Here is a 144179-nt window from a genome sequence, read left to right as displayed (position 1 = left end):
TCTAAGTACCTAGCTGTTCGATCTGGTGGAGCGACGCCCTAGAGTGAAGCCTAGGTTACCCGGAACATAGAAATGACCAGTACTTTCACACTGGTTGCAGCTTTCCTGTTATACGATGGAAAATCTGTTTCATATTTATTCTATTTTATGCTTCTGGCGTTGTATTCAAAGTCGCTAACTATTCGATCTCGTGGAGCAGCGCCCTGGAGTTAAGCCTAGGTTGCCCGGAACGTAGAAATGACCATAACTTTCACACTGTTTGCAAACATTCATTTTATACGATGGAAAATCTGTTTTATTTATATTGTATTTTATGCTTCTGGAGTTGACTTCTAAGGCCGTAGCAATTCGATGTGGTGGAGCAACGCCCAAGAGTGAAACCTAGGTTGCCCGGAACGTAGTAATGACCATTACTTTCACACTGGTTGCAATTATTCCTTTTATTCGATGGAAAAACTGTTGTATTTTTATTGTATTTTATGCTCCTGGCGTTGAATTCTAAGTCCCTAGCTATTGGATCTGGTGGAGCAACGCCCTAGAGCGAAACGTAGGCTGCCCGGAACGTAGAAATGACCATATCTTTCACACTGGTTGCAATTATTCCAGTTATGCGAAGGAAAAACTGTTGTAACTTTATTATATTTTATGCTTCGGGCGCTGACTTCTAAGGCCCTATCTATTCGATCTGGTGGAGCAACGCCCTAGAGTGAAGCCTAGGTTGCCCGGAACGTAGAAATGTCCATGACTTTCACACTGGTTGCAATTACTCGTTTTATACAATGGAATAGCTGGTGTATTTATATAGTATTTTATGACTCTGGCGTTGTCTTCTAAGGCCGTAGCTATTCGATGTGGTGGAGCAACGCCCGAGAGTGAAGCCTAGGTTGCCCGGAACGTAGAAATGACCATAACTTTCACACTGTTTGCAATCATTCATTTTATACGATGGAAAATCTGTTTTATTTATATTGTATTTTATGCTTCTGGAGCTGACTTCTAAGGCCGTAGCAATTCGATGTGGTGGAGCAACGCCCAAGAGTGAAACCTAGGTTGCCCGGAACGTAGTAATGACCATTACTTTCACACTGGTTGCAATTATTCCTTTTATACAATGGAAAAACTGTTACATTTTTATTGTATTTTATGCTCCTGGCGTTGTATTCAAAGCCCCTAATTATTCGATGTGGTGGCGCAACGCCCTAGAGTGAGGCCTAGGTCGCCCGGAACGTAGAAATAACCATTACATTCACACTGGTTGCAATTATTCCAGTTATGCGAAGGAAAAACTGTTGTAAGTTTATTATATTTTATGCTTCGGGCGCTGACTTCCAAGGCCCTAAATATTCGATCTGGTTGAGCAACGCCCCAGAGTGAAGCCTAGGTTGCCCGGAACGTAGAAATGACCATAACTTTCATACAGGTTGGTATTATTCGTTTTATACGATGGAAAAGCTGCTGTACTTATATTGTATTTTAAGCTTCTGCCGTTGACTTCTTAGGACCTAACTTTCGATCTGGTGGAAGAACGCCCTAGAGTGAAGCCTAGGTTGCTCGGAACGTAAAAATGACCATCACTTCCACACTGGTTGCAATTATTCCTGTTATACGGTGGAAAAACTGTTGTATTTTTTTGCATTTTATGCATCTGGCGCTGACTTCTTAGGTCCTAACTATTGGATCTGGTGGATCAACGGCCTGGGGTTAAGCCTATGTTGCGCGGAACGTAGAAATGACCATAACTTTCACACTGGTTTCAACTATTCGTTTTATACGATGGAAAATCTGTTTTATTTATATTGTATTTTATGCTTCTGGAGCTGACTTCTAAGGCCGTAGCAATTCGATGTGGTGGAGCAACGCCCAAGAGTGAAGCCTAGGTTACCCGGAACGTAGAAATGACCAGTACTTTCACACTGGTTGCAGTTATTCCTCTTATACAATGGAAAAACTGTTACATTTTTATTGTATTTTATGCCCCTGGCGTTGTATTCAATGCCCCTAACTATTCGATCTGGTGGCGCAACGCCCTAGAGTGAGGCCTATGTCGCCCGGAACGTAGAAATAACCATTACATTCACACTGGTTGCATTTATTCCAGTTATGCGAAGGAAAAACTGTTGTAACTTTATTATATTTTATGCTTCTGGCGTTGACTTCTGAGGCCCTAGCTATTCGGTCTGGTGGAGCAACGCCCTAGAGTGAAGCCTAGGTTGCCCGTAACGTAGAAATGACCGTTACATTCACAATGCTTGCAATCATTCATTGTATACGATGGAAAAACTGTTGTATCAATATTGTATTTTATGCTTCTGGCGTTGACTTCTAAGGCCGTAGCTATTCGATGTGGTGGAGCAACGCCCTAGAGTGAAGCCTAGGTTGCCCGGAACGTAGTAATGAACGTTACATTCACTCTGGTTGCAATTACTCCTGTTATACGGTGGAAAAACTGTTGTATCTATATTGTATTTTATGCTTCTGCCGTTGACTGCTAAGGCCGTAGCTATTCGATGTGGTGGAGCAACGCCCTAGAGTGAAGACTACGTTGCGCGGAACGTAGAAATGACCATCTCTTTCACACTTGTTGCAATTATTCCTGTTATACGATGGAAAAGCTGTTGTATTTATATTGTATTTTATGCTTCTGGCCTTGACTTGTAAGGTCCTATCTATTCGATCTCGTGAGACAGCGTCCAAGAGTGAAGCCTATGTTGCCCGAAACATATAAATGACCATTACCTTCATACTGGTTGCAATTATTCCAGTTATGCGAAGGAAAAACTGTTGTAAGTTTATTATATTTTATGCTTCGGGCGCTGACTTCCAAGGCCCTAAATATTCGATCTGGTTGAGCAACGCCCCAGAGTGGAGCCTAGGTTGCCCGGAACGTAGAAATGACCATAACTTTCATACAGGTTGGTATTATTCGTTTTATACGATGGAAAAGCTGCTGTACTTATATTGTATTTTAAGCTTCTGCCGTTGACTTCTTAGTACCTAACTTTCGATCTGGTGGAAGAACGCCCTAGAGTGAAGCCTAGGTTGCTCGGAACGTAAAAATGACCATCACTTCCACACTGGTTGCAATTATTCCTGTTATACGGTGGAAAAACTGTTGTAGTTTTTTGCATTTTATGCATCTGGCGCTGACTTCTTAGGTCCTAACTATTGGATCTGGTGGATCAACGGCCTGGGGTTAAGCCTATGTTGCGCGGAACGTAGAAATGACGATAACTTTCACACTGGTTTCAACTATTCGTTTTATACAATGGAAAAACTGTTTTACTTTTATTGCATTTTATGGTTCGGCCGTTGACTTCTAAGGCCTTAATTATTCGATCTGGTGGAGCAACGCCCTACAGCGAAGCCTAGGTTGCCCGGAACGTAGAAATGACCATTGCCTTCACACTGTCTGCGATTATTCATTTTATACGATGGAAAAACTGTTGTACTTATGTTGTATTTTATTCTTCTGGCGTTGAATTCTAAGTCCCTAGCTATTCGATCTGGTGGAGCAACGCCATAGAGTGAAGCCTAGGTTACCCGGAACGTAGAAATGACCAGTACTTTCACACTGGTTGCAGTAATTCCTCTTATACAATGGAAAAACTGTTATATTTTTATTGTATTTTATGCTCCTGGCGTTGTATTCAAAGACCCTAACTATTCCACATGGTGGCGCAACGCCCTAGAGTGAGGCCTAGGGCGCCCGGAACGTAGAAATAACCATTACATTCACACTGGTTGCAATTACTCCAGTTATGCGAAGGAAAAACTGTTGTAACTTTATTATATTTTATGCTTCGGGCGCTGACTTCTAAGGCCCTAAATATTCGATCTCGTGGAGCAACGCCCCAGAGTGAAGCCTAGGTTGCCCGGAACGTAGAAATGACCATAACTTTCACAATAGTTGCAATTATCCGTTTTATGCGATGGAAAAACTGTTGTATTTTTATTGGACTTTATGCATCTTGCGTTGACTTCTAAGGCCGTAGCTATTCGGTGTGGTGGAGCAACGCCCAAGAGTGAAACCTAGGTTGCCCGGAACGTAGTAATGACCATTACTTTCACACTGGTTGCAATTATTCCTTTTATTCGATGGAAAAACTGTTGTATTTTTATTGTATTTTATGCTCCTGGCGTTGAATTCTAAGTCCCTAGCTGTTGGATCTGGTGGAGCAACGCCCTAGAGCGAAACCTAGGCTGCCCGGAACGTAGAAATGACCATATCTTTCACACTGGTTGCAATTATTCCAGTTATGCGAAGGAAAAACTGTTGTAACTTTATTATATTTTATGCTTCGGGCGCTGACTTCTAAGGCCCTAACTATTCGATCTGGTGGAGCAACGCCCTAGAGTGAAGCCTAGGTTGCCCCGAACGTAGAAATGTCCATGACTTTCACACTGGTTGCAATTACTCGTTTTACACAATGGAATAGCTGGTGTATTTATATAGTATTTTATGACTCTGGCGTTGATTTCTAAGGCCGTAGCTATTCGATGTGGTGGAGCAACGCCCGAGAGTGAAGCCTAGGTTGCCCGGAACGTAGAAATGACCATAACTTTCACACTGTTTGCAATCATTCATTTTATACGATGGAAAATCTGTTTTATTTATATTGTATTTTATGCTTCTGGAGCTGACTTCTAAGGCCGTAGCAATTCGATGTGGTGGAGCAACGCCCAAGAGTGAAACCTAGGTTGCCCGGAACGTAGTAATGACCATTACTTTCACACTGGTTGCAATTATTCCTTTTATACAATGGAAAAACTGTTACATTTTTATTGTATTTTATGCTCCTGGCGTTGTATTCAAAGCCCCTAACTATTCGATGTGGTGGCGCAACGCCCTAGAGTGAGGCCTAGGTCGCCCGGAACGTAGAAATAACCATTACATTCACGCTGGTTGCAATTATTCCATTTATGCGAAGGAAAAACTGTTGTAAGTTTATTATATTTTATGCTTCGGGCGCTGACTTCCAGGCCCTAAATATTCGATCTGGTTGAGCAACGCCCCAGAGTGAAGCCTAGGTTGCCCGGAACGTAGAAATGACCATAACTTTCATACAGGTTGGTATTATTCGTTTTATACGATGGAAAAGCTGCTGTACTTATATTGTATTTTCAGCTTCTGCCGTTGACTTCTTAGGACCTAACTTTCGATCTGGTGGAAGAACGCCCTAGAGTGAAGCCTAAGTTGCTCGGAACGTAAAAATGACCATCACTTCCACACTGGTTGCAGTTATTCCTGTTATACGGTGGAAAAACTGTTGTATTTTTTTGCATTTTATGCATCTGGCGCTGACTTCTTAGGTCCTAACTATTGGATCTGGTGGATCAACGGCCTGGGGTTAAGCCTATGTTGCGCGGAACGTAGAAATGACCATAACTTTCACAATAGTTGCAATTATCCGTTTTATACGATGGAAAAACTGTTGTATTTTTATTGGACTTTATGCATCTTGCGTTGACTTCTAAGGCCGTAGCTATTCGGTGTGGTTGAGCAACGCCCCAGAGTGAAGCCTAGGTTGCCCGGAACGTAGAAACCACCATAACTTTCATACAGGTTGGTATTATTCGTTTTATACGATGGAAAAGCTGCTGTACTTATATTGTATTTTCAGCTTCTGCCGTTGACTTCTTAGGACCTAACTTTCGATCTGGTGGAAGAACGCCCTAGAGTGAAGCCTAGGTTGCTCGGAACGTAAAAATGACCATCACTTCCACACTGGTTGCAATTATTCCTGTTATACGGTGGAAAAACTGTTGTATCTATATTGTATTTTATGCTTCTGTCGTTGACTGCTAAGGCCGTAGCTATTCGATGTGGTGGAGCAACGCCCTAGAGTGAAGACTACGTTGCGCGGAACGTAGAAATGACCATCTCTTTCACACTTGTTGCAATTATTCCTGTTATACGATGGAAAAGCTGTTGTATTTATATTGTATTTTATGCTTCTGGCGTTGACTTGTAAGGTCCTATCTATTCGATCTCGTGAGACAACATCCACGAGTGAAGCCTATGTTGCCCGAAACATATAAATGACCATTACCTTCATACTGGTTGCAATTATTCCTGTTATACGATGGAAAGACTGTTGTATTTTTATTGTATTTTATGCTTCGGGCGCTGACTTCTAAGGCCCTAAATATTCGATCTGGTGGAGCAACGCCCTAGAGTGAAGCCTAGGTGACCCGGAACGTAGAAATGACCAGTACTTTCATACTGGTTTCTGTTATGCCTGTTATACGATGGAAAAACTGTTGCATTTTTATTGTATTTTATGCTTCTGGAGTAGACTTCTAAGGCCGTAGCTATTCGATGTGGTGGAGCAACGCCCAAGAGTGAAGCCTACGTTGCACAGAACGTAGAAATGACCATAGCTTTCACACTGGTTGCAATTATTCGTTTTATGCAATGGAAAAACTGTTCTATTTATTTTGTATTTTATGCTTCGGGCGTTGACTTCTAAGGGCCTAACTATTCGATCTGGTGGAGCAACGCCCTAGAGTGAAGCCTAGGTTGCCCGGAACTTAGAAATGACCATTACTTTCACACTGTTTGCACTTATTCATTTTATACGATGGAAAAACTGTTGTACTTATGTTGTACTTTATTCTTCTGGCGTTGAGTTCTAAGTCCCTAGCTATTCGATCTGCTGGAGCAACGCCCTAGAGTGAAGCCTAGGATGCCCGTAACGTAGAAATGACAATAACTTTCACACTGGTTGCAACTATTCGTTTCATATGATTTAAAGGCTGTTGTATTTATATTGTATTTTATGCTTCTGGCGTTGACTTCTAAGGCCCTAACTATTCGATCTGGTGGAGCAACGCCCTAGAGTGAAGCCTAGGTTACCCGGAACGTAGAAATGACCATAGCTTTCACACTGGTTGCAATTATCGCCTGTTATACGATGAAAAAAATGTTGTAGTTTTATTGTATTTTAGGCTTCAGGCGTTGACTCCTAAGGCCCTCACTATTCGATGTGGTGGAGCAACGCCCTAGAGCAAAACCTATATTGGCCGCAACGTAGAAATGACCATTACCTTCAAGCATGTTGCAATTATTCCTGTTATACGATGGACAAACTGTTGGATTTTGATTGTACTTTATGCCTCTGGCGTTGACTTCTAGGGCACTATGTATTCGATCTGGTGGAGCAATGCCTCAGAGTTAAGTAGGATGCCCGGGACGTTGAAATGGCCATTACTTTCACACTGGTTGCAATTATTCGTTTTATACGATGGAAAAACTATTGTACATATATCGTATTTTATGCTTATGGCGTTTACATCTTAGGCCCTCACCATTCGATCTGGCGGAGCAACGCCCTTGGGTGAAGCCTAGGATGCCCGTAACGTAGAAATGACCATTACTTTCACACTGTCTGCAATTATTCATTTTATAGGATGGAAAAACTGTTGTACTTATGTTGTATTTTATGCTTCGGGCTTTGACTTCTAAGGCACTAACTATTCGATCTGGTGGAGCAACGCCCTAGAGTGAAGCTTAGGATGCCCGGAACGTAGAAATGACCATTACTTTCACACTGTTTGCAATTATTCATTCTATATGATGGAAAAAATGTTGTACTTATGTTGTATTTTATTCTTCTGGCGTTGAATTCTAAGTCCCTAGCTATTCGATCTGGTGGAGCAACGCCCTAGGGTTAAGCCCAGGTTGCCCGTAACGTAGAAATGACCATAACTTTCACACTGGTTGCAATTATTCGTTTTGTACAATGGAAAAACTGATCCATTTATTTTGTATTTTATGCTTCTGGCCTTGTATTCAAAGTCCCTAACCATTCGATCTCGTGGAGCAACGCCCAAGAGTGAAACCTAGGTTGCCCGGAATGTAGAAATGACCATTACTTTCACACTGGTTGCAATTATTCCTTTTATACGATGGAGAAACTGTTGTACTTTTATTGTATTTTATGCTTCTGGAGTTGACTTCTAAGGCCGTAGCTATTCGGTGTGGTGGAGCAACGCCCAAGAGTGAAACCTAGGTTGCCCGGAATGTAGAAATGACCATTACTTTCACACTGGTTGCAATTATCGCCTGTTATACGATGAAAAAAATGTTGTATTTTTATTGTATTTTATGCTTCAGGCGTTGACTCCTAAGGCCCTAACTATTCGATGTGGTGGAGCTACGCCCTAGAGCAAAACCTAGATTGGCCGCAACGTAGAAATGACCATTACCTTCAAGCATGTTGCAATTATTCCTGTTATACGATGGACAAACTGTTGGATTTTGATTGTACTTTATGCTTCTGGCGTTGACTTCTAGGGCACTATGTATTCGATCTGGTGGAGCAATACCTCAGAGTTAAGTAGGATGCCCGGAACGTAGAAATGGCCATTACTTTCACACTGGTTGCAATTATTCGTTTTTGACGTTGGAAAAACTATTGTACATATATCGTATTTTATGCATCTGGCGTTGACTTCCAAGGCCCTAACTATTCGATCTGGTGGAGCAACGCCCTAGAGTGAAGCCTAGGATGCCCGTAACGTAGAAATGACCATTACTTTCACACTGTTTGCAATTATTCATTTTATAGGATGGAAAAACTGTTGTACTTATGTTGTATTTTATGCTCCGGGCTTTGACTTCTAAGGCACTAACTATTCGATCTGGTGGAGCAACGCCCTAGAGTGAACCTTAGGATGCCCGGAACGTAGAAATGACCATTACTTTCACACTGTTTGCAATTATTCATTCTATATGATGGAAAAAATGTTGTACTTATGTTGTATTTTATTCTTCTGGCGTTGAATTCTAAGTCCCTAGCTATTAGATCTGGTGGAGCAACGCCCTAGGGTTAAGCCCAGGTTGCCCGTAACGTAGAAATGACCATAACTTTCACACTGGTTGCAATTATTCGTTTTATACAATGGAAAAACTGATCCATTTATTTTGTATTTTATGCATCTGGCGTTGACTTCATAGGCCGTAACTATTCGATGTGGTGGAGCAACACCCAAGAGTGAAACCTAGGTTGCCCGGAACGTAGAAATGACCACTACTTTCACACTGGTTGCAATTATTCCTTTTATACGATGGAGAAACTGTTGTATTTTTATTGTATTTTATGCTTCTGGCGTTGACTTCATAGGCCCTAACTATTCGATATGGTGAAACAACGCCCCAGAGTGAAGCCTGGGTTGCCCGGAACGTAGAAATGACCATATCTTTCACACTGGTTGCAATTATCACTGTTATACGACGAAAAAAATGTTGTATTTTTATTGTATTTTATGCTTCAGGCGTTGACTCCTAAGCCCCTAGCTATTCGATGTGGTGGAGCAACGCCCTAGAGCAAAACCTAGATTGGCCGCAACGTAGAAATGACCATTACCTTCCAGCATGTGGCAATTATTCCTGTTATACGATGGACAAACTGTTGGATTTTGATTGTACTTTATGCTTCTGGCGTTGACTTCTAGGGCACTATATATTCGATCTGGTGGAGCAATGCCTCAGAGTTAAGTCTAGAATGCCCGAAACGTCGAAATGATCATTACTTTCACACTGGTTGCAATTATTAATGCTATACGATGGAAAAACTGTTGCATTTTTATTGTATTTTCTGCTTCTGGCGTTGACCTCTAAGGCCCTAGCTATTCGATCTGGTGGAGCAACGCCCTAGGGTGAAGCCTAGGTTGCCCGGAACGTAGAAATGTCCATCACCTTCACTCTGGTTGCAATTATTCCTGTTACACGATGGAAAGACTGTTGCATTTTTATTGTATTTTATGCTTCGGGCGCTGACTTCTAAGGCCCTAAATATTCGATCTGGTGGAGCAACGCCCTAGAGTGAAGCCTAGGTTACCCGGAACGTAGAAATGACCATAGCTTTCACACTGGTTGCAATTATTCGTTTTATACAATGGAAAAACTGTTCTATTTGTTTTGTATTTTATGCTTCGGGCGTTGGCTTCTAAGGCCCTAACTATTCGATATGGTGGAGCAACGCCCTAGTGTGAAGCCTAGGTTGCCCGGAACGTAGAAATGACCATTACTTTCACACTGGTTGCAAATACTCCTGTTATACGATGAAAAGCTGTTGTATTTATATTGTATTTTATGCTTCTGGCGTTGACTTGTAAGGTCCTATCTATTCGATCTCGTGAGACAACGTCCAAGAGTGAAGCCTATGTTGCCCGAAACATATAAATGACCATTACCTTCATACTGGTTGCAATTATTCCTGTTATACGATGGAAAGACTGTTGTATTTTTATTGTATTTTATGCTTCCTGCGCTGACTTCTAAGGCCCTAAATATTCGATCTGGTGGAGCAACGCCCTAGAGTGAAGCCTAGGTTACCCGGAACGTAGAAATGACCAGTACTTTCATACTGGTTTCTGTTATGCCTGTTATACGATGGAAAAACTGTTGCATTTTTATTGTATTTTATGCTTCTGGAGTAGACTTCTAAGGCCGTAGCTATTCGATGTGGTGGAGCAACGCCCAAGAGTGAAGCCTACGTTGCACAGAACGTAGAAATGACCATAGCTTTCACACTGGTTGCAATTATTCGTTTTATGCAATGGAAAAACTGTTCTATTTATTTTGTATTTTATGCTTCGGGCGCTGACTTCCAAGGCCCTAAATATTCGATCTGGTTGAGCAACGCCCCAGAGTGAAGCCTAGGTTGCCCGGAACGTAGAAATGACCATAACTTTCATACAGGTTGGTATTATTCGTTTTATACGATGGAAAAGCTGCTGTACTTATATTATATTTTCAGCTTCTGCCGTTGACTTCTTAGGACCTAACTTTCGATCTGGTGGAAGAACGCCCTAGAGTGAAGCCTAGGTTGCTCGGAACGTAAAAATGGCCATCACTTCCACACTGGTTGCAATTATTCCTGTTATACGGTGAAAAAACTGTTGTATTTTTTTGCATTTTATGCATCTGGCGCTGACTTCTTAGGTCCTAACTATTGGATCTGGTGGATCAACGGCCTGGGGTTAAGCCTATGTTGCGCGGAACGTAGAAATGACCATAACTTTCACACTGGTTTCAACTATTCGTTTTATACAATGGAAAAACTGTTTTACTTTTATTGCATTTTATGGTTCGGCCGTTGACTTCTAAGGCCTTAATTATTCGATCTGCTGGAGCAACGCCCTACAGCGAAGCCTAGGTTGCCCGGAACGTAGAAATGACCATTACCTTCACACTGTCTGCGATTATTCATTTTATACGATGGAAAAACTGTTGTACTTATGTTGTATTTTATTCTTCTGGCGTTGAATTCTAAGTCCCTAGCTATTCGATCTGGTGGAGCAACGCCATAGAGTGAAGCCTAGGTTACCCGGAACGTAGAAATGACCAGTACTTTCACACTGGTTGCAGTTATTCCTCTAATACAATGGAAAAACTGTTATATTTTTATTGTATTTTATGCTCCTGGCGTTGTATTCAAAGACCCTAACTATTCGACCTGGTGGCGCAACGCCCTAGAGTGAGGCCTAGGTCGCCCGGAACGTAGAAATAACAATTACATTCACACTGGTTGCAATTACTCCAGTTATGCGAAGGAAAAACTGTTGTAACTTTATTATATTTTATGCTTCGGGCGCTGACTTCTAAGGCCCTAAATATTCGATCTCGTGGAGCAACGCCCCAGAGTGAAGCCTAGGCTGCCCGGAACGTAGAAATCACCATAACTTTCACAATAGTTGCAATTATCCGTTTTATACGATGGAAAAACTGTTGTATTTTTATTGGACTTTATGCATCTTGCGTTGACTTCTAAGGCCGTAGCTATTCGGTGTGGTGGAGCAACGCCCATGAGTGAAGCCTAGGTTGCCCAGAACGTAGAAATGACATGTACTTTCACACAGGTTGCAGTTATTCCTGTTCTACGATGGAAAAACTGTTGCATTTTTATTGTATTTAATGATTCTGGCGTTGTATTCAAAGTCCCTAACTATTCGATCTGGTGAAGCAACGCCCTAGAGTTCAGCCTAGGTTGCCCGTAACGTAGAAATGACAATAACTTTCACACTGGTTGCAACTATTCGTTTCATATGATTTAAAGGCTGTTGTATTTATATTGTATTTTAGGCTTCTGGCGTTGACTTCTAAGGCCCTAACTATTCGATCTGGTGGATCAACGACCTAGAGTGAAGCCTCGGTTGCCCGGAGCGTAGAAATGACCATAACTTTCACACTGGTTGCAATTATTCGTTTTATACAATGGAAAAACTGTTGTATTTATATTGTATTTTATGCCCCGGGCGTTGACTTCCAAGGCCCTAACTATTCGATCTGGTGGAGCAACGCCCTAGAGTAAAGCCTAGGATGCCCGGAACGTAGAAATGACCATTACTTTCACACTGTTTGCAATTATTCATTTTATATGATGGAAAAACTGTTGTACTTATGTTGTATTTTATTCTTCTGGCGTTGAATTCTAAGTCCCTAGCTATCGATCTGGTGGAGCAACGCCATAGAGTGAAGCCTAGCTTACCCGGAACGTAGAAATGACCAGTACTTTCACACTGGTTGCAGTTATTCCTCTTATCCAATGGAAAAACTGTTACATTTTTATTGTATTTTATGCCCCTGGCGTTGTATTCAATGCCCCTAACTATTCGATCTGGTGGCGCAACGCCCTAGAGTGAGGCCTAGGTCGCCCGGAACGTAGAAATAACCATTACATTCACACTGGTTGCATTTATTCCAGTTATGCGAAGGAAAAACTGTTGTATTTATATTGTATTTTCTGCTTCTGGCGTTGTCGTGTAAGGTCCTATCTATTCGATCTCGTGAGGCAACGTCCAAGAGTGAAGCCTATGTTGCCCGAAACGTAGAAATGACCATTACCTTCATACTGGTTGCAATTGTTCCTGTTATACGATGGAAAGACTGTTGTATTTTTATTGTATTTTATGCTTCTGGCGTTGACTTCTGAGGCCCTAGCTATTCGGTCTGGTGGAGTAACGCCCTAGAGTGAAGCCTAGGTTGCCCGTAACGTAGAAATGACCGTTACCTTCACAATGCTTGCAATCATTCATTGTATACGATGGAAAAACTGTTGTATCAATATTGTATTTTATGCTTCTGGCGCTGACTTCTAAGGCCGTAGCTATTCGATGTGGTGGAGCAACGCCCTAGAGTGAAGCCTAGGTTGCCCGGAACGTAGTAATGACCGTTACATTCACTCTGGTTGCAATTATTCCTGTTATACGGTGGAAAAACTGTTGTATCTATATTGTATTTTATGATTCTGTCGTTGACTGCTAAGGCCGTAGCTATTCGATGTGGTGGAGCAACGCCCTAGAGTGAAGACTACGTTGCGCGGAACGTAGAAATGACCATCTCTTTCACACTTGTTGCAATTATTCCTGTTATACGATGGAAAAGCTGTTGTATTTATATTGTATTTTATGCTTCTGGCGTTGACTTGTAAGGTCCTACCTATTCGATCTCGTGAGACAACGTCCAATAGTGAAGCCTATGTTGCCCGAAACGTATAAATGACCATTACCTTCATACTGGTTGCAATTATTCCTGTTATACGATGGAAAGACAGTTGTATTTTTATTGTATTTTATGCTTCGGGCGCTGACTTCTAAGGCCGTAGCTATTCGATCTGGTGGAGCAACGCCCTAGAGTGTAGCCTATGTTGCCCGGAACTTAGAAATGACCATTACTTTCACACTGTTTGCACTTATTCATTTTATACGATGGAAAAACTGTTGTACTTATGTTGTGTTTTATTCTTCTGGCGTTGAGTTCTAAGTCCCTAGCTATTCGATCTGGTGCAGCAATGCCCTAGAGTGTAGCCTAGGTTACCCGGAACGTAGAAATGACCTGTACTTTCACACAGGTTGGAGTTATTCCTGTTCTACGATGGAAAAACCGTTGCATTTTTATTGTATTTAATGATTCTGGCGTTGTATTCAAAGTCCCTAACTATTCGATCTGGTGAAGCAACGCCCTATAGTTGAGCCTAGGTTGCCCGTAACGTAGAAATGACAATAACTTTCACACTGGTTGCAACTATTCGTTTCATATGATTTAAAGGCTGTTGTATTTATATTGTATTTTCAGCTTCTGCCGTTGACTTCTTAGGACCTAACTTTCGATCTGGTGGAAGAACGCCCTAGAGTGAAGCCTAGGTTGCTCGGAACGTAAAAATGGCCATCACTTCCACACTGGTTGCAATTATTCCTGTTATACGGTGAAAAAACTGTTGTATTTTTTTGCATTTTATGCATCTGGCGCTGACTTCTTAGGTCCTAACTATTGGATCTGGTGGATCAACGGCCTGGGGTTAAGCCTATGTTGCGCGGAACGTAGAAATGACCATAACTTTCACACTGGTTTCAACTATTCGTTTTATACAATGGAAAAACTGTTTTACTTTTATTGCATTTTATGGTTCGGCCGTTGACTTCTAAGGCCTTAATTATTCGATCTGCTGGAGCAACGCCCTACAGCGAAGCCTAGGTTGCCCGGAACGTAGAAATGACCATTACCTTCATACAGGTTGCAATTATTCCTGTTATACGATGGAGAGACTGTTGTATTTTTATTGTATTTTATGCTTCTGGCGTTGACTTCTAAGGCCCTAGCTGTTCGATCTCGTGGAGCAACGCCCAAGAGCGAAACCTAGGTTGCACGGAATGTAGAAATTACCATTACTTTCAGACTGGTTGCAATTATTCCTTTTATACGATGGAGAAACTGTTGTATTTTTATTGTATTTTATGCTTCTGGAGTTGACTTCTAAGACCGTAGCTATTCGGTGTGGTGGAGCAACGCCCAAGAGTGAAACTTACGTTGCCCGGAATGTAGAAATGACCATTACTTTGACACTGGTTGCAATTATTCCTGTTATACGATGGAGAGACTGTTGTATTTATATAGTATTTTATGACTCTGGCGTTGACTTCTAAGGCCGTAGCTATTCGATGTGGTGGAGCAACGCCCGAGAGTGAAGCCTAGGTTGCCCGGAACGTAGAAATGACCATAACTTTCACACTGTTTGCAATCATTCATTTTATACGATGGAAAATCTGTTTTATTTATATTGTATTTTATGCTTCTGGAGCTGACTTCTAAGGCCGTGGCAATTCGATGTGGTGGAGCAACGCCCAAGAGTGAAACCTAGGTTGCCCGGAACGTAGAAATGACCATTACTTTCACACTGGTTGCAATTATTCCTTTTATACAATGGAAAAACTGTTACATTTTTATTGTATTTTATGCTCCTGGCGTTGTATTCAAAGCCCCTAACTATTCGATGTGGTGGCGCAACGCCCTAGAGTGAGGCCTAGGTCGCCCGGAACGTAGAAATAACCATTACATTCACACTGGTTGCAATTATTCCAGTTATGCGAAGGAAAAACTGTTGTAAGTTTATTATATTTTATGCTTCGGGCGCTGACTTCCAAGGCCCTAAATATTCGATCTGGTTGAGCAACGCCCCAGAGTGAAGCCTAGGTTGCCCGGAACGTAGAAATGACCATAACTTTCATACAGGTTGGTATTATTCGTTTTATACGATGGAAAAGCTGCTGTACTTATATTGTATTTTCAGCTTCTGCCGTTGACTTCTTAGGACCTAACTTTCGATCTGGTGGAAGAACGCCCTAGAGTGAAGCCTAGGTTGCTCGGAACGTAAAAATGACCATCACTTCCACACTGGTTGCAATTATTCCTGTTATACGGTGGAAAAACTGTTGTATTTTTTTGCATTTTATGCATCTGGCGCTGACTTCTTAGGTCCTAACTATTGGATCTGGTGGATCAACGGCCTGGGGTTAAGCCTATGTTGCGCGGAACGTAGAAATGACCATAACTTTCACACTGGTTTCAACTATTCGTTTTATACAATGGAAAAACTGTTTTACTTTTATTGCATTTCATGGTTCGGCCGTTGACTTCTAAGGCCTTAATTATTCGATCTGCTGGAGCAACGCCCTACAGCGAAGCCTAGGTTGCCCGGAACGTAGAAATGACCATTACCTTCACACTGTCTGCGATTATTCATTTTATACGATGGAAAAACTGTTGTACTTATGTTGTATTTTATTCTTCTGGCGTTGAATTCTAAGTCCCTAGCTATTCGATCTGGTGGAGCAACGGCATAGAGTGAAGCCTAGGTTACCCGGAACGTAGAAATGACCAGTACTTTCACACTGGTTGCAGTTATTCCTCTTATACAATGGAAAAACTGTTATATTTTTATTGTATTTTATGCCCCTGGCGTTGTATTCAATGCCCCTAACTATTCGATCTGGTGGCGCAACGCCCTACAGTGAGGCCTAGGTCGCCCGGAACGTAGAAATAACCATTACATTCACACTGGTTGCATTTATTCCAGTTATGCGAAGGAAAAACTGTTGTAACTTTATTATATTTTATGCTTCGGGCGCTGACTTCTAAGGCCCTAAATATTCGATCTGGTGGAGCAACGCCCCAGAGTGAAGCCTAGGTTGCCCGGAACGTAGAAATGACCATAACATTCACACTAGTTTTAATTATCCGTTCTATACGATGGAAAAACTGTTGTATTTTTATTGGACTTTATGCTTCTTGCGTTGACTTCTAAGGCCGTAGCTATTCGGTGTGGTGGAGCAACGCCCAAGAGTGAAGCCTAGGTTGCACGGAACGTAGAAATGACCGTTACATTCAATCTGGTTGCAGTTATTCCTGTTATACGGTGGAAAAACTGTTGTATTTTTTTGCATTTTATGCATCTGGCGCTGACTTCTTAGGTCCTAACTATTGGATCTGGTGGATCAACGGCCTGGGGTTAAGCCTATGTTGCGCGGAACGTAGAAATGACCATAACTTTCAAAATAGTTGCAATTATCCGTTTTATACGATGGAAAAACTGTTGTATTTTTATTGGACTTTATGCATCTTGCGTTGACTTCTAAGGCCGTAGCTATTCGGTGTGGTGGAGTAACGCCCAAGAGTGAAGCCTAGGTTGCCCGGAACGTAGAAATGACCTGTACTTTCACACAGGTTGCAGTTATTCCTGTTCTACGATGGAAAAACTGTTGCATTTTTATTGTATTTAATGATTCTGGCGTTGTATTCAAAGTCCCTAACTATTCGATCTGGTGAAGCAACGCCCTAGAGTTCAGCCTAGGTTGCCCGTAACGTAGAAATGACAATAACTTTCACACTGGTTGCAACTATTCGTTTCATATGATTTAAAGGCTGTTGTATTTATATTGTATTTTAGGCTTCTGGCGTTGACTTCTAAGGCCCTAACTATTCGATCTGGTGGATCAACGACCTAGAGTGAAGCCTCGGTTGCCCGGAGCGTAGAAATGACCATAACTTTCACACTGGTTGCAATTATTCGTTTTATACAATGGAAAAACTGTTGTATTTATATTGTATTTTATGCCCCGGGCGTTGACTTCCAAGGCCCTAACTATTCGATCTGGTGGAGCAACGCCCTAGAGTGAAGCCTAGGATGCCCGGAACGTAGAAATGACCATTACTTTCACACTGTTTGCAATTATTCATTTTATATGATGGAAAAACTGTTGTACTTATGTTGTATTTTATTCTTCTGGCGTTGAATTCTAAGTCCCTAGCTATCGATCTGGTGGAGCAACGCCATAGAGTGAAGCCTAGGTTACCCGGAACGTAGAAATGACCAGTACTTTCACACTGGTTGCAGTTATTCCTCTTATACAATGGAAAAACTGTTACATTTTTATTGTATTTTATGCCCCTGGCGTTGTATTCAATGCCCCTAACTATTCGATCTCGTGAGGCAACGTCCAAGAGTGAAGCCTATGTTGCCCGATACGTAGAAATGACCATTACCTTCATACTGGTTGCAATTGTTCCTGTTATACGATGGAAAGACTGTTGTATTTTTATTGTATTTTATGCTTCTGGCGTTGACTTCTGAGGCCCTAGCTATTCGGTCTGGTGGAGCAACGCCCTAGAGTGAAGCCTAGGTTGCCCGTAACGTAGAAATGACCGTTACATTCACAATGCTTGCAATCATTCATTGTATACGATGGAAAAACTGTTGTATCAATATTGAATTTTATGCTTCTGGCGTTGACTTCTAAGGCCGTAGCTATTCGATGTGGTGGAGCAACGCCCTAGAGTGAAGCCTAGGTTGCCCGGAACGTAGTAATGACCGTTACATTCACTCTGGTTGCAATTATTCCTGTTATACGGTGGAAAAACTGTTGTATCTATATTGTATTTTATGCTTCTGTCGTTGACTGCTAAGGCCGTAGCTATTCGATGTGGTGGAGCAACGCCCTAGAGTGAAGACTACGTTGCGCGGAACGTAGAAATGACCATCTCTTTCACACTTGTTGCAATTATTCCTGTTATACGATGGAAAAGCTGTTGTATTTATATTGTATTTTATGCTTCTGGCGTTGACTTGTAAGGTCCTATCTATTCGATCTCGTGAGACAACGTCCAAGAGTGAAGCCTATGTTGCCCGAAACATATAAATGACCATTACCTTCATACTGGTTGCAATTATTCCTGTTATACGATGGAAACACTGTTGTATTTCTATTGTATTTTATGCTTCGGGCGCTGACTTCTAAGGCCCTAAATATTCCATCTGGTGGAGCAACGCCCTAGAGTGAAGCCTAGGTTACCCGGAACGTAGAAATGACCAGTACTTTCATACTGGTTTCTGTTATGCCTGTTATACGATGGAAAAACTGTTGCATTTTTATTGTATTTTATGCTTCTGGAGTAGACTTCTAAGGCCGTAGCTATTCGATGTGGTGGAGCAACGCCCAAGAGTGAAGCCTACGTTGCACAGAACGTAGAAATGACCATAGCCTTCACACTGGTTGCAATTATTCGTTTTATGCAATGGAAAAACTGTTCTATTTATTTTGTATTTTATGCTTCGGGCGTTGACTTCTAAGGCCCTAACTATTCGATCTGGTGGAGCAACGCCCTAGAGTGAAGCCTAGGTTGCCCGGAACTTAGAAATGACCATTACTTTCACACTGTTTGCACTTATTCATTTTATACGATGGAAAAACTGTTGTACTTATGTTGTACTTTATTCTTCTGGCGTTGAGTTCTAAGTCCCTAGCTATTCGATCTGGTGGAGCAACGCCCTAGAGTGAAGCCTAGGATGCCCGTAACGTAGAAATGACCATTACTTTCACACTGTTTGCAATTATTCATTTTATAGGATGGAAAAACTGTTGTACTTATGTTGTATTTTATGCTTCAGGCGTTGACTTCTAAGGCAGTAACTATTCGATCTGGTGGAGCAACGCCCTACAGTGAAGCTTAGGATGCCCAGAACGTAGAAATGACCATTACTTTCACACTGTTTGCAATTATTCATTCTATATGATGGAAAAAATGTTGTACTTATGTTTTATTTTATTCTTCTGGCGTTGAATTCTAAGTCCCTAGCTATTCGATCTGGTGGAGCAACGCCCTAGGGTTAAGCCCAGGTTTTCCCGTAACGTAGAAATGACCATAACTTTTACACTGGTTGCAATTATTCGTTTTATACAAAGGAAAAACTGTTCTATTTATTTTGCATTTTATTCTTCTGGCTTTGAATTCTAAGTCCCTAGCTGTTCGATCTGGTGGAGCGACGCCCTAGAGTGAAGCCTAGGTTACCCGGAACATAGAAATGACAAGTACTTTCACACTGGTTGCAGCTTTCCTGTTATACGATGGAAAATCTGTTTCATTTTTATTGTATTTTATGCTTCTGGCGTTGACTTCTTAGGCCCTAACTATTCGATCAGGTGGAAGAACTCCCTAGAGTGAAGCCTAGGTTGCTCGGAACGTAGAAATGACCATCGCTTTCATACTGGTTGCAATTATACCTGTTATGCGATCGAAAAACTGGTATATATTTATTGTATTTTATGATTCGCGCATTGGCTTCTATGGCCCTACCTATGCGAGCTGGTGGAGCAACGCCCGAGAGTGAAGCCTAGGTTGCCCGGAACGTAGAAATGACCGTTACATTCACAATGTTTGCAATCATTCATTGTATACGATGGAAAAACTGTTGTATCTATATTGTATTTTATGCTTCTGGCGTTGACTTCTAAGGCCGTAGCTATTCGATGTGGTGGAGCAACGCCCTAGAGTGAAGCCTAGGTTGCCCGGAACGTAGTAATGACCGTTACATTCACTCTGGTTGCAATTATTCCTGTTATACGGTGGAAAAACTGTTTAATCTATATTGTATTTTATGCTTCTGTCGTTGACTGCTAAGGCCCTAACTATTCCATCCGGTGGAGCAGCGCCCTAGAGTGAAGCCTAGGTTGCCCGGAACGTAGAAATGACCTTAACTTTCATACTGGTTGCAGTTATTCCTGTTACACTATGGAAAAACTGTTGGGCTTATATTGTACTTTATGCTTCTGGCGTTGATTTCTGAGGCCCTAACTATTCGATCTGGTGGAGCAACGCCCTAGAGTGAAGCCTAGGTTTCCCGGAACGTAGAAATGACCATTACTTTCACACTGATTGCAATTACTCCTGTTATACGACGGAAAGCTGTTCTATTTTTATTGTATTTTATGCTTCTGGCGTTGACTTCTAAGTCCCTAGCTATTTGATCTGGTGGAACAACGCCCCAGAGCGAAGCGTAGGTTGCCCGGGATGTAGAATTGACCAGTCCTTTCACACTGGTTGCAAATATCCGTTTTACACGATGGAAAAGCTGTTGTATTTATATTGTATTTTATGCTTCTCGCGGTGACTTCTTAGGCTCTATCTATTCAATCTGGTGAAGCAACGCCCTAGAGTAATGCCTAGGTTGCCCGGAACATAGAAATGACCATTACCTTCACACTTGTTGCAATTATTCCTGTTATACGATGGAAAAACTGTTGTATTTTTATTGTATATTATGCTTCTGGCGTTGACTTCGTAGGCCCAAACTATTTGATATGGTGGAGCACCGCCCCAGAGTAAAGCCTAGGTTGCCCGGAACATAGAAAAGACCATTACCTTCACACTGGTTGCAATTATTCCTGTTATACGAAGGAAAGGCTGTTGTATTTTTATTGTATTTTATGCTTCTGGGGTTGACTTCTTATGCCCTAACTATTCGATTTGCTTTACCAACGCCCTAGAGTGAAGCCTTGGTTGCCCGGAACGTAGGAATGACCCTGACTTTCACACTCGTGCAATTCTTCGTTTTATACGATGGAAAGACTATTGTATCTATTTTGTATTTTATGCTTCTGGCGGTGACTTCATAGGCCGTAACTATTCGATCTGGTGGAACAACGCCCTAGAGTGAAGCCTAGTTTGCCCGGGTCGTAGAAATGACCATAACTTTCACACTGGTTGCAATTATTCGTTTTATACAATGGAAAAACTGTTGTATTTATATTGTATTTTATGCCTCGGGCGTTGACTTCCAAGACCCTAACTATTCGATGTGGTGGAGCAACGCCATAGAGCGAAACCTAGGTTGCTCGGAACATAGATATGACCATTACTTTCACACTGGTTGCAGTTATTCATTTTATACTATGTAAAAACTGTTGCACATATATCGTATTTTATGCTTCTGGCGTTGACTTCTTAGGCCCTAACTATTCGATCTGGTGAAGCAACGCTCTAGAGTGAAGCCTAGGTTGCCCGGAACGTAGAAATGACCATTACCTTCACACTGCTTGCAATTATACATTTTATACGATGGAAAAACTGTTGTATTTTTATTGTGTTTTATGCTTCTGGCGTTGGCTTCTTAGGCCCTAACTATTCGATCTGGTGGAGCAACGACCTAGAGTCAAGCCTAGGTTGCCCGGAACGTAGAAACGACCAGTACTTTCACACTGGTTGCAGTTATTTCTCTTATACGATGGAAAAACTGTTGTATTTTTATTGTATTCTATGCTTCTGGCGTTGACTTCTTAGGCCCTAACTATTCGATCTGGTGGAGCAGCGCCCTAGAGTGAAGCCTAGGTTGCCCGGAACGTAGAAATGACCATACCTTTCACACTCGAACTATTATTCGTTTTATACGATGGAAAAACTGTTGTACTTATATTGTATTTTATTCTTCTGGCGTTGACTTCTAAGGCCCTAACTATTTGATCTGGTGGACCAACGCCCTAAAGTGAAGCGTAGGTTGCGAGGAACATAGAAATGAGCATTACCTTCACACTTGTTGCAATAATTCCTAATATACGATGGAAAAACTGTTGGATTTTTATTGTACTTTATGCTTCTGGCGTCGACTTGTAAGACCCTATCTATTCGATCTGGTGGAGCAATGCCCCAGAGTTAAGTCTAGGATGCCCGGAACGTGGAAATGGCCATTACTTTCACTCTGATTGCAATTATTCGTTTTATACGATGGAAAAACTGTTGTACTTATACTGTATTTTATGCTTCTGGCGTTGTCATCATAGGCCCTAACTATTCGATCTGGTGGACCAACGCCCTAGAGTAAAGCCCAGGTGTCCCCGAGCGTAGAAATGACCATAACGTTCACACTGGTTGCAATCATCCGTTTTATACGATGGAAAAACTGTTGTATTTTTATTGTACTTTATGCTTCTGGCGTTGACTTCTTAGGCCCTAACTATTTGATCTGGTAGAGCAACGCCCTAGAGTGAAGACTTGGTTGCCCGGAATGTAGAAATGAGCATTACATTCACACTGTTTGCAATTATCCATTTTATACGATGGAAAAACTGTTGTATTTGTATCGTATTTTATGCTTCTGGCGTTGGCTTCTTAGGCCCTAACTATACGATCAGGTGGAGCAACGACCTAGAGTCAAGCCTAGGTTGCCCGGAACGTAGAAACGACCAGTACTTTCACACTGGTTGCAGTTATTCCTCTTATACGATGGAAAAACTGTTGTATTTTTATTGTATTCTATGCTTCTGGCGTTGACTTCTTAGGCCCTAACTATTCGATCTGGTGGAGCAGCGCCCTAGAGTGAAGCCTAGGTTGCCCGGAACGTAGAAATGACCATACCTTTCACACTCGAACTATTATTCGTTTTATACGATGGAAAAACTGTTGTACATATATTGTATTTTATTCTTCTGGCGTTGACTTCTAAGGCCCTAACTATTTGATCTGGTGGACCAACGCCCTAAAGTGAAGCGTAGGTTGCGAGGAACATAGAAATGAGCATTACCTTCACACTTGTTGCAATAATTCCTAATACACGATGGAAAAACTGTTGGATTTTTATTGTACTTTATGCTTCTGGCGTCGACTTGTAAGACCCTATCTATTCGATCTGGTGGAGCAATGCCCCAGAGTTAAGTCTAGGATGCCCGGAACGTGGAAATGGCCATTACTTTCACTCTGATTGCAATTATTCGTTTTATACGATGGAAAAACTGTTGTACTTATATTGTATTTTATGCTTCTGGCGTTGTCATCATAGGCCCTAACTATTCGATCTGGTGGACCAACGCCCTAGAGTAAAGCCCAGGTGTCCCCAAGCGTAGAAATGACCATAACTTTCACACTGGTTGCAATCATCCGTTTTATACGATGGAAAAACTGTTGTATTTTTATTGTACTTTATGCTTCTGGCGTTGACTTCTTAGGCCCTAACTATTTGATCTGGTAGAGCAACGCCCTAGAGTGAAGACTTGGTTGCCCGGAATGTAGAAATGAGCATTACATTCACACTGTTTGCAATTATCCATTTTATACGATGGAAAAGCTGTTGTATTTATATTGTATTTTATGCTTCAGGCGTAGTCTTCTAATGCCGTAGCTATTAGATGTGCTGGAATAACGCCCTAGAATGAAGCCCAGGTTGCCCGGAACGTAGGAATGACCATCACTTTCACACTGGTTGCAATTATTCCTGTTATACGATGGTAAGGCTGTTGTATTTTTATTGTATTTTATGCTTCTGGCGTTGACTTCTTAGGCCCTAACTGTTCGTCCGGGTAGAGCAACGCCCTAGAGTGAAGCCCTGGTTGCCCGGAACGTAGAAATGACCATAACTTTCACTCTGGTTGCAGTTATTCCTGTTATACGATGGAAAAACTGTTGTATTTTTATTGTATTTTATGCTTCGGGCGTTGACTTCGTAGGCCCAAACTATGTGATATGGTGGAGCACCGCCCTAGAGTAAAGCCTAGGTTGCCCGGAACATAGAAAAGACCGTTACCTTCACACTGGTTGCAATTATTCCTGTTATACGATGGAAAGACTGTTGTATTTTTATTGTATTTTATGCTTCTGGCGCTGACTTCTTAAGCCCTAACTATTCGATTTGCTGGACCAACGCCACAGAGTGAAGCGTAGGTCGCCCGGAATGTAGAAATGACCATCACTTTCACTCTGGTTGCAATCATTCCTGCTATACGATGGAAAATCTGTAGCATTTTTATTGTATTTTATGCTTCGGGCGTTGACTTCTAAGGCCCTAGCTATTCGATTTGGCGGAGCAACGCCCTAGAGTGGAGCCTAGGTCGCTCGGAACGCAGAAATGATACATTACTTTCACACTGATTGCAATTATTCATTTTATTCGATGGAAAATCTGTTGTATTTATATTGTATTTTATGCTTCTGGCGTTGACTTCTAAGGCCGTCGCCATTCGATGTGGTGGAGCAACGCCCTAGAGTGAAGCCTTGGTTGCCCGGAACGTAAAAATGACCATTACTTTCACACTGTTTGAAATTATTCATTTTATAGGATGGAAAAACAGTTGTATTTTTATTGTATTTTATGCTTCGGCCGTTGACTTCTAAGGACCTAGCTATTCGGTTTGGTGGAGCAACGCCCTGGAGTGAAGACCACGTTCCGGAAACGTAGAAATGACCATTACTTTCACACTGGTTGCAATTATTCTTTTTATACGATGGAAAAGCTGTTGTATTTTTACTGTATTTTATGCTTCTGGCGTTGAGTTCTAAGTCCCTAGCTATTCGATCTGGTGGAGGAACTCCCTAGAGTGATGCCTAGGTTACCCGGAACGTAGAAATGGCCATTACTTCCACACTGGTTGCAATTATTCCTGTTATACGATGGAGAAACTGTTGGATTTTTATTTTATTTTAGGCTTCTGGCGTTGACTTCTTAGACCCTGGCTATTGACCTGGTGGAGCAACGCACTAGAGTGATGCCTAGGTCGGCCGGAACGTACATGTGACCATCACTTTCACACTGGTTGCAATTATTCCTGTTATATGATGGAAAAACTGTTGTATTTTTATTGTATTTTATGCTTCGGGCGTTGACTTCTAAGGACCTAGCTATTCGATTTGGTGGAGCAACGCCCTAGAGTGAAGCCCAGGTTGCCGGAAACGTACAAATGACCATTACTTTCACACTGGCTGCAATTATTCATGCTATACGATGGAAAAACTGTTGTACTTTTATTGTATTTTATGCTTCTGGCGTTGACTTCTAAGGTCCTAGCTATTCGATCTCGTGGGCAACGTCCAAGAGTGAAGCGTATGTTGCCCGAAACGTAGAAATGACCATTACTTTCACACTGGTTGCAATTATTCTTTTTATACGATGGAAAAACTGTTGGATTTTTATTTTATTTTAGGCTTCTGGCGTTGACTTCTTAGACCCTGGCTATCCGATCTGGAGGAACAACGCACTAGAGTGAAGCCTAGGTTGGCCGGAACGTAGAAATGGCCATTACTTTCACGCTGGTTTCAATTATTCGTTTTATACGATATAAAAGCTGTTGTATTTATATTGTATTTTATGCTTCTGGCGTTGACTTCTTAGGCCCTAACTATTTGATCTGGTGGAGCACCGCCCTAGAGTGAAGCCTAGGATGCCCGGAACGTAGAAAATACCATCACCTTCACTCTGGTTAAAATTATTCCTCTTATACGATGAAAAAACTATTGCATTTTTATTGTATTTTATGCTTCTGGCGTTGACTTCTAAGGTCCTAGCTATTCGATACCGTGGGACAACGTCCAAGAGTGAAGCCATGTTGCCCGAAACGTAGAAATGACCATTACTTTCACACTGGTTGGAATTATTCGTCTTATACGATGGAAAAACTGTTGAATTTATATTGTATTTGATGCTTCTGGCGTTGACTTCATAGGCCCTAGCTATTCGATCTGGTGGAGCAATGCCTCAGAGTTAAGTCTATTATGCCCGAAACGACGAAATGATCATTACTTTCACACTGCTTGCAAGTATTCATGCTATGCTATGGGAAAACTGTTGCATTTTTATTGTATTTTCTGATTCTGGCTTTGACGTTTAAGGTCCTAGCTATTCGATGTGGTGGAGCAACGCCCTAGAGTGAAGCCTAGGTTGCCCGGAACACAGAAATGACCATTGCTTTCACACTGTTTGCAATTATTCATTTTATTCACTGGAAGAACTGTTGTATTTATATTGTATTTTATGCTTCTGGCGCTGACTTCTAAGGCCCTAGCCATTCGATCTGGCGGAGTGACGCCCTAGAGCAAAGCCTAGGCTGCCAGGAACGTAGAAATGACCATTACTTTCACACTGGTTGGAATTGTCCTTTTTATACGATGGAAAAACTGTTGTATTTATATTGTATTTTATGCTTCTGGCGTTGACTTCTTAGGCCCTAACTATTCGATCTGTTGGAGCAATGCCTCAGAGTTAAGTCTATTACGCCCGAAACGTCGAAATGATCATTACTTACACTCTGGTTGCAATTATTCATGCTATGCTATGGAAACACTGTTGCGTTTATATTGTATTTTATGCTTCAGGCGTTGAATTCTAAGGCCCTAACTATGTGATGTTGTGGACCGACGACCTAGAGTGAAGCCTGGGTTTCCCGGAACGTAGAAATGAGCATTACTTTCCCACTGGTTGCAACTATTCCTGTTATACGATTTAAAGCTGTTGTATTTATTTCGTATTTTATGCTTCTGGCGCTGACTTCTAAGGCCCTAGCCATTCGATCTGGTGGAGTAGCGCCCTAGTGTGAACTCTGGATTGCCCGGGACGTAGAAATGACCATATCCTTCACACTGGTTGCAATTATTCCTGTTATACCATGGAAACACTGTTGTATTTATATTGTATCTTATGCTTCTGGCGCTGACTTCTAAGGCCCTAGCCATTCGATCCGGCGGAGTGACGCCCTAGAGTGAAGCCTAGGTTGCCAGGAACGTAGAAGTGACCATAACTTTCACACTGCTTGCAATTATTCCAGTCCTACGATGGAAAATACAATATGTAAAATACAATAAAAATACAACAGTTTTTCCATCGTATAAAAGCAATAATTGCAATCAGTGTGAAATTTATTGTCATTTCTCCGTTCCGGGCAACCTATACATCACTCTAGGGCGTCGGTCCACCAGATCGAATAGTTAGGGCCTAAGAAGTCAACGCCAGAAGCATAAAATACAAAATAAATATAACAGTTTTTCCATCGTATAAACGAATAATTCCTACGAGTGTGAAATGTACGGTCATTTCTTCGTTCCGGGAAACCTAGGCTCCACTCCAGGGAGGTGCTCCACCAGATCAAATAGTTAGGGCCTAAGAAGTCAACGCTAGAAGCATAAAAGGGAATATAAATACAAGACTTTTCCCATCTTATAACAGGAATAATTGCAAACAGTGTGAAAGTGATGGTCATTTCTACGTTCCTGGCAACCGACTATTCACTCTAGGGCGTTAGTCCACCAGATCCAAATGTTAGGGCCTAAGAAGTCAACGCCAGAAGCATAAAATACAATAAAGATACAACAGGTTTTCCATCGTATAACAGGAATAATTGCAACCAGAGTGAAAGGTGTGGTCATTTCTACGTTTCGGGCAACATACGCTTCACTCTTGGACGTTGCCCCACGAGATCGAATAGCTAGGACCTTAGAAGTCAACGCCAGAAGCATAAAATACAATAATAGTGCAACAGGTTTTCCATCGTATAACAGGAACAATTGCAACGAGCGTGAAGGTAATGGTCATTTCTACGCTCCGGGCAACCTAGACTTCACTCTAGGGCGTTGGTCCACCTGATCGAATTGTTAGGGCCTAAGAAGTCCACGCCGGAAGCATAAAGTACAATAAAAATACAACAGCTTTTCCATCGTATGTAGTGAATAATTGCAAGCAGTGTGAAAGTAATGGTCATTTCTATGTTTCGGGCAACCTAGGGTTCACTCTAGGGCATTGCTCCACCAGTTCAAATAGATTGGGACTTAGAAATCAACGCTAGAAGCATAGAATACAATAAAAATGCAACAGGTTTTCCATCGTATAACAGGAATAATTGCTACCAGTGTGAACGTAATGGTCATTTCTACGTTCCGGGCAACCTAGGCCTCACTCTAGGGCGTTGTTCCACCAGATCGGATAGTTAGGGCCTAAGAAGTCAACGCCCTAAGCATAAAATACAATAAAAATACAGCAGTTTTTCCATCGCATAAAACGAGTAGTTGCAACCATTGTGAAAGTTATGGTCCTTTCTAAGTTCCGTGCAACCTAGGCTTCTCCCTAGGGCGTTGCTTCACCAGATCGAATAGTTGGGGCCTTAGAACGCAACGCCCGAAGCATAAAATAAAATAAAAATACAACAGTTTTTCCATCGGATAAAATGAATAATTGCAACCAGTGTGAAAGTAATGGTCATTTCTACGTTCCGCGCAACCTGGTCTTCACTCTAGGGCGTTGATCCACCACATCGAATAGCTACAGCCTTAGAAGTCAACGCCTGAAGCATAAAATACAATAAAAATACAACAGTTTCTCCATCGTATAACAGGTATAATTGCAACAAGTGTGAAGGTAATGGTCATTTCTACGTTCCGGGCAGCCTAGGCTTCACTCTAGGCTCCACCTAGGCTCCACCAGATCGAAAAGATAGGGCCTAAGAAGTCAACGCCAGAAGCATAAAATAAAATAAAATTACAACAGTTCCTCCCTCGTATAACAGGAATAATTGCAACCAGAGTGAAGGTGATGGACATTTCAACGTTCCGGGCGACCTAGGCTTCACTCTAGGGCGTTGCTCCACCAGATCAAATAGCTAGGGCCTTAGAAGTCAACGCCAGACGCTTAAAATACAATAGAATTACAACAGTTTTTCCATCGTATAACAGGAATAATTGCAACTAGTGTGAAAGTGATGGTCATTTCAACGCTCTGGGCTACCTAGGCATCGCCCTAGGGCGTTGCTCCACCAGATCGAATAGCTAAGGACTTAGAATTCGACGCCAGAAGCATAAAATACAACAAAAATCCAACAGTTTGTCCATGGTATAACAGGAATAATTGCAAACAGTGTGAAGGTAATGGTCACTTCTTCGTTCCGTGCAACCTAGGCTTCACTCTACGGCGTTGCTCCACCAGATCGAATAGCTAGGGCCTAAGAAGTCAACGCCAGAAGCATAAAATACAATATAAATACAACAGTTTTTCCATCGTATAGCATGAATAATTGCAACCAGTGTGACAGTAATGTTAATTCCTACGTTTCGGGCGACCTAGGCTTCACTCCAGGACGTTGCTCCACCAGATCGAATAGCTAGGGCCTTAGAAGTCAACGCCAGAAGAATAAAATAACATAAAAATACAACAGATTTTCATCTTATAACATGAATAATTGCAACCAGTGTGACAGTAATGTGATTTCCTACGTTTCGGGCAACCTAGGCTTCACTCTACGGCGTTGCTCCACCAGATCGAATAGCTAGGGCCTTAGAAGTCAAAGCCAGAAGCAGAAAACGCAATAAAAATGCAACAGTTTTTCCATCTTATAGCATGAATAATTGGAACCATTGTGAAAGTAATGATGATTTCGGCGTCTCGGGCATCCTAGAATTAACTCCGAGGCATTGCTCCACCAGATCGAACAGTTAGGGTCTTAGACGTCAACGCCAGAAGCATAAAATGCAAAATAAATACAACAGTCTTTCCACCGTATAAAACGAATAATTGCAACCAGTATGAAAGTTATGGTCATTTCTACGTTCCGGGCAGCCTAGGCAGCACCCTAGGGCGTTGCTCCACCAGGTCGAATAGTTAGGACCTTAGACGTCAACGCCCGAAGCATAAAATACAATAAAAAAACAACAGTTTTTCCATCGTATAACAGGAACAATTGCATACAGTGTGAAAGTAATAGTCATTTCTACTTTCCGGCACCCTAGGCTGCACCCTATGTCGTTGCTCCACCAGATCGAATAGTTAGGGCCTATGAAGTCAACGCCAGAAACATAAAATACAATATAAATAGTGAAGTTTTTCCATTGTATAGCATGAATAATTGCCACCAGTGTGAAATTTATGGTCATTTCTACGTTCCGGGCAACCTACGCTTCACTCTAGGACGTTGCTCCACCAGATCGAATAGTTAGGGCCAATGAAGTCAACGCCAGAAGCATAAAATACAATATAAATACAACATTTTTTACATCGTATAAAACGAGTAATAGCAACCAGTGTGAAAGTTATGGTCATTTCTACGTTCCGGGCAACCTAGGCTTCACTCTAGGCCGTTGCTCCACCACATCGAATAGCTACGGAATTAGAAGTCAACGCCAGAAGCATAAAATACAATATAAATAAAACAGTTTTTCCATTGTATAACAGGAATAATTGCAACTAGTGTGAAAGATATGGTCTTTCTACTTTCTGGGCAACCTAGGCTTCACTCTAGGGCGTTGCTCCACCACATCGAATAGCTACGGCCCTAGAAGTCAACGCCCGAAGCATAAAATACAATATAAATACAACAGCTTTTCCATCATATAAAACGAATAATTGCAACCAGTATGAAGGTAATAGTCATTTCAACGTTCCGGGCGACCTAGGCTTCACTCTAGGGCGTTGCTCCACCAGATCAAATAGCTAGGGCCTTAGAAGTCAACGCCAGGCGCTTAAAATACAACAAAAATCCAACAGTTTGTCCATGGTATTACAGGAATAATTGCAAACAGTGTGAAGGTAATGGTCACTTCTACGTTCCGTGCAACCTAGGCTTCACTCTACGGCGTTGCTCCACCAGATCGAATAGCTAGGGCCTAAGAAGTCAACGCCAGAAGCATAAAATACAATATAAATACAACAGTTTTTCCATCGTATAGCATGAATAATTGCAACCAGAGTGAAAGTAATGGTCATTTCAATGATTCGGGCAACCTAGGCTTCGGTCTAGGGCGTTGGTCCACCATGTCCAATAGTTAGGGCTTAAGAAGACTACGCCAGAAGCATAAAATACAATAAAAAAACAACAGTTTTTCCATCGTATAACAGGAACAATTGCATACAGTGTGTAAGTAATAGTCATTTCTACTTTCCGGCGCCCTAGGCTTCACTCTAGGGCGTTGCTCCAACAGATCGAGTTGCTAGGGACTTAGAATTCAATGCCAGAAGTATAAAATACCATAGAAATAGAACAGTTTTTCCATCGTATAACAGGAATAATTGCAACCAGAGTGAAAGTAATGGACATTTCTACGTTCCGGGCAACCTAGGCTTCACTCTAGGCCGTTGCTCCATCACACGGAATAGCTACGGCCTTAGAAGTAAACGCCAGAAGCATAAAATACAATATAAATACAACAGTTTTTCCATCGTATAACAGGAGTAATAGCAACCAGTGTGAAATTTAGGGTCATTTCTACGTTCCGTGCAACCTAGGCTTCACTCTAGGGCGTTGCTCCACCAGATCGAATAGTTATGTCCTTAGAAGTCAACGCTGGCAGCATAAAATACGATATATGTACAAGAGCTTTTCCATCGTATCAAACGAATAAGTGCAACAAGTGTGAAAGCAATGGCCATTTCTACGTTCCGGGCATCCTAGACTTAACTCTAGGGCGTTGCTCTACCAGATCGAATAGCTACGGCCTTAGAAGTCAACGCCCGAAGCATAAAATACAATAAAAATACAACAGTTTTTCCATCGTATGAAAAGAATAATTGCAACCAGTGTGAAAGTAATGGTCATTTCTTCGTTCCGGGCAACCTAGGCTTCACTCTAGGGCGTTGCTCCACCTCATCGAATATCTACGGCCTTAGAAGTCGACGCCAGAAGCATAAAATGCAATATAAATACAACAGTCTTTCCATCGTATAGCATGAATAATTGCAACCAGTGTGAAAGTAACGGTCATCTCTACGTTTCGAGCAACATAGGCACCACTCTAGGGCGTTGGTCCACCAAATCGAATAGCTAGGGCCTCAGAAGTCAACGCCCGAGGCATAAAATACAGAACTAAAAGAACAGCTTTAACATTGTATAAAACGAATAATTGCAACCAGTGTGAAAGTTATGGTCATTTCTACGTTCCGTGCAACCTAGGCTTCACTCTAGGGCGTTGCTCCAGCATATCCAGTAGTTAGGACATCAGAAGTCAACGCCCGGAGCATAAAATACAATAAAAATACCACAGTTTTTCCATCGTATAACAGGAATAATTGCAACCAGATTGAAGGTGATGGTCATTTCTAAGTTCCGGGCACCTAGGCTTCACTCTAGAGCGTTGCACCACCAGATCGAATAGCTAGGGCCTTTGAAGTCAACGCCAGAAGCATATAATACAATATAAATACAACAGTTATTCCATCGTATAACAGGAATAATTACAACCAGTGTGAAAGTAATGGGCATTTCTACGTTCCGTGCAACCTAGGCTTCACTCTAGGGCGTTGCTCCACCAGGTCGAATAGTTAGGCCCTTAGAAAACAACTCCAGACGCAAAAACACAAGAAAAATACAACAGTCCTTTCATTGTATAACAGGAACAATTGCAACATGCCTGAAGGTAATGGTCATTTCTACGTTCCGGGAAATCTAGGCTTCTCTCTACGGCGTTGCTCCACCAGATCGAATAGATAGGGCCTAAGAAGACAACGCCAGAAGCATAAAATACAATAGAGATACAACAGTTCTTCCATCGATTAACAGGAATAACTGCAACCAGTGTGAAAGATATGGTCATTTCTACGATCAGGGCAACCTAGGCTTCACTCCAGGGCGTTGATGCACCACATCGAATAGCTACGGCCTTAGAAGTGAACGCCAGAAGGTTAAAATACAATATAAATACAAGAGCTTTTCCATCGTATATGATGTATATTTGCAAAGAGTGTGAAAGTAAAGGTCATTTCTACGTTCCGGGCAACCTAGGCTTAACTGTAGGGCGTTGCTCCACCAGATCGCATGGTTAGGTACTTAGAATTTAACGCCAGAAGCATGAAATACAATAAAAATGCAACTGTTTTTCCATCGTATAACAGGAAAGCTGCATCCAGTGTGAAAGTACTGGTCATTTCTATGTTCCGGGTAACCTAGGCTTCACTTTAGGGCGTTGCTCCACCAGGTCGAATAGCTAGGGACTTAGAATTCAACGCCAGAAGAATAAAATACAACATATGTACAACAGCTTTTCCACCGTATAAAATGTATAATTGCAAGCAGTGTGAAGGTAATGGTCATTTCTACGTTCTGGGCAACCTCGGCATCACTCTAGAGCGTTGCTCCACCAGATGGAATAGTTAGGGCCTTAGAAGTCAACGCCCGAAGCATAAAATACAAAATAAATAGAACATTTTTTCCATTGTTTAAAACGAATAATTGCAACCAGTGTGAAAGTTATTGTCATTTCTACGTTCAGGGCAACCTAGGCTTCACTCTAGGGCGTTGTTCCACCAGATCGAATAGTTAGGGCCTAAGAAGTCAACGCCAGAAGCAGAAAATACAATATAAATACAACAGCTTTTCCATCGTATATAATGTATAATTGCAAACAGTGTGAAAGCAAATGTCATTTCTACGTTCCGGGCAACCTAGGCTTAGCTGTAGAGCGTTGCTCCACCAGATCGCAAAGTTAGGGACTTAGAATTTAACGCCTGAAGCATAAAATACAATAAAAATGCAACAGTTTTTCCATCGTATAACAGGAATAATAGCAACCAGAGTGAAGGTGATGGTCACTTCAAAGTTCCGGGCAACCTAGGCTTCACTCTAGAGCGTTGCACCACCAGATCGAATAGCTAGGGCCTTAGAAGTCAACGCCAGAAGCACAAAATAAAATAAAAATACAACAGTTATTCCATCGTATAACAAGAATAATTACAACCAGTGTGAAAGTAATGGGCATTTCTACGTTCCGTGCAACCTAGGTTCCACGCTAGGGCGTTGGTCCACCAGGTCGAATAGTTAGGGCCTGAGAAAACAACACCAGACGCATAAAACACAATAAAAATACAACAGTTTTTCCATCGTATGAAAAGAATAATTGCAACCAGTGTGAAAGTAAAGGTCATTTCTACGTTCCGCGCAACCTGGGCTTCACTCTAGGGCGTTGGTCCACCAGGTCGAATAGCTGGGCCTTAGAAAACAACTCCAGATGCATAAAATGCAATATAAATACAACAGTTTTTCCACGGTATAAAACGAATAATTGCAACCAGTATGAATGTTATGGTCATTTCTACGTTCCGTGCAACCTAGGCTTCACTCTAGGGCGTTGCTCCAGCATATCCAGTAGTTAGGACCTCAGAAGTCAACGCCCGGAGCATAAAATACAATAAAAATGCCACAGTTTTTCCATCGTATAACAGGAATAATTGCAACCAGAGTGAAGGTGATGGTCATTTCTATGTTCCGGGCAACCTAGGCTTCACTCTAGAGCGTTGCTCCACCAGATCGAATAGCAAGGGCCTTAGAAGTCAACGCCAGAAGCACAAAATAAAATTAATATACAACAGTTTTTCCATCGTATAACAGGAATAATAGCAACCAGAGTGAAGGTGATGGTCACTTCAAAGTTCCGGGCAACCTAGGCTTCACTCTAGAGCGTTGCAACACCAGATCGAATAGCTAGGACCTTAGAAGTCAACGCCAGAAGCACAAAATAAAATAAAAATACAACAGTTACTCCATCGTATAACAGGAATAATTACATCCAGTGTGAAAGTAATGGGCATTTCTACGTTCCGTGCATCCTAGGCTTCACTCTAGGGCGTTGCTCCACCTCATCGAATATCTACGGCCTTAGAAGTGAACGCCAGAAGGTTAAAATACAATATAAATACAACAGCTTTTCCATCGTATCAAACGAATAAGTGCAACAAGTGTGAAAGCAATGGCCATTTCTACGTTCCGGGCATCCTAGACTTAACTCTAGGGCGTTGCTCTACCAGATCGAATAGCTACGGCCTTAGAAGTCAACGCCCGAAGCATAAAATACAATAAAAATACAACAGTTTTTCCATCGTATGAAAAGAATAATTGCAACCAGTGTGAAAGTAATGGTCATTTCTTCGTTCCGGGCAACCTAGGCTTCACTCTAGGGCGTTGCTCCACCTCATCGAATATCTACGGCCTTAGAAGTCGACGCCAGAAGCATAAAATGCAATATAAATACAACAGTCTTTCCATCGTATAGCATGAATAATTGCAACCAGTGTGAAAGTAACGGTCATCTCTACGTTTCGGGCAACATAGGCACCACTCTAGGGCGTTGGTCCACCAAATCGAATAGCTAGGGCCTCAGAAGTCAACGCCCGAGGCATAAAATACAGAACTAAAAGAACAGCTTTAACATTGTATAAAACGAATAATTGCAACCACTGTGAAAGTTATGGTCATTTCTACGTTCCGTGCAACCTAGGCTTCACTCTAGGGCGTTGCTCCAGCATATCCTGTAGTTAGGACATCAGAAGTCAACGCCCGGAGCATAAAACACAAGAAAAATACAACAGTCCTTTCATTGTATAACAGGAACAATTGCAACATGCCTGAAGGTAATGGTCATTTCTACGTTCCGGGAAATCTAGGCTTCTCTCTACGGCGTTGCTCCACCAGATCGAATAGATAGGGCCTAAGAAGACAACGCCAGAAGCATAAAATACAATAGAGATACAACAGTTTTTCAATCGATTAACAGGAATAACTGCAACCAGTGTGAAAGATATGGTCATTTCTACGATCAGGGCAACCTAGGCTTCACTCCAGGGCGTTGATGCACCACATCGAATAGCTACGGCCTTAGAAGTGAACGCCAGAAGGTTAAAATACAATATAAATACAACAGCTTTTCCATCGCATATGATGTATATTTGCAAAGAGTGTGAAAGTAAAGGTCATTTCTACGTTCCGGGCAACCTAGGCTTAACTGTAGGGCGTTGCTCCACCAGATCGCAAAGTTAGGGACTTAGAATTTAACGCCTGAAGCATAAAATACAATAAAAATGCAACAGTTTTTCCATATTAAAACAGGAATAACTGCAACCAGTGTGAAAGTACTGGTCATTTCCACGTTCCGGGTAACCCAGGCTTCACCCTATGGCGTTGCTCCACCAGATCGAATAGCTAGGGACTTAGAATTCAACGCCAGAAGAATAAAATACAATATAAATACAACAGCTTTTCCATCGTATATAATGTATATTTGCAAACAGTGTGAAAGTAAAGGTCATTTCTATGTTCCGGGCAACCTAGGCTTCACTCTAGAGCGTTGCTCCACCAGATCGAATAGCTAGGGACTTAGAATTCAACGCCAGAAGAATAAAATACAATATAAATACAACAGCTTTTCCATCGTATATAATGTATATTTGCAAACAGTGTGAAAGTAAAGGTCATTTCTACGTTCCGGGCAAGCTACGCTCAACTGTAGGGCGTTGCTCCACTAGATCGAATTGTTAGGGCCTTAGAAGTCAACGCTCGAAGCATAAAATACAAAATAAATAGAACAGCTTTTCCATTGTATAAAACGGATAATTGAAACCAGTGTGAAAGTTATGGTCATTTCTACGTTCCGGGCAACCTTGGCTTAACTCCAGGGCGTTGCTCCACTAGATCGAATAGTTAGGGACTTTGAATACAACGCCAGAAGCATAAAATACAAAAAAAATGCAACAGTTTTTCCATTGTATAACAGGAATAACTGCAACCAGTGTGAATGTACTGGTCATTTCTACGTTCCGGGTAACTCAGGCTTCACTCTAGGAAGCTGCTCCACCAGATCGAATAGCTAGGGACTTAGAATTCTACGCCAGAAGAATAAAATACAACCTAAGTACAACAGTTTTACCATCGTATAAAATGAATAATCGCAAACAGTGTGAAGGTAATGGCCATTTCATCGTTCCGGGCAACCCAGGCTTCACACTAGGGCGTTGCTCAACCACATCGAACAGCTACGGCGTAAGAAGTCAACGCCAGAAGCATAAAATACGATATATGTACAACAGTTTTTCCATCGTATAAAATGAATAATTGCAACCAGTGTGAATGTAATGGTCATTTCTACGTTCCGAGCAACCTAGGTTTCGCACTATGGCGTTGCTCCACCACATCGAATAGTTAGGGCCTCAGAAGTCAATGCCAGAAGCATAAAACACAATATAAATACAACCGTTTTTTCCATGTATAAAATGAATAATTGCAAACAGTGAGGAAGTAATGGTCATTTCTACGTTCCGGGCAACCTAGGCTTCACTCTAGGGCGTTGCTCCACCAGTTCGAATAGTTAGGGCCTAAGAAGTCAGCGCCAGAAGCATAAAATACAATAGAAATACAACAGTTTTTCCATCGTATAACAGGAATAGTTGCAACCAGTGTGAAAGATATGGTCATTTCTACGATACGGGCAACCTACGCTTCACTCTAGGGTGTCGTTCCACTTGATCGAATAGTTAGGGCCTAAGAAGTCTACGCCAGAAGCATAAAATACAATACAAATACAACAGCTTTTCCATCGTATAACAGGAATAATTGCAACCAGTGTGAAAGGTATGGTCATTTCTACGTTCCGGGCAACCTAGGCTTCACTCTAGGGCATTGCTCCACCACATAGAATAGTTAGGGCCTTAGAAGTCAATGCCAGAAACATAAAATGCCATATAAATACAACAGTTTTTCCACTGTATAATATGAATAATTGCAAACAGTGTGGAAGTAATGGTCATTTCTACGTTTCCGGCAACCTAGGATTCACCCTAGGGCGTTGCTCCACCAGACCGAATAGTTAGGCCCTAAGAAGTCAACGCCAGAAGCATAAAATACAATAGACATACAACAGCTTTTCCATCGTATAACAGGAATAATTATAACCAGTGTGAAAGGTATGGTCATTTCTACGTTCCGGGCAACCTAGGCTTCACTCTAGCGCGTTGCTACACCACATCGGATAGCTGCGGCCTTAGAAGTCAACGCCAGAAGCATAAAATACAATATAAATACAACAGTTTTTCAATCGTATAACAGGAATAATTGCAAACAGTGTGAAAGATATGGTCATTATTACGTTGCGGGCATCCTAGGCTTCACTCTAGGGCATTGCTCCACCACATCGAATAGCTACGGCCTTAGAAGTCAACGCCATAACTATAAAAAGCAATATAAATACAACAGTTTTTCCATTGTATAACAGGAATAATTGCTACCAGTGTGAAAGTGATGGTCATTTGTACGTTCCGGGCAACCTAGGCTTCAGTCTAGGGCGTGGTACCCCCCAGATCGAATAGTTAGGGCCTAAGAAGCCTACGCCAGAAGCATAAAATACAATATAAGTACCACAGTTTTTCCATCGTATAACAGGAATAATTGCAACCAGAGTGAAGGTGATGGTCATTTCTAAGTTCCGGGCAACCTAGGCTTCACTCTAGAGCGTTGCTCCACCAGATCGAATAGCTAGGACCTTAGAAGTCAACGCCAGAAGCACAAAATGAAATAAAAATACAACAGTTATTACATCGTATAAAAGGAATAATTACAACCAGTGTGAAAGTAATGGGCATTTCTACGTTGCGTGCTGCCTAGGCTTCACTCCAGGGCGTTGGTCCACCAGGTCGAATAGTTAGGGCCTTAGAAAACAACTCCAGACGCATAAAATACAATATAAATACAACAGTTTTTCCCTTGTATAACAGGAATAATTGCAACCAGTGTGAATGGTATGGTCACTTCTACGTTCCGGGCAACCTAGGCTTCACTCTAGGGCGTTGATCCACCACATCGGATAGCTGCGGCCTTAGAAGTCAACGCCAGATGCATAAAATACAGTATAAATACAACAGTTTTTCAATCGTATAACAGGAATAATTGCAAACAGTGTGAAAGATATGGTCATTTCTACGTTGCGGGCATCCTAGGCTTCACTATCGGGCATTGCTCCACCACATCGAATAGCTACGGCCTTAGAAGTCAACGCCATAACTATAAAAAACAATATAAATACCACAATTTTTCCATTGTATAAAACGAATAATTGCAAACAGTGTGGAGCTAATGGTCATTTCTACTTTCCGATCAACCTAGGCTTCACTCTAGGGCGTTTCTCCACCACATCGAATAGTTAGGGCCTAAGAAGCCTACGCCAGAAGCATAAAATACAATATAAGTACCACAGTTTTTCCATCGTATAACAGGAATAATTGCAACCAGAGTGAAGGTGAGGGTCATTTCTAAGTTCCGGGCAACCTGGGCTTCACTCTAGGGCGTTGCTCCACCACATCGAAAAGCTACGGCCTAAGAAGTCAACGCCAGAAGCATAAAATACAATATAAATACAACACATTTTCCATCGTATATAATGTATATTTGCAAACAGTGTGAAAGTAAAGGTCATTTCTACGTTCCGGGCAAGCTAGGCTCAACTGTAGGGCGTTGCTCCACTAGATCGAATTGTTAGGGCCTTAGAAGTCAACGCTCGAAGCATAAAATACAAAATAAATAGAACAGCTTTTCCATTGTATAAAACGAATAATTGAAACCAGTGTGAAAGTTATGGTCATTTCTACGTTCCGGGCAACCTTGGCTTAACTCCAGGGCGTTGCTCCACCAGATCGAATAGCAAGGGCCTTAGAAGTCAACGCCAGAAGCACAAAATAAAATTAAAATACAACAGGTATTCCATCGTATAACAGGAATAATTACAACCAGTGTGAAAGTAATGGGCATTTCTACGTTCCGCGCAACCTGGGCTTCACTCTAGGGCGTTAGTCCACCAGGTCGAATAGTTAGGGCCTTAGAAAACAACTCCAGATGCATAAAATGCAATATAAATACAACAGTCATTCCACGGTATAAAACGAATAATTGCATCCAGTATGAATGTTATGGTCATTTCTACGTTCCGTGCAACCTAGGCTTCACTCTAGGGCGTTGCTTCAGTATATCCAATAGTTAGGACCTCAGAAGTCAACGCCCGAAGCATAAAATACAATAAAAATACAACAGTTTTTCCATCGTATAACAGGAATAATAGCAACCAGAGTGAAGGTGATGGTCATTTCTATGTTCCGGGCAACCTAGGCTTCACTCTAGAGCGTTGCTCCACCAGATCGAATAGCAAGGGCCTTAGAAGTCAACGCCAGAAGCACAAAATAAAATTAATATACAACAGCTATTCCATCGTATAACAGGAATAATTACAACCAGTGTGAAAGTAATGGGCATTTCTACGTTCCGTGCAACCTGGATTTCACTCTAGGGCGTTGGACCACCAGGTCGAACAGTCGGGGCCTTAGAAAACAACTCCAGACGCATATAATGCAATATAAATACAACAGTTTTTCCACGGTATAAAACGAATAATTGCAACCAGTATGAAAGTTATGGTCATTTCTACGTTCCGGGCAACCTAGGCTTCACCCTAGGGCGTTGCTCCACCAGATCGAATAGTTATGTCCTAAGAAGTCAACGCTAGAAGCATAAAATACGATATATATTTACAAGAGCTTTTCCATCGTATGAAAAGAATAATTGCTACCAGTGTGAAGGTAATGGTCATTTCTACGTTCCGCGCAACCTGGGCTTCACCCTAGGGCGTTGCTCCACCAGATCGAATAGTTATGTCCTTAGAAGTCAACGCTGGAAGCATAAAATACGATATATGTACAAGAGCTTTTCCATCGTATCAAACGAATAAGTGCAACAAGTGTGAAAGCAATGGCCATTTCTACGTTCCGGGCATCCTAGACTTAACTCTAGGGCGTTGCTCTACCAGATCGAATAGCTACGGCCTTAGAAGTCAACGCCCGAAGCATAAAATACAATAAAAATACAACAGTTTTTCCATCGTATGAAAAGAATAATTGCAACCAGTGTGAAAGTAATGGTCATTTCTTCGTTCCGGGCAACCTAGGCTTCACTCTAGGGCGTTGCTCCACCTCATCGAATATCTACGGCCTTAGAAGTCGACGCCAGAAGCATAAAATGCAATATAAATACAACAGTCTTTCCATCGTATAGCATGAATAATTGCAACCAGTGTGAAAGTAACGGTCATCTCTACGTTTCGGGCAACATAGGCACCACTCTAGGGCGTTGGTCCACCAAATCGAATAGCTAGGGCCTCAGAAGTCAACGCCCGAGGCATAAAATACAGAACTAAAAGAACAGCTTTAACATTGTATAAAACGAATAATTGCAACCAGTGTGAAAGTTATGGTCATTTCTACGTTCCGTGCAACCTAGGCTTCACTCTAGGGCGTTGCTCCAGCATATCCAGTAGTTAGGACATCAGAAGTCAACGCCCGGAGCATAAAATACAATAATAATACCACAGTTTTTCCATCGTACAACACGAATAATTGCAACCAGATTGAAGGTGATGGTCATTTCTATGTTCCGGGCACCTAGGCTTCACTCTAGAGCGTTGCACCACCAGATCGAATAGCTAGGGCCTTTGAAGTCAACGCCAGAAGCATATAATACAATATAAATACAACAGTTATTCCATCGTATAACAGGAATAATTACAACCAGTGTGAAAGTAATGGGCATTTCTACGTTCCGTGCAACCTAGGTTCCACGCTAGGGCGTTGGTCCACCAGGTCGAATAGTTAGGGCCTGAGAAAACAACTCCAGATGCATAAAATGCAATATAAATACAACAGTTTTTCCACGGTATAAAACGAATAATTGCAACCAGTATGAATGTTATGGTCATTTCTACGTTCCGTGCAACCTAGGCTTCACTCTAGGGCGTTGCTCCAGCATATCCAGTAGTTAGGACCTCAGAAGTCAACGCCCGGAGCATAAAATACAATAAAAATGCCACAGTTTTTCCATCGTATAACAGGAATAATTGCAACCAGATTGAAGGTGATGGTCATTTCTATGTTCCGGGCACCTAGGCTTCACTCTAGAGCGTTGCACCACCAGATCGAATAGCTAGGGCCTTTGAAGTCAACGCCAGAAGCATAAAATACAATATAAATACAACAGTTATTCCATCGTATAACAGGAATAATTACAACCAGTGTGAAAGTAATGGGCATTTCTACGTTCCGTGCAACCTAGGCTTCACTCTAGGGCGTTGCTCCACCAGGTCGAATAGTTAGGCCCTTAGAAAACAACTCCAGACGCATAAAACACAAGAAAAATACAACTGTCCTTTCATTGTATAACAGGAACAATTGCAACATGCCTGAAGGTAATGGTCATTTCTACGTTCCGGGAAATCTAGGCTTCTCTCTACGGCGTTGCTCCACCAGATCGAATAGATAGGGCCTAAGAAGACAACGCCAGAAGCATAAAATACAATAGAGATACAACAGTTTTTCCATCGATTAACAGGAATAACTGCAACCAGTGTGAAAGATATGGTCATTTCTACGATCAGGGCAACCTAGGCTTCACTCCAGGGCGTTGATGCACCACATCGAATAGCTACGGCCTTAGAAGTGAACGCCAGAAGGTTAAAATGCAATATAAATACAACAGCTTTTCCATCGCATATGATGTATATTTGCAAAGAGTGTGAAAGTAAAGGTCATTTCTACGTTCCGGGCAACCTAGGCTTAACTGTAGGGCGTTGCTCCACCAGATCGCAAAGTTAGGGACTTAGAATTTAACGCCTGAAGCATAAAATACAATAAAAATGCAACAGTTTTTCCATATTCTAACAGGAATAACTGCAACCAGTGTGAAAGTACTGGTCATTTCCACGTTCCGGGTAACCCAGGCTTCACCCTATGGCGTTGCTCCACCAGATCGAATAGCTAGGGACTTAGAATTCAACGCCAGAAGAATAAAATACAATATAAATACAACAGCTTTTCCATCGTATATGATGTATATTTGCAAACAGTGTGAAAGTAAAGGTCATTTCTATGTTCCGGGCAACCTAGGCTTCACTCTAGAGCGTTGCTCCACCAGATCCAATAGCTAGGGACTTAGAATTCAACGCCAGAAGAATAAAATACAATATAAATACAACAGCTTTTCCATCGTATATAATGTATATTTGCAAACAGTGTGAAAGTAAAGGTCATTTCTACGTTCCGGGCAAGCTACGCTCAACTGTAGGGCGTTGCTCCACTAGATCGAATTGTTAGGGCCTTAGAAGTCAACGCTCGAAGCATAAAATACAAAATAAATAGAACAGCTTTTCCATTGTATAAAACGGATAATTGAAACCAGTGTGAAAGTTATGGTCATTTCTACGTTCCGGGCAAACTTGGCTTAACTCCAGGGCGTTGCTCCACCAGATCGAATAGTTAGGGACATTGAATAGAACGCCAGAAGCATAAAATACAAAAAAAATGCAACAGTTTTTCCATTGTATAACAGGAATAACTGCAACCAGTGTGAATGTACTGGTCATTTCTACGTTCCGGGTAACTCAGGCTTCACTCTAGGAAGCTGCTCCACCAGATCGAATAGCTAGGGACTTAGAATTCTACGCCAGAAGAATAAAATACAACCTAAGTACAACAGTTTTACCATCGTATAAAATGAATAATCGCAAACAGTGTGAAGGTAATGGCCATTTCATCGTTCCGGGCAACCCAGGCTTCACACTAGGGCGTTGCTCAACCACATCGAACAGCTACGGCGTAAGAAGTCAACGCCAGAAGCATAAAATACGATATATGTACAACAGTTTTTCCATCGTATAAAATGAATAATTGCAACCAGTGTGAAAGTAATGGTCATTTCTACGTTCCGAGCAACCTAGGTTTCGCACTATGGCGTTGCTCCACCACATCGAATAGTTAGGGCCTCAGAAGTCAATGCCAGAAGCATAAAACACAATATAAATACAACCGTTTTTTCCATGTATAAAATGAATAATTGCAAACAGTGAGGAAGTAATGGTCATTTCTACGTTCCGGGCAACCTAGGCTTCACTCTAGGGCGTTGCTCCACCAGTTCGAATAGTTAGGGCCTAAGAAGTCAGCGCCAGAAGCATAAAATACAATAGATATACAACAGTTTTTCCATCGTATAACAGGAATAATTGCAACCAGTGTGAAAGATATGGTCATTTCTACGATACGGGCAACCTAGGCTTCACTCTAGGGTGTCGTTCCACTTGATCGAATAGTTAGGGCCTAAGAAGTCTACGCCAGAAGCATAAAATACAATACAAATACAACAGCTTTTCCATCGTATAACAGGAATAATTGCAACCAGTGTGAAAGGTATGGTCATTTCTACGTTCCGGGCAACCTAGGCTTCACTCTAGGGCATTGCTCCACCACATCGAATAGTTAGGGCCTTAGAAGTCAATGCCAGAAACATAAAATGCCATATAAATACAACAGTTTTTCCACTGTATAATATGAATAATTGCAAAGAGTGTGGAAGTAATGGTCATTTCTACGTTTCCGGCAACCTAGGATTCACCCTAGGGCGTTGCTCCACCAGATCGAATAGTTAGGCCCTAAGAAGTCAACGCCAGAAGCATAAAATACAATAGACATACAACAGCTTTTCCATCGTATAACAGGAATAATTATAACCAGTGTGAAAGTTATGGTCATTTCTACGTTCCGGGCAACCTTGGCTTAACTCCAGGGCGTTGCTCCACCAGATCGAATAGCAAGGGCCTTAGAAGTCAACGTCAGAAGCACAAAATAAAATTAAAATACAACAGCTATTCCATCGTATAACAGGAATAATTACAACCAGTGTGAAAGTAATGGGCATTTCTACGTTCCGTGCAACATAGGCTTCACTCTAGGGCGTTGGTCCACCAGGTCGAAAAGTTAGGGCCTTGGAAAGCAACTCCAGACGCATAAAATACAATATAAATACAACAGTTTTTCCACGGTATAAAACGAATAATTGCAACCAGTATGAAAGTTATGGTCACTTCAAAGTTCCGGGCAACCTAGGCTTCACTCTAGAGCGTTGCAACACCAGATCGAATAGCTAGGACCTTAGAAGTCAACGCCAGAAGCACAAAATAAAATAAAAATACAACAGTTATTCCATCGTATAACAGGAATAATTACATCCAGTGTGAAAGTAATGGGCATTTCTACGTTCCGTGCATCCTAGGCTTCACTCTAGGGCGTTGGTCCACCAGGTCGAATAGTTAGGGCCTTAGAAAACAACTCCAGACGCATAAAATACAATATAAATACAACAGTTTTTCCACGGTATAAAACGAATAATTGCAACCAGTATGAAAGTTATGGTCATTTCTACGTCCCGGGCAACCTAGGCTTCACCCTAGGGCGTTGCTCCACCAGATCGAATAGTTATGTCCTTAGAAGTCAACGCTGGAAGCATAAAATACGATATATGTACAAGAGCTTTTCCATCGTATCAAACGAATAAGTGCAACAAGTGTGAAAGCAATGGCCATTTCTACGTTCCGGGCATCCTAGACTTAACTCTAGGGCGTTGCTCCACCAGATCGAATAGTTAGGTCCTAAGAAGTCAACGCTAGAAGCATAAAATACGATATACATTTACAAGAGCTTTTCCATCGTATCAAACGAATAAGTGCAACAAGCGTGAAAGCAATGGCCATTTCTACGTTCCGGGCATCCTAGACATAACTCTAGGGCGTTGCTCCACCAGATCGAATAGTTAGGTCCTAAGAAGTCAACGCCCGAAGCATAAAATACAATAAAAATACAACAGTTTTTCCATCGTATATCAGGAATAATAGCAACCAGAGTGAAGGTGATGGTCACTTCAAAGTTCCGGGCAACCTAGGCTTCACTCTAGAGCGTTGCACCACCAGATCGAATAGCTAGGGCCTTAGAAGTCAACGCCAGAAGCACAAAATGAAATAAAAATACAACAGTTATTCCATCGTATAACAAGAATAATTACAACCAGTGTGAAAGTAATGGGCATTTCTACGTTCCGGGCAACCTAGGTTTCACTCTAGGGCGTTGGTCCACCAGGTCGAATAGTTAGGGCCTGAGAAAACAACACCAGACGCATAAAACACAATAAAAATACAACAGTTTTTCCATCGTATGAAAAGAATAATTGCAACCAGTGTGAAAGTAATGGTCATTTCTACGTTCCGCGCAACCTGGGCTTCACTTTAGGGCGTTGGTCCACCAGGTCGAATAGTTAGGGCCTTAGAAAACAACTCCAGATGCATAAAATGCAATATAAATACAACAGTTTTTCCACGGTATAAAACGAATAATTGCAACCAGTATGAAAGTTATGGTCACTTCAATGTTCCGGGCAACCTAGGCTTCACTCTAGAGCGTTGCAACACCAGATCGAATAGCTAGGACCTTAGAAGTCAACGCCAGAAGCACAAAATAAAATAAAAATACAACAGTTATTCCATCGTATAACAGGAATAATTACATCCAGTGTGAAAGTAATGGGCATTTCTACGTTCCGTGCATCCTAGGCTTCACTCTAGGGCGTTGGTCCACCAGGTCGAATAGTTTGGGCCTTAGAAAACAACTCCAGACGCATAAAATACAATATAAATACATCAGTTTTTCCACGGTATAAAACGAATAATTGCAACCAGTATGAAAGTTATGGTCATTTCTACGTCCCGGGCAACCTAGGCTTCACCCTAGGGCGTTGCTCCACCAGATCGAATAGTTATGTCCTTAGAAGTCAACGCTGGAAGCATAAAACACGATATATGTACAAGAGCTTTTCCATCGTATCAAACGAATAAGTGCAACAAGTGTGAAAGCAATGGCCATTTCTACGTTCCGGGCATCCTAGACTTAACTCTAGGGCGTTGCTCCACCAGATCGAATAGTTAGGTCCTAAGAAGTCAACGCTAGAGGCATAAAATACGATATATGTACAAGAGCTTTTCCATCGTATCAAACGAATAAGTGCAACCAGTGTGAAAGCAATAGCCATTTCTACGTTCCGGGCATCCTAGACTTAACTCTAGGGCGTTGCTCTACCAGATCGAATAGCTACGGCCTTAGAAGTCAACGCCCGAAACATAAAATACAATAAAAATACAACAGTTTTTCCATCGTATGAAAAGAATAATTGCAACCAGTGTGAAAGTAATGGTCATTTCTTCGTTCCGGGCAACCTAGGCTTCACTCTAGGGCGTTGCTCCACCTCATCGAATATCTACGGTCTTAGAAGTCGACGCCAGAAGCATAAAATGCAATATAAATACAACAGTCTTTCCATCGTATAGCATGAATAATTGCAACCAGTGTGAAAGTAATGGTCATCTCTACATTTCGGGCAACATAGGCACCACTCTAGGGCGTTGGTCCACCAAATCGAATGGCTAGGGCCTCAGAAGTCAACGCCCGAGGCATAAAATACAGAACTAAAAGAACAGCTTTAACATTGTATAAAACGAATAATTGCAACCAGTGTGAAAGTTATGGTCATTTCTACGTTCCGTGCAACCTAGGCTTCACTCTAGGGTGTTGCTCCAGCATATCCAGTAGTTAGGACATCAGAAGTCAACGCCCGGAGCATAAAATACAATAAAAATACCACAGTTTTTCCATCGTATAACAGGAATAATTGCAACCAGATTGAAGGTGATGGTCATTTCTATGTTCCGGGCACCTAGGCTTCACTCTAGAGCGTTGCACCACCAGATCGAATAGCTAGGGCCTTTGAAGTCAACGCCAGAAGCATAAAATACAATATAAATACAACAGTTATTCCATCGTATAACAGGAATAATTACAACCAGTGTGAAAGTAATGGGCATTTCTACGTTCTGGGCAACCTAGGCTTCACTCTAGGGCGTTGCTCCACCAGGTCGAATAGTTAGGCCCTTAGAAAACAACTCCAGACGCATAAAACACAAGAAAAATACAACAGTCCTTTCATTGTATAGCATGAATAATTGTAACCAGTGTGAAAGATATGGTCATTTCTACGATCAGGGCAACCTAGGCTTCACTCCAGGGCATTGATGCACCACATCGAATAGCTACGGCCTTAGAAGTGAACGCCAGAAGGTTAAAATACAAAATAAATACAACAGTTTTTCCATCGTATAACAGGAATAATTGAAACCAGTGTGAAAGACATGGTCATTTCTACGTTCCGGGCAACCTAGGCTTGACCCTAGGGCGTTGCTCCACCGCATCGAATAGCTACGGCCTTAGGAGTCAACGCCAGAGGCATAGAATACAAAATAAATACAACAGTTTTTCCATCGTATAACAAGGATAATTGCAACCAGTGTGAAAGTGTGGTCACTTCTACGTTCCGGGCAACCTAGGCTTCGCTCTAGAGCGTTGCTCCACCAGATCGAATAGTTAGGGCCTAAGAAGACAACGCCAGAAGCATAAAATACAATATAAATACAACAGCTTTTCCATCGTATATGATGTATATTTGCAAAGAGTGTGAAAGTAAAGGTCATTTCTACGTTCCGGGCAACCTAGGCTTAACTGTAGGGCGTTGCTCCACCAGATCGCATGGTTAGGTACTTAGAATTTAACGCCAGAAGCATGAAATACAATAAAAATGCAACTGTTTTTCCATCGTATAACAGGAAAGCTGCATCCAGTGTTAAAGTACTGGTCATTTCTATGTTCCGGGTAACCTAGGCTTCACTTTAGGGCGTTGCTCCACCAGGTCGAATAGCTAGGGACTTAGAATTCAACGCCAGAAGAATAAAATACAACATATGTACAACAGCTTTTCCACCGTATAAAATGTATAATTGCAAGCAGTGTGAAGGTAATGGTCATTTCTACGTTCTGGGCAACCTCGGCATCACTCTAGAGCGTTGCTCCACCAGATGGAATAGTTAGGGCCTTAGAAGTCAACGCCCGAAGCATAAAATACAATATAAATACAACAGCTTTTCCATCGTATATAATGTATAATTGCAAACAGTGTGAAAGCAAATGTCATTTCTACGTTCCGGGCAACCTAGGCTTAGCTGTAGGGCGTTGCTCCACCAGATCGCAAAGTTAGGGACTTAGGATTTAACGCCTGAAGCATAAAATACAATAAAAATGCAACAGTTTTTCCATATTATAACAGGAATAACTGCAACCAGTGTGAAAGTACTGGTCATTTCCACGTTCCGGGTAACCCAGGCTTCACCCTATGGCGTTGCTCCACCAGATCGAATAGCTAGGGACTTAGAATTCAACGCCAGAAGGATAAAATACAGTATAAATACAACAGCTTTTCCATCGTATATAATGTATATTTGCAAACAGTGTGAAAGTAAAGGTCATTTCTACGTTCCGGGCAAGCTAGGCTCAACTGTAGGGCGTTGCTCCACTAGATCGAATTGTTAGGGCCTTAGAAGTCAACGCTCGAAGCATAAAATACAAAATAAATAGAACAGCTTTTCCATTGTATAAAACGAATAATTGAAACCAGTGTGAAAGTTATGGTCATTTCTACGTTCCGGGCAACCTTGGCTTAACTCCAGGGCGTTGCTCCACCAGATCGAATAGTTAGGGACTTTGAATACAACGCCAGAAGCATAAAATACAAAAAAAATGCAACAGTTTTTCCGTTGTATAACAGGAATAACTGCAACCAGTGTGAATGTACTGGTCATTTCTACGTTCCGGGTAACTCAGGCTTCACTCTAGGAAACTGCTCCACCAGATCGAATAGCTAGGGACTTAGAATTCTACGCCAGAAGAATAAAATACAACCTAAGTACAACAGTTTTACCATCGTATAAAATGAATAATCGCAAACAGTGTGAAGGTAATGGCCATTTCATCGTTCCGGGCAACCGAGGCTTCACACTAGGGCGTTGCTCAACCACATCGAACAGCTACGGCGTAAGAAGTCAACGCCAGAAGCATAAAATACGATATATGTACAACAGTTTTTCCATCGTATAAAATGAATAATTGCAACCAGTGTGAAAGTAATGGTCATTTCTACGTTCCGAGCAACCTAGGTTTCGCACTATGGCGTTGCTCCACCACATCGAATAGTTAGGGCCTCAGAAGTCAATGCCAGAAGCATAAAACACAATATAAATACAACCGTTTTTTCCATGTATAAAATGAATAATTGCAAACAGTGAGGAAGTAATGGTCATTTCTACGTTCCGGGCAACCTAGGCTTCACTCTAGGGCGTTGCTCCACCAGTTCGAATAGGTAGGGCCTAAGAAGTCAGCGCCAGAAGCATAAAATACAATAGAAATACAACAGTCTTTCCATCGTATAACAGGAATAATTGCAACCAGTGTGAAAGATATGGTCATTTCTACGATACGGGCAACCTAGGCTTCACTCTAGGGTGTCGTTCCACTTGATCGAATAGTTAGGGCCTAAGAAGTCTACGCCAGAAGCATAAAATACAATACAAATACAACAGCTTTTCCATCGTATAACAGGAATAATTGCAACCAGTGTGAAAGCTATGGTCATTTCTACGTTCCGGGCAACCTAGGCTTCACTCTAGGGCATTGCTCCACCACATCGAATAGTTAGGGCCTTAGAAGTCAATGCCAGAAACATAAAATGCCGTATAAATACAACAGTTTTTCCACTGTATAATATGAATAATTGCAAACAGTGTGGAAGTAATGGTCATTTCTACGTTCCCGGCAACCTAGGATTCACCCTAGGGCGTTGCTCCACCAGATCGAATAGTTAGGCCCTAAGAAGTCAACGCCAGAAGCATAAAATACAATAGACATACAACAGCTTTTCCATCGTATAACAGGAATAATTATAACCAGTGTGAAAGGTATGGTCATTTCTACGTTCCGGGCAACCTAGGCTTCACTCTAGGGCGTTGCTACACCACATCGGATAGCTGCGGCCTTAGAAGTCAACGACAGAAGCATAAAATACAATATAAATACAACAGTTTTTCAATCGTATAACAGGAATAATTGCAAACAGTGTGAAAGATATGGTCATTATTACGTTGCGGGCATCCTAGGCTTCACTCTAGGGCATTGCTCCACCACATCGAATAGCTACGGCCTTAGAAGTCAACGCCATAACTATAAAAAGCAATATAAATACAACAGTTTTTCCATTGTATAACAGGAATAATTGCAACCAGTGTGAAAGTGATGGTCATTTGTACGTTCCGGGCAACCTAGGCTTCAGTCTAGGGCGTGGTTCCCCCAGATCGAATAGTTAGGGCCTAAGAAGCCTACGCCAGAAGCATAAAATACAATATAAGTACCACAGTTTTTCCATCGTATAACAGGAATAATTGCAACCAGAGTGAAGGTGATGGTCATTTCCAAGTACCGGGCAACCTAGGCTTCACTCTAGAGCGTTGCTCCACCAGATCGAATAGCTAGGACCTTAGAAGTCAACGCCAGAAGCACAAAATAAAATAAAAATACAACAGTTATTACATCGTATAAAAGGAATAATTACAACCAGTGTGAAAGTAATGGGCATTTCTACGTTCCGTGCAGCCTAGGCTTCACTCCAGGGCGTTGGTCCACCAGGTCGAATAGTTAGGGCCTTAGGAAACAACTCCAGACGCATAAAATACAATATAAATACAACAGTTTTTCCCTTGTATAACAGGAATAATTGCAACCAGTGTGAATGGTATGGTCACTTCTACGTTCCGGGCAACCTAGGCTTCACTCTAGGGCGTTGCTCCACCACATCGGATAGCTGCGGCCTTAGAAGTCAACGCCAGAAGCATAAAATACAGTATAAATACAACAGTTTTTCAATCGTATAACAGGAATAATTGCAAACAGTGTGAAAGATATGGTCATTTCTACGTTGCGGGCATCCTAGGCTTCACTATCGGGCATTGCTCCACCACATCGAATAGCTACGGCCTTAGAAGTCAACGCCATAACTATAAAAAACAATATAAATACCACAGTTTTTCCATTGTATAAAACGAATAATTGCAAACAGTGTGGAGGTAATGGTCATTTCTACGTTCCGTGCAACCTAGGCTTCACTCTAGGGCGTTGCTCCACCAGATCGAATAGTTAGGGCCTAAGAAGTCAACGCCAGAAGCATAAAATACAATATAAATACAACACATTTTCCATCGTATATAATGTATATTTGCAAACAGTGTGAAAGTAAAGGTCATTTCTGCGTTCCGGGCAAGCTAGGCTCAACTGTAGGGCGTTGCTCCACTAGATCGAATTGTTAGGGCCTTAGAAGTCAACGCTCGAAGCATAAAATACAAAATAAATAGAACAGCTTTTCCATTGTATAAAACGAATAATTGAAACCAGTGTGAAAGTTATGGTCATTTCTACGTTCCGGGCAACCTTGGCTCAACTCCAGGGCGTTGCTCCACCAGATCGAATAGTTAGGGCCTTAGAAGTCAATGCCAGAAACATAAAATGCCATATAAATACAACAGTTTTTCCACTGTATAATATGAATAATTGCAAACAGTGTGGAAGTAATGGTCATTTCTACGTTCCCGGCAACCTAGGATTCACCCTAGGGCGTTGCTCCACCAGATCGAATAGTTAGGGCCTAAGAAGTCAACGCCAGAAGCATAAAATACAATAGAAATACAACAGCTTTTCCATCGTATAACAGGAATAATTATAACCAGTGTGAAAGGTATGGTCATTTCTACGTTCCGGGCAACCTAGGCTTCACTCTAGGGCGTTGCTACACCACATCGGATAGCTGCGGCCTTAGAAGTCAACGCCAGAAGCATAAAATACAATATAAATACAACAGTTTTTCAATCGTATAACAGGAATAATTACAACCAGTGTGAAAGTAATGGGCATTTCTACGTTCCGTGCAACCTAGGCATCACTCTAGGGCATTGCTCCACCACATCGAATAGCTACGGCCTTAGAAGTCAACGCCATAACTATAAAAAGCAATATAAATACAACAGTTATTCCGTCGTATAACAGGAATAATTACAACCAGTGTGAAAGTAATGGGCATTTCTACGTTCCGTGCAACCTAGGCTTCACTCTAAAGCGTTGCTCCACCAGATCGAATAGTTAGGGCCTAAGAAGTCAACGCCAGAAGCATAAAATACAATATAAATACAACACATTTTCCATCGTATATAATGTATATTTGCAAACAGTGTGAAAGTAAAGGTCATTTCTACGTTCCGGGCAACCTAGGCTTCGCTCTAGGGCCTTATTCCACCAGATCGAATAGCTAGGGACTTAGAAGTCAACGCCAGAAGCATAAAATACAATAAAAATACAACAGTTTTTCCATCGTATAAAAGGAATAATTGCAACCAGTGTGAAAGTGATGGTCATTTGTACGGTCCGGGCAACCTAGGCTTCAGTCTAGGGCGTGGTTCCCCCAGATCGAATAGTTAGGGCCTAAGAAGCCTACGCCAGAAGCATAAAATACAATATAAGTACCACAGTTTTTCCATCGTATAACAGGAATAATTGCAACCAGAGTGAAGGTGATGGTCATTTCTAAGTTCCGGGCAACCTATGCTTCACTCTAGAGCGTTGCTCCACCAGATCGAATAGCTAGGACCTTAGAAGTCAACGCCAGAAGCACAAAATAAAATAAAAATACAACAGTTATTACATCGTATAAAAGGAATAATTACAACCAGCGTGAAAGTAATTGGCATTTCTACGTTCCGTGCAGCCTAGGCTTCACTCCAGGGCGTTGGTCGACCAGGTCGAATAGTTAGGACCTTAGAAAACAACTCCAGACGCATAAAATACAATATAAATACAACAGTTTTTCCCTTGTATAACAGGAATAATTGCAACCAGTGTGAATGGTATGGTCACTTCTACGTTCCGGGCAACCTAGGCTTCACTCTAGGGCGTTGCTCCACCACATCGGATAGCTGCGGCCTTAGAAGTCAACGCCAGAAGCATAAAATACAGTATAAATACAACAGTTTTTCAATCGTATAACAGGAATAATTGCAATAAGTGTGAAAGATATGGTCATTTCTACGTTGCGGGCATCCTAGGCTTCACTATCGGGCATTGCTCCACCACATCGAATAGCTACGGCCTTAGAAGTCAACGCCATAACTATAAAAAACAATATAAGTACCACACTTTTTCCGTTGTATAAAACGAATAATTGCAAACAGTGTGGAGGTAATGGTCATTTCTACTTTCCGAGCAACCTAGGCTTCACTCTAGGGTGTTTCTCCACCACATCGAATAGTTAGGGCCTATGAAGCCTACGCCAGAAGCATAAAATACAATATAAATGCCACAGTTTTTCCATAGTGTAACAGGAATAATTGCAACCAGTGTGAAAGTACAGGTCATTTCTACGTTCCGGGCAGCCTAGGCTTCGCTCTAGGGCCTTGCTCCACCAGATCGAATAGCTAGGGACTTAGAATTCAACGCCAGAAGAATAAAATACAACATATGTACAACAGTTTTTACACCGTATAAAATGTATAATTGCAAGCAGTGTGAAGGTAATGGTCATTTCTACGGTCCGGGCTACCTAGACTTAACTGTACGGTGTTGCTCCACCAGATCGCATAGTTAGGGACACAGAATTCAACGCCAGAAGCATAAAATACAATATAAATACAACAGCTTTTCCATCGGATATAATGTATATTTGCAAACAGTGTAAAAGTAAAGGTCATTTCTACGTTCCGGGCAAGCTAGGCTCAACTGTAGGGCGTTGCTCCACTAGATCGAATTGTTAGGGCCTTAGAAGTCAACGCTCGAAGAATAAAATACAAAATAAATAGAACAGCTTTTCCATTGTATAAAACGAATAATTGAAACCAGTGTGAAAGTTATGGTCATTTCTACGTTCCGGGCAACCTTGGCTTAACTCCAGGGCGTTGCTCCACCAGATCGAATAGTTAGGGACTTTGAATACAACGCCAGAAGCATAAAATACAAAAAAAATGCAACAGTTTTTCCATTGTATAACAGGAATAACTGCAACCAGTGTGAATGTACTGGTCATTTCTACGTTCCGGGTAACTTAGGCTTCACTCTAGGAAGCTGCTCCACCAGATCGAATAGCTAGGGACTTTCAATTCTACGCCAGAAGAATAAAATACAACCTAAGTACAACAGTTTTACCATCGTATAAAATGAATAATCGCAAACAGTGTGAAGGTAATGGCCATTTCATCGTTCCGGGCAACCCAGGCTTCACACTAGGGCGTTGCTCAACCCCATCGAACAGCTACGGCGTAAGAAGTCAACGCCAGAAGCATAAAATACGATATATGTACAACAGTTTTTCCATCGTATAAAATGAATAATTGCAACCAGTGTGAAAGTAATGGTCATTTCTACGTTCCGAGCAACCTAGGTTTCGCACTATGGCGTTGCTCCACCACATCGAATAGTTAGGGCCTCAGAAGTCAATGCCAGAAGCATAAAACGCAATATAAATACAACCGTTTTTTCCATGTATAAAATGAATAATTGCAAACAGTGAGGAAGTAATGGTCATTTCTACGTCCCGGGCAACCTAGGCTTCACTCTAGGGCGTTGCTCCACCAGTTCGAATAGTTAGGGCCTAAGAAGTCAGCGCCAGAAGCATAAAATACAATAGAAATACAACAGTTTTTCCATCGTATAACAGGAATAATTGCAACCAGTGTGAAATATATGGTCATTTCTACGATACGGGCAACCTAGGCTTCACTCTAGGGTGTCGTTCCACTTGATCGAATAGTTAGGGCCTAAGAAGTCTACGCCAGAAGCATAAAATACAATACAAATACAACAGTTTTTCCACTGTATAATATGAATGATTGCAAACAGTGTGGAAGTAATGGTCATTTCTACGTTCCCGGCAACCTAGGATTCACCCTAGGGCGTTGCTCCACCAGATCGAATAGTTAGGGCCTAAGAAGTCAACGCCAGAAGCATAAAATACAATATAAATACAACAGTTTTTCAATCGTATAACAGGAATAATTGCAAACAGTGTGAAAGATATGGTCATTATTACGTTGCGGGCATCCTAGGCTTCACTCTAGGGCATTGATCCACCACATCGAATAGCTACTGCCTTAGAAGTCAACGCCATAACTATAAAAAGCAATATAAATACAACAGTTTTTCCATTGTATAAAAGGAATAATTGCAACCAGTGTGAAAGTGATGGTCATTTGTACGTTCCGGGCAACCTAGGCTTCAGTCTAGGGCGTGGTTCCCCCAGATCGAATAGTTAGGGCCTAAGAAGCCTACGCCAGAAGCATAAAATACAATATAAGTACCACAGTTTTTCCATCGTATAACAGGAATAATTGCAACCAGAGTGAAGGTGATGGTCATTTCTAAGTTCCGGGCAACCTAGGCTTCACTCTAGAGCGTTGCTCCACCAGATCGAATAGCTAGGACCTTAGAAGTCAACGCCCTGAAGCACAAAATAAAATAAAAATACAACAGTTATTACATCGTATAAAAGGAATAATTACAACCAGTGTGAAAGTAATTGGCATTTCTACGTTCCGTGCAGCCTAGGCTTCACTCCAGGGCGTTGGTCCACCAGGTCGAATAGTTAGGACCTTAGAAAACAACTCCAGACGCATAAAATGCCATATAAATACAACAGTTTTTCCACTGTATAATATGAATAATTGCAAACAGTGTGGAAGTAATGGTCATTTCTACGTTCCCGGCAACCTAGGATTCACCCTAGGGCGTTGCTCCACCAGATCGAATAGTTAGGGCCTAAGAAGTCAACGCCAGAAGCATAAAATACAATAGAAATACAACAGCTTTTCCATCGTATAACAGGAATAATTATAACCAGTGTGAAAGGTATGGTCATTTCTACGTTCCGGGCAACCTAGGCTTCACTCTAGGGCGTTGCTACACCACATCGGATAGCTGCGGCCTTAGAAGTCAACGCCAGAAGCATAAAATACAATATAAATACAACAGTTTTTCAATCGTATAACAGGAATAATTACAACCAGTGTGAAAGTAATGGGCATTTCTACGTTCCGTGCAACCTAGGCATCACTCTAGGGCATTGCTCCACCACATCGAATAGCTACGGCCTTAGAAGTCAACGCCATAACTATAAAAAGCAATATAAATACAACAGTTATTACGTCGTATAACAGGAATAATTACAACCAGTGTGAAAGTAATGGGCATTTCTACGTTCCGTGCAACCTAGGCTTCACTCTAAAGCGTTGCTCCACCAGATCGAATAGTTAGGGCCTAAGAAGTCAACGCCAGAAGCATAAAATACAATATAAATACAACACATTTTCCATCGTATATAATGTATATTTGCAAACAGTGTGAAAGTAAAGGTCATTTCTACGTTCCGGGCAACCTAGGCTTCGCTCTAGGGCCTTATTCCACCAGATCGAATAGCTAGGGACTTAGAAGTCAACGCCAGAAGCATAAAATACAATAAAAATACAACAGTTTTTCCATCGTATAAAAGGAATAATTGCAACCAGAGTGAAGGTGATGGTCATTTCTAAGTTCCGGGCAACCTATGCTTCACTCTAGAGCGTTGCTCCACCAGATCGAATAGCTAGGACCTTAGAAGTCAACGCCAGAAGCACAAAATAAAATAAAAATACAACAGTTATTACATCGTATAAAAGGAATAATTACAACCAGCGTGAAAGTAATTGGCATTTCTACGTTCCGTGCAGCCTAGGCTTCACTCCAGGGCGTTGGTCGACCAGGTCGAATAGTTAGGACCTTAGAAAACAACTCCAGACGCATAAAATACAATATAAATACAACAGTTTTTCCCTTGTATAACAGGAATAATTGCAACCAGTGTGAATGGTATGGTCACTTCTACGTTCCGGGCAACCTAGGCTTCACTCTAGGGCGTTGCTCCACCACATCGGATAGCTGCGGCCTTAGAAGTCAACGCCAGAAGCATAAAATACAGTATAAATACAACAGTTTTTCAATCGTATAACAGGAATAATTGCAATAAGTGTGAAAGATATGGTCATTTCTACGTTGCGGGCATCCTAGGCTTCACTATCGGGCATTGCTCCACCACATCGAATAGCTACGGCCTTAGAAGTCAACGCCATAACTATAAAAAACAATATAAATACCACACTTTTTCCGTTGTATAAAACGAATAATTGCAAACAGTGTGGAGGTAATGGTCATTTCTACTTTCCGAGCAACCTAGGCTTCACTCTAGGGTGTTTCTCCACCACATCGAATAGTTAGGGCCTATGAAGCCTACGCCAGAAGCATAAAATACAATATAAATGCCACAGTTTTTCCATCGTATAACAGGAATAATTGCAACCAGAGTGTAGGTGATGGTCATTTCTAAGTTCCGGGCAACCTGGGCTTCACTCTAGGGCGTTGCTCCACCACATCGAATAGCTACGGCCTTAGGAGTCAACGCCAGAGGCATAAAATACAATAAAAATGCAACAGTTTTTCCATAGTGTAACAGGAATAATTGCAACCAGTGTGAAAGTACAGGTCATTTCTACGTTCCGGGCAGCCTAGGCTTCGCTCTAGGGCCTTGCTCCACCAGATCGAATAGCTAGGGACTTAGAATTCAACGCCAGAAGAATAAAATACAACATATGTACAACAGTTTTTACACCGTATAAAATGTATAATTGCAAGCAGTGTGAAGGTAATGGTCATTTCTACGGTCCGGGCTACCTAGACTTAACTGTACGGTGTTGCTCCACCAGATCGCATAGTTAGGGACACAGAATTCAACGCCAGAAGCATAAAATACAATATAAATACAACAGCTTTTCCATCGGATATAATGTATATTTGCAAACAGTGTAAAAGTAAAGGTCATTTCTACGTTCCGGGCAAGCTAGGCTCAACTGTAGGGCGTTGCTCCACTAGATCGAATTGTTAGGGCCTTAGAAGTCAACGCTCGAAGAATAAAATACAAAATAAATAGAACAGCTTTTCCATTGTATAAAACGAATAATTGAAACCAGTGTGAAAGTTATGGTCATTTCTACGTTCCGGGCAACCTTGGCTTAACTCCAGGGCGTTGCTCCACCAGATCGAATAGTTAGGGACTTTGAATACAACGCCAGAAGCATAAAATACAAAAAAAATGCAACAGTTTTTCCATTGTATAACAGGAATAACTGCAACCAGTGTGAATGTACTGGTCATTTCTACGTTCCGGGTAACTTAGGCTTCACTCTAGGAAGCTGCTCCACCAGATCGAATAGCTAGGGACTTTCAATTCTACGCCAGAAGAATAAAATACAACCTAAGTACAACAGTTTTACCATCGTATAAAATGAATAATCGCAAACAGTGTGAAGGTAATGGCCATTTCATCGTTCCGGGCAACCCAGGCTTCACACTAGGGCGTTGCTCAACCCCATCGAACAGCTACGGCGTAAGAAGTCAACGCCAGAAGCATAAAATACGATATATGTACAACAGTTTTTCCATCGTATAAAATGAATAATTGCAACCAGTGTGAAAGTAATGGTCATTTCTACGTTCCGAGCAACCTAGGTTTCGCACTATGGCGTTGCTCCACCACGTCGAATAGTTAGGGCCTCAGAAGTCAATGCCAGAAGCATAAAACACAATATAAATACAACCGTTTTTTCCATGTATAAAATGAATAATTGCAAACAGTGAGGAAGTAATGGTCATTTCTACGTCCCGGGCAACCTAGGCTTCACTCTAGGGCGTTGCTCCACCAGTTCGAATAGTTAGGGCCTAAGAAGTCAGCGCCAGAAGCATAAAATACAATAGAAATACAACAGTTTTTCCATCGTATAACAGGAATAATTGCAACCAGTGTGAAATATATGGTCATTTCTACGATACGGGCAACCTAGGCTTCACTCTAGGGTGTCGTTCCACTTGATCGAATAGTTAGGGCCTAAGAAGTCTACGCCAGAAGCATAAAATACAATACAAATACAACAGTTTTTCCACTGTATAATATGAATGATTGCAAACAGTGTGGAAGTAATGGTCATTTCTACGTTCCCTGCAACCTAGGATTCACCCTAGGGCGTTGCTCCACCAGATCGAATAGTTAGGGCCTAAGAAGTCAACGCCAGAAGCATAAAATACAATATAAATACAACAGTTTTTCAATCGTATAACAGGAATAATTGCAAACAGTGTGAAAGATATGGTCATTATTACGTTGCGGGCATCCTAGGCTTCACTCTAGGGCATTGATCCACCACATCGAATAGCTACTGCCTTAGAAGTCAACGCCATAACTATAAAAAGCAATATAAATACAACAGTTTTTCCATTGTATAACAGGAATAATTGCAACCAGTGTGAAAGTGATGGTCATTTGTACGTTCCGGGCAACCTAGGCTTCAGTCTAGGGCGTGGTTCCCCCAGATCGAATAGTTAGGGCCTAAGAAGCCTACGCCAGAAGCATAAAATACAATATAAGTACCACAGTTTTTCCATCGTATAACAGGAATAATTGCAACCAGAGTGAAGGTGATGGTCATTTCTAAGTTCCGGGCAACCTAGGCTTCACTCTAGAGCGTTGCTCCACCAGATCGAATAGCTAGGACCTTAGAAGTCAACGCCCTGAAGCACAAAATAAAATAAAAATACAACAGTTATTACATCGTATAAAAGGAATAATTACAACCAGTGTGAAAGTAATTGGCATTTCTACGTTCCGTGCAGCCTAGGCTTCACTCCAGGGCGTTGGTCCACCAGGTCGAATAGTTAGGACCTTAGAAAACAACTCCAGACGCATAAAATACAATATAAATACAACAGTTTTTCCCTTGTATAACAGGAATAATTGCAACCAGAGTGAATGGTATGGTCACTTCTACGTTCCGGGCAACCTAGGCTTCACTCTAGGGCGTTGCTCCACCACATCGGATAGCTGCGGCCTTAGAAGTCAACGCCAGAAGCATAAAATACAATAGAAATACAACAGTTTTTCCATCGTATAACAGGAATAATTGCAACCAGTGTGAAAGATATGGTCATTTCTACGATACAGGCAAGCGAGTCTTCACTCTAGGGCGTCGTTCCACCAGATCGAATAGTTAGGGCCTAAGAAGTCTACACCAGAAGCATAAAATACAATATAAACACAACAGTTTTTCCATCGTATAACAGGAATAATTGCAACCAGTGTGAAAGTGATGGTCATTTCTACGTTCCAGGAAACCTAGGCTTCAGTCTAGGGCGTTGCTCCACCACATCGAATAGCTAGGGCCTAAGAAGTCTACACCAGAAGCATAAAATACAATATAAATACAACAGTTTTTCCATCGTATAACAGGAATAATTGCAACCAGTGTGAAAGTGATGGTCATTTCTACGTTCCGGGAAACCTAGGCTTCAGTCTAGGGCGTTGCTCCACCACATCGAATAGCTGCGGCCTTAGAAGTGATCGCCAGAAGCATAAAATACAATATAAATACAACAGTTTTTCCATCGTATAACAAGCATTATTGCTACCAGTGCGAAAGTGATGGTCATTTCTACGTTCCGGGCAACCTAGGCTTCACTCTAGGGCGTTGCTCAACCACATCGAATAGCTACGGCCCTAGAAGACAACGCCATAACTATAAAATACAATATAAATACAACAGTCTATCCATCGTATAAAACGAATAATTGCAACCAGTCTGATAGTTATGGTCACATCTAAGTTCCGGGCAACCTAGGCTTCACCCTAGGGCGTTGCTCCAACAGATCGAATAGGTAGGGCCTAAGAAGTCAACGCCAGAAGCATAAAATACAATAGAAATACAACAGTTTTTCCATCGTATAACAGGAATAATTGCAACCAGTGTGAAAGATATGGTCATTTCTACGATACAGGCAACCGAGGCTTCACTGTAGGGCGTCGTTCCACCAGATCGAATAGTTAGGGCCTAAGAAGTCTACACCAGAAGCATAAAATACAATATAAATACAACAGTTTTTCCCTTGTATAACAGGAATAATTGCAACCAGTGTGAAAGGTATTGTCATTTCTACGTTCCGGGCAACCTAGGCTTCACCCTAGGGCGTTGCTCTACCAGATCGAATAGTTAGGGCCTAAGAAGTCAACGCCAGAAGCATAAAATACAATAGAAATACAACAGTTTTTCCATCGTATAACAGGAATAATTGCAACCAGTGTGAAAGGTATGGTCATTTCTACGATACGGGCAACCTAGGCTTCACTCTAGGGCGTCGTTCCACCAGATCGAATAGTTAGGGCCTAAGATGTCTACGCCAGAAGCATAAAATACAATACAAATACAACAGTTTTTCAATCTTATAGCAGGAATAATTGCAAACAGTGTGAAAGATATGGTCATTTCTACGTTGCGAGCATCCTAGGCTTCACTCTACGGCATTGCTCCACCACATCGAATAGCTACGGCCTTAGAAGTCAACGCCATAACTATAAAAAACAATATAAATACAACAGTTTTTCCACTGTATAAAATGAATAATTGCAAACAGTGTGGAGGTAATGTTCATTTCTACTTTCCGGGCAACCTACGCTTCACTCTAGGGCGTTACTCCACCACATCGAATAGCTACTGCCTTAGAAGTCAACGCCAGAAGCATAAAATGCAATATAAATACAAAAGTTTTTGAATCGTATAACAGGAATAATTGCAACCAGTCTGATAGTTATGGTCATTTCTACGTTCCGGGCAACCTAGGCTTCACTCTAGGGCGTTGCTTCACCAGATCGAATAGTTAGGGCCTAAGAAGTCAATGCCAGAAGCATAAAATAAAATAAAAATACAACAGTTTTTCCATCGTATAAAACGTATAATTGCAACCAGTATGAATGTTATTGTCATTCCTACGTTCCGGGCAACCTAGGCTTCACTCTAGGGCGTTGGTCCACCAGATCCAATAACTAGGGCCTAAGAAGTCAACGCCAGGAGCACCAAATACAAAATAAATACAACAGCTTTTCCATCGTATAAAACGAATAATTGCAACCAGTATGAAAGCTATGGTCATTTATACGTTCCGGGCAACCTAGGCTTCACTCTAGGCCGTTGCTCAACCACATCGAATAGCTACGGCCCTAGAAGACAACGCCATAACTATAAAATACAATATAAATACAACAGTCTTTCCATCGTTTAAAACGAATAATTGCAACCAGTCTGATAGTTATGGTCACTTCTACGTTCCGGGCAATCTAGGCTTCTCTCTAGGGCGTTGCTCCACCAGATCGAATAGTTAGGGCCTAACAAGTCAACGCCAGAAGCATAAAATACAATATAAATACAACAGCTTTTCCATCGTATATAATGTATATTTGCAAACAGTGTCAAAGTAAAGGTCATTCCAACGTTCCGGGCAACCTAGGCTTAACTGTAGGGCGTTGCTCCACCAGATCGCATAGTTAGGGACTTAGAAGTCAACGCCAGAAGCATAAAATACAATAAAAATGCAACAGTTTTTCCATCCTATAACAGGAATAATTGCAACCAGTGTGAAAGTACATGTCATTTCTACGTTCCGGGCAACCTAGGCTTCAGTCTAGGGCGTTGCTACGCCAGATCGAATAGCTAGGGACTTAGAATTCAGCGCCAGAAGAATAAAATACAACATATGTAGAACAGTTTTTGCATCGTATAAAATGTATAATTGCAAGCAGTGAAGGTAATGGTCATTTCTACGTTCTGGATAACCTAGGCTTCACTCTAGAGCGTTGCTCCACCAGATCGAATAGTTAGGGCCTTAGAAGTCAACGCCCGAAGCATAAAATACAAAATAAATAGAACAGTTTTTCCATTGTATAAAACGAATAATTGCAACCAGTGTGAAAGTTATGGTCATTTCTACGTTCCGGGCAACCTAGGCTTCACTCTAGGGCATTGTTCCACCAGATCGAATAGTTAGAGCCTAAGAAGTCAACGCCAGAAGCATAAAATGCAATATAAATACAACAGGTTTTCCATCGTATATAATGTATATTTGCAAACAGTGTAAAAGTAAAGGTCATTTCTACGTTCCGGGCAACCTAGGTTTCGCTGTAGAGCGCTGCTCCACCAGATCGAATAGATAGGTACTTAGAAGTCAACGCCAGAAACATAAAATACAATAAACATACAACAGTTTTTCCATCGTATATATGAATAATTGCAACCAGTGTGAAAGTAATGGTCATTTCCACGTTCCGGCCAACATAGGTTTCACTCTTGGGCGTTGCTCCAACAGATCGAATAGCTAGGGACTTAGAATTCAACGCCAGAAGAATAAAATACAACATAAGTATAACAGTTTTTCCATCGTATAAAATGTATAATTGCAAGCAGTGTGAAGGTAATGGTCATTTCTACCTTCCGGGCAACCTAGGCTTTACTCTAGAGCATTGCTCCACCAGATCGAATAGTTAGGGCCTACGAAGACAACGCCAGAAGCATAAAATACAATATAAATACAACAGCTTTTCCATCGAATATAATGTATATTTGCAAACAGTGTGAAAGTAAAGGTTATTTCTACGTTCCGGGCAACCTAGGCTTCACTCTAGGGAGTTGTTCCACCAGATCGAATAGTTAGGGCCTAAGAAGTCAACTCCAGACGCATAAAATACAATATAAATACAACAGTTTTTCCACGGTATAAAAAGAATAATTGCAACCAGTATGAAAGTTATGGTCATTCCTACGTTCCGGGCAACCTAGGCTTAACTGTAGGGCGTTGCTCCACCAGATCATATAGTTAGGGACTTAGAAGTCAACGCCAGAAGCATAAAATACAATAAAAATGCAACAGTTTTTCCATAGTATAACAGGAATAATTGCAACCAGTGTGACAGTACAGGTCATTTCGACGTTCCGGGCAACCTAGGCTTCGCTCCAGGGCCTTGCTCCACCAGATCGAATACCTAGGGACTTAGAATTCAACGCCAGAAGAATAAAATACAACATAGGTGCCACAGTTTTTCCATCGTATAAAAGGAATAATTGCAATCAGTGTGAAAGTAATGGTCATTTCTACGTTCCGGGCAACCTAGGTTTCACTCTTGGGCGTTGCTCCACCACACCGAATAGCTACGTCCTTAGAAGTCAACTCCAGAAGCATAAAACGCAATACAAATACAACAGCTTTTCCATCGTATAAAATGAATGATTGCAAACAGTGTGAATGTTATGGTCATTTCTGCGTTCCGGGCAACCTAGGCTTCACTCTAGGTCGTTGTTCCCTCAGATCGAATAGTTAGGGCCTAAGAAGTCAACGCCAGAAGCATAAAATACAATATAAATGCAACAGCTTTACCATCGTATATAATGTATATTTGCAAACAGTGTGAAAGTAAACGTCATTTCTACGTTCCGGGCAACCTAGGCTTAACTGTAGGGCGTTGCTCCACCAGATCGCATTGTTAGGGACTTAGAAGTCAACGCCAGAAGCATAAAATACAATAAAAATACAACAGTTTTTCCATCGTATAAAATGTATAATTGCAAGCAGTTTGAAGGTAATGGTCATTTCTACGATCCGGGCAACCTAGGCTTCACTCTAGGGCGTTGTTCCACCAGATCGAATAGTTAGGGCATAAGAAGTCAACGCCAGAAGCATAAAATACAATATAAATACAACTGCTTTTCCATCGTATATAATGTATATTTGCAAACAGTGTGAAAGTAAAGGTCATTTCTACGTTCCGGGCAACCTCGGGTTCGCTGTAGGGCGTTGCTCCACCAGATCGAATAGCTAGGGACTTAGAAGTCAACGCCAGAAGCATAAAACACAATAAAAATACAACAGTTTTTCCATCGTATAAAATGTATAATTGCAAGCAGTGTGAAGGTAATGGTCATTTCTACGTTCCGGGCAACCTAGGCTTCACTCTAGAGCGTTGCTTCACCAGATCGAATAGTTAGGGCCTAAGAAGTCAACGCCAGAAGCATAAAATACGATATATGTGCAACAGTTTTTACATAGTATAAAATGAATAACTGCAACCAGTGTGAAAGTAATGGTCATATCTATGTTCCGAGCAACCTAGGTTTCGCTCTATGGCGTTGCTCCACCACATCGAATAGTTAGTGCCTTAGAAGTCAACGCCCGAAGCATAAAATACAAAATAAATAGAACAGTTTTTCCATTGTATAAAACGAATAATTGCAACCAGTGTGAAAGTTATGGTCATTTCTACGTTCCGTGCAACCTAGGCTTAACTGCAGGGCGTTGCTCCACCAGATCGCATAGTTAGGGACTTAGAATTTAACGCGAGGAGCATAAAGTACAATAAAAATGCAACAGTTTTTCCATAGTATAACAGGAATAATTGCAACCAGTCTGAAAGTGTAGGTCATTTCTACGTTCCGGGCAACCTAGGCTTCGCCCTAGGACATTGCTCCACCAGATCGTATAGCTAGGGACTTAGAAGTCAACGCCAGAGGCATAAAATACAATAAAAATGCAACAGTTTTTCCATCGTATAACAGGAATAACTGCAACCAGTGTGAAAGTACTGGTCATTTCTATGTTCCCGGTAAACTAGGCTTCACTCTAGGGCGTTGCTCCACCAGATCGAATAGCTAGTGACTTAGAAATCAGCACCAGAAGAATAAAATACAACATATGTACAACAGTTTTTCAATCGTATAACAGGTATAATTGCAAACAGTGTGAAGGATATGGTCATTTCTACGTTGCGAGCATCCTAGACTTCACTCTAGGGCGTTGCTCCACCACATCGAATAGCTACGGCCTTAAAAGTCAACGCCTGAAGCATAAAATACAATATAAATACAACAGCTTTTCCATCGTATATAATGTATATTTGCAAACAGTGTGAAAGTAAAGGTCATTCCTACGTTCCGGGCAACCTAGGCTTAACTGTCGGGCGTTGCTCCACCAGATCGCATAGTTAGGGACTTAGAAGTCAACGCCAGAAGCATAAACTACAATAAAAATGCAACAGTTTTTCCATAGTATAACAGGAATAATTGCAACCAGTGTGACAGTACAGGTCATTTCGACGTTCCGGGCAACCTAGGCTTCGCTCCAGGGCCTTGCTCCACCAGATCGAATACCTAGGGACTTAGAATTCAACGGCAGAAGAATAAAATACAACATAGGTGCCACAGTTTTTCCATCGTATAAAAGGAATAATTGCAATCAGTGTGAAAGTAATGGTCATTTCTACGTTCCGGGTAACCTAGGTTTCACTCTTGGGCGTTGCTCCACCACATCGAATAGCTGCGGCCTTAGAAGTGATCGCCAGAAGCATAAAATACAATAGAAATACAACAGTTTTTCCATCGTATAACAGGAATAATTGCAACCAGTGTGAAAGATATGGTCATTTCTACGATACAGGCAACCGAGTCTTCACTCTAGGGCGTCGTTCCACCAGATCGAATAGTTAGGGCCTAAGAAGTCTACACCAGAAGCATAAAATACAATATAAACACAACAGTTTTTCCATCGTATAACAGGAATAATTGCAACCAGTGTGAAAGTGATGGTCATTTCTACGTTCCAGGAAACCTAGGCTTCAGTCTAGGGCGTTGCTCCACCACATCGAATAGCTAGGGCCTAAGAAGTCTACACCAGAAGCATAAAATACAATATAAATACAACAGTTTTTCCATCGTATAACAGGAATAATTGCAACCAGTGTGAAAGTGATGGTCATTTCTACGTTCCGGGAAACCTAGGCTTCAGTCTAGGGCGTTGCTCCACCACATCGAATAGCTGCGGCCTTAGAAGTGATCGCCAGAAGCATAAAATACAATATAAATACAACAGTTTTTCCATCGTATAACAAGAATTATTGCTACCAGTGCGAAAGTGATGGTCATTTCTACGTTCCGGGCAACCTAGGCTTCACTCTAGGGCGTTGCTCAACCACATCGAATAGCTACGGCCCTAGAAGACAACGCCATAACTATAAAATACAATATAAATACAACAGTCTATCCATCGTATAAAACGAATAATTGCAACCAGTCTGATAGTTATGGTCACATCTACGTTCCGGGCAACCTAGGCTTCACCCTAGGGCGTTGCTCCAACAGATCGAATAGGTAGGGCCTAAGATGTCAACGCCAGAAGCATAAAATACAATAGAAATACAACAGTTTTTCCATCGTATAACAGGAATAATTGCAACCAGTGTGAAAGATATGGTCATTTCTACGATACAGGCAACCGAGGCTTCACTGTAGGGCGTCGTTCCACCAGATCGAATAGTTAGGGCCTAAGAAGTCTACACCAGAAGCATAAAATACAATATAAATACAACAGTTTTTCCCTTGTATAACAGGAATAATTGCAACCAGTGTGAAAGGTATTGTCATTTCTACGTTCCGGGCAACCTAGGCTTCACCCTAGGGCGTTGCTCCACCAGATCGAATAGTTAGGGCCTAAGAAGTCAACGCCAGAAGCATAAAATACAATAGAAATACAACAGTTTTTCCATCGTATAACAGGAATAATTGCAACCAGTGTGAAAGGTATGGTCATTTCTACGATACGGGCAACCTAGGCTTCACTCTAGGGCGTCGTTCCACCAGATCGAATAGTTAGGGCCTAAGATGTCTACGCCAGAAGCATAAAATACAATACAAATACAACAGTTTTTCAATCTTATAGCAGGAATAATTGCAAACAGTGTGAAAGATATGGTCATTTCTACGTTGCGAGCATCCTAGGCTTCACTCTACGGCATTGCTCCACCACATCGAATAGCTACGGCCTTAGAAGTCAACGCCATAACTATAAAAAACAATATAAATACAACAGTTTTTCCACTGTATAAAATGAATAATTGCAAACAGTGTGGAGGTAATGTTCATTTCTACTTTCCGGGCAACCTACGCTTCACTCTAGGGCGTTACTCCACCACATCGAATAGCTACTGCCTTAGAAGTCAACGTCTGAAGCATAAAATATAATATAAATACAACAGTTTTTCCATCGTATAACAGGAATAATTGCAACCAGTGTGAAAGGTATGGTCATTTCTACGTTCCGGGCAACCTAGGCTTCACACGAGGGTGTCGCTGCACCACATCGAATAGCTCCGGCCTTAGAAGTCAACGCCAGAAGCATAAAATGCAATATAAATACAAAAGTTTTTGAATCGTATAACAGGAATAATTGCAACCAGTCTGATAGTTATGGTCATTTCTACGTTCCGGGCAACCTAGGCTTCACTCTAGGGCGTTGCTTCACCAGATCGAATAGTTAGGGCCTAAGAAGTCAATGCCAGAAGCATAAAATAAAATAAAAATACAACAGTTTTTCCATCGTATAAAACGTATAATTGCAACCAGTATGAATGTTATTGTCATTCCTACGTTCCGGGCAACCTAGGCTTCACTCTAGGGCGTTGGTCCACCAGATCCAATAACTAGGGCCTAAGAAGTCAACGCCAGGAGCACCAAATACAAAATAAATACAACAGCTTTTCCATCGTATAAAACGAATAATTGCAACCAGTATGAAAGCTATGGTCATTTATACGTTCCGGGCAACCTAGGCTTCACTCTAGGCCGTTGCTCAACCACATCGAATAGCTACGGCCCTAGAAGACAACGCCATAACTATAAAATACAATATAAATACAACAGTCTTTCCATCGTTTAAAACGAATAATTGCAACCAGTCTGATAGTTATGGTCACTTCTACGTTCCGGGCAATCTAGGCTTCTCTCTAGGGCGTTGCTCCACCAGATCGAATAGTTAGGGCCTAACAAGTCAACGCCAGAAGCATAAAATACAATATAAATACAACAGCTTTTCCATCGTATATAATGTATATTTGCAAACAGTGTCAAAGTAAAGGTCATTCCAACGTTCCGGGCAACCTAGGCTTAACTGTAGGGCGTTGCTCCACCAGATCGCATAGTTAGGGACTTAGAAGTCAACGCCAGAAGCATAAAATACAATAAAAATGCAACAGTTTTTCCATCCTATAACAGGAATAATTGCAACCAGTGTGAAAGTACATGTCATTTCTACGTTCCGGGCAACCTAGGCTTCAGTCTAGGGCGTTGCTCCGCCAGATCGAATAGCTAGGGACTTAGAATTCAGCGCCAGAAGAATAAAATACAACATATGTAGAACAGTTTTTGCATCGTATAAAATGTATAGTTGCAAGCAGTGAAGGTAATGGTCATTTCTACGTTCTGGATAACCTAGGCTTCACTCTAGAGCGTTGCTCCACCAGATCGAATAGTTAGGGCCTTAGAAGTCAACGCCCGAAGCATAAAATACAAAATAAATAGAACAGTTTTTCCATTGTATAAAACGAATAATTGCAACCAGTGTGAAAGTTATGGTCATTTCTACGTTCCGGGCAACCTAGGCTTCACTCTAGGGCATTGTTCCACCAGATCGAATAGTTAGAGCCTAAGAAGTCAACGCCAGAAGCATAAAATGCAATATAAATACAACAGGTTTTCCATCGTATATAATGTATATTTGCAAACAGTGTAAAAGTAAAGGTCATTTCTACGTTCCGGGCAACCTAGGTTTCGCTGTAGAGCGCTGCTCCACCAGATCGAATAGATAGGTACTTAGAAGTCAACGCCAGAAACATAAAATACAATAAACATACAACAGTTTTTCCATCGTATATATGAATAATTGCAACCAGTGTGAAAGTAATGGTCATTTCCACGTTCCGGCCAACATAGGTTTCACTCTTGGGCGTTGCTCCAACAGATCGAATAGCTAGGGACTTAGAATTCAACGCCAGAAGAATAAAATACAACATAAGTATAACAGTTTTTCCATCGTATAAAATGTATAATTGCAAGCAGTGTGAAGGTAATGGTCATTTCTACCTTCCGGGCAACCTAGACTTTACTCTAGAGCATTGCTCCACCAGATCGAATAGTTAGGGCCTACGAAGACAACGCCAGAAGCATGAAATACAATATAAATACAACAGCTTTTCCATCGAATATAATGTATATTTGCAAACAGTGTGAAAGTAAAGGTTATTTCTACGTTCCGGGCAACCTAGGCTTCACTCTAGGGAGTTGTTCCACCAGATCGAATAGTTAGGGCCTAAGAAGTCAACTCCAGACGCATAAAATACAATATAAATACAACAGTTTTTCCACGGTATAAAAAGAATAATTGCAACCAGTATGAAAGTTATGGTCATTCCTACGTTCCGGGCAACCTAGGCTTAACTGTAGGGCGTTGCTCCACCAGATCGCATAGTTAGGGACTTAGAAGTCAACGCCAGAAGCATAAAATACAATAAAAATGCAACAGTTTTTCCATAGTATAACAGGAATAATTGCAACCAGTGTGACAGTACAGGTCATTTCGACGTTCCGGGCAACCTAGGCTTCGCTCCAGGGCCTTGCTCCACCAGATCGAATACCTAGGGACTTAGAATTCAACGCCAGAAGAATAAAATACAACATAGGTGCCACAGTTTTTCCATCGTATAAAAGGAATAATTGCAATCAGTGTGAAAGTAATGGTCATTTCTACGTTCCGGGCAACCTAGGTTTCACTCTTGGGCGTTGCTCCACCACACCGAATAGCTACGTCCTTAGAAGTCAACTCCAGAAGCATAAAACGCAATACAAATACAACAGCTTTTCCATCGTATAAAATGAATGATTGCAAACAGTGTGAATGTTATGGTCATTTCTGCGTTCCGGGCAACCTAGGCTTCACTCTAGGTCGTTGTTCCCTCAGATCGAATAGTTAGGGCCTAAGAAGTCAACGCCAGAAGCATAAAATACAATATAAATGCAACAGCTTTACCATCGTATATAATGTATATTTGCAAACAGTGTGAAAGTAAACGTCATTTCTACGTTCCGGGCAACCTAGGCTTAACTGTAGGGCGTTGCTCCACCAGATCGCATTGTTAGGGACTTAGAAGTCAACGCCAGAAGCATAAAATACAATAAAAATACAACAGTTTTTCCATCGTATAAAATGTATAATTGCAAGCAGTTTGAAGGTAATGGTCATTTCTACGATCCGGGCAACCTAGGCTTCACTCTAGGGCGTTGTTCCACCAGATCGAATAGTTAGGGCATAAGAAGTCAACGCCAGAAGCATAAAATACAATATAAATACAACTGCTTTTCCATCGTATATAATGTATATTTGCAAACAGTGTGAAAGTAAAGGTCATTTCTACGTTCCGGGCAACCTCGGGTTCGCTGTAGGGCGTTGCTCCACCAGATCGAATAGCTAGGGACTTAGAAGTCAACGCCAGAAGCATAAAACACAATAAAAATACAACAGTTTTTCCATCGTATAAAATGTATAATTGCAAGCAGTGTGAAGGTAATGGTCATTTCTACGTTCCGGGCAACCTAGGCTTCACTCTAGAGCGTTGCTTCACCAGATCGAATAGTTAGGGCCTAAGAAGTCAACGCCAGAAGCATAAAATACAATATAAATGCAACAGCTTTACCATCGTATATAATGTATATTTGCAAACAGTGTGAAAGTAAACGTCATTTCTACGTTCCGGGCAACCTAGGCTTAACTGTAGGGCGTTGCTCCACCAGATCGCATTGTTAGGGACTTAGAAGTCAACGCCAGAAGCATAAAATACAATAAAAATACAACAGTTTTTCCATCGTATAAAATGTATAATTGCAAGCAGTTTGAAGGTAATGGTCATTTCTACGATCCGGGCAACCTAGGCTTCAGTCTAGGGCGTTGCTCCACCACATCGAATAGCTAGGGCCTAAGAAGTCTACACCAGAAGCATAAAATACAATATAAATACAACAGTTTTTCCATCGTAAAACAGGAATAATTGCAACCAGTGTGAAAGTGATGGTCATTTCTACGTTCCGGGAAACCTAGGCTTCAGTCTAGGGCGTTGCTCCACCACATCGAATAGCTGCGGCCTTAGAAGTGATCGCCAGAAGCATAAAATACAATATAAATACAACAGTTTTTCCATCGTATAACAAGAATTATTGCTACCAGTGCGAAAGTGATGGTCATTTCTACGTTCCGGGCAGCCTAGGCTTCACTCTAGGGCGTTGCTCAACCACATCGAATAGCTACGGCCCTAGAAGACAACGCCATAACTATAAAATACAATATAAATACAACAGTCTATCCATCGTATAAAACGAATAATTGCAACCAGTCTGATAGTTATGGTCACATCTACGTTCCGGGCAACCTAGGCTTCACCCTAGGGCGTTGCTCCAACAGATCGAATAGGTAGGGCCTAAGAAGTCAACGCCAGAAGCATAAAATACAATAGAAATACAACAGTTTTTCCATCGTATAACAGGAATAATTGCAACCAGTGTGAAAGATATGGTCATTTCTACGATACAGGCAACCGAGGCTTCACTGTAGGGCGTCGTTCCACCAGATCGAATAGTTAGGGCCTAAGAAGTCTACACCAGAAGCATAAAATACAATATAAATACAACAGTTTTTCCCTTGTATAACAGGAATAATTGCAACCAGTGTGAAAGGTATTGTCATTTCTACGTTCCGGGCAACCTAGGCTTCACCCTAGGGCGTTGCTCCACCAGATCGAATAGTTAGGGCCTAAGAAGTCAACGCCAGAAGCATAAAATACAATAGAAATACAACAGTTTTTCCATCGTATAACAGGAATAATTGCAACCAGTGTGAAAGGTATGGTCATTTCTACGATACGGGCAACCTAGGCTTCACTCTAGGGCGTCGTTCCACCAGATCGAATAGTTAGGGCCTAAGATGTCTACGCCAGAAGCATAAAATACAATACAAATACAACAGTTTTTCAATCTTATAGCAGGAATAATTGCAAACAGTGTGAAAGATATGGTCATTTCTACGTTGCGAGCATCCTAGGCTTCACTCTACGGCATTGCTCCACCACATCGAATAGCTACGGCCTTAGAAGTCAACGCCATAACTATAAAAAGCAATATAAATACAACAGTTTTTCCACTGTATAAAATGAATAATTGCAAACAGTGTGGAGGTAATGTTCATTTCTACTTTCCGGGCAACCTACGCTTCACTCTAGGGCGTTACTCCACCACATCGAATAGCTACTGCCTTAGAAGTCAACGTCTGAAGCATAAAATATAATATAAATACAACAGTTTTTCCATCGTATAACAGGAATAATTGCAACCAGTGTGAAAGGTATGGTCATTTCTACGTTCCGGGCAACCTAGGCTTCACACGAGGGTGTCGCTGCACCACATCGAATAGCTCCGGCCTTAGAAGTCAACGCCAGAAGCATAAAATGCAATATAAATACAAAAGTTTTTGAATCGTATAACAGGAATAATTGCAACCAGTCTGATAGTTATGGTCATTTCTACGTTCCGGGCAACCTAGGCTTCACTCTAGGGCGTTGCTTCACCAGATCGAATAGTTAGGGCCTAAGAAGTCAATGCCAGAAGCATAAAATAAAATAAAAATACAACAGTTTTTCCATCTTATAAAACGTATAATTGCAACCAGTATGAATGTTATTGTCATTCCTACGTTCCGGGCAACCTAGGCTTCACTCTAGGGCGTTGGTCCACCAGATCCAATAACTAGGGCCTAAGAAGTCAACGCCAGGAGCACCAAATACAAAATAAATACAACAGCTTTTCCATCGTATAAAACGAATAATTGCAACCAGTATGAAAGCTATGGTCATTTATACGTTCCGGGCAACCTAGGCTTCACTCTAGGCCGTTGCTCAACCACATCGAATAGCTACGGCCCTAGAAGACAACGCCATAACTATAAAATACAATATAAATACAACAGTCTTTCCATCGTTTAAAACGAATAATTGCAACCAGTCTGATAGTTATGGTCACTTCTACGTTCCGGGCAATCTAGGCTTCTCTCTAGGGCGTTGCTCCACCAGATCGAATAGTTAGGGCCTAACAAGTCAACGCCAGAAGCATAAAATACAAAATAAATAGAACAGTTTTTCCATTGTATAAAACGAATAATTGCAACCAGTGTGAAAGTTATGGTCATTTCTACGTTCCGGGCAACCTAGGCTTCACTCTAGGGCATTGTTCCACCAGATCGAATAGTTAGAGCCTAAGAAGTCAACGCCAGAAGCATAAAATGCAATATAAATACAACAGGTTTTCCATCGTATATAATGTATATTTGCAAACAGTGTAAAAGTAAAGGTCATTTCTACGTTCCGGGCAACCTAGGTTTCGCTGTAGAGCGCTGCTCCACCAGATCGAATAGATAGGTACTTAGAAGTCAACGCCAGAAACATAAAATACAATAAACATACAACAGTTTTTCCATCGTATATATGAATAATTGCAACCAGTGTGAAAGTAATGGTCATTTCCACGTTCCGGCCAACATAGGTTTCACTCTTGGGCGTTGGTCCAACAGATCGAATAGCTAGGGACTTAGAATTCAACGCCAGAAGAATAAAATACAACATAAGTATAACAGTTTTTCCATCGTATAAAATGTATAATTGCAAGCAGTGTGAAGGTAATGGTCATTTCTACCTTCCGGGCAACCTAGGCTTTACTCTAGAGCATTGCTCCACCAGATCGAATAGTTAGGGCCTACGAAGACAACGCCAGAAGCATAAAATACAATATAAATACAACAGCTTTTCCATCGAATATAATGTATATTTGCAAACAGTGTGAAAGTAAAGGTTATTTCTACGTTCCGGGCAACCTAGGCTTCACTCTAGGGAGTTGTTCCACCAGATCGAATAGTTAGGGCCTAAGAAGTCAACTCCAGACGCATAAAATACAATATAAATACAACAGTTTTTCCACGGTATAAAAAGAATAATTGCAACCAGTATGAAAGTTATGGTCATTCCTACGTTCCGGGCAACCTAGGCTTAACTGTAGGGCGTTGCTCCACCAGATCGCATAGTTAGGGACTTAGAAGTCAACGCCAGAAGCATAAAATACAATAAAAATGCAACAGTTTTTCCATAGTATAACAGGAATAATTGCAACCAGTGTGACAGTACAGGTCATTTCGACGTTCCGGGCAACCTAGGCTTCGCTCCAGGGCCTTGCTCCACCAGATCGAATACCTAGGGACTTAGAATTCAACGCCAGAAGAATAAAATACAACATAGGTGCCACAGTTTTTCCATCGTATAAAAGGAATAATTGCAATCAGTGTGAAAGTAATGGTCATTTCTACGTTCCGGGCAACCTAGGTTTCACTCTTGGGCGTTGCTCCACCACACCGAATAGCTACGTCCTTAGAAGTCAACTCCAGAAGCATAAAACGCAATACAAATACAACAGCTTTTCCATCGTATAAAATGAATGATTGCAAACAGTGTGAATGTTATGGTCATTTCTGCGTTCCGGGCAACCTAGGCTTCACTCTAGGTCGTTGTTCCCTCAGATCGAATAGTTAGGGCCTAAGAAGTCAACGCCAGAAGCATAAAATACAATATAAATGCAACAGCTTTACCATCGTATATAATGTATATTTGCAAACAGTGTGAAAGTAAACGTCATTTCTACGTTCCGGGCAACCTAGGCTTAACTGTAGGGCGTTGCTCCACCAGATCGCATTGTTAGGGACTTAGAAGTCAACGCCAGAAGCATAAAATACAATAAAAATACAACAGTTTTTCCATCGTATAAAATGTATAATTGCAAGCAGTTTGAAGGTAATGGTCATTTCTACGATCCGGGCAACCTAGGCTTCACTCTAGGGCGTTGTTCCACCAGATCGAATAGTTAGGGCATAAGAAGTCAACGCCAGAAGCATAAAATACAATATAAATACAACTGCTTTTCCATCGTATATAATGTATATTTGCAAACAGTGTGAAAGTAAAGGTCATTTCTACGTTCCGGGCAACCTCGGGTTCGCTGTAGGGCGTTGCTCCACCAGATCGAATAGCTAGGGACTTAGAAGTCAACGCCAGAAGCATAAAACACAATAACAATACAACAGTTTTTCCATCGTATAAAATGTATAATTGCAAGCAGTGTGAAGGTAATGGTCATTTCTACGTTCCGGGCAACCTAGGCTTCACTCTAGAGCGTTGCTTCACCAGATCGAATAGTTAGGGCCTAAGAAGTCAACGCCAGAAGCATAAAATACGATATATGTGCAACAGTTTTTACATAGTATAAAATGAATAACTGCAACCAGTGTGAAAGTAATGGTCATATCTATGTTCCGAGCAACCTAGGTTTCGCTCTATGGCGTTGCTCCACCACATCGAATAGTTAGTGCCTTAGAAGTCAACGCCCGAAGCATAAAATACAAAATAAATAGAACAGTTTTTCCATTGTATAAAACGAATAATTGCAACCAGTGTGAAAGTTATGGTCATTTCTACGTTCCGTGCAACCTAGGCTTAACTGCAGGGCGTTGCTCCACCAGATCGCATAGTTAGGGACTTAGAATTTAACGCGAGGAGCATAAAGTACAATAAAAATGCAACAGTTTTTCCATAGTATAACAGGAATAATTGCAACCAGTCTGAAAGTGCAGGTCATTTCTACGTTCCGGGCAACCTAGGCTTCGCCCTAGGACATTGCTCCACCAGATCGTATAGCTAGGGACTTAGAAGTCAACGCCAGAGGCATAAAATACAATAAAAATGCAACAGTTTTTCCATCGTATAACAGGAATAACTGCAACCAGTGTGAAAGTACTGGTCATTTCTATGTTCCCGGTAAACTAGGCTTCACTCTAGGGCGTTGCTCCACCAGATCGAATAGCTAGTGACTTAGAAATCAGCACCAGAAGAATAAAATACAACATATGTACAACAGTTTTTCAATCGTATAACAGGAATAATTGCAAACAGTGTGAAGGATATGGTCATTTCTACGTTGCGAGCATCCTAGACTTCACTCTAGGGCGTTGCTCCACCACATCGAATAGCTACGGCCTTAAAAGTCAACGCCTGAAGCATAAAATACAATATAAATACAACAGCTTTTCCATCGTATATAATGTATATTTGCAAACAGTGTGAAAGTAAAGGTCATTCCTACGTTCCGGGCTACCTAGGCTTAACTGTCGGGCGTTGCTCCACCAGATCGCATAGTTAGGGACTTAGAAGTCAACGCCAGAAGCATAAACTACAATAAAAATGCAACAGTTTTTCCATAGTATAACAGGAATAATTGCAACCAGTGTGACAGTACAGGTCATTTCGACGTTCCGGGCAACCTAGGCTTCGCTCCAGGGCCTTGCTCCACCAGATCGAATACCTAGGGACTTAGAATTCAACGGCAGAAGAATAAAATACAACATAGGTGCCACAGTTTTTCCATCGTATAAAAGGAATAATTGCAATCAGTGTGAAAGTAATGGTCATTTCTACGTTCCGGGTAACCTAGGTTTCACTCTTGGGCGTTGCTCCACCACACCGAATTGCTACGTCCTTAGAAGTCAACTCCAGAAGCATAAAACACAATACAAATACAACAGCTTTTCCATCGTATAAAATGAATGATTGCAAACAGTGTGAATGTTATGGTCATTTCTGCGTTCCGGGCAACCTAGGCTTCACTCTAGGTCGTTGTTCCATCAGATCGAATAGTTAGGGCCTAAGAAGTCAACGCCAGAAGCATAAAATACAATATAAATGCAACAGCTTTACCATCGTATATAATGTATATTTGCAAACGGTGTGAAAGTAAACGTCATTTCTACGTTCCGGGCAACCTAGGCTTAACTGTTGGGCGTTGCTCCACCAGATCCCATAGTTAGGGACTTAGAAGTCAACGCCAGAAGCATAACATACAATAAAAATGCAACAGTTTTTAAATAGTATAACAGGAATAATTGCAACCAGTGTGAAAGTACAGGTCATTTCTATGTTCCCGGTAAACTAGGCTTCACTCTAGGGCGTTGCTCCACAAGATCGAATAGCTAGGGACTTAGAATTCAGCGCCAGAAGAATAAAATACAACATATGTACAACAGTTTTTCAATCGTGTAACGGGAATAATTGCAAACAGTGTGAAAGTAATGGTCATTTCTACGTTCCGGGCAACCTAGGTTTCACTCTAGGGCATTGTTCCACCAGATCGAATAGTTAGGGCCTAAGAAGTCAACGCCAGAAGCATAAAATACAATATAAATACAACAGTTTTTCCATTGTATAAAACGAATAATTGCAACCAGTGTGAAAGTTATGGTCATTTCTACGTTCCCGGCAACCTAGGCTTCACTCTAGGGCGTTACTCCACCACATCGAATACTTAGGGCCTTAGAAGTCAACGCCAGAAGCGTAAAATACAAAATAAATACAACAGCCTTTCCATCGTATAAAACGAATAATTGCAACCAGTGTGAAAGTGATGGTCATTTCTACGTTCCGGGCAACCTAGGCTTAACTCTAGGGCGTTGCTCCACCCGATCCAATAGTTAGGTCCTAAGAAGTCAACGCCAGAAGCATAAAATACAATAAAAATACAACAGTCTTTTCATCGTATAATAGGAATAATTGCAACCAGTGTGAAGGTAATGGTCATTTCTACGTTCCGGGCAACCTAGGCTTCACTTTTGGACGTTGCCCCACAAGATCGAATAGATAGGTCCTTAGAAGACAACGCCAGAAGCATAAAATACAATAAAAATACAACAGTCTTTCCATCGTATAATAGGAATAATTGCAACCAGTGTGAAGGTAATGGTCATTTCTACGTTCCGGGCCGCCTAGGCTTCACTTTTGGACGTTGCCCCACAAGATCGAATAGATAGGACCTTAGAAGACAACGCCAGAAGCATAAAATACAATAAAAATACAACAGTCTTTCCATCGTATAATAGGAATAATTGCAACCAGTGTGAAGGTAATGGTCATTTCTACGTTCCGGGCAACCTAGGCTTCACTTTTGGACGTTGCCCCACAAGATCGAATAGATAGGACCTTAGAAGACAACGCCAGAAGCATAAAATACAATAAAAATACAACAGTCTTTCCATCGTATAATAGGAATAATTGCAACCAGTGTGAAGGTAATGGTCATTTCTACGTTCCGGGCTACCTAGGCTTCACTTTTGGACGTTGCCCCACAAGATCGAATAGATAGGACCTTACAAGACAACGCCAGAAGCATAAAATACAATAAAAATACAACAGCTTTTCCATCGTATAGCAAGAATAATTGCAACCAGTGTGAAAGTAATTGTCATTTCTACGTTTCGGGCAACCTAGGCTTCACTCTAGGGCGTTGATCCACCAGATCGAATAGCTAGGGATTTAGAATACAACGCCAGAGAAATAAAATACATTATAAGTACAACAGTATCTCCATCGTACAAAACGAATAATAGCAACCAGTGTGAAAGTTATGGTCATTTCTACGTTCCGGGCAACCTAGGCTTCACTCTAGGGCGTTATTCCACCACATCGAATAGCTACGGCCTTCGAAGTCTACGCCAGAAGCATGATTTACAATATAAATAAAACAGCTTTTCAATCGTATAAAACGAATAATTGCAACCAGTTTGTAAGTCATGGTCATTTCTACGTTCCGGGCAACCTAGGCTTCACTCTAGGGCGCTGCTCCACCAGATCGAATAGTTAGGTCCTTAGAAGTCAACGCCCGAAGCATAAAATACAAAACAAATCGAACAGTTCTTCCATTGTATAAAACGAATAATTGCAACCAGTGTGAAAGGTATGGTCACTTCTGCGTTCCGTGCACCCTCGGCTTCACTCTAGGGCGTTGGTCCACCAGATCGAATAGTTTGGGCCTATCAAATCAACGCCAGAAGCATAAAATACAATATAAATACAACAGTTTTTCCATTCAATGAAATGAATAATTGCAAACAGTGTGAAAGTAATGGTCATTTCGACGTTCTGGGCAACCCAGGCTTCACTCGAGGGCGTTGCTCCTCCTGATCTAATAGCTATGGCATTAGAAGTTAACGCCAGAAGCATAAAATGAAATAAAATAACAACAGTTTTTCCGTTCTATGAAATGAATTATTGCAACCAGTGTGATAGTAATGGTCTCTTCTACGTTCCGGGCAACCTAGGCTTCACTCGAGGGCGTTGCTCCTCCAGGTTAATAGCTAGGGCATTAGAAGTCAAATGCTGAAGCATAAAATACAATAAAAATCCAACAACTTTTCCATCGTATAACAGGAATAATTGCAGCCAGAGTGAAAGTAATGGTCATTTCTACGTTCCGGACAACCTAGGCTTCACTCTAGGGCGTTGCTCCACCAGATCCAATAGTTAGGTCCTAAGAAGACAACGCCAGAAGAATAAAATACGATAAATGTACAACAGTTTTTCCATCTTACAAAGCGAATAATTGCAACCAGTGTGAAAGTATTGGCCACTTCCACGTTCCGAGCAACCTAGGCTTCACTCAAGGGCGTTACTCCACCACATCGAATAGCTACGGCCTTAGAAGTCAACGCCTGAAGCATAAAATACGATAAAAATACAACAGTTTTTCCCTCGTATAAAATGAGTAATTGCAAGCTTTGTGAAAGTAACGGTCATTTCTACTTTCCGGGCAACCTAGGCTTCACTCTATGTCGTTGCTCCACCAGATCGAATAGATAGGGCCTAAGTAGTCAACGCCAGGAGCGTAAAATATAATAAAAATACAACAGCCTTTCCATCGTATAACAGGAGTAATTGCAACCAGTGTGAAGGTAATGGTGATTTCTACGTTCCGGGCAACCTAGGCTTCAGTCTAGGGCGTTGCTCCAGCAGATCGAATAGTTAGGTCCTAAGAAGTCAACGCCAGAAGCGTAAAATACAATATAAATACAACAGTTTTTCCATCGTACAACACGAATAATTGCAACCAATGTGAAAGTAATGGTCGGTTCTACGTTCCGGGCAACCTGAGCTTCACTCTGGGGCGTTGCTCCACCACATCGAATAGCTGCGGCCTTAGAAGTCAACGCCAGAAGCATAAAATACAATATAAATAAAACAGTTTTTTCATCGTATAAAATGAGTAATTGCAAACTCTGTGAAAGTAAGGGTCATTTCGACGTTCTGGGCAACCCAGGCTTCACTCGAGGGCGTTGCTCCTCCTGATCTAATAGCTATGGCATTAGAAGTTAACGCCAGAAGCATAAAATGAAATAAAATAACAACAGTTTTTCCGTTCTATGAAATGAATTATTGCAACCAGTGTGATAGTAATGGTCTCTTCTACGTTGCGGGCAACCTAGGCTTCACTCGAGGGCGTTGCTCCTCCAGGTTAATAGCTAGGGCATTAGAAGTCAAATGCTGAAGCATAAAATGCAATAAAAATCCAACAACTTTTCCATCGTATAACAGGAATAATTGCAGCCAGAGTGAAAGTAATGGTCATTTCTACGTTCCGGACAACCTGGGCTTCACTCTAGGGCGCTGCTCCACCAGATCGAATAGTTAGGTCCTTAGAAGTCAACGCCCGAAGCATAAAATACAAAACAAATCGAACAGTTCTTCCATTGTATAAAACGAATAATTGCAGCCAGAGTGAAAGTAATGGTCATTTCTACGTTCCGGACAACCTAGGCTTCACTCTAGGGCGTTGCTCCACCAGATCCAATAGTTAGGTCCTAAGCAGTCAACGCCAGAAGAATAAAATACGATAAATGTACAACACTTTTTCCATCTTACAAAGCGAATAATTGCAACCAGTGTGAAAGTAATGGCCATTTCCACGTTCCGAGCAACCTAGGCTTCACTCTAGGGCGTTGCTCAACCACATCGTATAGCTACGGCCTTAGAAGTCAACGCCTGAAGCATAAAATACAATAAAAATACAATAGTTTTTTCATCGTATAACAGGAATAATTGCAAGAAGCGTGAAGGTAACGGTCATTTCTATGTTCCGGGCAATCTAGGCTTCACTCTAGGGCGTTGCTCCGCCAGATCGAATAGCTAGGGCCTCAGAAGTCAACGCCAGAAGCATAAAATACAATATAAATGCAACAGCTTTTCCATCGTATAACAGGAATAAATGCAACCAGTCTGAAAGTTATGGTCATTTCTACGTTACGGGCAACCTAGGCTTCACTCTAGGGCGTTACTCCACCACATCGAATACTTAGGACCTTAGAAGTCAACGCCAGAAGCATAAAATACAATAAAAATACAACAGTCTTTCCATCGTATAATAGGAATAATTGCAACCAGTGTGAAGGTAATGGTCATTTCTACGTTCCGGGCAACCTATGCTTCACTTTTGGACGTTGCCCCACAAGATCGAATAGATAGGACCTTAGAAGACAACGCCAGAAGCATAAAATACAATAAAAATACAACAGTCTTTCCATCGTATAATAGGAATAATTGCAACCAGTGTGAAGGTAATGGTCATTTCTACGTTCCGGGCCACCTAGGCTTCACTTTTGGATGTTGCCCCACAAGATCGAATAGATAGGACCTTAGAAGACAGCGCCAGAAGCATAAAATACAATAAAAATACAACAGTCTTTCCATCGTATAATAGGAATAATTGCAACCAGTGTGAAGGTAATGGTCATTTCTACGTTCCGGGCTACCTAGGCTTCACTTTTGGACGTTGCCCCACAAGATCGAATAGATAGGACCTTAGAAGACAACGCCAGAAGCATAAAATACAATAAAAATACAACAGCTTTTCCATCGTATAGCAAGAATAATTGCAACCAGTGTGAAAGTAATTGTCATTTCTACGTTTCGGGCAACCTAGGCTTCACTCTAGGGCGTTGATCCACCAGATCGAATAGCTAGGGATTTAGAATACAACGCCAGAGAAATAAAATACAATATAAGTACAACAGTATCTCCATCGTATAAAACGAATAATAGCAACCAGTGTGAAAGTTATGGTCATTTCTACGTTCCGGGCAACCTAGGCTTCACTCTAGGGCGCTGCTCCACCAGATCGAATAGTTAGGTCCTTAGAAGTCAACGCCCGAAGCATAAAATACAAAACAAATCGAACAGTTCTTCCATTGTATAAAACGAATAATTGCAACCAGTGTGAAAGGTATGGTCACTTCTGCGTCCCGTGCACCCTCGGCTTCACTCTAGGGCGTTGGTCCACCAGATCGAATAGTTTGGGCCTATGAAATCAACGCCAGAAGCATAAAATACAATATAAATACAACAGTTTTTCCATTCAATGAAATGAATAATTGCAAACAGTGTGAAAGTAATGGTCATTTCGACGTTCTGGGCAACCCAGGCTTCACTCGAGGGCGTTGCTCCTCCTGATCTAATAGCTATGGCATTAGAAGTCAACGCCAGAACCATAAAATGAAGTAAAATAACAACAGTTTTTCCGTTCTATGAAATGAATTATTGCAACCAGTGTGATAGTAATGGTCTCTTCTACGATCCGGGCAACCTAGGCTTCACTCGAGGGCGTTGCTCCTCCAGGTCGAATAGCTAGGGCATTAGAAGTCAAATGCTGAAGCATAAAATACAATAAAAATCCAACAACTTTTCCATCGTATAGCAGGAAAAATTGCAGCCAGAGTGAAAGTAATGGTCATTTCTACGTTCCGGACAACCTAGGCTTCACTCTAGGGCGTTGCTCCACCAGATCCAATAGTTAGGTCCTAAGAAGTCAACGCCAGAAGAATAAAATACGATAAATGTACAACACATTTTCCATCTTACAAAGCGAATAATTGCAACCAGTGTGAAAGTAATGGCCATTTCCACGTTCCGAGCAACCTAGGCTTCACTCTAGGGCGTTGCTCCACCACATCGTATAGCTACGGCCTTAGAAGTCAACGCCTGAAGCATAAAATACAATAAAAATACAATAGTTTTTTCATCGTATAACAGGAATAATTGCAAGAAGCGTGAAGGTAATGGTCATTTCTATGTTCCGGGCAATCTAGGCTTCACTCTAGGGCGTTGCTCCGCCAGATAGAATAGCTAGGGCCTCAGAAGTCAACGCCAGAAGCATAAAATACAATATAAATACAACAGCTTTTCCATCGTATAACAGGAAAAATTACAACCAGTGTGAAAGTGATGGGCATTTCTACGTTCCCTGCAACCTAGGCTTCACTCCAGGGCGTTGGTCCACCAGGTCGAATAGTTAGGGCCTTAGAAAACAACTCCAGACGCATAAAATACAATATAAATACAACAGTTTTTCCATCGTATAACAGGAATAATTGCAACCAGTGTGAAAGTGATGGTCATTTCTACGTTCCGGGCAACCTAGGCTTCACTCTAGGGCGTTGGTCCACCAGGTCGAATAGATAGCGCCTTAGAAAACAACTCCAGACGCATAAAATACAATATAAATACAACAGTTTTTCCACGGTATAAAACGAATAATTGCAACCAGTGTGAAAGGTATGGTCATTTCTACGTTGCGGGCATCCTAGGCTTCACTCTAGGGCATTGCTCCACCACATCGAATGGCTACGGCCTTAGAAGTCAACGCCATAGCTATAAAAATCGATATAAATACAACAGTTCTTCCATTGTATAAAATGAATAATTGCAACCAGAGTGAAGGTGATGGTCATGTCTACGTCCCGGGCAACCTAGGCTTCACTCTAGGGCGTTGCTCCACCAGATCGAATAGCTAGGGACTTAGAAGTCAACGCTAGAAGCATGAAATAAAAGAAAAATACAACAGTTTTTCCATCGTATAAAACGAATAAGTGCAACCAGTATGAAAGCTATGGTCACTTATACGTTCCGCGCAACCTAGGCTTCACTCTAGGGCGTTGCTCCACCAGATCGAATAGATAGGGACTTAGAATTCAGCGCCAGAAGAATGAAATACAACATATGTGCAACAGTTTTTCCACCGTATAAAATGTATAATTGCAAGCAGTGTGAAGGTAATGGTCATTTCTACGTTCTGGGCAACCTAGGCTTCACTCTAGAGCGTTGCTCCACCAGATGGAATAGTTAGCGCCTTAGAAGTCAACGCCCAAAGCATAAAATACAAAATAAATAGAACAGTTTTTCCGTTGTATAAAACGAATAATTGCAACCAGTGTGAAAGTTATGGTCATTTCTACGTTCCGGGCAACCTAGGCTTCACTCTAGAGCGTTGCTCCTCCAGATCGAATAGTTAGGGCCTTAGATGTCAACGCCCGAAGCATAAAATACAAAATAAATAGAACAGTTTTTCCATTGTATGAATCGAATAATTGCAACCAGTGTGAAGGTAATGGTCATTTCTACGTTCCGGGCAACCTAGGCTTCACTCTAGGTCGCTGCTTCACCAGATCGAATAGTTAGGGCCTTAGATGTCAACGCCCGATGCATAAAATACAAAATAAAGAGGACATTTTTTCCATTGTATAAAACCAATAATTGCAACCAGTGTGAAAGTTATGGTCATTTCTACGTCCCTAGCAGCCTAATCTTCACTCTAGGGCGTTGTTCCACCAGATCGAATAGTTAGGGCCTTAGATGTCAACGCCCGAAGCATAAAATACAAAATAAATAGAACAGTTTTTCCATTGTATAGAACGAATAATTGCAACCAGTGTGAAAGTAATGGTCATTTCTACGTTCCGGGCAACCTAGGCTTCACTCTAGGGCGTTGTTCCTCCAGATCGAGTAGCTAGGGCCTAAGAAGTCTACAGCAGAAGCATCAAATACAATATAAATACAACAATTTTTCCATCGTATAACAGGAATAATTGCAACCAGTGTGAAAGTGATGGTCATTTCTACGTTCCGGACAACCTAGGTTTCGCTCTAGGGCGTTGCTCCACCACATCGAATATTTAGGGCCTTGGAAAACAGCTCCAGACGCATAACATACAATAAAAATACAGCAGTTTTTTCATCGTACAACAGGAATAATTGCAACAAGCCAGAAGGTAATGGTCATTTCTACGTTCCGGGTAATCTAGGCTTCTCTCTAGGGCGTTGCTCCACCAGATCGAATAGTTAGGGCCTAAGAAGTCAACACCAGAAGCATAAAATACAATATAAATACAACAGACTTTCCATCGTATAATACGAATAAATGCAATCAGTATGAAAGTTATGGTCATTTCTACGTTCCGGGCAACCTGGGCTTCATCAGATGGCGTTGCTCCACCAGATCCAATAGTTAGGACCTAAGAAGTCAACGCAAGAAGCATAAAATACACAATAGATACAACAGTTTTTCCATCGTATAACAGGAGTAATTGCAACCAGTGTGAAAGTGATGGTCATTTCTACGTTCCGGGCAATCTAGGCTTCTCTCTAGGGCGTTGCTCCACCAGATCGAATAGCTAGGGCCTAAGAAGCCAATCCCAGAAGCATAAAATTCAATAGAAATACAACAGTTTTTCCATCGTATAACAGGAATAATTGCAACCAGTGTGAAAGATATGATCAATTCTACAATACGGGCAACCTAGGCTTAACTCCAGGGCGTTGCTCCACCAGATCCAATAGTTCGGACCTTAGAAGTCAGCGCCCGAAGCTTAAAATACAATAAAAATACAAAAGTTTTTCCATCGCGTAACAGGTATAATTGCCACCAGTGTGAAAGTGATGGTCATTTCTTCATTCCGGGCAACCTAGGCTTCACTCTAGAGCGTTGCTCCTCCAGATCGAATAGTTAGGGACCTTGAATACTACGCCAGAAGCATAAAATACAATAAAAATGCAACAGTTTTTCCATCGTGTAACAGGAAAGCTGCAACCAGTGTGAAAGTACTGGTCATTTCTATGTTCCGGGTGACCTAGGCTTCACTCTAGGGCATTGTTCCACCAGATGGAATAGCTAGGGACTTAGAATTCAGCGCCAGAAGAACAAAATACAACATAAGTACAACAGTTTTTCCATCGTATAAAGTGTATAATTGCATGAAGTGTGAAGGTAATGGTCATTTCTACGTTCCGCGCAACCTAGGTTTCGCTCTAGGGCGTTGCTCCACCACATCGAATAGTTAGGGCCTTAGAAAACAATTCCAGACGCATAAAATACAATAAAAATACAGCAGTTTTTTCTTCGTACAACAGGAATAATTGCAACCAGTGTGAAGGTAATGGTCATTTCTACGTTCCGGGCAACCTAGGCTTCACTCTAGGGCGCTGCTTCACCAGATCGAATAGTTAGGGCCTTAGATGTCAACGCCCGAAGCATAAAATACAAAATAAATAGGACATTTTTTCCATTGTATAAAACCAATAATTGCAACCAGTGTGAAAGTTATGGTCATTTCTACGTCCCTAGCAGCCTAATCTTCACTCTAGGGCGTTGTTCCACCAGATCGAATAGTTAGGACCTTAGATGTCAACGCCCGAAGCATAAAATACAAAATAAATAGAACAGTTTTTCCATTGTATAGAACGAATAATTGCAACCAGTGTGAAAGTAATGGTCATTTCTACGTTCCGGGCAACCTGGGCTTCATCAGATGGCGTTGCTCCACCAGATCCAATAGTTAGGACCTAAGAAGTCAACGCAAGAAGCATAAAATACACAATAGATACAACAGTTTTTCCATCGTATAACAGGAGTAATTGCAACCAGTGTGAAAGTGATGGTCATTTCTACATTCCGGGCAATCTAGGCTTCTCTATAGGGCGTTGCTCCACCAGATCGAATAGTTAGGGCCTAAGAAGTCAACGGCAGAAGCATAAAATACAATATAAATACAACAGTTTTTCCATTGTATAACAGGTATAATTGCAACCAGAGTGAAGGTGATGGTCACTTCTAAGTTCCGGGCAACCTAGGCTTCACCCTAGAGCGTTGCACCACCAGATCGAATAGCTGCGGCCTTAGAAGTCAACGCCAGAATCATAAAATACAATATAAATACAACAGACTTTCCATCGTATAATACGAATAAATGCAATCAGTATGAATTTTATGGTCATTTCTACGTTCCGGGCAACCTGGGCTTCATCAGAGGGCGTTGCTCCACCAGATCCAATAGATAGGACCTAAGAAGTCAACGCAAGAAGCATAAAATACAAAATAGATACAACAGTTTTTCCATCGTATAACAGGAGTAATTGCAACCAGTGTGAAAGTGATGGTCATTTCTACGTTCCGGGCAACCGTGGCTTCACTCTAGGGCGATGTTCCACCAGATCGAATAGTTAGGGCCTAAGAACTCAACGCCAGAAGCATAACATACAATATAAGTACAACAGTTTTTCCATCGTATAAAACGAATAATTGCAATCAGTATGAAGGTTATGGTCATTTCTACGTTCCGGGCAACCTAGGCTTCACTCTAGGCGTTGCTCCACCAGATCCAATAGTTAGGGCCTTAGAAGTCAAAGCCAGAAGCATAACGTAGAATAAATATCCAACAGTTTGTCCATCGTATAACAGGAATAATTGCAACCAGTGTGAAAGTAATGGTCATTTCTACGTTCCGCGTAACCTAGGTTTCGCTCTAGGACGTTGCTCCACCACATCGAATAGTTAGGGCCTTAGAAAACAACGCCAGAAGCATAAAATAAAATATAAATACAACAGTTATTCCATCGTATAACAGGAATAATTGCAACCAGTGTGAAAGTGATGGGCATTTCTACGTTCCGTGCAACCTTGGCTTCACTCTAGGGCGTTGCTCGGCCACGACAAATAGCTACGGCCCTAGAAGACAACGCCATACCAATAAAATACAATATAAATACAACAGTCTTTCCATCGTATAAAACGAATAATTGCAACCAGTCTGATAGTTATGGTCATTTCTACGATCAGAGCAACGTACGCTTCACTCTAGGCGTTGCTCCACCAGATCCAATAGCTAGGGCCTAAGAAGTCAACGCCAGAAGCATAACGTACAATAAAAATCCAACAGTTTGTCCATCGTATAACAGTAATAATTGCAACCAGTGTGAAAGTAACGGTCATTTCTACGTTCCGGGCAACCTAGGTTTCGCTCTAGGGCGTTACTCCACCATATCGAATAGTTAGGGCCTTAGTAAACAACTCCAGACGCATAAAATACAATAAAAATACAGCAGTTTTTTCATCGTACAACAGGAATAATTGCAAGAAGCCAGAAGGTAATGGTCATTTCTACGTTCCGGGCAATCTAGGCTTCTCTCTAGGGCGTTGCTCCACCAGATCGAATAGCTAGGGCCTAAGAAGTCAACGCCAGAAGCATAACGTACAATAAAAATCCAACAGTTTGTCCATCGTATAACAGTAACAATTGCAACCAGTGTGAAAGTAACGGTCATTTCTACATTCCGGGCAACCTAGGTTTCGCTCTAGGGCGTTACTCCACCATATCGAATAGTTAGGGCCTTAGTAAACAACTCCAGACGCATAAAATACAATAAAAATACAGCAGTTTTTTCATCGTACAACAGGAATAATTGCAAGAAGCCAGAAGGTAATGGTCATTTCTACGTTCCGGGAAATCTAGGCTTCTCTCTAGGGCGTTGCTCCACCAGATCGAATAGTTAGGGCCTAAGATGTCAACGCCAGATGCATAAAATACAATATAAATACAACAGTTTTTCCCTTGTATAACAGGTATAATTGCAACCAGTGTGAAAGCTACGGTCATTTCTACGTTCCGGTCAACCTAGGCTTCACTCTAGGGCGTTGCTCCACCACATCGAATAGTTAGGGCCTTATATGTCAATGCCAGAAGCATAAAATGCCATATAAATACAACAGTTTTTCCACTGTATAGTATGAATAATTGCAAACAATGTGGAAGTAATGGTCATTTCTACGTTCCGGGCAACCTAGGCTTCACTCTAGCGCGTTGCTCAGCCACGTCAAATAGCTAAAGCCCTAGAAGAGAACGCCATACCAATAAAATACAATATAAATACAACAGTCTTTCCATCGTATAAAACGAATAATTGCAACCAGTCTGATAGTTATGGTCATTTCTACGTTCCGGGCAACGTAGGCTTCACTCTATAGCGTTGCTCCACCAGATCGAATAGCTCGGGCCTTAGAAGTCAACGCCAGAAACGCAAAATAAAATAAAAATACAACAGTTATTCCATCGTATAACAGGAATAATTACAACCAGTGTGAAAGTAATGGGCATTTCTACGTTCCGGGCAGCCTAGGCTTCACCCTAGGGCGTTGCTCCACCACATCCAATAGTTAGGACCTAAGAAGTCAACGCCAGAAGCATAAAATACAAAATAGATGCAACAGTTTTTCCATCGGATGACAGGAATAATTGCAACCAGTGTGAAAGTGTTGGTAATTTCTACGTTCCGGGCAACCTAGGCTTCACTCTAGGGCGTTGTTCCACCAGATCGAATAGTTAGGGCCTAAGAAGACTACGCCAGAAGCATAAAATGCAATATAAATACAACAGCTTTTCCATCGTATAACACGAATAATTGCAACCAGTGTGTAAGGTATGGTCATTTCTACGTTCCGGGCTACCTAGGCTTCAGTCGAGGGCGTTGCTCGACCACGTCGAATAGCTATGGCCTTAGAAGTCAACGCCAGAATCATTAAATACAATATAAATACAACAGCTTTTCCACCGTATAACTGGAATAATTGCAAAAAGTGTGAAAGATATGGTCATTTCTACGTTCCTGGCAACCTAGGACTCACTCAAGAGAGTTGCTCCAACACATCGAACAGCTACGGCCTTAGAAGTCAGCGCCATAAGCATAAAATACAAAATAAATAGAACAGTTTTTCCATTGTATATAACGAATAATTGCAACCATTGTGAAAGTTATGGTCATTTCTACGTTCCGGGCAACCTAGGCTTCACTCTAGGGCGTTGCTCCACCAGATCGAATAGTTAGGACCTAAGAAGTCAACGCCAAAAGCATAAAATACGATATATGTACAGCAGTTCTTCCATCGTATAAAATAGATAATTGCATCCAGTGTGAAAGTTATGGTCATCTCTACGTTCCGGGCAACCTAGGCTTAACTCCAGGGCGTTGCTCCACCAGATCGAATAGTTAGGGACTTTGAATACAACGCCAGAAGCATAAAATACAATAAAAATGCAACAGTTTTTCCATCGTATAACAGGAAAGCTGCAACCAGTGTGAAAGTACTGATCATTTCTATGTTCCGTGTAACCTAGGCTTCACTGTAGGGCGTTGCTCCACCAGATCGAATAGCTATGGACTTAGAATTCAACGCCAGAAGAATAAAATACAACATAAGTACCGCAGTTTTTCCATCGTATAAAATGTATAATTGCAAGCAGTGTGAAGGTAATGGTCATTTCTACGGTCTGGATAACCTAGGCTTCACTCTAGAGCGTTGCTCCACCAAATCGAATAGTTAGGGCCTTAGAAGTCAACGCCCGAAGCATAAAATACAAAATAAATAGAACAGTTTTTCCATTGTATAAAACGAATAATTGCAGCCAGTGTGAAAGTTATGGTCATTTCTACGTTCCGAGCAACCTAGGCTTCACTCTAGGGCGTTGGTCCACCAGATCCAATGGTTAGGGCCTAAGAAGTCAACGACAGAGGCATAAAATACAATAAAGATACAACAGGTTTTCCATCGTATAACAGGAATAATGGCAACCAGAGTGAAGGTAAAGGTCATTTCTACGTTGCGGGCAACCTAGGCTTCACCCTAGGGCGTTGCTCCACCAGATCGAATAGCTAGGGCATTAGAAGTCAACGCCAGAAGCATAAAATGAAATAAAAATAGAGCAGTTATTCCATATTATAACAGGAATAATTACAACCAGTGTGAAAGAAATGGGCATTTCTACGTTCCGTGCAACCTAGACTTCACTCTAGGGCGTTGCTCCACCAGGTCGAATAGTTGGCGCCTTAGAAAACAACTCCAGACGCTTAAAATACAATAAAAATGCAACAGTCTTACCATCGTATAACTGGCATAATTGCAACCAGTGTGGAAGTTATGGTCATTTCTACGTTCCGCGCAACCCAGGCTTCACTCCAGGGCGTTGTTCCACCACATCGAATAGCTGCGGCCTTAGAAGTCAACACCAGAAACATAAAATACCATATAAATACAACAGTTTTTCCATCGTATAAAACGAATAATTGCAACCAGTGTGAAAGTAACGGCAATTTCTACGTTCCGGGCATCCTAGACTTAACTCTGAGGCATTTCTCCACCAGATCGAATACATAGGGCCTTATAAGACAACGCCAGAAGCATAAAGTACAATCAAAATCCAACAGTTTGTCTATCGTATAACAGGAATAATTGCAACAACTATGATAGTTATGGTCCTTTCTACGTTCCGGGCAACCTAGGCTTCACCCTAGGGCGTTGCTCCACCTGATCGAATAGTTAGGGCCTAAGAAGTCAAGGCCAGGAGCACCAAATACAAAATAAGTACAACAGTCTTTCCACGGTATAAAACGAATAATTGCAACCAGTATGAAAGTTATGTACATTTCTACGTTCCGGCCAACCTAGGCTTCACCCAAGGGCGTTGCTATACCAGATCGAATAGCTACGGCCTTAGAAGTCAACGCCCGAAGCATAAAATACAATAAAAATACAGCAGTTTTTCCATCGTATAAGAGGAATAATAGCAACCAGTGTGAAAGATATGGTCATTTCTACGATCAGGGCAACGTACGCTTCACTCTAGGCGTTGCTCCACCAGATCCAATAGCTAGGGCCTAAGAAGTCAACGCCAGAAGCATAACGTACAATAAAAATCCAACAGTTTGTCCATCGTATAACAGTAATAATTGCAACCAGTGTGAAAGTTACGGTCATTTCTACGTTCCGGGCAACCTAGGTTTCGCTCTAGGGCGTTACTTCACCATATCGAATAGTTAGGGCCTTAGTAAACAACTCCAGACGCATAAAATACAATAAAAATACAGCAGTTTTTTCATCGTACAACAGGAATAATTGCAAGAAGCCAGAAGGTAATGGTCATTTCTACGTTCCGGGCAATCTAGGCTTCTCTCTAGGGCGTTGCTCCACCAGATCGAATAGCTAGGGCCTAAGAAGTCAACGCCAGAAGCATAACGTACAATAAAAATCCAACAGTTTGTCCATCGTATAACAGTAACAATTGCAACCAGTGTGAAAGTAACGGTCATTTCTACATTCCGGGCAACCTAGGTTTCGCTCTAGGGCGTTACTCCACCATATCGAATAGTTAGGGCCTTAGAAGTCAACGCCAGAAGCATAAAATAAAATATAAATACAACAGTTATTCCATCGTATAACAGGAATAATTACAATCAGTGTGAAGGTAATGGGCATTTCTACGTTCCGTGCAACCTAGGCTTCACTCTAGGGCGTTGCTCCACCAGGTCGAATAGTTAGGGCCTTAGTAAACAACTCCAGACGCATAAAATACAATAAAAATACAGCAGTTTTTTCATCGTGCAACAGGAATAATTGCAAGAAGCCAGAAGGTAATGGTCATTTCTACGTTCCGGGAAATCTAGGCTTCTCTCTAGGGCGTTGCTCCACCAGATCGAATAGTTAGGGCCTAAGAAGTCAACGCCAGAAGCATAAAATACAATATAAATACAACAGTTTTTCCCTTGTATAACAGGTATAATTGCAACCAGTGTGAAAGCTACGGTCATTTCTACGTTCCGGGCAACCTGGGCTTCACTCTAGGGCGTTGCTCCACCACATCGAATAGTTAGGGCCTTAGATGTCAATGCCAGAAGCATAAAATGCCATATAAATACAACAGTTTTTCCACTGTATAGTATGAATAATTGCAACCAATGTGGAAGTAATGGTCATTTCTACGTTCCGGGCAACCTAGGCTTCACTCTAGGGCGTTGATCAGCCACGTCAAATAGCTAAAGCCCTAGAAGAGAACGCCATACCAATAAAATACAATATAAATACAACAGTCTTTCCATCGTATAAAACGAATAATTGCAACCAGTCTGATAGTTATGGTCATTTCTACGTTCCGGGCAACGTAGGCTTCACTCTATAGCGTTGCTCCACCAGATCGAATAGCTCGGGCCTTAGAAGTCAACGCCAGAAACGCAAAATAAAATAAAAATACAACAGTTATTCCATCGTATAACAGGAATAATTACAACCAGTGTGAAAGAAATGGGCATTTCTACGTTCCGTGCAACCTAGGCTTCACTCTAGGGCGTTGCTCCACCAGGTCGAATAGTTAGGGCCTTAGTAAACAACTCCAGACGCATAAAATACAATAAAAATACAGCAGTTTTTTCATCGTGCAACAGGAATAATTGCAAGAAGCCAGAAGGTAATGGTCATTTCTACGTTCCGGGAAATCTAGGCTTCTCTCTAGGGCGTTGCTCCACCAGATCGAATAGTTAGGGCCTAAGAAGTCAACGCCAGAAGCATAAAATACAATATAAATACAACAGTTTTTCCCTTGTATAACAGGTATAATTGCAACCAGTGTGAAAGCTACGGTCATTTCTACGTTCCGGGCAACCTAGGCTTCACTCTAGGGCGTTGCTCCACCACATCGAATAGTTAGGGCCTTAGATGTCAATGCCAGTAGCATAAAATGCCATATAAATACAACAGTTTTTCCACTGTATAGTATGAATAATTGCAAACAATGTGGAAGTAATGGTCATTTCTACGTTCCGGGCAACCTAGGCTTCACTCTAGGGCGTTGCTCAGCCACGTCAAATAGCTAAAGCCCTAGAAGAGAACGCCATACCAATAAAATACAATATAAATACAACAGTCTTTCCATCGTATAAAACGAATAATTGCAACCAGTCTGATAGTTATGGTCATTTCTACGTTCCGGGCAACGTAGGCTTCACTGTATAGCGTTGCTCCACCAGATCGAATAGCTCGGGCCTTAGAAGTCAACGCCAGAAACGCAAAATAAAATAAAAATACAACAGTTATTCCATCGTATAACAGGAATAATTACAACCAGTGTGAAAGTAATGGGCATTTCTACGTTCCGGGCAGCCTAGGCTTCACCCTAGGGCGTTGCTCAACCAGATCCAATAGTTAGGACCTAAGAAGTCAACGCCAGAAGCATAAAATACAAAATAGATGCAACAGTTTTTCCATCGGATGACAGGAATAATTGCAACCAGTGTGATAGTGTTGGTAATTTCTACGATCCGGGCAACCTAGGTTTCACTCTAGGGCGTTGTTCCACCAGATCGAATAGTTAGGGCCTAAGAAGACTACGCCAGAAGCATAAAATGCAATATAAATACAACAGCTTTTCCATCGTACAACACGAATAATTGCAACCAGTGTGTAAGATATGGTCATTTCTACGTTCCGGGCTACCTAGGCTTCACTCGAGGGCGTTGCTCGACCACGTCGAATAGCTATGGCCTTAGAAGTCAACGCCAGAATCATTAAATACAATATAAATACAACAGCTTTTCCACCGTATAACTGGAATAATTGCAAACAGTGTGAAAGATATGGTCATTTCTACGTTCCTGGCAACCTAGGACTCACTCAAGAGAGTTGCTCCAACACATCGAACAGCTACGGCCTTAGAAGTCAGCGCCATAAGCATAAAATACAAAATAAATAGAACAGTTTTTCCATTGTATATAACGAATAATTGCAACCATTGTGAAAGTTATGGTCATTTCTACGTTCCGGGCAACCTAGGCTTCGCTCTAGGGCGTTGCTCCACCAGATCGAATAGTTAGGGCCTAAGAAGTCAACGCCAAAAGCATAAAATACGATATATGTACAGCAGTTCTTCCATCGTATAAAATAGATAATTGCAACCAGTGTAAAAGTTATGGTCATCTCTACGTTCCGGGCAACCTAGGCTTATCTCCAGGGCGTTGCTCCACCAGATCGAATAGTTAGGGACTTTGAATACAACGCCAGAAGCATAAAATACAATAAAAATGCAACAGTTTTTCCATCGTATAACAGGAAAGCTGCAACCAGTGTGAAAGTACTGATCATTTCTATGTTCCGTGTAACCTAGGCTTCACTGTAGGGCGTTGCTTCAACAGATCGAATAGCTATGGACTTAGAATTCAACGCCAGAAGAATAAAATACAACATAAGTACCACAGTTTTTCCATCGTATAAAATGTATAATTGCAAGCAGTGTGAAGGTAATGGTCATTTCTACGTTCTGGATAACCTAGGCTTCACTCTAGAGCGTTGCTCCACCAAATCGAATAGTTAGGGCCTTAGAAGTCAACGCCCGAAGCATAAGATACAAAATAAATAGAACAGTTTTTCCATTGTATAAAACGAATAATTGCAGCCAGTGTGAAAGTTATGGTCATTTCTACGTTCCGAGCAACCTAGGCTTCACTCTAGGGCGTTGGTCCACCAGATCGAATAGCTAGGGCCTAAGAAGTCAACGCCAGAAGCACAAAATAAAATAAAAATACAACAGTTATTCCATCGTGTAACAGGGTTAATTACAACCAGTGTGAGAGTAATGGGCATTTCTACGTTCCGTGCTACCTAGGCTTCACGCTAGGGCGTTGGTCCATCAGGTCGAATAGTTAGGGCCTTAGAAAACAACTCCAGACGCATTAAACACAATATAAATACAACAGTCTTTCCACGGTATAAAACGAATAACTGCAACCAGTATGAAAGTTATGTCCATTTCTACGTTCCGGCCAACCTAGGCTTCACCCAAGGGCGTTGCTATACCAGATCGAATAGCTACGGCCTTAGAAGTCAACGCCCGAAGCATAAAATACAATAAAAATACAGCAGTTTTTCCATCGTATATAATGTATATATGCAAATAGTGTGAAAGTAAAGGTCATTTCTACGTTCCGGGCAACCTAGGCTTCGCTCTAGGGCGTTGCTCCACCAGGTCGAATAGTTAGGGCCTTAGAAAACAACTCCAGACGCATAAAACACAAGAAAAATACAACAGTTCTTTCATCGTATAACAGGAACAATTGCAACATGCCTGAAGGTAATGGTCTTTTCTACATTCCGGGAAATCTAGGCTTCTCTCTAGGGCGTTGCTCCAACAGATCGAATAGTTAGGGCCTAAGAAGTCAACGCCAGAAGCATAAAATACAATATAAATACAACTGTTTTTCCAACGTATAATACGAATAATTGCAACAAGTGTGAAAGGTATGGTCATTTCTACGTTCCGTGCAACCTAGGCTTCACACTAGGGCGTTGCTCCAGCAGATCCAATAGTTAGGACCTCAGAAGTCAACGCCCGGAGCATAAAATACAATAAAAATACCACAGTTTTTCCATCGTATAACAGGAATAATTGCAAACAGTGTGGAAGTAATGTTTATTTCTACGTTCCGGGCAACCTAGGCTTCACGCTATGGCGTTGCTCCACCACATCGAATACCTACGGCCTTACAAGTCAACGCCAGAAGCACAAAATAAATTAAAAATACAACAGTTATTCCATCGTGTAACAGGGTTAATTACAACCAGTGTGAGAGTAATGGGCATTTCTACGTTCCGTGCAACCTAGGCTTCACCCTAGGGCGTTGCTCCACCAGATCCAATAGTTAGGACCTAAGAAGTCAACGCCAGAAGCATAAAATACAAAATAGATGCAACAGTTTTTCCATCGTATAACAGGAAGAATTGCAACCAGAGTGAAGGTGAAGGTGATTTCTACGTTGCGGGCAACCTAGGCTTCACCCTAGGGCGTTGCTCCACCAGATCGAATAGCTAGGGCATTAGAAGTCAACGCCTGCAGAATAAAATACAACATAAGTGTAACAGCTTTTCAATCGTATAAAATGAATAATTGCAAGCAGTGTGAAGGTAACGGTCATTTCTACGTTCCGAGCAACCTAGGCTTCACTCTAGGGCGTTGGTCCACCAGATCCAATGGTTAGGGCCTAAGAAGTCAACGACAGAGGCATAAAATACAATAAAGATACAACAGCTTTTCCATCGTATAACAGGAAGAATTGCAACCAGAGTGAAGGTGAAGGTGATTTCTACGTTGCGGGCAACCTAGGCTTCACCCTAGGGCGTTGCTCCACCAGATCGAATAGCTAGGGCATTAGAAGTCAACGCCAGAAGCATAAAGTGAAATAAAAATAGAGCAGTTATTCCATATTATAACAGGAATAATTACAACCAGTGTGAAAGAAATGGGCATTTCTACGTTCCGTGCAACCTAGACTTCACTCTAGGGCGTTGCTCCACCAGGTCGAATAGTTGGCGCCTTAGAAAACAACTCCAGACGCATAAAATACAATAAAAATGCAACAGTTTTACCATCGTATAACTGGCATAATTGCAACCAGTGTGGAAGGTATGGTCATTTCTACGTTCCGCGCAACCCAGGCTTCACTCCAGGGCGTTGTTCCACCACATCGAATAGCTGCGGCCTTAGAAGACAACGCCAGGAGCATAAAGTACAATCAAAACCCAACAGTTTGTCTATCGTATAACAGGAGTAATTGCAACCGCTATGATAGTTATGGTCCTTTCTACGTTCCGGGCAACCTAGGCTTCACCCTAGGGCGTTGCTCCACCTGATCGAACAGTTAGGGCCTAAGAAGTCAACGCCAGGAGCACCAAATACAAAATAAGTACAACAGTTTTTCCTGCGTATAAATCGAATAATTGCAACCAGTATGAAAGCTATTGCCATTTCTACGTTCCGGGCAACCTAGGCTTCACTCTACGGCGTTGCTCAACCTCATCGAATAGCTACGCCCCTAGAAGACAACGCCATAACTATAAAATACAATATGAATACAGCAGTCTTTCCATCGTATAAAACGAATAACTGCAACCAGTCCGATAGTTATGGTCATTTCTACGTTCCGGGCAACCTAGGCTTCTCCCTAGGGCGTTGCTCCACCAGATCGAATAGTTAGGGCCTATGAAGACAACGCCAGAAGCACAAAATACAATATAAATACAACAGCTTTTCCATCGTATATAATGTATATATGCAAATAGTGTGAAAGTAAAGGTCATTTCTACGTTCCGGGCAACCTAGGCTTCACTGTAGGGCGTTGCTCCACCTGATCGAATAGCTAGGGACTTAGAATTCAACGCCAGAAGTATAAACGACAACATAGGTACAACAGTTTTACCAACGTATAAAATGTATATATGCGAATAGTGTGAAAGTAGAGGTCATTTCTACGTTCCGGGCAACCTAGGCTTCACTGTAGGGCGTTGTTCCACCAGATCGAATAGGTAGGGCCTAAGAAGTCAACGCCAGAAGCATAAAATACAATTTAAATAGAACATCTTTTCCACCGTATATAATGTATATTTGCAAACAGAGTGAAAGTAAAGGTCATTTCTACGTTCCGGGCAACCTACGCTTAACTGTAGGGCGTTGCTCCACCAGATGGAATAGTTAGAGACTTAGAAGTCAACGCCCGAAGCATGAAATACAAAATAAATAGAACCGTTTTTCCATTGTATAGAACGAATAATTGCAACCAGTGTGAAAGTTATGGTCATTTCTACGTTCCGGGCAACCTTGGCTTAACTCCAGGGCGTTGCTCCACCAGATCGAATAGCTAGGGACTCTGAATACAACGCCAGAAGCATAAAATACAATAAAAATGCAACAGTTTTTCCATTGTATAACAGGAATAACTGCAAGCAGTGTGAAAGTACTGGTCATTTCTACGTTCCGGGTAGCCTAGGCTTCACTCTAGGGCGTCGCTCCACCTGATCGAATAGCTAGGGACTTAGAATTCAACGCCAGAAGTATAAACGACAACATAGGTACAATAGTTTTACCAACGTATAAAATGTATAAGCGCAAACAGTGTGAAGGTAATGGCCATTTCCACGTTCGCGGCAACCTAGGCTTCACTCTAGGGCGTTGCTCCACCAGATCGAATAGTTAGGGCCTAAGAAGACAACGCCAGAAGCATAAAATACAATATAAATACAACAGTTTTTCCATTGTATAAAATGAATAATTGCAAACAGTGTGAAAGTAATGGTCATTTCTACGTTCCGGGCAACCTAGGCTTCACTGTTGGGCGTTGCTCCACCACAGCGAATAGCTACGGCCTTAGAAGTCAACTCCAGAAGGATAAAATACAATATAAATTCAACAGCTTTTCCATCGTATAAAATGAATGGTTGCAAACAGTGTGAATGTTATGGTCATTTCTACGTTCCGGACAACCTAGGCTTAACTCCAGTGCGTTGCCCCACCAGATCGAATAGCTAGGGACTTTGAGTACAAAGCCAGAAGTATAAAATACAATAAAACTGCAACAGTTTTTCCATCGTATAACAGGATTAATTGCAACCAGTGTGAAAGTAGATTTCATTTCTACGTTCCCGGCAACCTAGGCTTCGCTCTAGAGCCTTGCTCCACCAGGTCGAATAGCTAGGGACTTAGAAGTCAACGCCAGAAGCATAAAATATAATAAAAATGCATCAGTTTTTCCATCGTATGACAGGAATAACTGCAACCAGTGTGAAAGTACTGGTCATTTCTGTGTTCCGGGTAACCTAGGCTTCACTCTAGGGCGTTACTCCACCAGATCGAATAGCTAGGGAATTAGAATTCAACACCAGAAGAATAAAATACAACATACGTACAACAGTTTTTCCATTGCATGAAACGAATAATTGCAACCAGTGTGAAAGTTATGGCCATATCTACGTTCCGTGCAACCTTGGCTTCACTCTAGGGCGTTGTTCCACCAGATCGAATAGTTAGGGCCTAAGAAGACTACGCCAGAAGCATAAAATGCAATATAAATACAACAGCTTTTCCATCGTACAACACGAATAATTGCAACCATTGTGAAAGTAACGGTCATTTCTACGTTCCGGGCAACCTTGGCTTCACTCTAGGGCGTTGCTCCACCAGATCGAATAGTTAGGGCATTCGAAGTCAACGCCAGATGCATAAAATACAATATAAATACAACAGTTTTTCAAGCGTATAAAACGAATAATTGCAACCAGTGCGAAAGTAATGGTCATATCTACGTTCCGGGCAACCTATGCTTGACACTAGGGCGTTGCTCCACCAGATCGCATAGTTGGGGCCTTAGAAGTCAACGCCCGAAGCATTAAATACAAAATTAGTAGAACAGTTTTTCCATTGCATGAAACGAGTAATTGCAAACAGTGTGAAAGTTATGGCCATATCTACGTTCCGTGCAACCTTGGCTTCTCTCTAGGGCGTTGCTCCACCAGATCGAATAGCTACGGCCTTAGAAGTCAATGCCAGAAGCATAAAAAGCAATACAAATACAACAGTTTTTCCATCGTATAAAATGATTAATTGCAAACATTGTGAAAGTAACGGTCATTTCTACCTTCCGGGCAACCTTGGCTTCACTCGAGGGCGTTGCTCCACCAGATCGAATAGTTAGTGCCTCCGAAGTCAACGCCAGATGCATAAAATACAATATAAATACAACAGTTTTTCTATCGTATAACAGGAATAATTGCAAACAGTGTAAAAGTAATGGTCATTTCTACGTTCCGGGTAACCTAGGCTTCATTCTAGGGCGTTGCTTCAGCAGGTCGAATAGTTAGGGCCTAAGAAGTCAACGCCAGAAGCACCAAATACAAAATAAATACAACAGTTTTTCCATCGTATAAAACGAATAATTGCAACCAGTGTGAAAGTAATGGTCATATCTACGTTCCGGGCGACCTAGGCTTGACACTAGGGCGTTTTTCCACCAAATCGAATAGTTAGGGCCTAAAAAGTCAACGCCAGATGCATAAAATACAATATAAATACAACAGTTTTTCTATCGTATAACAGGAATAATTGCAAACAGTGTGAAAGTGATGGTCATTTCTACGTTCCGGGTAACCTAGGCTTCATTCTAGGGCGTTGCTTCAGCAGATCGAACAGTTAGGGCCTAAGAAGTCAACGCCAGAAGCACCAAATACAAAATAAATACAACCGTTTTTCCATCGTATAAAACGAATAATTGCAACCAGTGTGAAAGTAATGGTCAGATCTACGTTCCGGGCAACCTAGGCTTGACACTAGGGCGTTTTTCCACCAAATCGAATAGTTAGGGCCTAAAAAGTCAACGCCAGAAGCATAAAATACAAAATCAATTGAACAGCTTTTCCATTGTATAGAACGAATAATTGCAACCAGTGTGAATGTAATGGTCATTTCTACGTATCGGGCAACCTAGGCTTCACTCTTGGGCGTTGCTCCACCTGACCGCATAGCTAGGGACTTAGAATTCAACGCCAGAAGCATAATATACAATAAAAATGCAACAGTTTTTCCATCGTATAGCAGGAGTAACTGCAACCAGTGTGAAAGTACTGGTCATTTATAGATTCCGGGCAACCTGTTCTTCACTCTAGGGCGTTGCTCCAACCAGATCGAATAGTTAGGGCCTTAGAAGTCAACGCCAGGAGCATAAAATACAATAAAAGTCCAACAGTTTTTCCATCTTATAACACTAATAATTGCAAACAGTGTGAAGGTAATGGTCATTCCTACGCTCCGGGCAACCTACGCTGCAGTCTAGGGCGTTGGTCCACTAGATCCAATAGTTAGGGCCTTAGAAGCCAACGCCCGACGCATAAAATACAATAAAAATACAACAGTTTTTCCATCGTAGAACAGGAATATTTGCAACCAGAGTGAAGGTGATGAACATTTCTACGTTGCGGGCAACCTAGGCTTCACTCTAGGGCGTTACTCCACCACATCGAATAGTTAGGGCCTTAAAAGTGAACGCCAGAAGCATATAATACAGTATAAATACTACAGTGTTTCCACCGTATAACAGGAATAATTGCAAACAGTGTGAAAGTGATGGTCATTTCTACGTACCTGGCAACCTACACTTCACTCTAGAGCGTTGTTCCACCAGATCCAATAGTTAGGGCCTTAGAAGTCAACGCCCGATGCATAAAATATAATAAAAATACAACAGTTTTTCCATCGTATAACAGGAATAATTGCAACCAGTGTGAATGATATGGTCATTTCTACGTTCCGGGCAACCTAGGCTTCACCCTAGGGCGTTGCTCCACCAGATCCAATTGTTAGGGCCTAAGAAGTCAACGCCAGAAGCATAAAATACAAAATAAATACATCAGTTTTTCCACCGTATAACAGGAATAATTGCAACCAGTGTTAAAGTAATGGTCATTTCTACGTTCCGGGCAACCTAGGGTTCACTCTAGGGCGCTGCTACACCACATCGAATAGTTACGGCCTTAGAAGTCGACGCCTTAAGCATAAAATACAATAAAAATACAATAGTTTTTCCATCGTATAAAACGAATAATTGCAACCAGTGTGAAGGTTATGGTCATTTCTACGTTCCGGACAACCTAGGCTTCACCCTAGGGCGTTGCTCCACCAGATCGAATAGTTAGGGACTTAGAAGTCAACGCCCGAAGCATAAAATACAATATAAATACTGCAGTTTTTTCATCGCATAACAGGAATAATTGCAAACAGTGTGAAAGTGATGGTCATTTCTACGTTCCTGGCAACCTACACTTCGCTCTAGAGCGTTGGTACACCAGATCCAATAGTTAGGGCCTTAGAAGTCATCGCCCGAAGCATAAAATATAATAAAAATACAACAGTTTTTCCATCGTATAACAGGAATAATTGCAACCAGCGTGATAGATATGGCCATTTCTACGTTGAGGGCAACCTAGTGTTCACTCTAGGGCGCCTCTACACCACATCGAATAGTTACGGCCTTAGAAGTCAACGCCCGAAGCATAAAATGTAATAAAAATACAACAGTTTTTCCATCGTATAACAGGAATAATTGCAACCAGTGTGAAAGATATGGTCATTTCTACGTTCCGCGCAACCTAGGCTTCTCTCTAGGGCGTTGCTCCACCACATCGAATAGGTACGGCCTTAGAAGTCAACGCCAGAAGCATAAAATACAATATAAATACAACAGCTTTTCCATCGTACAAGACGAGTAATTGCAACCAGTGTGAATGATATGGTCATTTCTACGTTCCGGGCAACCTAGGCTTCACCCTGGGGCGTTGCTCCACCAGATCGTATGGGTAGGGCCTAAGAAGTCAACGGCAGAAGCATAAAATACAATATAAATACAACAGCTTTTCCATCGTACAAGACGAGTAATTGCAACCAGTGTGAAGCTTATGGTCATTTCTACGTTCCGGACAACCTAGGCTTCACGCTAGGGCGTTGCTCCACCAGATCGTATAGTTAGGGCCTAAGAAGTAAACGGCAGAAGCATAAAATACAATATAAATACAACAGCTTTTCCATCGTACAAGACGAGTAATTGCAACAAGCGTAAAGGTAATGGCCATTTCTACGTTCCGGGCAATCTAGGCTTCAGCCTAGGGCGTTGTTCCACCAGATCCGCTAGTTAGGGCCTACTAAGTCAACGACAGAAGCGTAATATATAATATAAATACTACAGCTTTTCCATCGTATAAAACGAATAATTGCAACCAGTGTGAAGGTTATGGTCATTTCTACGTTCAGGACAACCTAGACTTCACACTAGTGCGTTGCTACGCTGAACGAATACTTAGGTCCTTAGAAGTCAAAGCCAGAAGCATAAAATAAAAGGAAATTACAACAGTTTTTCCATCGTATAACAGGAATAATTGCAACCAGTGTGAAAATAATGATGATTTCTATGTTCCGGGGAACCTAGGCTTTAATCTAGGGAATTGCTCCACCAGATCGAATAGCTAGGGACTTAGAATTGAACGCCAGAAGAATAAAATACAACATAAGTGTAACAGTTTTTCCATCGAATAAAATATATAATTGCAAGCAGTGTGAAGGTAATGGTCATTTCTACGTTCCGGGCAACCTAGGCTTTACTCTAGGGCGTGCTCTACCAGATCGAATAGTTAGGGGCTTAAAAAACAAGGCCAGACGCATAAAATACAATAAAAATACAACAGGTATTCCATTGTACAAAACGAATAATTGCAACCAGTGTGAAAGTAATGGTCATTTCTACGTTCCGGGCAACCTAGGCTTCACTCTAGGGAGTTGTTCCACCAGATCGAATAGTCAGGGCCTAAGAAGTCAACGCCAGAAGCATAGAATACAATTTAAATACAACAGTTTTTCCCTTGTATATAAGGAATAATTGCAACCAGTGTGAAAGCTATGGTCATTTCTACGTTCCGGGCAACCCAGGCTTAACTGTAGGGCGTTGCTCCACCAGATCGAATAGTTACGGCCTTAGAAGTCAACGCCAGAAGCATAAAATACAATATAAATACAACAGTTTTTCCATCGTACAACACGAATAATTGCAACCAATGTGAAAGTAATGGTCGGTTCTACGTTCCGGGCAACCTGAGCTTCACTCTAGGGAGTCGCTCCACCACATCGAATAGCTGCGGCCTTAGAAGTCAATGCCAGAAGCATAAAATACAATATAAATAAAACAGTTTTTCCATCGTATAAAATGAGTAATTGCAAACTCTGTGAAAGTAAGGGTCATTTCTACGTTCCGGGCAACCTAGGCTTCACTCTAGGGCGTTGATCCACCAGATCGAATAGCTAGGGATTTAGAATACAACGCCAGAGAAATAAAATACAATATAAGTACAACAGTATCTCCATCGTATAAAAAGAATAATAGCAACCAGTGTGATAGTTATGGTCATTTCTACGTTCCGGGCAACCCAGGCTTCACTCTAGGGAGTTACTCCACCACATCGAATAGCTACGGCCTTCGAAGTCAACGCCAGAAGCATAATTTACAAATAAATGAAACAGCTTTTCAATCGTATAAAACGAATAATTGCAACCAGTTTGAAAGTTATGGTCATTTCTACGATCCGGGCAACCTAGGCTTCACTCTATGTCGTTGCTCCACCAGATCGAATAGATAGGGCCTAAGTAGTCAACGCCGGAAGAATAAAATACAATATAAGTACAACAGTTTTTCCATCGTATAAAACGAATAATAGCAACCAGTGTGAAAGTTATGGTCATTTCTACGTTCCGGGCAACCTAGGCTTCACTCTAGGGCGCTGCTCCACCAGATCGAATAGTTAGGTCCTTAGAAGTCAACGCCCGAAGCATAAAATACAATATAAATACAACAGCTTTTCCATCGTATATAATGTATATTTGCAAACAGTGTGAAAGTAAAGGTCTTTTCTACGTTCCGCGCAACCTAGGCTTCACTCTGGGGCGTTGTTCCACCAGATCGAATAGTTAGGGCCTAAGAAGTCAACGCCAGAAGCATAGAATACAATATAAATACAACAGTTTTTCCCCTGTATATAAGGAATAATTGCAACCAGTGTGAAAGCTATGGCCATTTCTACGTTCCGGGCAACCTAGGCTTAACTGTAGGGCGTTGCTCCACCAGATCGAATAGCAAGGGACTTAGAAGTCAACGCCAGAAGCATAAAATCCAATAAAAATACAACATTTTTTCCATCGTGTAAAATGAATAATTGCAGCCAGTGTGAAAGTAATGGTCATTTCTACGTTCCTGGCAACCTAGGTTTCACTCTTGGGCGTTGCTCCAACACACCGAATAGCTATGGCCTTAGAAGTCAACTCCAGAAGCATAAAATACAATATAGATACAAAAGCTTTTCCATCGTATAAAATGAATGATTGCAAACAGTGTGAAAGTTATGGTCATTTCAACGTTCCGGGCACCTAGGCTTAACTGAAGGGCGTTGCTCCACCAGATAGCATAGTTAGGGACTTAGAATTTAACGCCAGAATCATAAAATACAATAAAAATGCAACAGATTTTCCATAGTATAACAGGAGTAATTGTAACCAGTGTGAAAGTACAGGTCATTTCTACGTTCCGGGCAACCTAGGCTTCGCTCCAGGGCGTTGCTCCACCAGATCGAATAGTTAGGGACTTTGAATACAACGCCAGAAACATAAAATACAATAAAAATACAACAGTTTTTCCTGCGTGTAAAAGGAATAATTGCAACCAGTGTAAAAGTAATGGTCATTTCTACGTTCCGGGCAGCCTAGGCTTCACTCTTGGGCGTTGCTCCATCTCATCGAATAGCTGCGGCCTTAGAAGTCAACTCCAGAAGCATAAAATCCATATAAATACAACAGCTTTTCCATCGCATAAAATGAATGATTGCAAACAGTGTGAAAGTTATGGTCATTTCTACTTTCCGGACAACCTAGGCTTAACTCCAGGGCGTTGTTCCACCAGATCGAATAGTTAGGGACTTTGAATACAACGCCAGAAGTATAAAATACAATAAAAATGCAACAGTTTTTCCATCGTATAACAGGAAAGCTGCAACCAGTGTGAAAGTACTGGTCATTTCTATGTTCCGGGTAACCTAGGCTTCACTCTAGGGCGTTGCTCCACCAGATCGAATAGCTAGGGACTTAGAATTCAACGGCAGAAGAATAAAATACAACATAAGTACAACAGTTTTACCATCGTATAAAATGAATAATCGCAAACAGTGTGAAGGTAATGGCAATTTCAACGTTCTGGGCAACCTAGGCTTAACTCCAGGGCGTTGCTCCACCAGATCGAATAGCTAGGAACTTAGAAGTCAACGCCAGAGGCATAAAATACAATAAAAATGCAACTGTTTTTCCATCGTATAACAGGAATAGCTGCAACCAGTGTGAAAGTAATGGTCATTTCCACGTTCCGGGCAACCTTGGCTTAACACCAGGGCGTTGCTCCACCAGATCGAATAGTTAGGGACTTTGAATACAACGCCAGAAGCATAAAATACAATAAAAATGCAACAGTTTTTCCATTGTATAACAGGAAAGCTGCAACCAGTGTGTAAGTACTGGTGATTTCTATGTTCCGGGTAACCTAGGCTTCACTCTAGGGCGGTGCTCCACCAGATCGAATAGCTACGGCCTTAGAAGTCAACGCCCGAAGCATAAAATACAATATAAATACAACAGCTTTTCCATCGTATATAATGTATATTTGCAAACAGTGTGAAAGTAAAGGTCATTTCTACGTTCCGGGCAACCTAGGCTTCACTCTTGGGCGTTGCTACATCTCATCGAATAGCTTCGGCCTTAGAAGTCAACTCCAGAAGCATAAAATCCATGTAAATACAACAGCTTTTCCATCGCATAAAATGAATGATTGCAAACAGTGTCAAAGTTATGGTCATTTCTACTTTCCGGACAACCTAGGCTTAACTCCAGGGCGTTGTTCCACCAGATCGAATAGTTAGGGACTTTGAATACAACGCCAGAAGTATAAAATACAATAAAAATGCAACAGTTTTTCCGTCGTATAACAGGAAAGCTGCAACCAGTGTGAAAGTAATGGTCATTTCTACGTTCCGGGCAACCTAGGCTTCACTCTAGGGAGTTGTTCCACCAGATCGAATAGTCAGGGCCTAAGAAGTCAACGCCAGAAGCATAGAATACAATTTAAATACAACAGTTTTTCCCTTGTATATAAGGAATAATTGCAACCAGTGTGAAAGCTATGGTCATTTCTACGTTCCGGGCAACCCAGGCTTAACTGTAGGGCGTTGCTCCACCAGATCGAATAGTTACGGCCTTAGAAGTCAACGCCAGAAGCATAAAATACAATATAAATACAACAGTTTTTCCATCGTACAACACGAATAATTGCAACCAATGTGAAAGTAATGGTCGGTTCTACGTTCCGGGCAACCTGAGCTTCACTCTAGGGAGTCGCTCCACCACATCGAATAGCTGCGGCCTTAGAAGTCAATGCCAGAAGCATAAAATACAATATAAATAAAACAGTTTTTCCATCGTATAAAATGAGTAATTGCAAACTCTGTGAAAGTAAGGGTCATTTCTACGTTCCGGGCAACCTAGGCTTCACTCTAGGGCGTTGATCCACCAGATCGAATAGCTAGGGATTTAGAATACAACGCCAGAGAAATAAAATACAATATAAGTACAACAGTATCTCCATCGTATAAAAAGAATAATAGCGACCAGTGTGATAGTTATGGTCATTTCTACGTTCCGGGCAACCCAGGCTTCACTCTAGGGAGTTACTCCACCACATCGAATAGCTACGGCCTTCGAAGTCAACGCCAGAAGCATAATTTACAAATAAATGAAACAGTTTTTCCATCGTATAAAACGAATAATAGCAACCAGTGTGAAAGTTATGGTCATTTCTACGTTCCGGGCAACCTAGGCTTCACTCTAGGGCGCTGCTCCACCAGATCGAATAGTTAGGTCCTTAGAAGTCAACGCCCGAAGCATAAAATACAATATAAATACAACAGCTTTTCCATCGTATATAATGTATATTTGCAAACAGTGTGAAAGTAAAGGTCTTTTCTACGTTCCGCGCAACCTAGGCTTCACTCTGGGGCGTTGTTCCACCAGATCGAATAGTTAGGGCCTAAGAAGTCAACGCCAGAAGCATAGAATACAATATAAATACAACAGTTTTTCCCCTGTATATAAGGAATAATTGCAACCAGTGTGAAAGCTATGGCCATTTCTACGTTCCGGGCAACCTAGGCTTAACTGTAGGGCGTTGCTCCACCAGATCGAATAGCAAGGGACTTAGAAGTCAACGCCAGAAGCATAAAATCCAATAAAAATACAACATTTTTTCCATCGTGTAAAATGAATAATTGCAGCCAGTGTGAAAGTAATGGTCATTTCTACGTTCCTGGCAACCTAGGTTTCACTCTTGGGCGTTGCTCCAACACACCGAATAGCTATGGCCTTAGAAGTCAACTCCAGAAGCATAAAATACAATATAAATACAAAAGCTTTTCCATCGTATAAAATGAATGATTGCAAACAGTGTGAAAGTTATGGTCATTTCAACGTTCCGGGCACCTAGGCTTAACTGAAGGGCGTTGCTCCACCAGATAGCATAGTTAGGGACTTAGAATTTAACGCCAGAATCATAAAATACAATAAAAATGCAACAGATTTTCCATAGTATAACAGGAGTAATTGTAACCAGTGTGAAAGTACAGGTCATTTCTACGTTCCGGGCAACCTAGGCTTCGCTCCAGGGCGTTGCTCCACCAGATCGAATAGTTAGGGACTTTGAATACAACGCCAGAAACATAAAATACAATAAAAATACAACAGTTTTTCCTGCGTGTAAAAGGAATAATTGCAACCAGTGTAAAAGTAATGGTCATTTCTACGTTCCGGGCAGCCTAGGCTTCACTCTTGGGCGTTGCTCCATCTCATCGAATAGCTGCGGCCTTAGAAGTCAACTCCAGAAGCATAAAATCCATATAAATACAACAGCTTTTCCATCGCATAAAATGAATGATTGCAAACAGTGTGAAAGTTATGGTCATTTCTACTTTCCGGACAACCTAGGCTTAACTCCAGGGCGTTGTTCCACCAGATCGAATAGTTAGGGACTTTGAATACAACGCCAGAAGTATAAAATACAATAAAAATGCAACAGTTTTTCCATCGTATAACAGGAAAGCTGCAACCAGTGTGAAAGTACTGTTCATTTCTATGTTCCGGGTAACCTAGGCTTCACTCTAGGGCGTTGCTCCACCAGATCGAATAGCTAGGGACTTAGAATTCAACGGCAGAAGAATAAAATACAACATAAGTACAACAGTTTTACCATCGTATAAAATGAATAATCGCAAACAGTGTGAAGGTAATGGCAATTTCAACGTTCTGGGCAACCTAGGCTTAACTCCAGGGCGTTGCTCCACCAGATCGAATAGCTAGGAACTTAGAAGTCAACGCCAGAGGCATAAAATACAATAAAAATGCAACTGTTTTTCCATCGTATAACAGGAATAGCTGCAACCAGTGTGAAAGTAATGGTCATTTCCACGTTCCGGGCAACCTTGGCTTAACACCAGGGCGTTGCTCCACCAGATCGAATAGTTAGGGACTTTGAATACAACGCCAGAAGCATAAAATACAATAAAAATGCAACAGTTTTTCCATTGTATAACAGGAAAGCTGCAACCAGTGTGTAAGTACTGGTGATTTCTATGTTCCGGGTAACCTAGGCTTCACTCTAGGGCGGTGCTCCACCAGATCGAATAGCTACGGCCTTAGAAGTCAACGCCCGAAGCATAAAATACAATATAAATACAACAGCTTTTCCATCGTATATAATGTATATTTGCAAACAGTGTGAAAGTAAAGGTCATTTCTACGTTCCGGGCAACCTAGGCTTCACTCTTGGGCGTTGCTACATCTCATCGAATAGCTTCGGCCTTAGAAGTCAACTCCAGAAGCATAAAATCCATGTAAATACAACAGCTTTTCCATCGCATAAAATGAATGATTGCAAACAGTGTCAAAGTTATGGTCATTTCTACTTTCCGGACAACCTAGGCTTAACTCCAGGGCGTTGTTCCACCAGATCGAATAGTTAGGGACTTTGAATACAACGCCAGAAGTATAAAATACAATAAAAATGCAACAGTTTTTCCGTCGTATAACAGGAAAGCTGCAACCAGTGTGAAAGTAATGGTCATTTCTACGTTCCGGGCAACCTAGGCTTCACTCTAGAGCGTTACTCCTCCACATCGAATGGCTACGGCCAAAGAAGTCAACGCCAGAAGCATAAAATACAATATAAATAAAACAGCTTTCAATCGCATAAAATGAGTAATTGCAAGCTTTTTGAAAGTAACGGTCATTTCTTCGATCCGGGCAACCTAGGCTTCACTCTATGTCGCTGCTCCACCAGATCGAATAGATAGGGCCTAAGTAGTCAACGCCAGGATCATAAAGTAAAGTAATTGCGACCAGTGTGAAGGTAATGCTGATTTCTACGTTCCGGGCAACATAGGCTTCAGTCTAGGGCGTTGCTCCACCAGATCGAATAGTTTGGGCCTACCAAATCAACGCTCGAAGCATAAAATACAATATAAATACAACAGTTTTTCCATTCAATGAAATGAATAATTGCAAACAGTGTGAAAGTAATGGTCATTTCGACGTTCTGGGCAACCCAGGCTTCACTCGAGGGCGTTGCTCCTCCAGATCTAATAGCTATGGCATTAGAAGTCAACGCCAGAAGCATAAAATAAAATAAAATAACAACAGTTTTTCCATCGTATAACAGGAATAATTGCAACCAGTGTGAAAGACATGGTCATTTCTACGTTCCAGGCAGCCTAGCCTTCACTCTAGGGCGTTGCTCCACCAGATCGAATAGTTAGGGCCTAAGAAGTCAACGCCAGGAGCACCAAATACAAAATAAATACAACAGTTTTACCATCGTATAAAACGAATAATTGCAACCACTGTGCAAGTAATGGTCATTTCTACGATCCTGCGACCCAGGCTTCACACTACGGCGTTGCTCCACCTGATCGAATAGTTAGGGTGTAAAAGGCGACGTCAGAATCATAAAATACGATATATGTACAACAGTTTCACCATCGTATAAAATGAATAATCGCAAACAGTATGAAAGTTATGGTCATTTCAACGTTCCGGGCAACCCAGGCTACACCCTAGGGCGTTGCTCCACCTGATCGAAGAGTTAGGGCCTAAAAGGCAACGCCAGAAGCATAAAATACAATATAAATACAACAGCTTTTCCATCGTACAAGACGAGTAATTGCAACCAGTGTGAAGCTTATGGTCATTTCTACGTTCCGGACAACCTAGGCTTCACCCTAGGGCGTTGCTCCACCAGATCGTATAGTTAGGGCCTAAGAAGTAAACGGCAGAAGCATAAAATACAATATAAATACAACAGCTTTTCCATCGTACAAGACGAGTAATTGCAACAAGCGTAAAGGTAATGGCCATTTCTACGTTCCGGGCAATCTAGGCTTCACTCTAGGGCGTTGCTCTACCAGGTCGAATAGTTAGGGCCTAAGAAGTCAACGACAGAAGCATAAAATACAATATAAATACAACAGCTTTTCCATCGTACAAGACGAGTAATTGCAACCAGTGTGAAAGTAATGGTCATTTCTACGTTCCGGGCAACCTAGGCTTCAGCCTAGGGCGTTGTTCCACCAGATCCGCTAGTTAGGGCCTACTAAGTCAACGACAGAAGCGTAATATATAATATAAATACTACAGCTTTTCCATCGTATAAAACGAATAATTGCAACCAGTGTGAAGGTTATGGTCATTTCTACGTTCAGGACAACCTAGGCTTCACACTAGTGCGTTGCTACCCTGAACGAATACTTAGGTCCTTAGAAGTCAAAGCCAGAAGCATAAAATAAAAGGAAATTACAACAGTTTTTCCATCGTATAACAGGAATAATTGCAACCAGTGTGAAAATAATGATGATTTCTATGTTCCGGGGAACCTAGGCTTTAATCTAGGGAATTGCTCCACCAGATCGAATAGCTAGGGACTTAGAATTGAACGCCAGAAGAATAAAATACAACATAAGTGTAACAGTTTTTCCATCGAATAAAATATATAATTGCAAGCAGTGTGAAGGTAATGGTCATTTCTACGTTCCGGGCAACCTAGGCTTTACTCTAGGGCGTGCTCTACCAGATCGAATAGTTAGGGGCTTAAAAAACAAGGCCAGACGCATAAAATACAATAAAAATACAACAGGTATTCCATTGTACAAAACGAATAATTGCAACCAGTGTGAAAGTAATGGTCATTTCTACGTTCCGGGCAACCTAGGCTTCACTCTAGGGAGTTGTTCCACCAGATCGAATAGTCAGGGCCTAAGAAGTCAACGCCAGAAGCATAGAATACAATTTAAATACAACAGTTTTTCCCTTGTATATAAGGAATAATTGCAACCAGTGTGAAAGCTATGGTCATTTCTACGTTCCGGGCAACCCAGGCTTAACTGTAGGGCGTTGCTCCACCAGATCGAATAGTTACGGCCTTAGAAGTCAACGCCAGAAGCATAAAATACAATATAAATACAACAGTTTTTCCATCGTACAACACGAATAATTGCAACCAATGTGAAAGTAATGGTCGGTTCTACGTTCCGGGCAACCTGAGCTTAACTCTAGGGAGTCGCTCCACCACATCGAATAGCTGCGGCCTTAGAAGTCAATGCCAGAAGCATAAAATACAATATAAATAAAACAGTTTTTCCATCGTATAAAATGAGTAATTGCAAACTCTGTGAAAGTAAGGGTCATTTCTACGTTCCGGGCAACCTAGGCTTCACTCTAGGGCGTTGATCCACCAGATCGAATAGCTAGGGATTTAGAATACAACGCCAGAGAAATAAAATACAATATAAGTACAACAGTATCTCCATCGTATAAAAAGAATAATAGCAACCAGTGTGATAGTTATGGTCATTTCTACGTTCCGGGCAACCCAGGCTTCACTCTAGGGAGTTACTCCACCACATCGAATAGCTACGGCCTTCGAAGTCAACGCCAGAAGCATAATTTACAAATAAATGAAACAGCTTTTCAATCGTATAAAACGAATAATTGCAACCAGTTTGAAAGTTATGGTCATTTCTACGATCCGGGCAACCTAGGCTTCACTTTATGTCGTTGCTCCACCAGATCGAATAGATAGGGCCTAAGTAGTCAACGCCGGAAGAATAAAATACAATATAAGTACAACAGTTTTTCCATCGTATAAAACGAATAATAGCAACCAGTGTGAAAGTTATGGTCATTTCTACGTTCCGGGCAACCTAGGCTTCACTCTAGGGCGCTGCTCCACCAGATCGAATAGTTAGGTCCTTAGAAGTCAACGCCCGAAGCATAAAATACAAAACAAATCGAACAGTTCTTCCATGGTATAAAACGAATAATTGCAAGAGTGTGAAAGGTATGGTCATTTCTACGTTCCGGGCAGCCTAGGCTTCACTATATGGCGTTGTTCCGCCAGATCGAATAGTTAGGGCCTAAGAAGTCAACGCCAGAAGAATAAAATACGATAAATGTACAACACTTTTTCCATCTTACAAAGCGAATAATTGCAACCAGTGTGAAAGTAATGGCCATTTCCACGTTCCGAGCAACCTAGGCTTCACTCTAGGGCGTTGCTCCACCACATCGAATAGCTACGGCCTTAGAAGTCAACGCCTGAAGCATAAAATACATATAAATACAACAGCTTTTCCATCGCATAAAATGAATGATTGCAAACAGTGTGAAAGTTATGGTCATTTCTACTTTCCGGACAACCTAGGCTTAACTCCAGGGCGTTGTTCCACCAGATCGAATAGTTAGGGACTTTGAATACAACGCCAGAAGTATAAAATACAATAAAAATGCAACAGTTTTTCCATCGTATAACAGGAAAGCTGCAACCAGTGTGAAAGTACTGGTCATTTCTATGTTCCGGGTAACCTAGGCTTCACTCTAGGGCGTTGCTCCACCAGATCGAATAGCTAGGGACTTAGAATTCAACGGCAGAAGAATAAAATACAACATAAGTACAACAGTTTTACCATCGTATAAAATGAATAATCGCAAACAGTGTGAAGGTAATGGCAATTTCAACGTTCTGGGCAACCTAGGCTTATCTCCAGGGCGTTGCTCCACCAGATCGAATAGCTAGGAACTTAGAAGTCAACGCCAGAGGCATAAAATACAATAAAAATGCAACTGTTTTTCCATCGTATAACAGGAATAGCTGCAACCAGTGTGAAAGTAATGGTCATTTCCACGTTCCGGGCAACCTAGGCTTCACTCTTGGGCGTTGCTACATCTCATCGAATAGCTTCGGCCTTAGAAGTCAACTCCAGAAGCAAAAAAATCCATATAAATACAACAGCTTTTCCATCGCATAAAATGAATGATTGCAAACAGTGTCAAAGTTATGGTCATTTCTACTTTCCGGACAACCTAGGCTTAACTCCAGGGCGTTGTTCCACCAGATCGAATAGTTAGGGACTTTGAATACAACGCCAGAAGTATAAAATACAATAAAAATGCAACAGTTTTTCCGTCGTATAACAGGAAAGCTGCAACCAGTGTGAAAGTAATGGTCATTTCTACGTTCCGGGCAACCTAGGCTTCACTCTAGAGCGTTACTCCTCCACATCGAATGGCTACGGCCAAAGAAGTCAACGCCAGAAGCATAAAATACAATATAAATAAAACAGCTTTCAATCGCATAAAATGAGTAATTGCAAGCTTTTTGAAAGTAACGGTCATTTCTTCGATCCGGGCAACCTAGGCTTCACTCTATGTCGCTGCTCCACCAGATCGAATAGATAGGGCCTAAGTAGTCAACGCCAGAAGCATAAAATAAAATAAAATAACAACAGTTTTTCCGTTCTATGAAATGAATAATTGCAACCAGTGTGATAGTAATGGTCTCTTCTACGTTTCGGGCAACCTAGGCTTCACTCGAGGGCGTTTCTCCACCACATCGAATAGCTGCGGCCCTAGAAGTCAACGCCTGAAGCATAAAATATAATATAAATACAACAGTTTTTCCATCGTATAACAGGAATAATTGCAACCAGTGTGAAAGACATGGTCATTTCTACGTTCCAGGCAGCCTAGCCTTCACTCTAGGGCGTTGCTACACCAGATCGAATAGTTAGGGCCTAAGAAGTCAACGCCAGGAGCACCAAATACAAAATAAATACAACAGTTTTACCATCGTATAAAACGAATAATTGCAACCACTGTGCAAGTAAGGGTCATTTCTACGATCCTGCGACCCAGGCTTCACACTACGGCGTTGCTCCACCTGATCGAATAGTTAGGGTGTAAAAGGCGACGCCAGAATCATAAAATACGATATATGTACAACAGTTTCACCATCGTATAAAATGAATAATCGCAAACAGTATGAAAGTTATGGTCATTTCAACGTTCCGGGCAACCCAGGCTACACCCTAGGGCGTTGCTCCACCTGATCGAAGAGTTAGGGCCTAAAAGGCAACGCCAGAAGCATAAAATACAATATAAATACAACAGTTTTTCCCTTCTATAACAGGAATAATTGCAACCAGTATGAAAGTTATGGTCATTTCTACGTTCCGGGCAACCCAGGCTACACCCTAGGGCGTCGCTCCACCTGATCGAACAGTTAGGGCCCAAAAGGCAACGCCAGAATCATAAAATACGATGTATGTACAACAGTTTTACCATCGTATAAAATGAATAATTGCAACCAGTGTGAAAGTAACGGCCATTTCTACGTTCCGGGCATCCTAGACTTAACACTGAGGCATTGCTCCACCAGATCGAATAGCTAGGGCCTTAGAAGTCAACGCCCGAAACATAAAATACAATAAATATACAACAGTTTTTCCATCGTATAACGGGAATAATTGCAACAAATGTGAACGTGATGGTCATTTCCACGTCCCGGGCAACCTAGGCTTCATTCTAGTGCGTTGGTCCACCAGATCCAATAGTTAGGGCCTAAGAAGTCACCGCCAGAAGCATAAAATACAATATAAATACAACAGCTTTTCCATCGTATATAATGTATATTTGCAAACAGCGTGAAGGTAATGGTCATTTCTACGTTCCGGGCAACCTAGGCTTCACTCCAGGGCGTTGCTCCACCAGATCGAATAGCTAGGGACTTAGAAGTCAACGCGCGAAACAAAAAATACAATAAAAATACAACAGTTTTACCATCGTATAAAACGAATAATTGCAAACAGTATGAATGCTATGGTCATTTCTACGTTCCGGCCAACCTAGGCTTCACTCTAGGGCGTTGGTCCACCAGATCCAATAGTTAGGGCCTAAGAACTCAACGCCAGGAGCACCAAATACAAAATAAATACAACAGTTCTTCCATCGTATAAAACGAATAATTGCAACCAGTGTGCAAGTAATGGTCATTTCTACGATCCGGGAGACCTAGGCATCACTCTAGGACGTTGTTCCACCAGAGCGAATAGTTAGGACCTAAGAAGTCAACGCCAGAAGCATAAAATACGATATATGTACAACAGTTTTTCCATCGTATAAAATGAATAATTGCAACCAGTGTGAAAGTAACGGCCATTTCTACGTTCCGGGCATCCTAGACTTAACACTGAGGCATTGCTCCACCAGATCGAATAGCTAGGGACTTAGATGTCAACGGCCGAAACAAAAAATACAATAGATATACAACAGTTTTTCCATCGCATAATGGGAATAATTGCAACAAATGTGAACGTGAGGGTCATTTCTACGTTCCGGGCAACATAGGCTTCACCCTAGGCCGTTGCTCCACCAGATCGAATAGCTAGGTCCTTAGAAGTCAACGCCAGGAGCATAAAATAGAATAAAAATAGAGCAGTTCTTCCATCGTATAACAGGTCTAATTACAACCAGTGTGAAAGAAATGGGCATTTCTACGTTCCGTGAAACCTAGACTTCACTCTAGGGCGTTGCTCCACCAGGTCGAATAGTTGGGGCCTTAGAAAACAACTCCAGACGCATGAAATACAATAAAAATACAACAGTTTTACCATCGTATAACTGGCATAATTGCAACCAGTGTGCAAGATATGGTCACTACTACGTTACGGGCAACCTAGGCTTCACTCTAGGGCGTAGGTCCACCACAACCAATAGTTAGGGCTTAAGAAGTCAATGCCAGAAGCACCAAATACAAAACAAATACAACAGTTTTTCCATCGTATATAACGAATAATTGCAACCAGTGTGAAAGTATTGGTCAGTTCTACGTTCCGGGCAACCTAGGCTTCACCCTAGTTCGTTGCTCCACCAGATCGAATAGCTACGGCCTTAGAAGTCAACGACAGAGTGTTAAAATACAATATAAATACAACAGCTTTTCCATCGTATAAAACGAATAATTGCAATCAGTATGAAAGTTATGGTCATTTCTACGTTCCGGGCAATCTAGGCTTCACCCTAGGGCGTTGCTCCACCAGATCCAATAGTTAGGACCTAAGAAGTCAACTCCAGAAGCATAAAATGCAAAATAGATACAACAGTTTATCCATCGTATAACAGGAATAATTGCAACCAGTGTGAAAGTGAAGGTCATTTCTACGTTCCGGGCAACCTAGGCTTCACTCTAGGGCGTTGTTCCTCCAGATCGAATAGTTAGGGCCTTAGGTGACCACGCCAGAAGCATAAAATACAATATAAATACAACAGCTTTTACATCGTATAACAGGAATAATTGCAACCAGTGTGCAAGATATGGTCATTTCTACGTTCCTGGCTACCTAGGCTTCACTCTAGGGCGTTGCTGGACCACATCGAATAGCTATGGCATTAGAAGTCAACGCCAGAAGCATTAAATACAATATAAATACAACAGCTTTACCACCGTATAACAGGAATAACTGCAAACAGTGGGAAATATATGGTCATTTCTACGTTCCGGGCAACCTAGGCTTCACCCTAGGGCGTTGCTCTACCAGATTGAATAGCTAGGTCCTTAGAGGTCAACGCCAGGAGCATAAAATAAAATAAAAATAGAGCAGTTCTTCCATCGTATAACAGGAATAATTACAACCAGTATGAATGTTATGGCCATTTCTACGTTCCGAGCAACCTAGGCTTCACTCTAGGGCGTTGCTCCACCACATCGAATAGCTACGGCCTTAGAAGTCAACGCCTGAAGCATAAAATATAATATAAATACAACAGTTTTTCCATCGTATAACAGGAATAATTGCAACCAGAGTGAAGGTGATGGCCATTTCTACGTTCCGGGCAACCTAGGCTTCGCTCTAGGGCGTTGCTCCACCAGATCGAATAGCTAGGGTCTTAGAAGTCAACGCCAGAAGCATAAAATAAAATAAAAATACAACAGTTTTTCCACCGTATAAAACGAATAATTGCAAACAGTATGAATGCTATGGTCATTTCTACGTTCCGGCCAACCTAAGCTTCACTCTAGGGCGTTGGACCACCAGATCCAATAGTTAGGGCCTAAGAACTCAACCCCAGGAGCACCAAATACAAAATAAATACAACAGTTTTTCCATCGTATAAAACGAATAATTGCAACCAGTGTGCAAGTAATGGTCATTTCTACGATCCGGGAGACCTAGGCATCACTCTAGGGCGTTGTTCCACCAGAGCGAATAGTTAGGGCATAAGAAGTCAACGCCAGAAGCATAAAATACGATATATGTACAACAGTTTTTCCATCGTATAAAATGAATAATTGCAACCAGTGTGAAAGTAACGGCCATTTCTACGTTCCGGGCATCCTAGACTTAACACTGAGGCATTGCTCCACCACATCGAATAGCTAGGGACTTAGAAGTCAACGCCCGAAACAAAAAATACAATAAAAATACAACAGTTTTTCCATCGCATAATGGGAATAATTGCAACAAATGTGAACGTGAGGGTCATTTCTACGTTCCGGGCAACCTAGGCTTCACCCTAGGGCGTTGCTCCACCAGATCGAATTGCTAGGTCCTTAGAAGTCAACGCCAGGAGCATATAATAAAATAAGAATAGAGCAGTTCTTCCATCGTATACCAGGAATAATTACAACTAGTGTGAAAGAAATGGGCATTTCTACGTTCCGTGCTACCTAGACTTCACTCTAGGGCGTAGCTCCACCAGGTCGAATAGTTGGGGCCTTAGAAAACAACTCCAGACGCATAAAATACAATAAAAATACAACAGTTTTACCATCGTATAACTGGCATAATTGCAACCAGGGTGCAAGATATGGTCATTACTACGTTCCGGGCAACCTAGGCTTCACTCTAGGGCGTTGGTCCACCACAACCAATAGTTAGGGCCTAAGAAGTCAACGCCACGAGCACCAAATACAAAATAAATACAACAGTTTTTCCATCGTATAAAACGAATAATTGCAACCAGTGTGCAAGTAATGGTCATTTCTACGATCCGGGAGACCTAGGCATCACACTAGGGCATTGCTCCACCACGTCGAATAGCTACGGCCTTAGAAGCCAACGCCTGAAGCATAAAATATAATATAAATACAACAGTTTTTCCATCGTATAACAGGAATAATTGCAACCAGAGTGAAGGTAATGGCCATTTCTACGTTCCGGGCAACCTAGGCTTCACTCTAGGGCGTTGCTCCACCAGGTCGAATAGTTGGGGCCTTAGAAAACAACTCCAGGCGCATGAAATACAATAAAAATACAACAGTTTTACCATCGTATAAAACGAATAATTGCAAACAGTATGAATGCTATGGTCATTTCTACGTTCCGGCCAACCTAGGCTTCACTCTAGGGCGTTGGTCCACCAGATCCAATAGTTAGGGCCTAAGAACTCAACGCCAGGAGCACCAAATACAAAATAAATACAACAGTTCTTCCATCGTATAAAACGAATAATTGCAACCAGTGTGCAAGTAATGGTCATTTCTACGATCCGGGAGACCTAGGCATCACTCTAGGGCGTTGTTCCACCAGAGCGAATAGTTAGGACCTAAGAAGTCAACGCCAGAAGCATAAAATACGATATATGTACAACAGTTTTTCCATCGTATAAAATGAATAATTGCAACCAGTGTGAAAGTAACGGCCATTTCTACGTTCCGGGCATCCTAGACTTAACACTGAGGCATTGCTCCACCAGATCGAATAGCTAGGGACTTAGATGTCAACGGCCGAAACAAAAAATACAATAGATATACAACAGTTTTTCCATCGCATAATGGGAATAATTGCAACAAATGTGAACGTGAGGGTCATTTCTACGTTCCGGGCAACATAGGCTTCACCCTAGGCCGTTGCTCCACCAGATCGAATAGCTAGGTCCTTAGAAGTCAACGCCAGGAGCATAAAATAGAATAAAAATAGAGCAGTTCTTCCATCGTATAACAGGTCTAATTACAACCAGTGTGAAAGAAATGGGCATTTCTACGTTCCGTGAAACCTAGACTTCACTCTAGGGCGTTGCTCCACCAGGTCGAATAGTTGGGGCCTTAGAAAACAACTCCAGACGCATGAAATACAATAAAAATACAACAGTTTTACCATCGTATAACTGGCATAATTGCAACCAGTGTGCAAGATATGGTCACTACTACGTTACGGGCAACCTAGGCTTCACTCTAGGGCGTAGGTCCACCACAACCAATAGTTAGGGCTTAAGAAGTCAATGCCAGAAGCACCAAATACAAAATAAATACAACAGTTTTTCCATCGTATATAACGAATAATTGCAACCAGTGTGAAAGTATTGGTCAGTTCTACGTTCCGGGCAACCTAGGCTTCACCCTAGTTCGTTGCTCCACCAGATCGAATAGCTACGGCCTTAGAAGTCAACGACAGAGTGTTAAAATACAATATAAATACAAAAGCTTTTCCATCGTATAAAACGAATAATTGCAATCAGTATGAAAGTTATGGTCATTTCTACGTTCCGGGCAATCTAGGCTTCACCCTAGGGCGTTGCTCCACCAGATCCAATAGTTAGGACCTAAGAAGTCAACTCCAGAAGCATAAAATGCAAAATAGATACAACAGTTTATCCATCGTATAACAGGAATAATTGCAACCAGTGTGAAAGTGAAGGTCATTTCTACGTTCCGGGCAACCTAGGCTTCACTCTAGGGCGTTGTTCCTCCAGATCGAATAGTTAGGGCCTTAGGTGACCACGCCAGAAGCATAAAATACAATATAAATACAACAGCTTTTACATCGTATAACAGGAATAATTGCAACCAGTGTGCAAGATATGGTCATTTCTACGTTCCTGGCTACCTAGGCTTCACTCTAGGGCGTTGCTCGACCACATCGAATAGCTATGGCATTAGAAGTCAACGCCAGAAGCATTAAATACAATATAAATACAACAGTTTTTCCATCGTATAACAGGAATAATTGCAACCAGAGTGAAGGTGATGGCCATCTCTACGTTCCGGGCAACCTAGGCTTCACTCTAGGGCGTTGCTCCACCAGATCGAATAGCTAGGGACTTAGAAGTCAACGCCAGAAGCATAAAATAAAATAAAAATACAACAGTTTTTCCATCGAATAAAACGAATAATTGCAAACAGTATGAATGCTATGGTCATTTCTACGTTCCGGCCAACCTAGGCTTCACTCCAGGGCGTTGGTCCACCAGATCCAATAGTTAGGGCCTAAGAACTCAACGCCAGGAGCACCAAATACAAAATAAATACAACAGTTCTTCCATCGTATAAAACGAATAATTGCAACCAGTGTGCAAGTAATGGTCATTTCTACGATCCGGGAGACCTAGGCATCACTCTAGGGCGTTGTTCCACCAGAGAGAATAGTTAGGACCTAAGAAGTCAACGCCAGAAGCATAAAATACGATATATGTACAACAGTTTTTCCATCGTATAAAATGAATAATTGCAACCAGTGTGAAAGTAACGGCCATTTCTACGTTCCGGGCATCCTAGACTTAACACTGAGGCATTGCTCCACCAGATCGAATAGCTAGGGACTTAGAAGTCAACGCCCGAAACAAAAAATACAATAAAAATACAACAGTTTTTCCATCGCATAATGGGAATAATTGCAACAAATATGAACGTGAGGGTCATTTCTACGTTCCGGGCAACCTAGGCTTCACCCTAGGCCGTTGCTCCACCAGATCGAATAGCTAGGTCCTTAGAAGTCAACGCCAGGAGCAGAAAATAAAATAAAAATAGAGCAGTTCTTCCATCGTATACCAGGAATAATTACAACCAGTGTGAAAGAAATGGGCATTTCTACGTTCCGTGCAACCTAGACTTCACTATAGGGCGTTGCTCCACCAGGTCGAATAGTTGGGGCCTTAGAAAACAACTCCAGACGCATAAAATACAATAAAAATACAACAGTTTTACCATCGTATAACTGGCATAAGTGCAACCAGTGTGCAAGATATGGTCATTACTACGTTCCGGGCAACCTAGGCTTCACTCTAGGGCGTTGGTCCACCACAACCGATAGTTAGGGCTTAAGAAGTCAATGCCAGAAGCACCAAATACAAAATAAATACAACAGTTTTTCCATCGTATAAAACGAATAACTGCAACCAGTGTGCAAGTAATGGTCATTTCTACGTTCCGGGCAACCTAGGCTTCACCCTAGGGCGTTGCTCCACCAGATCGAATAGCTAGGGCCTTAGAAGTCAACGCCAGAAACATAAAATAAAATAAAAATAGAGCAGTTCTTCCATCGTATAACAGGAATAATTACAACCAGTGTGAAAGAAATGGGCATTTCAACGTTCCGTGCAACCTAGACCTCACTCTAATGCGTTGCTCCACCAGGTCTAATAGTTGGGGCCTTAGAAAACAACTCCAGACGCATAAAATACAATAAAAATACAACAGTTTTACCAGCGTATAACTGGCATAATTTCAACCAGTGAGAAAGATATGGTCATTACTACGTTCCGGGCAACCTAGGCTTCACTCCAGGGCGTTGGTCCACCAGATCCAATAGTTAGGGCCTAAGAACTCAACGCCAGGAGCACCAAATACAAAATAAATACAACAGTTCTTCCATCGTATAAAACGAATAATTGCAACCAGTGTGCAAGTAATGGTCATTTCTACGATCCGGGAGACCTAGGCATCACTCTAGGGCGTTGTTCCACCAGAGCGAATAGTTAGGACCTAAGAAGTCAACGCCAGAAGCATAAAATACGATATATGTACAACAGTTTTTCCATCGTATAAAATGAATAATTGCAACCAGTGTGAAAGTAACGGCCATTTCTACGTTCCGGGCATCCTAGACTTAACACTGAGGCATTGCTCCACCAGATCGAATAGCTAGGGACTTAGAAGTCAACGCCCGAAACAAAAAATACAATAAAAATACAACAGTTTTTCCATCGCATAATAGGAATAATTGCAACCAGTGTGAAGGTAATGGTCATTTCTACGTTCCGGGCAACCTATGCTTCACTTTTGGACGTTGCCCCACAAGATCGAATAGATAGGACCTTAGAAGACAACGCCAGAAGCATAAAATACAATAAAAATACAACAGTCTTTCCATCGTATAATAGGAATAATTGCAACCAGTGTGAAGGTAATTGTCATTTCTACGTTTCGGGCAACCTAGGCTTCACTCTAGGGCGTTGATCCACCAGATCGAATAGCTAGGGATTTAGAATACAACGCCAGAGAAATAAAATACAATATAAGTACAACAGTATCTCCATCGTATAAAACGAATAATAGCAACCAGTGTGAAAGTTATGGTCATTTCTACGTTCCGGGCAACCTAGGCTTCACTCTAGGGCGTTATTCCACCACATCGAATAGCTACGGCCTTCGAAGTCTACGCCAGAAGCATGATTTACAATATAAATAAAACAGCTTTTCAATCGTATAAAACGAATAATTGCAACCAGTTTGTAAGTCATGGTCATTTCTACGATCCGGGCAACCTAGGCTTCACTCTAGGTCGTTGCTCCACCAGATCGAATACATAGGGCCTATGTAGTCAACGCCAGAAGAATAAAATACAATATAAGTACAACAGTTTTTCCATCGTATAAAACGAATAATAGCAACCAGTGTGAAAGTTATGGTCATTTCTACGTTCCGGGCAACCTAGGCTTCACTCTAGGGCGCTGCTCCACCAGATCGAATAGTTAGGTCCTTAGAAGTCAACGCCCGAAGCATAAAATACAAAACAAATCGAACAGTTCTTCCATTGTATAAAACGAATAATTGCAACCAGTGTGAAAGGTATGGTCACTTCTGCGTTCCGTGCACCCTCGGCTTCACTCTAGGGCGTTGGTCCACCAGATCGAATAGTTTGGGCCTATGAAATCAACGCCAGAAGCATAAAATACAATATAAATACAACAGTTTTTCCATTCAATGAAATGAATAATTGCAAACAGTGTGAAAGTAATGGTCATTTCGACGTTCTGGGCAACCCAGGCTTCACTCGAGGGCGTTGCTCCTCCTGATCTAATAGCTATGGCATTAGAAGTCAACGCCAGAACCATAAAATGAACTAAAATAACAACAGTTTTTCCGTTCTATGAAATGAATTATTGCAACCAGTGTGATAGTAATGGTCTCTTCTACGATCCGGGCAACCTAGGCTTCACTCGAGGGCGTTGCTCCTCCAGGTCGAATAGCTAGGGCATTAGAAGTCAAATGCTGAAGCATAAAATACAATAAAAATCCAACAACTTTTCCATCGTATAGCAGGAAAAATTGCAGCCAGAGTGAAAGTAATGGTCATTTCTACGTTCCGGACAACCTAGGCTTCACTCTAGGGCGTTGCTCCACCAGATCCAATAGTTAGGTCCTAAGAAGTCAACGCCAGAAGAATAAAATACGATAAATGTACAACACTTTTTCCATCTTACAAAGCGAATAATTGCAACCAGTGTGAAAGTAATGGCCATTTCCACGTTCCGAGCAACCTAGGCTTCACTCTAGGGCGTTGCTCCACCACATCGTATAGCTACGGCCTTAGAAGTCAACGCCTGAAGCATAAAATACAATAAAAATACAATAGTTTTTTCATCGTATAACAGGAATAATTGCAAGAAGCGTGAAGGTAATGGTCATTTCTATGTTCCGGGCAATCTAGGCTTCACTCTAGGGCGTTGCTCCGCCAGATAGAATAGCTAGGGCCTCAGAAGTCAACGCCAGAAGCATAAAATACAATATAAATACAACAGCTTTTCCATCGTATAACAGGAAAAATTACAACCAGTGTGAAAGTAATGGGCATTTCTACGTTCCCTGCAACCTAGGCTTCACTCCAGGGCGTTGGTCCACCAGGTCGAATAGTTAGGGCCTTAGAAAACAACTCCAGACGCATAAAATACAATATAAATACAACAGTTTTTCCATCGTACAACAGGAATAATTGCAACCAGTGTGAAAGTGATGGTCATTTCTACGTTCCAGGCAACCTAGGCTTCACTCTAAAGAGTTGCTCCACCACATCGAATTGCTACGGCCTTAGAAGTCAACGCCAGAAGCATTAAATTCAATATAAATACTACAGTTTTTCCACCGTATAAAACGAATAATTGCAACCAGTATGAAAGTTATGGTGATTTCTACGTTCCGGGCAACCTAGGCTTCACCCTAGGGCGATCCTACACCACATCGAATAGTTAGGGCCTTAGAAGTCAATGTCAGAAGCATAAAATACAATATAAATACAACAGTTTTTCCACTGTATAAAATGAATAATCGCAAAAAGTGTGGAAGAAATGGTCATTTCTGCGTTCCGGGCAACCTAGGCTTCACTCTAGGGCGTTGCCCCACCACATCGATTAGCTACGGCCTTAGAAGTCAACTCCAGAAGCATAAAATACAATATAAATACAACAGCTTTTCCATCGTATAAAATGAATGATTGCAAACAGTGTGAAAGTTATGGTCATTTCTACGTTCCGGGCAACCTAGGCTTCACTCTAGGGCGTTAGTCCACCAGGTCGAATAGATAGCGCCTTAGAAAACAACTCCAGACGCATAAAATACAATATAAATACAACAGTTTTTCCACGGTATAAAACGAATAATTGCAACCAGTGTGAAAGGTATGGTCATTTCTACGTTGCGGGCATCCTAGGCTTCACTCTAGGGCATTGCTCCACCACATCGAATGGCTACGGCCTTAGAAGTCAACGCCATAGCTATAAAAATCGATATAAATACAACAGTTCTTCCATTGTATAAAATGAATAATTGCAACCAGAGTGAAGGTGATGGTCATGTCTACGTCCCGGGCAACCTAGGCTTCACTCTAGGGCGTTGCTCCACCAGATCGAATAGCTAGGGACTTAGAAGTCAACGCTAGAAGCATGAAATAAAAGAAAAATACAACAGTTTTTCCATCGTATAAAACGAATAAGTGCAACCAGTATGAAAGCTATGGTCACTTATACGTTCCGCGCAACCTAGGCTTCACTCTAGGGCGTTGCTCCACCAGATCGAATAGATAGGGACTTAGAATTCAGCGCCAGAAGAATGAAATACAACATATGTGCAACAGTTTTTCCAACGTATAAAATGTATAATTGCAAGCAGTGTGAAGGTAATGGTCATTTCTACGTTCTGGGCAACCTAGGCTTCACTCTAGAGCGTTGCTCGACCAGATGGAATAGTTAGCGCCTTAGAAGTCAACGCCCAAAGCATAAAATACAAAATAAATAGAACAGTTTTTCCGTTGTATAAAACGAATAATTGCAACCAGTGTGAAAGTTATGGTCATTTCTACGTTCCGGGCAACCTAGGCTTCACTCTAGAGCGTTGCTCCTCCAGATCGAATAGTTAGGGCCTTAGATGTCAACGCCCGAAGCATAAAATACAAAATAAATAGAACAGTTTTTCCATTGTATGAATCGAATAATTGCAACCAGTGTGAAGGTAATGGTCATTTCTACGTTCCGGGCAACCTAGGCTTCACTCTAGGTCGCTGCTTCACCAGATCGAATAGTTAGGGCCTTAGATGTCAACGCCCGATGCATAAAATACAAAATAAAGAGGACATTTTTTCCATTGTATAAAACCAATAATTGCAACCAGTGTGAAAGTTATGGTCATTTCTACGTCCCTAGCAGCCTAATCTTCACTCTAGGGCGTTGTTCCACCAGATCGAATAGTTAGGGCCTTAGATGTCAACGCCCGAAGCATAAAATACAAAATAAATAGAACAGTTTTTCCATTGTATAGAACGAATAATTGCAACCAGTGTGAAAGTAATGGTCATTTCTACGTTCCGGGCAACCTAGGCTTCACTCTAGGGCGTTGTTCCTCCAGATCGAGTAGCTAGGGCCTAAGAAGTCTACAGCAGAAGCATCAAATACAATATAAATACAACAATTTTTCCATCGTATAACAGGAATAATTGCAACCAGTGTGAAAGTGATGGTCATTTCTACGTTCCGGGCAACCTAGGTTTCGCTCTAGGGCGTTGCTCCACCACATCGAATATTTAGGGCCTTGGAAAACAGCTCCAGACGCATAACATACAATAAAAATACAGCAGTTTTTTCATCGTACAACAGGAATAATTGCAACAAGCCAGAAGGTAATGGTCATTTCTACGTTCCGGGTAATCTAGGCTTCTCTCTAGGGCGTTGCTCCACCAGATCGAATAGTTAGGGCCTAAGAAGTCAACACCAGAAGCATAAAATACAATATAAATACAACAGACTTTCCATCGTATAATACGAATAAATGCAATCAGTATGAAAGTTATGGTCATTTCTACGTTCCGGGCAACCTGGGCTTCATCAGATGGCGTTGCTCCACCAGATCCAATAGTTAGGACCTAAGAAGTCAACGCAAGAAGCATAAAATACACAATAGATACAACAGTTTTTCCATCGTATAACAGGAGTAATTGCAACCAGTGTGAAAGTGATGGTCATTTCTACGTTCCGGGCAATCTAGGCTTCTCTCTAGGGCGTTGCTCCACCAGATCGAATAGCTAGGGCCTAAGAAGCCAATCCCAGAAGCATAAAATTCAATAGAAATACAACAGTTTTTCCATCGTATAACAGGAATAATTGCAACCAGTGTGAAAGATATGATCAATTCTACAATACGGGCAACCTAGGCTTAACTCCAGGGCGTTGCTCCACCAGATCCAATAGTTCGGACCTTAGAAGTCAGCGCCCGAAGCTTAAAATACAATAAAAATACAAAAGTTTTTCCATCGCGTAACAGGTATAATTGCCACCAGTGTGAAAGTGATGGTCATTTCTTCATTCCGGGCAACCTAGGCTTCACTCTAGAGCGTTGCTCCTCCAGATCGAATAGTTAGGGACTTTGAATACTACGCCAGAAGCATAAAATACAATAAAAATGCAACAGTTTTTCCATCGTGTAACAGGAAAGCTGCAACCAGTGTGAAAGTACTGGTCATTTCTATGTTCCGGGTGACCTAGGCTTCACTCTAGGGCATTGTTCCACCAGATGGAATAGCTAGGGACTTAGAATTCAGCGCCAGAAGAACAAAATACAACATAAGTACAACAGTTTTTCCATCGTATAAAGTGTATAATTGCATGAAGTGTGAAGGTAATGGTCATTTCTACGTTCCGCGCAACCTAGGTTTCGCTCTAGGGCGTTGCTCCACCACATCGAATAGTTAGGGCCTTAGAAAACAATTCCAGACGCATAAAATACAATAAAAATACAGCAGTTTTTTCTTCGTACAACAGGAATAATTGCAACCAGTGTGAAGGTAATGGTCATTTCTACGTTCCGGGCAACCTAGGCTTCACTCTAGGGCGCTGCTTCACCAGATCGAATAGTTAGGGCCTTAGATGTCAACGCCCGAAGCATAAAATACAAAATAAATAGGACATTTTTTCCATTGTATAAAACCAATAATTGCAACCAGTGTGAAAGTTATGGTCATTTCTACGTCCCTAGCAGCCTAATCTTCACTCTAGGGCGTTGTTCCACCAGATCGAATAGTTAGGACCTTAGATGTCAACGCCCGAAGCATAAAATACAAAATAAATAGAACAGTTTTTCCATTGTATAGAACGAATAATTGCAACCAGTGTGAAAGTAATGGTCATTTCTACGTTCCGGGCAACCTGGGCTTCATCAGATGGCGTTGCTCCACCAGATCCAATAGTTAGGACCTAAGAAGTCAACGCAAGAAGCATAAAATACACAATAGATACAACAGTTTTTCCATCGTATAACAGGAGTAATTGCAACCAGTGTGAAAGTGATGGTCATTTCTGCGTTCCGGGCAATCTAGGCTTCTCTATAGGGCGTTGCTCCACCAGATCGAATAGTTAGGGCCTAAGAAGTCAACGGCAGAAGCATAAAATACAATATAAATACAACAGTTTTTCCATTGTATAACAGGTATAATTGCAACCAGAGTGAAGGTGATGGTCACTTCTAAGTTCCGGGCAACCTAGGCTTCACCCTAGAGCGTTGCACCACCAGATCGAATAGCTGCGGCCTTAGAAGTCAACGCCAGAATCATAAAATACAATATAAATACAACAGACTTTCCATCGTATAATACGAATAAATGCAATCAGTATGAATTTTATGGTCATTTCTACGTTCCGGGCAACCTGGGCTTCATCAGAGGGCGTTGCTCCACCAGATCCAATAGATAGGACCTAAGAAGTCAACGCAAGAAGCATAAAATACAAAATAGATACAACAGTTTTTCCATCGTATAACAGGAGTAATTGCAACCAGTGTGAAAGTGATGGTCATTTCTACGTTCCGGGCAACCGTGGCTTCACTCTAGGGCGTTGTTCCACCAGATCGAATAGTTAGGGCCTAAGAACTCAACGCCAGAAGCATAACATACAATATAAGTACAACAGTTTTTCCATCGTATAAAACGAATAATTGCAATCAGTAAGAAGGTTATGGTCATTTCTACGTTCCGGGCAACCTAGGCTTCACTCTAGGCGTTGCTCCACCAGATCCAATAGTTAGGGCCTTAGAAGTCAAAGCCAGAAGCATAACGTAGAATAAATATCCAACAGTTTGTCCATCGTATAACAGGAATAATTGCAACCAGTGTGAAAGTAATGGTCATTTCTACGTTCCGCGTAACCTAGGTTTCGCTCTAGGACGTTGCTCCACCACATCGAATAGTTAGGGCCTTAGAAAACAACGCCAGAAGCATAAAATAAAATATAAATACAACAGTTATTCCATCGTATAACAGGAATAATTGCAACCAGTGTGAAAGTGATGGGCATTTCTACGTTCCGTGCAACCTTGGCTTCACTCTAGGGCGTTGCTCGGCCACGACAAATAGCTACGGCCCTAGAAGACAACGCCATACCAATAAAATACATTATAAATACAACAGTCTTTCCATCGTATAAAACGAATAATTGCAACCAGTCTGATAGTTATGGTCATTTCTACGATCAGAGCAACGTACGCTTCACTCTAGGCGTTGCTCCACCAGATCCAATAGCTAGGGCCTAAGAAGTCAACGCCAGAAGCATAACGTACAATAAAAATCCAACAGTTTGTCCATCGTATAACAGTAATAATTGCAACCAGTGTGAAAGTAACGGTCATTTCTACGTTCCGGGCAACCTAGGTTTCGCTCTAGGGCGTTACTCCACCATATCGAATAGTTAGGGCCTTAGTAAACAACTCCAGACGCATAAAATACAATAAAAATACAGCAGTTTTTTCATCGTACAACAGGAATAATTGCAAGAAGCCAGAAGGTAATGGTCATTTCTACGTTCCGGGCAATCTAGGCTTCTCTCTAGGGCGTTGCTCCACCAGATCGAATAGCTAGGGCCTAAGAAGTCAACGCCAGAAGCATAACGTACAATAAAAATCCAACAGTTTGTCCATCGTATAACAGTAACAATTGCAACCAGTGTGAAAGTAACGGTCATTTCTACATTCCGGGCAACCTAGGTTTCGCTCTAGGGCGTTACTCCACCATATCGAATAGTTAGGGCCTTAGTAAACAACTCCAGACGCATAAAATACAATAAAAATACAGCAGTTTTTTCATCGTACAACAGGAATAATTGCAAGAAGCCAGAAGGTAATGGTCATTTCTACGTTCCGGGAAATCTAGGCTTCTCTCTAGGGCGTTGCTCCACCAGATCGAATAGTTAGGGCCTAAGATGTCAACGCCAGATGCATAAAATACAATATAAATACAACAGTTTTTCCCTTGTATAACAGGTATAATTGCAACCAGTGTGAAAGCTACGGTCATTTCTACGTTCCGGGCAACCTAGGCTTCACTCTAGGGCGTTGCTCCACCACATCGAATAGTTAGGGCCTTAGATGTCAATGCCAGAAGCATAAAATGCCATATAAATACAACAGTTTTTCCACTGTATAGTATGAATAATTGCAAACAATGTGGAAGTAATGGTCATTTCTACGTTCCGGGCAACCTAGGCTTCACTCTAGGGCGTTGCTCAGCCACGTCAAATAGCTAAAGCCCTAGAAGAGAACGCCATACCAATAAAATACAATATAAATACAACAGTCTTTCCATCGTATAAAACGAATAATTGCAACCAGTCTGATAGTTATGGTCATTTCTACGTTCCGGGCAACGTAGGCTTCACTCTATAGCGTTGCTCCACCAGATCGAATAGCTCGGGCCTTAGAAGTCAACGCCAGAAACGCAAAATAAAATAAAAATACAACAGTTATTCCATCGTATAACAGGAATAATTACAACCAGTGTGAAAGTAATGGGCATTTCTACGTTCCGGGCAGCCTAGGCTTCACCCTAGGGCGTTGCTCCACCAGATCCAATAGTTAGGACCTAAGAAGTCAACGCCAGAAGCATAAAATACAAAATAGATGCAATAGTTTTTCCATCGGATGACAGGAATAATTGCAACCAGTGTGAAAGTGTTGGTAATTTCTACGTTCCGGGCAACCTAGGCTTCACTCTAGGGCGTTGTTCCACCAGATCGAATAGTTAGGGCCTAAGAAGACTACGCCAGAAGCATAAAATGCAATATAAATACAACAGCTTTTCCATCGTATAACACGAATAATTGCAACCAGTGCGTAAGGTATGGTCATTTCTACGTTCCGGGCTACCTAGGCTTCACTCGAGGGCGTTGCTCGACCACGTCGAATAGCTATGGCCTTAGAAGTCAACGCCAGAATCATTAAATACAATATAAATACAACAGCTTTTCCACCGTATAACTGGAATAATTGCAAAAAGTGTGAAAGATATGGTCATTTCTACGTTCCTGGCAACCTAGGACTCACTCAAGAGAGTTGCTCCAACACATCGAACAGCTACGGCCTTAGAAGTCAGCGCCATAAGCATAAAATACAAAATAAATAGAACAGTTTTTCCATTGTATATAACGAATAATTGCAACCATTGTGAAAGTTATGGTCATTTCTACGTTCCGGGCAACCTAGGCTTCACTCTAGGGCGTTGCTCCACCAGATCGAATAGTTAGGACCTAAGAAGTCAACGCCAAAAGCATAAAATACGATATATGTACAGCAGTTCTTCCATCGTATAAAATAGATAATTGCATCCAGTGTGAAAGTTATGGTCATCTCTACGTTCCGGGCAACCTAGGCTTAACTCCAGGGCGTTGCTCCACCAGATCGAATAGTTAGGGACTTTGAATACAACGCCAGAAGCATAAAATACAATAAAAATGCAACAGTTTTTCCATCGTATAACAGGAAAGCTGCAACCAGTGTGAAAGTACTGATCATTTCTATGTTCCGTGTAACCTAGGCTTCACTGTAGGGCGTTGCTCCACCAGATCGAATAGCTATGGACTTAGAATTCAACGCCAGAAGAATAAAATACAACATAAGTACCGCAGTTTTTCCATCGTATAAAATGTATAATTGCAAGCAGTGTGAAGGTAATGGTCATTTCTACGTTCTGGATAACCTAGGCTTCACTCTAGAGCGTTGCTCCACCAAATCGAATAGTTAGGGCCTTAGAAGTCAACGCCCGAAGCATAAAATACAAAATAAATAGAACAGTTTTTCCATTGTATAAAACGAATAATTGCAGCCAGTGTGAAAGTTATGGTCATTTCTACGTTCCGAGCAACCTAGGCTTCACTCTAGGGCGTTGGTCCACCAGATCCAATGGTTAGGGCCTAAGAAGTCAACGACAGAGGCATAAAATACAATAAAGATACAACAGGTTTTCCATCGTATAACAGGAATAATGGCAACCAGAGTGAAGGTAAAGGTCATTTCTACGTTGCGGGCAACCTAGGCTTCACCCTAGGGCGTTGCTCCACCAGATCGAATAGCTAGGGCATTAGAAGTCAACGCCAGAAGCATAAAATGAAATAAAAATAGAGCAGTTATTCCATATTATAACAGGAATAATTACAACCAGTGTGAAAGAAATGGGCATTTCTACGTTCCGTGCAACCTAGACTTCACTCTAGGGCGTTGCTCCACCAGGTCGAATAGTTGGCGCCTTAGAAAACAACTCCAGACGCTTAAAATACAATAAAAATGCAACAGTCTTACCATCGTATAACTGGCATAATTGCAACCAGTGTGGAAGATATGGTCATTTCTACGTTCCGCGCAACCCAGGCTTCACTCCAGGGCGTTGTTCCACCACATCGAATAGCTGCGGCCTTAGAAGTCAACACCAGAAACATAAAATACCATATAAATACAACAGTTTTTCCATCGTATAAAACGAATAATTGCAACCAGTGTGAAAGTAACGGCAATTTCTACGTTCCGGGCATCCTAGACTTAACTCTGAGGCATTTCTCCACCAGATCGAATACATAGGGCCTTATAAGACAACGCCAGAAGCATAAAGTACAATCAAAATCCAACAGTTTGTCTATCGTATAACAGGAATAATTGCAACCACTATGATAGTTATGGTCCTTTCTACGTTCCGGGCAACCTAGGCTTCACCCTAGGGCGTTGCTCCACCTGATCGAATAGTTAGGGCCTAAGAAGTCAAGGCCAGGAGCACCAAATACAAAATAAGTACATCAGTCTTTCCACGGTATAAAACGAATAATTGCAACCAGTATGAAAGTTATGTCCATTTCTACGTTCCGGCCAACCTAGGCTTCACCCAAGGGCGTTGCTATACCAGATCGAATAGCTACGGCCTAAGAAGTCAACGCCAGAAGCATAACGTACAATAAAAATCCAACAGTTTGTCCATCGTATAACAGTAATAATTGCAACCAGTGTGAAAGTAACGGTCATTTCTACGTTCCGGGCAACCTAGGTTTCGCTCTAGGGCGTTACTTCACCATATCGAATAGTTAGGGCCTTAGTAAACAACTCCAGACGCATAAAATACAATAAAAATACAGCAGTTTTTTCATCGTACAACAGGAATAATTGCAAGAAGCCAGAAGGTAATGGTCATTTCTACGTTCCGGGCAATCTAGGCTTCTCTCTAGGGCGTTGCTCCACCAGATCGAATAGCTAGGGCCTAAGAAGTCAACGCCAGAAGCATAACGTACAATAAAAATCCAACAGTTTGTCCATCGTATAACAGTAACAATTGCAACCAGTGTGAAAGTAACGGTCATTTCTACATTCCGGGCAACCTAGGTTTCGCTCTAGGGCGTTACTCCACCATATCGAATAGTTAGGGCCTTAGAAGTCAACGCCAGAAGCATAAAATAAAATATAAATACAACAGTTATTCCATCGTATAACAGGAATAATTACAATCAGTGTGAAGGTAATGGGCATTTCTACGTTCCGTGCAACCTAGGCTTCACTCTAGGGCGTTGCTCCACCAGGTCGAATAGTTAGGGCCTTAGTAAACAACTCCAGACGCATAAAATACAATAAAAATACAGCAGTTTTTTCATCGTGCAACAGGAATAATTGCAAGAAGCCAGAAGGTAATGGTCATTTCTACGTTCCGGGAAATCTAGGCTTCTCTCTAGGGCGTTGCTCCACCAGATCGAATAGTTAGGGCCTAAGAAGTCAACGCCAGAAGCATAAAATACAATATAAATACAACAGTTTTTCCCTTGTATAACAGGTATAATTGCAACCAGTGTGAAAGCTACGGTCATTTCTACGTTCCGGGCAACCTGGGCTTCACTCTAGGGCGTTGCTCCACCACATCGAATAGTTAGGGCCTTAGATGTCAATGCCAGAAGCATAAAATGCCATATAAATACAACAGTTTTTCCACTGTATAGTATGAATAATTGCAACCAATGTGGAAGTAATGGTCATTTCTACGTTCCGGGCAACCTAGGCTTCACTCTAGGGCGTTGCTCAGCCACGTCAAATAGCTAAAGCCCTAGAAGAGAACGCCATACCAATAAAATACAATATAAATACAACAGTCTTTCCATCGTATAAAACGAATAATTGCAACCAGTCTGATAGTTATGGTCATTTCTACGTTCCGGGCAACGTAGGCTTCACTCTATAGCGTTGCTCCACCAGATCGAATAGCTCGGGCCTTAGAAGTCAACGCCAGAAACGCAAAATAAAATAAAAATACAACAGTTATTCCATCGTATAACAGGAATAATTACAACCAGTGTGAAAGAAATGGGCATTTCTACGTTCCGTGCAACCTAGGCTTCACTCTAGGGCGTTGCTCCACCAGGTCGAATAGTTAGGGCCTTAGTAAACAACTCCAGACGCATAAAATACAATAAAAATACAGCAGTTTTTTCATCGTGCAACAGGAATAATTGCAAGAAGCCAGAAGGTAATGGTCATTTCTACGTTCCGGGAAATCTAGGCTTCTCTCTAGGGCGTTGCTCCACCAGATCGAATAGTTAGGGCCTAAGAAGTCAACGCCAGAAGCATAAAATACAATATAAATACAACAGTTTTTCCCTTGTATAACAGGTATAATTGCAACCAGTGTGAAAGCTACGGTCATTTCTACGTTCCGGGCAACCTAGGCTTCACTCTAGGGCGTTGCTCCACCACATCGAATAGTTAGGGCCTTAGATGTCAATGCCAGTAGCATAAAATGCCATATAAATACAACAGTTTTTCCACTGTATAGTATGAATAATTGCAACCAATGTGGAAGTAATGGTCATTTCTACGTTCCGGGCAACCTAGGCTTCACTCTCGGGCGTTGCTCAGCCACGTCAAATAGCTAAAGCCCTAGAAGAGAACGCCATACCAATAAAATACAATATAAATACAACAGTCTTTCCATCGTATAAAACGAATAATTGCAACCAGTCTGATAGTTATGGTCATTTCTACGTTCCGGGCAACGTAGGCTTCACTCTATAGCGTTGCTCCACCAGATCGAATAGCTCGGGCCTTAGAAGTCAACGCCAGAAACGCAAAATAAAATAAAAATACAACTGTTATTCCATCGTATAACAGGAATAATTACAACCAGTGTGAAAGTAATGGGCATTTCTACGTTCCGGGCAACCTAGGCTTCACTCTAGGGCGTTCCTCCACCACATCGAATAGTTAGGGCCTTAGATGTCAATGCCAGAAGCATAAAATGCCATATAAATACAACAGTTTTTCCACTGTATAGTATGAATAATTGCAAACAATGTGGAAGTAATGGTCATTTCTACGTTCCGGGCAAAGTAGGCTTCACTCTAGGGCGTTGCTCAGCCACGTCAAATAGCTAAAGCCCTAGAAGAGAACGCCATACCAATAAAATACAATATAAATACAACAGTCTTTCCATCGTATAAAACGAATAATTGCAACCAGTCTGATAGTTATGGTCATTTCTACGTTCCGGGCAACGTAGGCTTCACTGTATAGCGTTGCTCCACCAGATCGAATAGCTCGGGCCTTAGAAGTCAACGCCAGAAACGCAAAATAAAATAAAAATACAACAGTTATTCCATCGTATAACAGGAATAATTACAACCAGTGTGAAAGTAATGGGCATTTCTACGTTCCGGGCAGCCTAGGCTTCACCCTAGGGCGTTGCTCAACCAGATCCAATAGTTAGGACCTAAGAAGTCAACGCCAGAAGCATAAAATACAAAATAGATGCAACAGTTTTTCCATCGGATGACAGGAATAATTGCAACCAGTGTGATAGTGTTGGTAATTTCTACGATCCGGGCAACCTAGGTTTCACTCTAGGGCGTTGTTCCACCAGATCGAATAGTTAGGGCCTAAGAAGACTACGCCAGAAGCATAAAATGCAATATAAATACAACAGCTTTTCCATCGTACAACACGAGTAATTGCAACCAGTGTGTAAGATATGGTCATTTCTACGTTCCGGGCTACCTAGGCTTCACTCGAGGGCGTTGCTCGACCACGTCGAATAGCTATGGCCTTAGAAGTCAACGCCAGAATCATTAAATACAATATAAATACAACAGCTTTTCCACCGTATAACTGGAATAATTGCAAACAGTGTGAAAGATATGGTCATTTCTACGTTCCTGGCAACCTAGGACTCACTCAAGAGAGTTGCTCCAACACATCGAACAGCTACGGCCTTAGAAGTCAGCGCCATAAGCATAAAATACAAAATAAATAGAACAGTTTTTCCATTGTATATAACGAATAATTGCAACCATTGTGAAAGTTATGGTCATTTCTACGTTCCGGGCAACCTAGGCTTCGCTCTAGGGCGTTGCTCCACCAGATCGAATAGTTAGGGCCTAAGAAGTCAACGCCAAAAGCATAGAATACGATATATGTACAGCAGTTCTTCCATCGTATAAAATAGATAATTGCAACCAGTGTAAAAGTTATGGTCATCTCTACGTTCCGGGCAACCTAGGCTTAACTCCAGGGCGTTGCTCCACCAGATCGAATAGTTAGGGACTTTGAATACAACGCCAGAAGCATAAAATACAATAAAAATGCAACAGTTTTTCCATCGTATAACAGGAAAGCTGCAGCCAGTGTGAAAGTACTGATCATTTCTATGTTCCGTGTAACCTAGGCTTCACTGTAGGGCGTTGCTTCAACAGATCGAATAGCTATGGACTTAGAATTCAACGCCAGAAGAATAAAATACAACATAAGTACCACAGTTTTTCCATCGTATGAAATGTATAATTGCAAGCAGTGAGAAGGTAATGGTCATTTCTACGTTCTGGATAACCTAGGCTTCACTCTAGAGCGTTGCTCCACCAAATCGAATAGTTAGGGCCTTAGAAGTCAACGCCCGAAGCATAAGATACAAAATAAATAGAACAGTTTTTCCATTGTATAAAACGAATAATTGCAGCCAGTGTGAAAGTTATGGTCATTTCTACGTTCCGAGCAACCTAGGCTTCACTCTAGGGCGTTGGTCCACCAGATCGAATAGCTAGGGCCTAAGAAGTCAACGCCAGAAGCACAAAATAAAATAAAAATACAACAGTTATTCCATCGTGTAACAGGGTTAATTACAACCAGTGTGAGAGTAATGTGCATTTCTACGTTCCGTGCTACCTAGGCTTCACGCTAGGCCGTTGGTCCATCAGGTCGAATAGTTAGGGCCTTAGAAAACAACTCCAGACGCATTAAACACAATATAAATACAACAGTCTTTCCACGGTATAAAACGAATAATTGCAACCAGTATGAAAGTTATGTCCATTTCTACGTTCCGGCCAACCTAGGCTTCACCCAAGGCCGTTGCTATACCAGATCGAATAGCTACGGCCTTAGAAGTCAACGCCCGAAGCATAAAATACAATAAAAATACAGCAGTTTTTCCATCGTATATAATGTATATATGCAAATAGTGTGAAAGTAAAGGTCATTTCTACGTTCCGGGCAACCTAGGCTTCGCTCTAGGGCGTTGCTCCACCAGGTCGAATAGTTAGGGCCTTAGAAAACAACTCCAGACGCATAAAACACAAGAAAAATACAACAGTGCTTTCATCGTATAACAGGAACAATTGCAACATGCCTGAAGGTAATGGTCTTTTCTACATTCCGGGAAATCTAGGCTTCTCTCTAGGGCGTTGCTCCAACAGATCGAATAGTTAGGGCCTAAGAAGTCAACGCCAGAAGCATAAAATACAATATAAATACAACTGTTTTTCCAACGTATAATACGAATAATTGCAACAAGTGTGAAAGGTATGGTCATTTCTACGTTCCGTGCAACCTAGGCTTCACACTAGGGCGTTACTCCAGCAGATCCAATAGTTAGGACCTCAGAAGTCAACGCCCGGAGCATAAAATACAATAAAAATACCACAGTTTTTCCATCGTATAACAGGAATAATTGCAAACAGTGTGGAAGTAATGTTTATTTCTACGTTCCGGGCAACCTAGGCTTCACGCTATGGCGTTGCTCCACCACATCGAATACCTACGGCCTTACAAGTCAACGCCAGAAGCACAAAATAAATTAAAAATACAACAGTTATTCCATCGTGTAACAGGGTTAATTACAACCAGTGTGAGAGTAATGGGCATTTCTACGTTCCGTGCAACCTAGGCTTCACCCTAGGGCGTTGCTCCACCAGATCCAATAGTTAGGACCTAAGAAGTCAACGCCAGAAGCATAAAATACAAAATAGATGCAACAGTTTTTCCATCGGATGACAGGAATAATTGCAACCAGTGTGAAAGTGTTGGTAATTTCTACGTTCCGGGCAACCTAGGCTTCACTCTAGGGCGTTGTTCCACCAGATCGAATAGTTAGGGCCTAAGAAGACTACGCCAGAAGCATAAAATGCAATATAAATACAACAGCTTTTCCGTCGTATAACACGAATAATTGCAACCAGTGTGTAAGGTATGGTCATTTCTACGTTCCGGGCTACCTAGGCTTCACTCGAGGGCGTTGCTCGACCACGTCGAAAAGCTATGGCCTTAGAAGTCAACGCCAGAATCATTAAATACAATATAAATACAACAGCTTTTCCACCGTATAACTGGAATAATTGCAAACAGTGTGAAAGGTATGGTCATTTCTACGTTCCTGGCAACCTAGGACTCACTCAAGAGAGCTGCTCCAACACATCGAACAGCTACGGCCTTAGAAGTCAGCGCCTTAAGCATAAAATACAAAATAAATAGAACAGTTTTTCCATTGTATATAACGAATAATTGCAACCATTGTGAAAGTTATGGTCATTTCTACGTTCCGGGCAACCTAGGCTTCACTCTAGGGCGTTGCTCCACCAGATCGACTAGTTAGGACCTAAGAAGTCAACGCCAAAAGCATAAAATACGATATATGTACAGCAGTTCTTAAATCGTATAAAATAGATAATTGCAACCAGTGTGTAAGTTATGGTCATCTCTACGTTCCGGGCAACCTAGGCTTAACTCCAGGGCGTTGCTCCACCAGATCGAATAGTTAGGGACTTTGAATACAACGCCAGAAGCATAAAATACAATAAAAATACAGCAGTTTTTCCATCGTATAAGAGGAATAATAGCAACCAGTGTGAAAGATATGGTCATTTCTACGATCAGGGCAACGTACGCTTCACTCTAGGCGTTGCTCCACCAGATCCAATAGCTAGGGCCTAAGAAGTCAACGCCAGAAGCATAACGTACAATAAAAATCCAACAGTTTGTCCATCGTATAACAGTAATAATTGCAACCAGTGTGAAAGTAACGGTCATTTCTACGTTCCGGGCAACCTAGGTTTCGCTCTAGGGCGTTACTTCACCATATCGAATAGTTAGGGCCTTAGTAAACAACTCCAGACGCATAAAATACAATAAAAATACAGCAGTTTTTTCATCGTACAACAGGAATAATTGCAAGAAGCCAGAAGGTAATGGTCATTTCTACGTTCCGGGCAATCTAGGCTTCTCTCTAGGGCGTTGCTCCACCAGATCGAATAGCTAGGGCCTAAGAAGTCAACGCCAGAAGCATAACGTACAATAAAAATCCAACAGTTTGTCCATCGTATAACAGTAACAATTGCAACCAGTGTGAAAGTAACGGTCATTTCTACATTCCGGGCAACCTAGGTTTCGCTCTAGGGCGTTACTCCACCATATCGAATAGTTAGGGCCTTAGAAGTCAACGCCAGAAGCATAAAATAAAATATAAATACAACAGTTATTCCATCGTATAACAGGAATAATTACAATCAGTGTGAAGGTAATGGGCATTTCTACGTTCCGTGCAACCTAGGCTTCACTCTAGGGCGTTGCTCCACCAGGTCGAATAGTTAGGGCCTTAGTAAACAACTCCAGACGCATAAAATACAATAAAAATACAGCAGTTTTTTCATCGTGCAACAGGAATAATTGCAAGAAGCCAGAAGGTAATGGTCATTTCTACGTTCCGGGAAATCTAGGCTTCTCTCTAGGGCGTTGCTCCACCAGATCGAATAGTTAGGGCCTAAGAAGTCAACGCCAGAAGCATAAAATACAATATAAATACAACAGTTTTTCCCTTGTATAACAGGTATAATTGCAACCAGTGTGAAAGCTACGGTCATTTCTACGTTCCGGGCAACCTGGGCTTCACTCTGGGGCGTTGCTCCACCACATCGAATAGTTAGGGCCTTAGATGTCAATGCCAGAAGCATAAAATGCCATATAAATACAACAGTTTTTCCACTGTATAGTATGAATAATTGCAACCAATGTGGAAGTAATGGTCATTTCTACGTTCCGGGCAACCTAGGCTTCACTCTAGGGCGTTGCTCAGCCACGTCAAATAGCTAAAGCCCTAGAAGAGAACGCCATACCAATAAAATACAATATAAATACAACAGTCTTTCCATCGTATAAAACGAATAATTGCAACCAGTCTGATAGTTATGGTCATTTCTACGTTCCGGGCAATGTAGGCTTCACTCTATAGCGTTGCTCCACCAGATCGAATAGCTCGGGCCTTAGAAGTCAACGCCAGAAACGCAAAATAAAATAAAAATACAACAGTTATTCCATCGTATAACAGGAATAATTACAACCAGTGTGAAAGAAATGGGCATTTCTACGTTCCGTGCAACCTAGGCTTCACTCTAGGGCGTTGCTCCACCAGGTCGAATAGTTAGGGCCTTAGTAAACAACTCCAGACGCATAAAATACAATAAAAATACAGCAGTTTTTTCATCGTGCAACAGGAATAATTGCAAGAAGCCAGAAGGTAATGGTCATTTCTACGTTCCGGGAAATCTAGGCTTCTCTCTAGGGCGTTGCTCCACCAGATCGAATAGTTAGGGCCTAAGAAGTCAACGCCAGAAGCATAAAATACAATATAAATACAACAGTTTTTCCCTTGTATAACAGGTATAATTGCAACCAGTGTGAAAGCTACGGTCATTTCTACGTTCCGGGCAACCTAGGCTTCACTCTAGGGCGTTGCTCCACCACATCGAATAGTTAGGGCCTTAGATGTCAATGCCAGTAGCATAAAATGCCATATAAATACAACAGTTTTTCCACTGTATAGTATGAATAATTGCAACCAATGTGGAAGTAATGGTCAT

The sequence above is a fragment of the Calliopsis andreniformis genome, unplaced genomic scaffold (assembly GCF_051401765.1).
Source record: "Calliopsis andreniformis isolate RMS-2024a unplaced genomic scaffold, iyCalAndr_principal scaffold0001, whole genome shotgun sequence".
NCBI classification, from domain to species: domain Eukaryota; kingdom Metazoa; phylum Arthropoda; class Insecta; order Hymenoptera; family Andrenidae; genus Calliopsis; species Calliopsis andreniformis.
This window is presented reverse-complemented; position numbering follows the sequence as displayed.